Below are 144,179 nucleotides of genomic sequence, written 5' to 3'. Positions count from 1 at the left end.
GCAAGCACGAAGCAGGTTGGAGATTCGTACGTTTACGTCCCACCCAAGCCGAACTCAAAATAGAAAAGGTATATTATTAAGATGTTTCAGATAACTCGTCCATTTCTTGGTTTTCTCAAATTAGCCCCCCCCCCCCTCACCCACCCTTCCTTCTCTGGAATAAATACCTTCCAAGAGGCCTTAGATAGTTTGGTATTTGTTAATTAAACGAAAGACAGGCAAGAACTACGCTTAGGTTAGATCTCAGAAAACCGGCTTTATAGCCACAAAGACCAGTGACGGGTGATAGAATGCATTGGACTTATAAAATTTCACATTAGGGGGGTAGAAGTAAGGTTAGATTGGGGACGCTGTCCAAATACTTTACCCCCCCCCCTAATGTGCCAAATTATATTATTACATAAACTAAAGGTTATATCAAAGTTATATTTCGTTAGGATTAACCTGACTTCACTTCTTGGGTGTGTTCTGTTTATTTAACAAGTACCTATAGTTTTTTACCCAATATTTTTACCTCAAACTCCTGAAATTGAAGAAAAACCCACAGGCTCCCCGTAAAATGTCAACGATACAACCCTGTTAAACGGATAGGTAAAGAGCAGATTTGAGACTTCTTATGAGAAAATGCGCATAAATAAAATATGCCACCTTGAGTGAGTCTTGTAGCCAATAGTAACCATATTTCTATAGAAAAAAAAACGCTTTCTTTGCAATTTTAGAAATAATTACGTGTACTTGGTGCACAATACCAGCTTTTCTGTACCTATCTCAGTATACTACGATATTTATTAGGATGCAGAAATTCATTAAAAAAGAATTTGTTCCAACTCGTGCTTTTATGTAAAAAATAATTACAGCAATCTATAAAATCTAAAGCAATTTTTCGCATCAGTTCTTCCCCAAGGTACCTCCCCTCTGTTTTGGGAATTTCAATCTTGCAGACCATTACGGAAAAAAATCACCGCCAACGTAAGTTCATTGTATTAATTACGCAACAGGCAATCAGACTATAATCAGCAGAGAAAAGACGTAATCTTCTCTGGAGACGTAAATATGTTCATAAACAATTCAAAGTGTTTACTGAAATCTATTTCCATTTTGAAACGCGTCAGACAGTCAAGTATATATTATGGAGGGGGAGTTGGGCTTTCGCTTCCGAAAATACTGAGATAGACTACAAATTGAAGTTGATTTGTTGCATTAGTACGAAGCCATTGAAAAGCAGAGATGCACAAAACCAAAAAATATATTAACTTATTGAAAAAAATACTTTAACCAGAAACTTATATTTAAATTTTATATTCTTCTTTTCCATTAAGAAGAATGAACAACCATGTAAGGCTGGTTCGATTACAAGAACATAAGCAATAATTTCTAAACGACTTTGAATTAAAACAAACATCTACGAATATTATGCAACATGTAAGATACTAAAGAAATATGCACATTTCAGCTATTGGTAATAAGGAAGAACCACTTTTCAGAACGGGGAGAGGGGGATAAGAGAGTGTATTTCACGCAAATGTTTATTTTCTTAGTTGGGTGTCCTGGAGCTGTGGGTACAATTCCTGTTGTGGCAACTTTTTCACAACTTATAATTCTTCATCATAGGTAAAAAAAAAAATCGAAGGGCCAGGGTTACCACGACACAAACACCATCTTTTGGAAGCTAATCATTTAAGAAGCTGAAAATGTTCTTTGGGGACCCAACATATTCATTTTTACGCCTTTATTCAACTTTGTTTGTTTAGAGGTCGAAATTTTCGCAGATAAATCATCAAAAGACATAATGATCACTGACAAACATAATATTAATAGCATACAATTAATGATATGGCTATTGTTGCTCGAAGGAGAGGTAGGCGTGGTACCGGCATTAAGTTTTAAAGACAAAATGAACAGTAAAGAATTACTCACTGGAACCAGAAAACATTTACTATTCTGTCCTTAAAGATTTCCCATAGACCAAAAAAGTAAAATAAAAATGTTTTTAAAAATATTCAAAACCATGAGAAATTTTCTCTGCTACATGGGAAGATTTAATTACTTATAACTACAAACGAAAGCATGTGGTAGTCTTGACTTAATCTATAACTATACAAGGTCAAATGTATCTTCCATGACCATTTCAGGCTTTCATCTCTAAAAATTCAATTTTTCGGTAAAAGGAAAAAAATTAAATGTATTAGGGGATTGTACACGTTTCTAATGTTCTAAAAATTCAATTTTTCGGGTAAAATGGAAAAAAAAACATCTAAGTGCGTTTGGCGATAAAACACTTCTGTTCCTAGTAGGCCTACACGCGTATAATATTCAACTCATTACGTCGAATTCCAGAACCCTCTTCAAATAAAGCTATGCTCCTCTGCTATTGATTATTAATTGTCGGTCATTAATTCAAGAACATTGAATTAGTATTAATGTGAATAATATTCTCCGTAAAAAGCAGCCTCACGCATCTATCGATCCTCTCCCGTTTTTCAAGGTCGAAAAAGTTATTTTTCTTGTCTTTAATTCGGATGTATATTTGACTATGATAAATATAATCTTAATCATGCAAAAAGTAGAGAAAGCATTAGGACGCATGATGTTGAAAGTTCTTGAGCTTTCCATTACGAACTTTTCTTTCAACTGGCCACAACCATAATAGTTTTAGAAAGTTCTTGTGTCATTATGAAGAGTCGAAGGTGATTGGGAGGCACCCAACCTCCCTTCTACAACTTTTTTGCCCTAAGACAACCCATTGGCCCCCCATGGCATCGGATCAAAATTTTGTTATAGCTATTTCGATCAACGGCCTTCCAGTGGTTACTTTCAGGATCTATGACGGGTGATCGTGCAAAAAAATACCCTATTCGTGCAAGTCGAGCGGGAAGATACCGAGAAGACCCTAAGAGCCCTTGTGAATCCCTAGGTGCCTCTGGAGGCACAGGAGGACCTAAGGTCTAGGAATTTTAATCTGAGGTGTCAAAATTTCAAAAACAGTGCTGCAGCTGGTCTATCCTACACAGACAACTTTTGGCAGAAAAGGTGGGAGTGTCGCAAATTGTTTAAACCGGAAAGTTGCAGAATCTTTAAATATGTGTAATTGAAGGTACAGATTATGTCCAATAGCTATCTACACATCCTTCTCAGCTTCAATTCGGATGTACATTTTATCATGTTAATTATAGCAATAATTAGAAGAGAAAACAATAGGTCGCGTGATTTACTATCTCGAAACTTTTACGAGCTTTCCATGGTTACTCGCCACTAACATAATAATTTTTCACAGCATAAAATATGATTTTACAACTCCATTTTTGCATGCATTACACAAACAATAGACCAACCGTAGATTCTTGTGTGTAGATTGTTTTGGGTAGGTAGGCTCGTTATTCTTACAAGGATCCACCAGCAGGAAAATCTGTATAGCTTTGCTAAGAAAAAAGAGAAAAAAATCGCTAAACTTCCTTCAATTATAACACGTAAGGATTAATCCAGAAATAGGCATGTCTAACATTAAAGGGCCGTATTCAGGATTTTCATTCGGAAGGGGGGATTATATAAGAAAAATCCAGAGAGAATCGCAAAAATATTGAGTGATTATCAAGATGTATGAGCCTAGAATTTGGGATGTTAAAATGGACCCCCCCCCCCATGTGCAAACATATAGCCCAAATTACAGATTTACCGTGTGTTTTTCCGTTTCTTGATTTCGTCATTGTTGATTCAATTTACGGGTGCAAGTGACACATGACAAAATACATTGGAAATATAGGCTATAATTGATTATATATTTGCACAATAGGATGGGGGGGGGGTAAAGCAGATTAGTCTTGAAGTCAAAATGCGCGAACTAAAATCACCCTGCATATTATGAATTAAGAATTGTTTTCTTAACATGTTTCCTTCTCAACAGCCCCAATTTAGGCGTATACTTATCAAGATAATTTAGGTATACAAATATTTTGTTTGCGATTTTTTTTTTTTTTTCTTTTTTGCTTTGTACGATTCGGACGAAATTCCGAGGAAGGGGTTCGAACCAGGTACCTTCCCCCCTGGATATGGTCATGCTTGTGAGCCAATTTTCTTCAACTTTTCCGAGGAGGGGTTGCTTTTCAAATTTTATTCAAAGGGAAGGGACCCCTCCCACCCCCCTTGTTGAATATTTTAAGTGACACAAAACAGACAAAAAGCACATTAATCAACCGAATCTGGAGGATGAGGTTCCCAAATTGACAATAATTTATCCTTCATCCTTCCTCTAAGCAATCGTTGATGTAACAATAGACTCCATAATTTGTTTATCTCTTCCAGACAAACTGTAGGTGGTTGTTTCCACAACTTCTCCAATGATGAAAAGAAAGCTTCGCCCTCTCTGCTTACGCACTTGGAGTATCCTTCGCCCACGCAAATACGTGAATGACTAAGGACCTGTTGCTGATTTAAAACCATATAACATTCTATTTGCGTAGCGAGAATAAATATCACGCTTTTAGGCTAGGATACTCTAGCATACAGAGGACAGATTAATGTGGGACAAAAGACTTTTTTTGTCGACTCTTTATTTGGCTAAGAAAAACTTTGGAAGTGCTTGGCCATTAACTTCCTACTGTTTTAAGATTGTCAACTGGGGAGTGGGGCATTTGCCTCTGGGTTTAGAAAAATGCCTTTTGTGATATTTTCATGGAAAAAAAGGGAAAGAAACAAAAAATTATCCCTTTTGATTTTGGAAAATTGCCCCCCCCCAGTATTTCTTGTGAATTGATGTCACTGTACCGTTTTCTTTTTTCTGGAACAAACTGGCCTAACGCTTTGCAACATCAATTTGAGCGAATCTTACCCACAGGATGTTCTTTATTACTACACAATTGTAAAATATATTTTAAATATATTTTAAACGAAAACTGTCGGATAATATACAAGTTACTTCTTAAAAAATACATAACATTTAATTTAACAAATCCAAATACAAGATTTCTTTCTCTTCTTATTACCTGATTCACAATAAAAGCTCACAAAACAGAGAACTTACTTGTAGAAAAATGTTCTGACTCAAAAATGTGTCGTTCTTAATACTGGCTTAAAATTTTATACAAAAGGACCAATCTGGACGTGCTCTTTTTATTGGCTCAAAATTTGACGTAACAACAAAAGGTAAAAAGGCGGTGTTGTTTGGCTTCCCTTTCTGACATCGTTCCAGGAATAATCTGATTGGCTTTCGAAAAGATCACGGAAGTAAACCAATGAAAACAGAGGACACTTTTTAACTCCGAAGCATAGGAAAGTCATCTCTCTTTCCCTGTTTGATTATTAAAAAAAAATCGAAGAGAGCGAAGAGCTAGGGTATATTAAGCTTAAGACGAAGAACAATGAAGTCAAATAGTAATTCAAGCGTTAAACGAACATAAATCACTAAAAATAAATAGATGAAACCCAAAAAAATAGAAATTACAATAAATAATCAAGCCAAACTTAAAACGAACAAAACTACCTCAAAAAGGCCCCCTTTACCTTCTAAAGACCAAAACGTCATTCGTGCTTTACTGAAAACAGTTTTTATTTTGAGCTTTTGTTTATTATTATTTGTCACAAAATCAACTAAACAGAAAGACAAAAAAAAAGATCACCATAATAACCAAGAAAACGTTCCAGGTGGAAATCTTAATTTAAAAAGTATACATTTCAAATTCAATTAGAATTAACTGTGAACCTAGAATGATTTATTAACTAATGCCTCAATATATATATTAAAATGACTATTAAAACACGAGTTATTTAAATGAATAATGAGTAAAATATGAAAAATGTCTTAATGCTCATTAATTCTCATAAATTTGGTCATGTGCCTCTATTTTTAAATTTCATGATGATTGTACATAAGTTGAGACAATGAAGATGCATTGTTTGATGTAAAACCAATCAGATTCTGCTTTGGCACTGCAATTTCTTTAAACAGAAGGCTTGTTAGCGCTGTGTTGTGCACTGCTCCAGTTGCACTGCACAGAGAGGCACTGCACATCTCCAGTTGTGCACTGCTGTACATCAATCAGCTTCAAGAATGATTCTTCCATTACTTTCTTCTATCCACCCCTCTGATCTTCCTTCGCGTCATCGACGTGACAAACTACAACCACTATGCTTTTGGAATTACTCACATCAGTACTCTTGTCAATTATTATAGAAAGTTTTTTTCATGAGGCAGCATTGGCGATAATCACAGTGGATACAGTTTTATGTTCACTGCAGAGCAACAGCGAGAATTGCGTAAGTCTCAATTGCAAGTAATATTGTTTTATTTATCTGATTGTCTCATACATTATTTCAAGTTAGGAGGAAAATGATTAAGGGTACGCAATGACCATTCAGTCTTCGTGCCCTAAGAATTATTTCATTGTGGAATATTTTGTTTTCTTCTTGAATTTCTAAATTTTTTTCATGAGGCAGCACAAGCACATCTGCAACTTCTCCAATTATCGGACTGATCGCGTGTGTGGTTTTTGTTTGACCACACTGAACTCGTATTCACCGTTGAATACGGTTTGCAAACCGTATTCACAAAAATTCAATACAAAATCTAATACGTAGTTTTGTAAACGACGCTCTGGTCTTTATAAGCCAAAGGAGGTTAGCACCGTAGCACCGTAGCACCAAAGGAGGGAGCACCGTATGTTATTAATCTAAGAGTTGTTAGCATAAGCTCGATAATGAAGGGAGAAATGAAGACTGGGAAAAGCAAAAATAATTTACTAATGGATTTCAAAATTAAAAAAAGAAAAAATTAACAACTAAAAAGGTGAAATAGCTTACCAATTTTTTTCATTATCTTCTTTAGCTACGACTAATTTTTGCCTAGTCCTTGCATAGACATCATCCGTTGCATTCACAGACATTCGAGAGGTTACCTGACCTAAGGACTCCAAGGACCTAGAAAATAAAATATCTTAAAAAGTGAACGTATACCAGTCGGATAGATTGAACGTCGTTTAGAGCCCATAAGCCAAATTAAAAATTACTATATTGGCAAAGAACTAACCTTAAAGTTAAAGTACCAAGCACAGCACATGGGTAACTTATAAGAGTGAAAACTGGGGCGAGTGTCGACAAAAAACCATCGACTCCATCTAGCATTTGGCGACAATGGGCATTTTTTCAAGATTTGAAATCGTTTGTCTATCGGGGACTGAGATCAAACACTTAACTCCACTAATCTTGCCAACGACACAAATTGAATGATTTACTGAAAAAATGTCGTGTCATCAAACGCTAGATAGCATTGAATTTTTTGTCAACACTCTAGCGCCAGTTCACCTCTTGCAAGCTACCCATACTCTCTGGTGCCAAGAAAATCAAAATAAAACACTTTTTTTTGCCCTCTTGACTCATCTTAGGCCTATTCATACCAGAAAATTGCCATTTTTCTTTTTTTTTCGAAATTAAAAGTTTTAGGACAGTTCATTTTCGCCAGTGTTGTCGCGTTGAACTGTGAAAATAATAAATCAAAACTGATTAGTCAACTTCGGCTGTGCTGAAAATTCAAACAAACAATATATTGATTTTCAAAGACAATTACACTATCAAAGGAGAGCTATATATGTTCTGGCTAATTTTTGCCAAGATTTCGCCCATATTTCCCTTTTTTTACTTTGGCATCCGCTACTACAATGCTCAGCTGCATATGGATATTTTAACTAAATATTAGATTCTTGATTCTTCCACATTTTAAAAAATATACATGGTTGTATGAGTTTCCGCTGAACCAATTCAAACAATCAGTTTTCATGTTTACTGTCCTTGGTAATTTCACAACAAAATAAGTTATTTTAATTTCCTATACTGTGAAATTTTATGGGATATATTTCAAAATATTTCTTCCAAACATTTACATGGCGATCCTTTGCATAGGGACATAAGTTTGGTAATAACAGTACACAATCTCAGAAGCCGCGATTTTGAAACGAATAGATGTTGCAACATTCAGCAGGCCATCCCGATGTTTACAAAGTTCACGGTCTAAGATAAAGCATATAAAACTTTTGAATAAGGACGTGAATTAGGATTCCAAGAATTGGTATATTTTGAAGATGAGACTTAATGATTCAGAAAAACAAGATTGATATGCAATTTTCGAAAATTCCTAATCTTCTCCTAAAGCATTTCTCCTTTCCTTTATGGTTCAGAAATTTGGGAAATTTTTTGGCAAAAAATTCCTAAGAACCGACATTATTTTCTTAATTTATAAATAATAGTTACTTTTCACAGAAAATTATTCCCATAGATTTTTTCGGGAAATTTTCCAGAGAAGAAAAACCTTCAAAATATGAATTTTCACGTTCGTGTCAATTTTCCCTTTTCTTTTCTTTTTCTGAATTTTTGCAACAACAACCATTTCTCAAAATTTATGGCTGTTAGCGAGTTCCAACCCCATTTCAAATACTTCTTCCGACGGTTCACATTAATAGTTATAAAAAAACATCATATTTCTAAGCTACTGTTCTTTCATGTGGGAACCAGAATTTCGAGAGGGACAGAAAATCGCAATTGAAAGGCGTTGACAAGACCTAAAAAATATCCATTACTATTTATTATATTTATTATATATATACTATTTATAACTATTTATTATATATATATATATATATATATATATATATATATATATATATATATATATATATATATATATATATATATATATATATATATATATATATATATATATATACTTCAATAAGCGAAAACACAACTAAGTTTAATGTAATTCAGGCAGGAATGCAAGGGTGGGTAATTATTTGGACGCCTTCTCCCTCCGATTATGGATGTTTTTTACAATTTCCATACGATTTCCCTGTATCTGGGGGGGGGTATTTGCTGTAGCTCTGCCCACCCCTCACCAGAAGCAATGGTCTATAACAACCAACAACCTTTGACAACCAAAGTTTTTAAACAACCGAATGCGAATGGCAACCTTTTAGTCAGTTGTCAAATTATGTTCACCTCTATCTAAATCTATGTCAATTTTGGATTTAGAACAAATGACATTGCTTATGAAGTATAGCTTACGAAGTATTTTACGTACCTAAAACAAAACTTGCGATTCGTTCGTATTTAAAAAATAAACTTAATTAAGTACTTGGTAATTATACAGCGGGATCCATCGTTAGGTTATCCGTCCAAAATAGTAGCTTACAATAACATACAATGCATCCTAATTTGAAATTACTTATTTAGTGGAAAGTTTTTTTTTTTAATTAATAGCTTACAATGGCGTACATCCTCATTCAAAGGTTTTTAAATAGGTCAGCCATTTTGAAGAACCTGAACCGGTTTTTGGGTCAAAATTGTAATGAACTAAGAAACAATTAATAAATAGGCTTTTTCCTTATTGTGCCTAAGCATTGAATAATTAATAACAGATTGGGTGCTTGACTATTATTAATTCGAAATGTATAAATGTTGCTTAACTTTTCAGACCATTGAGAGGCAGAAGTTGGCGAAGTAAAGCACGGGGAAAGCCTCGTACGCATAGATTTATTACAATTCTGGCAGAGACTAACCGCACCCCCTTCGATTTAGCAACTCTCTAAGCATAAGAGTTTAGAGGCAGTCTCTGGGGTGCCATTCATTATTAGAGGCAAAATATTTAGAAGAAGATAAGGGATCTACCCAATTTGTTATTAATCAACCGAGGACCAGAATTTAAAATCAAGGCAATTAAGGAATTGTTTCTAGTGTAAGCAAAACGAACTTTAAAATACGCATCAAAAATTTGTTTAGGCTATATACATTTTGTTATGTTTTTACGAGTCGAACAGACATTTCAGAGGGGGAAAGGGGGAATTTAGTACAAATACAAAATTAGTATTCCGATATCTTGCAATTTATTCTTAAGAAGGTGCAATATCACTTTATTACTTTCAAAGGGGTTAGGATAGGACCTGGTAAAGGGTCAGAAGCCCCCCCCTGATCGTACTTTTTGGTCAATCATTAAGGACCAAACGAAAAGTAGGTTGTCTCCGAATGGGTCGGGAGGAGGTCGTAAGGTAGGATTTGAGAAACTGGAACTTCTGGGATGGGTGTAAAGAAGGAGGCTTTTGATATATTGGTATGAAGAACCGCGCGTAGCTGTGCTGGCCTCAGGTGGCTTTATGCGGCAGTGAGTTGTTAGTAGTACTAGAAATCGATCGATATCGATACCAAGAGTAGATGTGACCCGAATAATCTTTTGGGATAAGATACCATTTAAAACTTCAGGTATTATTAAAAGTATTTCTATTGCAATTTAAAATAAACGATTTACCTTATTTCAAGTTCTTTACATAAAAAGGTGGGATTTCACTTTTTAGCCCTTTAGACATTGGCGAATGACAATTTCTATAGAATAATGGATTTTTCCGGTTATTTTGAATATATTTAAAACCGGACCTGGTATTTTCAAAGTACGATTCAAATTGTGTGAAAGCAGTATGTACCTTGCATTCCTTATTTCGTCCTATTAAAATATTTATGGCCGCTAACCCGTATAACGTACATAACAGAACCAGCGGTTTCACTGTCTACGCTAACCGATGATATGTTGTTCCATCCTGAAGAATTCTTAATGAAAAGAAAGCTAGATGGTAAATACAAAAAAAAAGTTTCTATAAATTCCTTTGTTATACGAATAGACATCAGTCAATTTATATTTTCTTCAAACGGCTGTGCATTAAATAATTATTTTTGTAAATAATTTCTCAGACAATACTGCCTTTTCATTTATAGTTGAAACAAAAATATTTTAAAAACGGGTTTAAATGGGACAGGGAAAAATTGAAGTAGAAATATTCAAACTTTTATTCATATTTTTGTTTTGGAAAGATTCTGTTTTAATTTTCCACGGTCAAATAAAAAATATTACTTGTTTTTAATATGTTTTTGTTTAAATTATAAAGGCTTCCGAATGTAAAGCCGAAATATTCGGCTTTTCAATATTATTTTACCTTTACTTTTTTTTACTTATTTTACTTTTTATTCCAGTCTTTTAAAAAAAATACACGTTTTGATTTATTCTGGTTTCAATGATAAATGCTTCTGGATGTGAAGCCAAAATAATCAGATTTTTAATATTATTTTTACTCCGATTTTTTCTGTTTTTTCACTGTCTTGTTAAAATTGCTACCCGCTTTTAATGTAATTTTATTGCAATTACGACTGTACATTATGCAGCATCTTACAAATTTCACGAGTCACCGATGAATTGCCACGTACATGGATGAAATAAATAGGAGAAATCCCTACAACTGTTTTTTTTTCATTACTTACATATTGTATTTGTTAATGAGAAACATACGGAACAAGTTTTTTAACAAGTACAATCTGCAACTAATTTTATGAAAAAAAAAAAGTTTTTCAACTGAAAGTAAGGAGCAACATCAAACCTTAAAACGAACAGAAATTTTTACGAATATGAAAGAGGTTGTATCTTCCTCAAGGCCTCACTCTTTACGCTAACTTTTTATAGAATTTTAAAAGAAAGCTTATTGTTCTAATTAAACGGCCATTCTGTTTCAGGTATCGTTCTTAAAGAATTAGGACAAAAAGTCAAAACTTTAGCGAAAAGAGCAAGGTCTTGGGAAAGGGACAACTCTTTTGATATGCTTAATAATTTCTGTTCGTTTTAAGGTTTAATGTTGCTCCTTACTTTCAGTTGAAAAAACTTGTTTTTTAAATTTAATTTCTGATCATTTTTAAATAATACAGGGAAATCCGGCTCCCTCTCCACGAAAAATTCTAGTACTTGTGAACACCACTCACTCAAGTTCATTATGGGTAAAACTTGAGAACAAACCAGTTTCTTCGTTGAAACACTTTTGTCACACATTAGCACATATTATTCCGTCACACCCCTTCACACCATGCATGGCTCACACGGTGCAACTCATGGCACACTTTAGCACCACATTGCACAACTTGGTGTACGCAATTTTTGGAAGTGGAAAACCCTCGGAGAAATTGAAGGCTCAAAGAAAAATCCTCCAAAACAAGAGGTCGCGACCCTGTCCTTTCCCACAAAATGTCTAAATAAGTGTACAAACATGAGCAACCATCATAGCTAACTACAACTCACCACAGCACCAAGCCGCCTGAGGCCAACACAGCTACGCATGCTCCTCCTCCATCCCAATCTATTCAGAGTCTCCCTCTTTACACCCTCCCATGAAGTTCCCATTTTTCTTAAATCTTTCTTTATGACATCTTCCACCATACACACACATATATATATATATATATATATATATATATATATATATATATATATATATATATATATATATATATATATATATATATATATATATATATATATATATATATATATACATATATAATATATATATATATATATATATATATATATACACATATATATATATATATATATATATATATATATATATATATATATATATATATATATATATATATACACATATATATATATATATATATATATATATATATATATATATATATATATATATATATATATATACATATATACATATATATATATATATATATATATATATATATATATATATATATATATATATATATATATATATATATATATATATATATATATATATATAAAGCGGAAAGTTTTGACTTTCGCTTTTTGGAGGGCCCAAGCTTCAGAACCATATTTGACCACTGTCATCACTGTAGCTTCCAATATTCTAATCTTGGTTTGGATACTTATATTCCTATTCTTCCAAGCTTTTTTCAACTTTGACCCCTCCCCCTCCCTAAGCATTGGCTATTTTACTTTTAATGGAATAGCATACACTTTACAGAATAGCCAACTATTTACTCTTAACAGTAGTTAGTTAGTTAACCATCATACATTAATGAGTCTACCACGTCTTTAAGTAAAAATTTAGTAAAATGGGTTTAAATAAATGCTTTATAGAAAGGTAAAATCAGGCACTTACATAAGTAGAAGAAATCACCCAGAAACCTCAACCTCAAGGCCGTATTCAGGGGAGGAGGGGGTTTTAACCCCCCTCCCCGAAATGCTCGTCTGACTCGTAAAAACGAAACAAAACCGGATATAAACAAATTTGCATGCGTTTTTTATAGTTTTTTTTGTGTGTAAACCTCCGCCCCCAAAAAGAAAAAGACCTTGCGTAAAACCCCCCCGAAAAAAATCCTAGATACGGCCCTGCTCAACAAATGTTGAAGACTGTTACCTTATTAGCCAATATGATTCATATAATTGGCATATTTTCGGGATCTGTCAAATTTGACATCTTCCAACCCCCTTCTCTCATTCAAAAATAAATTGTTATACATGAACCTGGGTTGAGTATTTTAAGTTTCGCATTCAAGACCTTGTCCAGGGGAAGGAATTCCTTAGCTTGACTCCCCCCCCCCCGAATTTTGTCCGACCCGCACAAAAGTAAAAAAACACATGTAAAAAAATTTATTGCATTTTGTAGTTTTTTTTGTATAACCCACCCCACCCAAATAAAAATATCTCCCAAACAAAAATCCTGGATGCGGCACAGCTTGCATTAAAATGATTTTTTTCGACCGTGCATTGAATGACTTTTTTTCGATCGTCACAAAAGAGCTACTTTTTAGTATACCCTCATACCAGTGCCGTATTCAAGATTGGGGGGATGTTTACCATAAGAATCAAGAAGAAAGAACTTACCTCCCGTGCAAATTGTCAAACCGTCTCATATGACGGCTTTTTTACCTGTATTTTTAAGATCAATTTATGAATAAGAAATAGTTTTTTACCGGTATTTTTCAAACCAATAATCAAATCGACAAAATATGTCTGGGGAAGAGGGGTTCAAACCCAGTAAACCCCTAACTACGACCTTACCTCATACATTAACTTTTTTGAAAGCCTCTAATCGCCTTTTTTTTTCTTTCCCATCTAAGTTGGCTACAACTCAAACGATATGTTTAAAGTAGGTAACGAATAGTCAGGTGTGTACACAAAACCAGACTTGACGTAACAATCCGAGACGCTTTCCTTGTATTCATGATTGAAAGGACAGGGTATTAGGCTTGCTCACGACATTTTCAAATTAGATTCTGAAATTACTTCAAATTTGCAATGTAATATTTGCCACTCACTATCTTCTCACATTAATAATAATCTGACCTTGCAAAAAAAAAAAGAATATAGAGGTAATCTATTAACTTTTTGTAAACGTTAATTTGAACTGGAGTTTTTACAGCCATTTTACAAGCTATGAACTACAACTAATACCTGCATTTCAAATGATACATACAAATTATACGGATCGCCATGAACATTTTAAGGAGAAGTATTTTTGATTTCTCCCACAAAATTTTTCTTTCTCATCACCGGGGCCATATCTAGGAGGGGGCACTCTATTTGATCCCTCGCCTTGCCTCTAAATTTTTTTTCTGGCTCGTAAAAAATAAAAATGTAAACAAATTTGTGTTGCGTTTTGCGAAGTTTCTTGGCACCCTCCCCCCTCAAACAAAAAGCTATGATAGGCTACGGCCCTGCCCACATCACCTAAATTAAGATTTCCTTGTAAGTCTCGGGCCATTTTTGTTGCATCAAAGCAACTTGACCTTTTGCTCATAGAGCATAAGATTAGACTCATCTTTATCTTGGTAACTAATACCCAAGCCAGAAAATAGAAACAGTTCTGGATAAAATTACGTAATTTGGGGAGTTGAACTATGTTCCGTTGTCAACTTACAATCAATTTTTGATTTGAGAGCAAGTTAGTGATGATCAAGGCCCTGGATACGGCCCTAGTGATGATGCATATTTTTCAAACAAGTTTTTTGCCACTTTTCGCTAATGAAAAACAAAATGCATGAAACACAACATGCGAATATGAAACACTCTCCAAATGAAAACACAAAATATGTGAAAGAAACTAAAGATTTCTGGTAAGACACGACTTCAGTGGCGCCAATTCGGGGGTACGTTAGGTTGTATTGGGTAAGGTTTCCATAATTTTGTTTGTAAAGTGTTATTTTATCATCATGTTTTGTTATATTTTATTAGAATTAATCTAAATTCACTTCTTAGGTGTGTTCCCAATTGCCGACAAGTACCTTTTTTTGGCGGAGAGTGCATTTTTGTTTTTTCTCCAACGGCAATATCAAAAAAATATTTTTCAAAAGCAAAGTATTATTCAAAACCTAGAGGGGGAAAAATCTTGACGCCCTGCATTGTTCTAATAGCAGACAATAAGACAATTTTTTAATATACATGGCATGTACGCAGAAGGGAGAGGTATTTTAGCCCCTACACAACTACCCCATTAGAAATAGTGTCGATATTTTTTATATTTGTTTAAAAATGTATTATATTTTATTCATCCCCCCTCCTTGCATTTTCCTGAACACTAACCCACTCCTAAATGAATTTCACTGTACATCCATGGTCCAAAGATCAATTGTTGTTGTTGTTTTTTTGTTTTTGTTTTTTAATACCTTAGTCCGAATATCTCCCCTAAGCATAGGAAACCGTGGTAGAAACTATGATGACGCCAAAAAAAAATGTTGTAAATGGCCTGCTGCGTCAATGCGCTGCGAAATAGCGTTAAGAATGGAAATAAGTCTATTTGTCACGTATTTTGGCCTCTCGTGACAAAATTAATGATGATAAAGAACCTAAATATAAATACTAGATTCTATAAAGGACAAGCAAACTAAGGACATGTGAATACAAGACATTCCAAAGAGGAAACTCGGTAAAGTTTCCCAAGGGTGATTATTTGAATGAAAGATTGTAGATAGCCAGCCATTCGACTTAAAAGGATCGCTCACATCCCGGAAACTTGACTCTTCCCCTGTAGTTTCTTTGTAGCCAACTGTCCTGTCATATCTAGACATAGGTCTAAGAGAAGGCGGGAGGGAATCAAACATAATTTCCTTCATAAATCACGACGAAGACCACAATCTTTTTCCATCATAAAAACAGCAAAAAGCAAAACAAATAAGGAATTTATCTAAAACGGTGAACTTGTCTGAACCTGAAATGTATATTTTGGCTCTATATTCTAGAGCCGTCCTCGGCAAACCCCTTATATAAATAAAGTAAGACAATAATAAACTAAAATTAGATTTTAAGATTTAGATTAATAGATAATTAATAGATTATAGATAATTAATAGATTAATAAAATAATTAAATAGATTTTAATATAAATAGATTTTTTATAAATTAAATTAATATTATTAATATTTTATAGTATTTAATTATAAATTAAATAATTAAATATATTTAATTAAAAAAATTAAACAGAATAAATAAATAATTAAATAGATTAATTAATAGATTAATAGATAATCAATAGATTTAGTTTAATAAATAAACCAAAATTAAAACAGTCCCAGAGTCATTACTTCAGCCAAGTACAACCAGGTCTGTTTGGACCAAGACTTACCAGGAGCAAGTCTTATTTCATTTATATTTGTGGTTCGCAGAGGAAATATAGAGCCAAAATATTCATTTAAGGTTTAAACAAATTTCACTGTCCTAAATAAATTCCCTATTATTTTACTTGTTGTTGTTTTTCTATTTTCCTTCCAATAGCGAACCATAAGGCGGGATAAAATTTATAAATTATAAATGGACTCTGAGCTTGACTTTTTCCTTGAATAATATCTTTATGTTTACTGCCTTGCGATACCTGCACATTGGGGGAACGGCTAAACAGATTATCCTCAATATCCGTCCAATGATACACATATGGAAAGTGCGGGGGGATATTTGCAAAATGTTAAAAATTAGGAAACAAGAGCCTCAAGGCGTACTTTCTGAAGCTTACCATTCTTCTCCCATGTGGAATCTCACCCCCGAAGGTGTTTTAACTGTTCGAATACAATGGATCTTATTCAGGGTTTTACAATTTAAATTGGTCAGGTGGACTAAATAAATTTACCATGCTGACACCCAGGGGGACAAGGAGAAATTCCCTCATGATTCGTCTGATGGGCTTCCCATAGGAAGAATTAGAAAATATAGGCCGTCACGTATTTTAGTTTTATCGACCCCCCCCCCCAAGGATGCGGACATTGGATCTATTCCGAACAGAAATTCATTAACATCAGTATTTTCTGACATACATCAACAAAACTGAACAGGAACTGAATCAACTGAATTTTTATTCAGTTTCAACTGAATTAGTTTTATTCAGTTTATCAACTGAATTTTTAGCACCCTTTGTTAAGGTTAATAATTAAACAATCATTTACCTGTTTCCACATTGTTTGATGCATTCAAAACTTCCTTGAGGTCCTCCAAGATCCGTGGCACTTGAGAGGTTAAATGAGAAAGCCCGGGATTCGGCTGGATCCTCTGTGGGAAACCAAATTTGCTATAAAAAAAATTATAAAATGAAACAAGGGAAAAACAAGTCTAAAAACGTCTGAATACTATAAGGCAGGGAGATTTTTCTGAAGTATAGGGTTCAAGGATCCATCGTTGGACCCTTTTTAGAAACATTTACAAATTTCTGGTGGTTAACATGATTAAAACAAAACTGTTTTCGTGCTAAATAGAGACTAAACAGTACAAATTGTCAGACCTGCCATAAAACGTTCTACAGTCATAACTACATCATCCATATCAGAATTACCCGTAAAAAATTGGTCCGTGATCAATATTCGAGGGTAATATTTATGTCAGGTCAATTACAGCCAAGATTACAACTCATAAATTTACAAATTTGGGCCACAGAAAGAGATATTTTTAAGAATACAAATTTACTAAATAAGGCAGACATGTTTGCAGGGGGAGGGCGGTCGTGTTTATTCCCTTTACGGGATCCCATGAATTTATGCAAGCTTCACGTTACTTCCTACAGCTATCATAAATTCACAATCATTTTACAGTTTTAAACGCCCCCCCCCCATCAAACAAGATCCATCCAAGTGTTTACCACAGCTTGTGAATATAGCATGGGCTATTTTTAGGTCAGGTTACCCTACTCTTTAAGTCTAATCCCCCCTACGAAAAAGAGATATATCTACTACCCTTACAAATTCGAGATCGCTATAATGAGTGGTATAAGCAAGAAAATAAAAATGAGCAAGAAAACAGAAATGTTCTAATATTTAAAATTTTATCCCGCCAAAAAAAGAATAAAAGCATATTATTTGTTATTCTGATGCTTATCCACGGCCGTGTCCAGAAGGAGCTACGGGATTTGAGCCCCCCTAAAACTTTTGTCCGGATCGTAAAAACGTAACAAAAATGCACATAAACGATTTTTTACGCATTTCTTAAAGTTTTTAATTAAAAACCCCCTCCCTCAATAAAAGTCCTGGATGCACCCATGTGTTTATCCCTTGCATTTCTTTTACTCACTTGCCTAACCAGGTTTCAAATTTGTCATACCTTGTGCACATAAAAGGATAAGAAGCTACACAAATATCCACAATAGGAATAGGAAAAAAACATATCAAAATGAGCGGAATTCTGATTAATAAAGCCTAAAAATTTGTTTGAAGGAAACAGTCCCCCCCCCTCATAAAAATCTAAACCCGTAACATCTAAAAAAATGCATTTCTATTAGAAAATCAATATATAAGTTTTGACAGGTTAGAAACCCTTCAATTGGTCTTTTAGCACAATTATTGACAACATTTTTTTAACAATCAAATGACCTAGGTATTTGATTTAAGAATGGCGTTAAATTTCACGGAATATTGACTGTCAAGGTTCGAAAGAAAAGAAGCAAAGAGAATGAGTAGACCCCAATTTGGACTCAAATTTGGCAGTCATTTCATGAAATTCCATTAAGACCACTTTTACTTTAACCTGTTGCCTTGACCTTCTTATAGTCATAGCAGATCTGATGCATTGCAAATGTAAATCGGTTTACTTGGATTTTTACTATAATGCCGTCATCTTACATATTTTTCCCCCATCCGTTCACTTCTTCAGATGTGAATTTTTAAAGATGTATTCATTTTAAAACTTTGTTACCAGGGTTGCCACTCCATGAGATTTTGACAAAACTCTTGAATGACAGGCCTGAGTTCGACATTTTCTTTTATTTATGCTTGAATTCATTTCTACTTTGAGGTTAATACTTAATATATATATATATATATATATATATATATATATATATATATATATATATATATATATATATATATATATTATATAATATATAGTTTACATATATATATATATATATATATATATATATATATATATATTGTAAGATATATATTGTATTATATCTTACAATATTGTATATATATTTATATATCGTATTATACCGACCAAACTTTGTTCTTGGTTTGTAAAGGAACCGGTTTCTCTGTGTGCACTCGGAAATAATCAGCTTAGCCCGAGTGAGATTAACTACTATGCAGGTATATTTTAACTAAATACATAAATATAGAGTTGGTTAGGTTAGGTATTTATTATAATACCTTGGCGGCCTGCTATCCATAATTCTCTGTTGTGAATTAAATATTTTTGTTACTGAAATATTTTCAGTAACAAAATATTTTTGTTACTGATGCATTACATTTTCATCATATTTTGGTATATTTTTTTTATGATTAACCTAACTTCACTTCTTGAGTGGGGTTAGTATAATACGTAAGTACCTTATTTATTTTTATTTATTTATATTTGTTTATATATATTTATTTATATTTGTTTGCAAGAGTAACAAACAGGTGCGCACGAGTCTTTTTTCAGGGAGGGGACAATAAAAACAAATATTTGACAGTATGAAAAAGAAGCATCCAGAAATTCGAGAAAAATTCGGATTCCACGATGAACAGGCTGCAAGGCCCCTTTGCATACGTCCCTGAATAGTACCATCCATGCATCACTTACAGAACATTTAAAATGGCCGAAACGATTTAAAATAATTAGTCCTATATGCTGCAAAATACACTGGGGATACCAAAGAAAAACATATGGCTCGCCTACTCTGATGTGTTCTTCCTTCGAGAGGGAATTTTTATCCAATGGCTCTAATAACAAGCATATAAATTTCAAGGGGGGTGAAAATGCTATAACTCAAAATACTCTACACATATGAATAGTATATAGATATAAAATATTGCATCGCTGTGTCCTAATTTTACAATACAAGTAACAGACACAATGCAAAGAAACGTTTCCCAAAACTTTCTTCATATTCAAACATAAAAAAAAAAATTCTGTTCGCGAATTTTAAAAATAAGTTTAGGATATTTGTTTTGTTTTTTTAAATAATACTACTTTAAATTTAATTAATGTAACTTTCAATTTTTGTTTCTTTTTTTAATTAACCAAAAAGAATATTTCATTTTCAGCAATTTAAGAATACAATAATAGTAAACATGGCAGTACCTCCTCCAAGAGAGAGAATTAGTGAAAATTATAATGCAGAAGATTAATCGCCAATAGGCCTTATGGCTTGTAGCCTACGCCCTTTTCCGAACTATAGAACTGCCACAGTTTTTAAACTAAACTCATTTTCGGACAAGAGAGGTTTCATCGGCACTAACCTCCCTCAGTATGGAAAAACTTTGAACTTCAGAGGCTTGCTAATGTTCCGAATCTCGGAAACTGTTGCGAGAAAAATATTCCGTGTTGGCTTATTCAGATACCAATCCGCCTTTTGTATTAATGATCTCTCGTAATTATCTCCCACTAATGTAACAGTTCAGGTTATAGCACTTCCTGTTGTAAATTGTTTGAAAATTGTTGTTTCATGCTCTTACCCAAAACTAAGGAAGTTGTTTTTTAACGTTTCTCATTCAATTTCACATATTTCGAAGATCAAATATCCATTTACAGGTGATCCTGTGGTATCCATCATATACAGGTACATACAACATTTGAAGAATAGGTTGGCGTGGTCTTGACATGGAGTCTTACAAGCGAGATTCGTTAGTACAAATTAAATAAAAAATTCAAGGTTTTATCAACTGAAAGTAAGGAGCAACATTAAAACTTAAAACGGAACAGAAATTATTCTGTATATGAAACGGGTTGTCCCCTCCTCGACGCCCCGCTCTTTACGCTAAAGTTTGACTCTTTCTCATAACTCTACTTTTTAGAACAATAAAAAACTTAGTATTTAGGCTAGTACTACAGATTAAGAGTAAAATAAAATGTATTAAACAACAATGGGTTTTATATCCAAAGGAACTAAAAAGCAAAAAACAACTTTTTTCCTGCAAACTGGAAAAAACGAAGTGTTTGAAGACTAAAAATTAATGTAGAAGACTAAAAAGCAATGGGTAGTCGCGACACATTTTATTACAATTTTGCGCCAAGACAGTCATATAATGTATTACCGTCCCCAGGCACGTACAAAGGATTTTTTCGGGGGAGGGGGGGGGGTAATAATAGAAAAAGATCATAGGATGGGTAATAACAGGAAAAACAATTTTATTTGACAATTTGAATAAGAAGTACACAAAAAATTCAATACTTCGAATGGGCACTGGTCTTGATCCCCCCCCCACGTACTTCCCAAACCGTCAACTATTTCATTATCTAATATACGAACATCATGACTTTACCATGACCACCCAATATTTTCAATTTTATTCTAAGCCCTTGAAATTTTTGCAGTAGAATTTTTTTTTTAATATTTTCAGTGCATTACGGGATGATGCTTTTTTGCATCTTTTTTTACAAAATCCAAAAGACTTTATATAATGCATCTCAATTGTTTCTATGTAAATATAACATATTTTAAATATTATTTTCCATTAAACGTACCATATCTTAATTTAGTTCGGGAAGTTTTAACAGAGCTTACGAGAATAGAGGGGACTAACTTTCCTTATTTGTCTTGTAGGTTATTATTTTTGTTTCACCATGCATGGTGAAAAAAGAACGTTTTAAGATAACTTTTCAGAATAGGTTCCAAAAAAGAGAATTACACACCAACCGAAGTTGACAACCTGTCGAGGAAAACGACATCTGTCATTTGGAAAGGGAACCTGACAATTCTACAAAATGGGCCTCTTTTAAGGCAAATTTCAATTTTCTGATAAAAAACTGATACAGTAGAGAAAAAATTGTTAAAGAATTTAGAAATTGATGACATTGCTTATATGTACGGCCGCCAATAAACATTATTTTCAAGGGGAGCAATCACGGCTAGAGCTTAAAAAAAAGGTTTTATTTTCCTAAAAAATGTCAAGTCTATCATATCTTGTTATTTCTGCATTTAGTTTCATGTTCCAAAACCAGTCATTAACATATTAAAAAGTTGTGTGGAAAGCTGAAAACTGTGTTAGTTGAAAGACAATATTAACAAGAAACAGAACAAGAAACCTTATGCCGTTCTAGCATACATGAATCAAACAAAGAGACTGGATATTGTGTAATTTTCCCCTTTGTGCTATTTAATAGACTGTATTTTGTAGCTGAATTTGTGATATAATCTATGTGTTGTATTTTGTAGATTATATAGTGAAATGCTCTGTACGGGTTTAGTCACTAAATAAAATCCATTCAACAAGCAACCTTCTGATAAGAGAAGGCAAATACCGAATCTTCCCCGCCTCTTTTTTCAGGGACTACAGGGAAGCTTAGGACACGGAAGACTCTCCCTCTCTTTTGAATGGCTACTATCTAACTCCAGGGGCGGATATAGAGCAAAATCTTGGGGGGGGGGGGGTTGCAATGTGACAAAGGTGCCAATAATTGACCAAATTTACAAATTTATTCTAAAAAATAAAAAAAGGAAAGAGGGTGCCAGAAAAATCTTGGAGGTGGGAGCAGTAAAAACAGATATTTGTAGCTTATTTAGTAACGGTAACTAGATGTTTTTGAAGGATTACAAGAGTTTGTTCATATTTACAAGAAGTTTTTGAAAAAATCATATTTACAAGAGGTTTTACTCGGTTTTTGAAGGACTGGATCAAAAACACCTTTTTTAGGCTTTTGACCCCTCGCCCCAACTAAAAATCCCAGACCGACAAATTTTGACGTAAATCATTTATGCTTTGGCTTATGTTGTCACCCACATTAACACGGGCCAATGTGATCAATGAGACCTAATTTTCGAAGAATACTTAGCACGTACGCCTACAATCAAGGCCCTATCCAGGATTCTTTTTGGGGGGAGGTATTTTTGGGGAGGGGGATTAGAAAAACTTTTAAAACGAATCAGCACAAATTTATAGGTATTTTGGTTACGTTTTTTCGAGTCAGAAAAATTTTGGGGGTGAGGGTTCCAACCCCCTAACCCCTCCCTTGGACACAGTCTTGCCAACAACCGAAGACAAGTCAGTCTTGAAATCAATCAATCAATTTGAAAAAAGGCTATCTTTTCTGTCAACCGTGAAGGTAGTATCTCATATTTAAACACTTCTGGAATGAATGTCAAAAACTTTTTGCTAAGCTGTTCTCAAATGGAGGATCAGGATAGCAACGTAGATTCAGATGACCAATGAGTGGTTAAACACAGGATTACCAACTTTTGGACCATGAATGTGTCCCCTGGGCATCCAAAAATGATCCATCTTGACATTCCCATGTATTATTGACCAAAAGATGCTTTGTAAATCCCTTTCAAAAAGGCCAGTTAACATCAAATATAATGAAAAAAAAAACATATAAAACATTCATACAAAATGACTCAGTGGGAAAGCATGAAACTCATAACCATGTAAATCTCTTACTTTGGAGAACAAGAGCTAAGAGCTCATATGGCATGAGCTCTAGCAAAATTCTAAGAAGATTTAAAAGGAAAATCAGAAGCTTAATACCGGTCGGGATTTAAAATAAGAGCTCCAAGACACGAGATCCTTCTAAATATCAAAATTCATTAAGATCCGATCACCCACTCGTTAGATAAAAATATCTCATTTTTTCTAATTTTTCCTCTCCCTTCAGCCCCCTCCCCAGATAGTCAAATCGGGAAAAATAACTTTATCAAGTCAATTTGCGCAGGTCCCTGAAACGCCTACCAATTTTCATCGTCCTAGTACGTCCAGAAGCACCGAACTCACCAAAGCAATGGACCCCCCCCCCTAACTCCCCCAAAGACAGCGGATCCAGTCCGGTTACGTCTATCACGTATTTACTTATTCTACTCACCAAGTGTCATCCCAATCTCTCCACTCTAAGAGTTTTCCAAGATTTCCGGTTTCCCCCTCCAACTCCCCCCAATGTCACCAAATCTGGTCGGGGTTTAAAATAAGAGCTCTGAGACATGAGTTCCTCCTAAATATCAAATTTCGTTAAGATCCGATCATCCAGTCGTAGGCCTAAGTTAAAAATACCTCATGTTTTCTAATTTTTCCGAATTGAATGTCCCTCCACCCCCCCCCAGATGGTCGAATCGAGGAAAAGACTATTTCTGATTTAATCTGGTCTAGTCCATGATACACTTGCCAAATTTCATCGTCTTAGCGTATCTGGAAGTGCCCAAACTAGCAAAACCAGGACAGACAGACCGACAGAACTTGCGATCGCTCTATGTCACTTGGTAAATGCCAAGTGCCATACAAAGCTTTACTTACAACATTTCTGACCAAACTTGGAAGCTAAAAAAAAAAACTGAGAAAAAGCACTACTTGGTAAAAATTGACATTTTTACCATAAATAGGCCTAGGCCTATATATCCAGTTGGGAAATGTTTCATTTTATGTCATAAATTTACAAAATGCGCCACTTTTTTGCCCTTTAACGTCAATGTGTCCATGGGAATGTGTCGTTTTGAAAAAAAAGTCTCCAGTTGGTAACCCTGGTTGAACACACATTATCCTGTTGATACTCCTTTGAGAACAACTTAGTAAGCGAGTTTTCTCAACTATCTCAAAAGAGAAAATGTCAGATACGACCTTTAGGCGTGAGCACTAAATGAATAATAAAAATGAAATAAATAAACTGACATAAAACTTATGAAATAAACGAAAAATGTAGGAAACCATAGAACAACCCCCAGTCTTGTCCCATGTTTTGGTTTCGTAAATTACAAAACAACTACCAATGCTTTGCCATAAATAAAAGTCATAGCAAATATATTTGTTTAGATAAAGTTGCTTCAGTAGTCTTTTAGATAAAAAGTTTGTGGATAACATTCTATTCTTGGAATAACAGACGAGCAACATAATATATGCAAATGGGGAATCCCCGTACCAAGTACCAGGTAACGCGTTTATACAGTTTTTTTTTTATTTATATTTATTAATACATCAAACGCTAAGCAATAATGCTTATCTCTATAGACACAACAAGAAATAAGCTAATTAGCAACACTTATGAATATCAGAAGAAGATATGTTAAAAGCAGAAAAAAAAAACTAATATCCAAGACTCAAAACTCATAAACTCAAACAAAAACTCATAATCAGAAGATGAACTTGTAACTAAACATCAAAATTTATTTAAGTGTTCTTAAAGAATTCCCTAGAAATCAAATTCAACGCATTCGCGTAATCCTAAAAGATATAACGACCACCTTAGCACGCACCAAGTGTTCAAAGAGAAATGTAATACGTAATGTAAACGTGGCCAAGGGGTTATCGACTTTCCAAATCGTGCCTGACGCCTGCCATGCATGTCAAAAGAAAACATCGGATGAAGGCATTTTTCGAGGGGGGGGAAGAAGAGTCAACTTAGTCAAGTTGACTTTTAGACAAATGGTGAAATGTACCGAACTGGCCAATAGTCCAATATTATGGATCCTTTTGAACATGGATTTATAAAGATCCAATCCTTGGGGGGGGGGGAGGATCGTAATGAAATGAAGACCTCTCCAGTCCATTGTTTTTCAATGAGCCTTATGCAGCAACCTCAGGGGAAATCCTTCGTACATTCTTCATCCCTCTTCATGTGCTGATATGCTTTAACGAAGGGTTTTAAAACCCAAATCTCATTTCATTAAAAAACAAGACTTGAATTAATTCATTTGGCTTCTGAGTGGCTCCTATGACCTGAACCTAATTATTAATTGCAATTGGGGGCGTCGTTTGTGGGCAAGGGGGGCAGTTTTCCCCCAATTCTGTGGAGAAAAATTATTATATATCCCATGCCCCTTGACTACCCGGATATAGACCCCTCTTGCACAGCGAAAGAATGTTAAAAATAAAGCATTCTGAAATTCTATTTCTTAATGCAAATTATTTAGTATTTACAAAGTTAAACTGTCTGTCCTTAATTATTCGTAGTTTAACTTGTAAAAATGCTCTACTTTTTTTTACTTCGTTACTTTTTAATTATTTTTTATATTTATTTACTGCTTTTAATTACTATTTATTTTGATTTCTTCATTTAAATTTCAGTAAGCAGGAAGTTTCTGGTTACTACATAAACCTGATCAATACCTTAAACCAGCATGAACATTTGAATTGCGATTTCTCTCAATAAAAACAAGTAAAAACACTCCTATTTGAACGGCAGGATTTTACGAGTTCTACTTATGACCTTGGTGATTGTCACCTGCTCTCAATCCAACTTGTTAACTCGCAACAAAACCCCTTCCATAACACAAAAGCCACCTGACTTAACAATTAACTAGATAAATTCTTTTACATAGAAGCTAAATCTAAAAGGTAGAATTATCACCTTGACAAGAAGATAATGGAAAAAAGAGCATCAATAAAAATTGAAAAATACCCAAAACCAGTCTAATACGACAATTGGCAAAGTTTCAGAAGCCAGGGAAAGTGGGTTTTACATTGAAAAAAGACGAATCACCTTTTGATAACAAATTAAACCATTAAATGTGGTAAAAGTTTTGACAAAAAAAGATTCAATGGCTTAGCACAGACGGCCTTTGGTAGTTACAGTACGAAACAAAAAAAAAAAAGGTTGGCCATCGCATACTTTTTAAAAATGAGAGAATAATATAAGCTTAGAATATGAAGATCAAACGGCAATGTCGGTTTAACGTCCGACAATATGCTTATCCATTCCTGGTCTCAGTCTTCTCATTTCTAGTCTCACTTCTCGGCCCATAGTCAACGAGCAAAACAATTTTATGATTCAAAACAACTTATCCGTAATTTTCCTTCACGAGCTGCCCGACTTGAAAATTGGCCTTTAAAATAAAGATTAAAACATTTCTCCTGAAAAAAAGATAATAAAAAATCCCTAACTCGTAAATTGATCTTAAAAATCCACATATGGCCCTGCTTCTGCCATCTCTCAGATTGAGTGACTTGTCCCCTATTTCCCAGTCCTGTGAGTAGGAATGGTAGTGACAACAGGCACCTAAGAACGGCGGCTTTGGGCCAGTCTCCCCTTGGAATCGAACACGGCATCTCAAGAATTCTAATATTTTTTGACAGTTTCTTAAGAATAGCTTTCTTACAGCTAACTCTCCGTCGTCTGATGATAACCTTGGAGTGTTTCATCAAAAATGGCACACATCCGCATCGTATCTTCCTAACACGTATGGCACACGCCTCACCTGGTGCAAGTGATTGTAAAAGTAGGGGACCCCTCAGCTCTCTCATAAGTTTAACAGAATATCTCATCCTTTTACATTTTGGACTATCCATGTCCCTGAAATAAGTTCCTGAGCGTCGTAATTCATTGTATCCTTGTAAAGTTACTTCCCGACCAAACAGAAAGTTAAAATTTGCAGATGCATATGCAGTAAACACTGAGTAAACACTGAGTGACTTAAACCAAGGGTATTTATGTACAACATATTCAAAACTATTAAAAGTCAAATCAAGCTTATTCTCTTAGAAGGGGAATTTAACTAAACAACTACGAAATACTTGGCAAAAACAGTTGCTAGATAAACTCCCTAAAAGATACTATTCCTCAGAACTAAAGATCCATTCCAACACTTTCTGCCAAATTGCGCCCCTGCCAGGGGCGTAATTTTCTATGGGAAGGGTAAATTCCCCTAGCTGAAATTTAGCATCTTTAGCAAAAACTAAAACAGGCCTGTATAATTCAAGTCTTCATAGAAACAGATTAGTTTTTTATTATGATTTTGCCTTTATGGTACTATTGAGTTCATCTTCGCTTGATCAGTTTCACTTTACGGTACATTTTCACTTGCTCATTTTACCTTGACTTAGGAAAATTGGCTCGAACTCTGCCCCTCCAGGATTTTGACGCAATTACGCTCCTGGCCCCTGCCTTAAATAAAAAAGCTCCAAAGAAAAAATGTGGTTGCTTAGCTACAAGCCCGTATCCAGGGAAGGGGATACGGCCAAATTTTAATGCGTGTTTAAGGTTTTATGTAACCCCCTCCCTAAAAAAAATCCTAGATGTGCCCTTACTCACCTAACATCCAAAATTTAACAAAAAAATTTAAGCAAACCCACCCATAAATTTGGGTCGTGTGATCAGTTATATAAGTGTTACATTCGTGTGACAACCAACTATAACGCTTAATGGAAACCTTTAAAGTTAAAGGTAACACCAGAGAGAAGTGGCCGTCAATTATAAATTCCGTATTTAAAAGTCATTGGTCTCCAGCCAGGACATTGAACAAAACACGGCCAGCATGCATGATTGCAGGAGACTATTGGTAAAATCGAGCAAGCGAGATGTAATCCGGTTAAGCCAAAATATTTTTAGTTGTTATACCTTACTGAAGAAATAACTTTCTTCGTTTATTTATATTATTGTTGCATACCTTTGGTATAATTTATATAAATTTACTATGTTTATAATCTTACTACAACATAGAATATTCATTGTTAAACATAAATATTTTAGACTTCGTCGATTTCTCTAGGGACAGAATTGTTAATTGAAATCTGTAGTATCTGTTATGTTTTTTTTTTCTCTCTTGTTATTATTCTGTTGTTGCTGTTTAGATAAATCTCTCTCTCTTTCTCGCGCGCGCGCGTTAAAATAAATAAATATTAATATTTGTCAATATAATAGTTATTATGATATTTATTTCTTTGCTGAAGAAATAATTTCACTTCTAATGCTGCATTGTTAAAAATCTTGTTCAGATTTAAATTTTTCGGTACATATACATTTTTTAGCAACATTTTTCGGCAAGGAATTGAAACGATAAGATGGATTTTTGCTTAATGTTTATTTTCCCTGGGGAACACGCGATTTTGTCAAGCCTTGAACTGTAACTTGCACCAAAAGGACAAGCTATTTACATAATTGGACTCATCGGTTTCGGATCTATCCATTCATCTAGCGTATCGAGTCAGAATCATGCAAGGGCGTATCCAGGGTGTGGTTTCGGGGTTCGAGACCCTCCCCAAAATTTTTGTCCAACTCGTAAAAACGTAATGAAACGCATATAAAAAAATTTTGGTACTTGTGTATTATTCAGAACACACTCAATAAGTGAAGTTAGGTTATTTCGTGAAATAAACTACGATGCAGGTACATTTTAATTAGGTAAACCTAACCTTAAATGTTCCTTCTCATAATAGTATAAAGTCATGTTGTGTCCATTGACGCACTGTTTTGTTGTGGGCAACAACCCCTTATCCTGGAAAAATATAATTGCCTCTTTTTCAGTCTTTGGGAAATCCCAAATCTTCATTTCAAAATCCATGTTCATACACTATCTTCTATCACTATGCGTAGCCAAACTAAATTGAGTTTTGTCTTTGTGGCTATAAAACTGAATTTTCTCATAAAATGTACCTGCATCGTAATTTGTTTCACGAAAGAACCTAACTTCACTTATTGAGTGTGTTCTGAATAATACACAAGTACCCAAAATTTTTGTTGATGACATTTTTGAAGTTTTTCTTTCAACCTTCCCGCCCGAAAAGATTCTAGGGGCGTAGGGATACGCACTAGCACACACCTTTACAGTTTAGAAATAGCGACATTCTTCTTTTGGATTCAATTTTATTAATGTCAGGTGTTATGTAATCGAGTCAAGCCGGTTTATTCAAGGGACTTAAAAAGTTTCCAAGAGAGAAAGAAAGAGTATTTTCAGATACCATTTTGTTCCGTGGAATTATTCCCTTATCATGTACCTTTATTTTAACAGCATATCTGTTCCTGACTATGGATGCCGATTTACTCTAGAGCTCTGAATAAAAGCTTGGCTGCTCTATCAAAGCCACTGACCAAATAAATAAAACCTAATGGGAAAACTGGGCAAAAATTGTAAGAATTGTCAGCAATAATATTATCTTATTCTTATGTCTAAAGATTTAAAAAGCGTTATGACACATGGAAAGCGACAAGGGGGAGGGTTAGGGGGACAATAGCCCCTAGGGAAACAAGAAGAAAAATAAATATATAAAATACGACTATGAGGATAGGACTATATACATCTTGATAAAAACAGAGCTCCTGATAGCACTTGCCTCACGGGGAATTTCCTGATGGCACTTTTTTTATATTTATCTCAAAGTAAGTAGAACGTCTTCAGCAACAAAAGGCTGTAGCCAAATGTGGCCCAATAAGGGCCATAAAAACCGAAACGTTCGCTGTTTGAGTGGAGGGCATCATCTAGATAGGCTACTGTGCAAATCTTATCAGAGAAAATGTCCTTCAATGCTCAACCTTTTTGGTATTGCTTAGTAAGGCATCCTGGGGGAGGGGTTACTAGGTTTGCCCCTCTCCCCCTAAAAAAAAATTATCCGACTCGCAAATTAGTAACAAAATACATATAAATAAATTTTTGGTACGTTTTATAAATTTTTTTAGAACCCTCAGGACAAAAGTCTGGATACACCCTTATTGATTGGTTACCCAGGTGACTGAATTTCATAAAGGGATTTTGTCACGCGCAAGGAATTCCAGCATGACTAACAAATAAAGTTTTACAAATCTCATAATTTATTAATTATCATTGATTTTTAACATTTTTTACAACTGGTAACATACGAGTCGACAAAGGTTCTAGCCTGTTTTTTTTTTTTTTTTTTTTTTTTTTTTTTTTTTTTTTTTTTTTTTTTTTTTTTTTTTTTTTTTTTTTTTTTTTTGCATTTACAACTCATTGCTTAACAAGCAAACTCAATTAAATATTACTACTGTATACAATTACGTCCGATTTGAAAGCTCTGCATAAAATTCAAACTATGGCTCGGACTGTGGATAATGTCTTCAGAATAATGTATTAACAGCAAAAAAATGAGGATAGCATAGCATGTTCCAGCAAATATCGACAAAATCCAGCAAATTATTCGATATATTTGACCTAGTTTCAAATTGTACACTCAAATTTCTAAGAGGCATTGCAACTTTTCAGGTTAAACAGACTCTAAAGATACCCTATATTCAGTCCCGTTACTAGGGGGTGGGGTACCCGGGGCAATTGCCCCGGACGCCGCGGCTTGGGGGGCACCACGGCTAGGGAATTGCCCACCTTGGTCCAACTCTTCACTCTGATTCGGCTTTTTGGCTTATATTTGAGTCAAGGGGGGAGGGGTACTGTAATTGATTTTGCCGCGGGCACCATCAAATCTTGGAACGGATCTGCCTATATCCACCCCCTACTAAGATTGCAACTAAGTTCATACCTAGTCTTAGGCCTATCCTGTTCTGTCTCAAACTTGAGGAATCGAGTTGAAATTACTAGGTCAAATTGTATGTGTGTTCGAAGGAGAGGGGGCAAGTTACTTAGAATTTTGGTTGGGGAAGGAGGGCAAACATTTTTTTTTCGATCATCTAAAGAGTATATCAGTAGGCGACGTTTTGCACCTCTCATACGACAATTTTTGCTGCTATTTAACGAAAGCTTTTCAACAACATAAAAAACACGAAGTTATTTTCTTTGTTGAAAATTCCTGGAAATATAACTAATACCATTTCAGACTTGCAAATGACCGTCTTTATCCAATTATCAAGATCAGGAGAAATGCTTGGAGGCCGAATATCAATCAACTGAAAAGACGTTACCTATCTGCATCGTCAAAGTTGTATGCTTAATTATCCTTATACTTGTATCAATACTCCAAGTTCATGTCTTCCAAAATCTTTATCAACTCAATACAAATCAAAATCTTTGTAAAATTTTACTTTGTAGATCTGCGAAGCTACTGTATGGGAATCAATCTCACTTTTAAGAGGACGAACTCAAACTCCCTTGAAATGTTATTGCCAGTCCAAAGTATCAAAGCAACACACAAAGATAAACTGCAACTAAAGCAACTGACACAATTGAATAACACAGATAAGAGAAATGAAAATTACTACTAACAATTGATTGCACCACTGTCTTCTCAGGGCAACACAAGTGGGTACACTCCTTCTCCAGCTCAATCTATTCAAAACTTTACTCTATTCCTTCTATTAGAAGATGTACAATGTTCTTAGACCTCAACTAGATAATATCTTGATCTTGCAGCAGGGCATGCGTTTTCCGCTTCACATGACATCTTAAGTTCAGATTTTACTTAGGAATTTGTTAAGCTATAAGCTCCTCAGACTCCCGGTCTGAGTGTTTCCGATATATTTTATCCAAATTAAGAATTCGACCAATCGTGACATCAAATTAATGTACAGGTCACAACACTAAGCGCCCTGAAACTAACAGTTGTGAATGAGTTTCCCTCTAGTCCACTTTAAAAGCTTCGTTCTTCATTCCCTCCATTGATGTTCCACCTTCCTTCAAGTCTTTTCTTAAGGACTCCTCCCTTCCCATTCAAAGATTTCCTACTTTTTTGGCCACAGCTGCACTGTCGATTAGATTCAAATTTGAAAATGAAAGAAGCATGACATCAAACCAACGTGGAAACTGGTGGCAGTAACGGTTGAAGTAACGTCTTTCCCAAAATCAAGAGCTCATATATCAATGTATCAGTTTTACTTCCGTGGTGGAACAACGCTCACCTGTTGCCTTCCAAACAGGGGAAATCGACATTTAAATAACGGGTTTGAAGATTTTGCGCCGGTTCAAGAGCTTTCGTTTGTGATTCTACTAAGCAGCTGAAACATAAGTAAAGTAACATAGCCAGGGTTGCCGCCCCTAGTGATTTATCACTATTTCTTCTTATTTTTTATATTGCCTAATAAAAAAAAACACTAAATAGGCAAACAAATTCATAGATTATTGAAGAAAATCACTAAAATCTAGCGATTTTTTTTGCCAGGCGGCAACTCTGAACATAGATGGGTTAAACTGTGGGAGACAATCGATATTTCCTAAATCTGTAGTGTTTTGTTTTCCAAAAACACTGCACAGCTTTTGATATTCTTTCACTCAAGAGTTGATATTCTTTCGCTAATCTCGTACACAAAAACATATTTAGGAGGGAGGCGATAGTTCGGGGTAAAACCAAATTTAAACACGCAAAATAATTAATTAGAAAAAAAGAAAAATTTCAGGAGAAATCGCAAAAAGAAAAATTACAGAAGAAATTGTAAAAAAAAAATTCACGACGAGGATACAGACCAAGATCACCCCTCACCCTAGGCAGGGGCAAGTAAAATTACGTTTAGAATAGTCTCTGTTTAGCTTACATTCATGTGTCAAAAAAGACTGTAACTAATAGCCAAGTATGTATACAATTTTCTCGAAAGAGGTGGAAAAAAAAGAATAACGACGGATCCTGAGAATTTCAAGGAGGAGAGGGGTGCACAGGCCAAAACACCCTCCCTCGAACGTACCTAATAAAAAAAAAATATGATTAAATTTTGGTCGAAAGAGGGGTACACAGGCCAAAACACCCTCCCGCGAAAGTACCTAATAAAAAATTAAATATAATTAAATTTTGGTCGAAATCCCTCTTGAAGAGTTATCTGAATGAAGATCAGTTTTTGTTCCTTATACAGAGGGCCATCATACGTGACTAAGCGGTTCTAATCCGCAATTGTTGAGTTAATAGTAGTAAATATTCATTTTAAGCAAGGCATGACATTTCAACTTTCCTTTCTTTTGACGGACAAAAATACAAAGGGAGAAGAAGAAAAGTATATAAAGTCCTAATATAAGTTAAAGCTTCTAAATTTGCTTAATCGCAACGCATAAAACTGAAGGTATAGGATGAAACAGCAGAATTAACTACTTTTTGAATTTTTAAATCTTTTAACATTGATTTAGCCAAGTCATCAACTTACAAGATTAAACCGAAAGCCGGATATTATACCAACCCTGACAACAAGTAAATAAGAAAATATTCCTCTTCTTGCTACTAAGGTGCTAACATGAATTTATAACAACCACCTGTGACTGCTGAAAAGGGGTAATTAGACACACTTTTAAAAAATATCATACTATAACCAGGAAACACATCCTGACCCCCATTAAATTTAAGCAGCAGAAAAATTTACCCTGTAAATAGTGCTCTACCAAGCTTTCTAAAGGCTATAATAAGAGAAAGATTGAGACACTTTCCGGTTAGAGGATGACAGATTGGCAACGATCGCACTTTTCAGCCATCCATCTAGGGTCATGCGAGAAGCAGGTCGTCCCCGAATGGGGTGTGAAGAGGTCGTAAGAAAGGATATAAAGAAAATTCGAACTTATTGGAAGGGGTTAAGAGTGGAAGCTTTGAGCAGATTGGGATGGAGAGTGCGCAGCTGTGTTGGCTGCGGCTTGGCTCTACTTGGTGGTGAGTTAATAGTAGTAGTGAACAGTTCTATGGATTCTTGGAGGTCTGAGACACTTTTGAAGCTCTAGAACCCTCCAAACGTAAAAGTGCGGCTTCTGAGCCTGCTCATGGTTCGAATCTGATAAGAATTTGCTGAATCATATGGAAAATACATGAAGATGCTAGCTCAATATAATCAACAGGATGTATCTAGGGGGAGATTCCCGAGATTGACCCCACCCCGAAATTTGTGTCCCACTCGTGAAAAAGCAACATTTTTTGCTACTTAAACAAAGCATGTAAACAAATTTTATGTGTTTCGTATTTTTTTTTTACGTTAACTCCCCCCTCCCGAACCGAAATCCTGGATACGCTCTTAGACAGCATACTGATGATAGTAGGACTAGCATATAGCAGAAGACATATAAGAGGCTCAAATGGCAAAGGACGACGATTAAGAACTAAAAATCTACAAAATTAGTTAAGAGCTAAAGACATACCTGGAAAACGGAAGAATAGGGGGAATCCCAGATAGAATTGTCAAATAACCCCAGGAGATTTCGCTCAAAATGCACGTTTGAAAATATTATACCCCTCTAGAGACACTTAAGTTGACGTTTTCTTTGAACAAGTCCAGGTAAATTAACTTGGTTTAGTAATTAATAATGTTAATAAAATTACCTTTTTAGTAATATATGGACGTGGGTGAAACAAGACCGATTATCAGGTTTGATATTTGGAAATTACATAAAAAAGGAATCGACTATAGTTTACCTTTAGCCCATGACAACTTGCACAGAACAGGAATTGAAGTCGTGACCAAGCCGAAAGGGTGGGAGTGGCTATTAAGGACAAATACAAATTTTTTCGTGTATGGCTTTGATAAATCACCTTCCTAAAGGGAGGGGTCAAGGAATTGATGAATAAAAATACGTTCAACAATTTTTTTAAAGCTTTACTATGACTTGTACGGTTTAAATTCAAGCAATTAAAATTTTCCCTTTTTGACCTTCAGCTACCAAAAGATTCTATCCCATGGCAAATACTAAGAAACATTAAACTAAAAATTTCATTCCAGCCACCCAAATAGAAGACAAAAACAAACTAAAAAAAAAAAAAAAACTTTGAACAACTTCATCGAGAACCCATCCGGTTCCATGGAAAATGATTAACGATTCTTAAACTTTTCATATTTTCTCGCTACGTCAGATCTCTCTGCAAGAACAACTCCCTGTATGGGGTGATGGTGCCATAATCTTGTTCTTCTTATAAGTTATCTTTCTAGTTTAGTTATATTTTCTCTTGTTATTTATGTATCATGTATGTTATTTATGTATTAGTGTTTTATTTTTTATTAGTGCTTTTCCCTTTATTTTCCCATTACTCCACTTGTGATTTTGTATCTTTAAAGTGGACAATAAAACGCATTCATTCATTCATTGCCTATAAATGTGAAGCAAATACATATACACTACTACAAAATCATATACACTGCTACACTACTACTACAACACTACTACAAAATCATTTAACTCGTGTTATTTGACATAATAAATTCGTATCGTATCGTTATTCTCATTTTCTGAAAGAGCAAATCGAAGGGCGTATCAAGCAGTTTTCAGGGGGAGGCAGGTACAAAAAACTACAAAACACATCAAAATTTGTTTGCACGCATTTTTTTTTTAACTTTTTTACGAATCAAACAAAAATTTCGAGGGCAGTGGAGTTCAAACCCGGTGACATCCTTCCTGGATAGCCTACAGCCTTAAGCAAATCCAAAATCTTGGACAAATCAGTTATCACGCCCGATAACCACGCGCAGTTCACGAAATCATAAAACTCCTATGACGGATTACAATTTTTTTAAATACCTTTTCGTTGCTAAATTAGAAATCACCTCTCTTTATCGTAAAATTTCTATGACGCATTACTATTTTTATGTAAATAGTAGCGAAAAATTTGTGACCTATCTATCACTGCTCTGCTTTTAGAGAGGGTATATCTCAAGTCTGAGAGCAATTTAATCATAGAAAGGTTTTGACAATTACTGTTCCAGCGAATATGAGAGCAAATGACACACGTGAAAGACAGCTGGAATGGATTCAAGGAATGTTAACTATTCCAATAGGAAAACATATACCATCGTTTCCGAACTTAGAGACACAAAGAACTTGACACTCCATTGCATTGAACAGCTTTAGCTCTAATAATAACTACTGAGTGTCGAATGACTCCAACTAGGGTTATAAAAACAATCTCCCCTGTTGCGGTCCCTTCGTAAGTTGCAACTGAACTGCAACCTAGTACAATGCCAAAAATATATGCATACGCAAAAATATTGGGTAACCATTCTCCAATTAGTTCATTGGTTATGGAGGAAGGGCTTCCAAAACTGACAAACTATGTGGGACATGTAAAAAGAACTTGAGATTTCCGGGAGGGCCTGGAAGCTGAGAGTATTTTTATAGGAGAGGAGGGACGCAAAAGCCAAAAAGGGTATTTTGATTATTAGTCAGGAGGAGTGGAAGGAATTCCCAGGTTTTTTCAGTGGGGGGGTATTAAATAACTTTGCAAGTTGCAATTCAATCACATAATAAATAAATTGCGTTAAAAAATAAGGGTAATCTACTTCTTGATGCGGTGGCTAACCAGTAGCTAGATTAAGCCTTCTGAAGAACAATCTGAAAGCCACCTCCTATGAGTCCGTCTTTTCGAATTAAAATGCGTTAAAAATTAAAGATAATTTCTAATATAAAAGTAATAATTTCTAATATCTAATATATACCTAAAAAGAGACCGACAAGCTCGTGCTTAGGGCGTTGGCCTTTGGGCTCACGCCTCTTTGCGAAAAGTTTAACGTTTACCATATGGTTTCTTATATTGTCGATGTGACACACCTTTTTTTCAGAATGTGTGCCCTTTCTAAAACCAATTTCTAGGTACATGCATGTCCAAGGGCAGCATTTTTTTCTCTCTTTAGATTAAAAAAAAACGAAATCTTTCTAATGGTCGGAGGATGTATTACAAATTACCAAAATGTTCGCTTCTATTAAAGGGACAAGGCTTCATTCACCTCACCTAAATGAGCGCCTACCCCTTAGACCCAGCATCAAACAGACAACCTCGCCACTGATTTACTAACCACATACAAACTTAACCCGTAGTTAAATGTCTTTAGTTTCGCAAAATAACGCATATTCCTGATAATAACTTCTCTGTGATCCAAATAGATGAAAGTTCATTCCTTCCAAAAAGTTGGGTAAAGATCTGTCCATAAAAGGAACATTAATATCAGGAACAAACAACATGACAAACTTTCTTTTAATATCCCGCAGGGATATTTTACTCAACTCTAAAAGCTTAGTAACTACTCGGTAAGAACTTAGAAACAATTCTAGCAGCAGGCACCCTTTTACAAAATAATGTCCATTATATAACCACGGGGAGTATCAAAGCCATTTCCTATTGCGAGACACTGAGTGTCCCACAGTCCTTATTGGTGCCCTGACCGATAGTTATAGTGGACAACTATAAATAAATGATATTTATAAATGGTGATATCAACTATACCTATAAATGATATCTATAAATATCTATCTATATATATATATATATATATATATATATATATATATATATATATATATATATATATGTATCATGAAAAGAGAAATCACCAATGCTACAGCACAAACACAAAAAAAAAAGAGACAGAAGGAGAAAAGGAAGACTGTTTTCCTAAATTAGTGATTAATATAGACCAGCACTTGAATGAGGCCTTAACCCTACTCATCCATACAATCACATAGGTCAAACAGCATAGCCACACACAATCAACCATAAAGAATAATCCATGGACAGGCAGTCATGTCGTCAATAAGTATAAGTCGTCATTTACCGAACAATAGAAAAAATAATATAGACAAATAATTCAGAGGCAACACCCAACATAAGGGCTCATCAGGAGAATACACTGGCCTATATAGGGTTTCGCCACTCTAAATTCTCTACCCAGCACAGTGTTGTGGCTACCACAAATACCCATGGCATCCCCGCGTCAGGTATCACCCCCAAAATACATGCCTATGAAAAAAAAAATAGCAAATGTAAAACAACCAAGTAAAACCAAAACAAGCTTATCCTGTTAATATATCCCTCCCTTTAGCAACAATAGGTAAACTAAATATTATAAATTTTACCAAATCACAAATATTAACACATTGCAAAAAACCTGAATGAACTAAACAATTATAGAATTCATCTTTACCATGTGGCTAATTTTTTAAAAATATATATATATATATATATATATATATATATATACACACATATATACATATATATATATATATATATATATATATACATATACATACATACATATATATATATATATATACACATATATATATGTATATACATATACATATATACACATATATACATATACATACATACACACACACATACACATATACATATATACATATATATACATATACATACATATATATACATATATACACATACATATATATACATACATATACTATCCCTTTAAACGAGCAATAATAGTGTATTTATATATTTTTTCTCGAAAACAGGTCCATGTAAGATTCGACTACACAAACAGAAGCAAATCAAAAGTACTTGTTACTTATTTCAGAATCTTTTCGTTTCTTATCTATGACGTTAAATTGTACTTCCACAACATGTATATTTTTGCAAATATCTGACGGTAAGAATACTAGAGTAGTTCTATAGGCAAGGGAGGTATTAGAATATTGCTAAAATAATTAGCTCTTGCTTAGCGGGTTCCCCTGGAACTCCTCAATGCTCATTCTCAAATAATATTAATCCTAATTTATGAATAAGATTATCCCTATAGAAAACTACATATATATATATATGTAGTATATATATGTACATATATGAATATATAGTATATATACATATATATATATATATATATATATATATATATATATATATATATATATATATATATATATATATGTACATATATGTATATATGTATTACCTATATATATATCTAAATCTATCTATATCTATAAATGATGATATCAACTATAATAATTTATATCTATAAATGGACAATGTCAAAAACAATTTAGGAGTTTGTTGGTTCTGTTTTTTGACACAATTTAGGGCTTCGTCATTAAAAACTTGGATATTTGCTTAGGATTGTAAAAAAAAATCAAAACTACAAAATGAAGAAAAGGCTAGTATTATTTTGTAAGTACTTGTATGATAAACACCCTACCGCTCAAGTTGTTCATTTATTGACGCATTATAGAACCGGTTTTATTTCGTTAGTTTCTTTCAGCTTAGCAGGAGACAAGACGAATGAGAAGTAACAGAATAGATGGAAAATATATGATTTCGGCTATATATTTGCACATTAAGGGGGTAGAGTAAATATTTGGACAGTGAGAAGTTATAAACAATTCTTACTACATAATATGCAGAATACTTGTACCTAGCACATTAGGCATGCAAACCCATTATACTTTATTCTCCCTTCCCCTAATGTGCAAGTATACAACCCAAATTTATTTGTAAAGTATTATATTTATGGCACTTAGTATTAACCAAGTGACATATAGCGATCGCACATTCTGTCGGTCTGTCTGTCCCGGTTTTGCTACTTTAGGCACTTCCAGGTAAGCTAGGACGATGAAATTTGGCAGGCGTATCAGGGACCAGACCAGATTAAATTAGAAACAGTCTTTTTCCCGATTTGACCGTCTGAGGTGGAGTGGGGGGGGGCGATTAATTCGGAAAAATAGAAAAAATGAAGTATTTTTAACTTACGAACGGGTGATGGGATCTTAATGAAATTTGATATTTGGAAGGATATTGTGTCTCAGAGCTCGTATTTGAAATACCGACAAGATCTGGTGACATTGGGGGGAGTTTGAGGGGGACCTAAAATTTTGGAAAACACTTAGAGTGGAAGGATCGGGATGAAACTTGGTGGGAAAAATAAGCAGAAGTCCTATATACGTGATTGACATAATAGGAACGGGGCTGCTCTATTTGGGGGAGTTGGGGAGTGGAGGGTTAATTCCGAGAAGTTAGAAAAAATGAGGTGTTATTTTGTAGAAAATTTTAGATTTATACCATACGTTAGACGTTATACGTTAGAGCTTAATATATTATTTATTATATATTATTAATCAATATATTAATATATTATTCTTAATTATTATTAGAGCTTAATATACGACATATACGTATATTTATACGTTAGAGCTTATACCATATGAGTTCTTGGTTCTTGGCTCTTCCGACCTCGTCACAAGTGCAATGTGAGCTCTTAGCTCTTGTTTTATCTTACTTTGGTATTCCAAAAATCTTTCAACTGTAAACGGGCTTTTAATTAATTTAGTCTATTCAATCTATTAGTCTATTTAGTTTTGTTTTCTATAGTTTTTATTTTATTTATATTTCCTTTTCTTCTCCTTTTTGCTCTTCTCTTGGTGAGTAAGTGATTATTTAATTTTTATTTCTTCTCTGAGTAAGTGACTCGTTTATTTTCCCCCTTCTTTACAGGTCAAAGAGCCTTTGCGGGAATAGTAAATTCTAATATTGTATGTGTGTTTCGTGATGAATAAATCTTATCTTAAAAAAAAACCCTATATTTCCAATTTCTATTTTTACGAACTACAAAAAAAATCGATTAGCGTCAGAAAATAACAAAATTGAGTCTCAACGCCAAGTAATGAGAAAACATTGTCCAACATTATAAACCTAATGTATGTATAGATTTGCAAACTAAATTCAGAATACCCTGAACAATCAGCATCATGACAAAGGGTGAAATCCTTTAAATGCCTGAAGTATTCAAACAAAAACGGAAGGGTTTCTAGGCTGCTGGACAAATGTCGAGGTCAGAAAAGCGACAAGATATTTGCTATTGTACAAAAAAGGATGCAGACATATAAAGGCCACTTTCTCATACTGAAATATTTCCATCCTCTTATACAAGAATTTATTACCACAAACTAATTATAAAGATCCTCTAGAGACATTGCTGGCGCATAAGGTGCCGAACCGCTATATAAGTTGCTGGGTCCTTTATACAAGGACAAGAAGCAACCACGTCACCCAACTTCGCCTCAGCACTCCTCCTAGATTTGAAAAATACGTTCCGAGCCTCTCCAAAACTTTCGTGAATTGACGCCATTGGTATGACTTTCTCTTTGTTAGTGACATTCAGCTAATAGAAACATAAAAATATAGACGAATCGCCTTACAAGCTATCATCCGATGTTTACAAAGCCTTTGATACGACCCATACGTGTATATACGCATGCTTTTTCTCGGAGGGTAGAACTAACAAAAGGTAAAAACAGATAACTAATCATACGGGAAGTACAAGGAATCATGGTAAGAAATAAAATATCAGGATTTCAGGCGGTCCAGAGGCTCAAGTCCGTCCCCCTGCGTACGGACCTGCATTCAAATTGAGAAAATACAATATGACATACAATATGTTTTAATAAAGCTCGAATAAAAGCTAGTTGCGTCAAAGTAAGCGTCCAATAGTTTTGCAATAGTTATCCAATTAGTCCCATTACCTTGGTGTCAAAAGACATGGCCAAACTTATTCAATCAAAAGTACTGCCAATCTTATAAGCAAATCATAAAATCCAATTTTGTTGACGGAATTAAGGACTGCTACCTAAAGGTTGTCATTAATTCCCTTTAACTGTTAATTCGCCTGATCCCAAATATATCAAAAACTTGTATGAGTGGAAACTGGCACTAGCATCCAAGAGTTATATTATCAGCGCCATCGAGCGTTTGGCAATAGTGTTCTTATTTATCTCAACCCATCCTGCCGATTAGGTACTTTGAAGTGTTTTGGAGGATAGAGAAAGCATTTTGTCACCGGTTGGCTTGTCAGCTTAAAGTCAACTACCCTAGTTAACCTGCCATGTTTTTAACAAGCTAACCTTGGCCTATTCTGTTCAAACTGGATTATCAATAAGAACAATTCTTGAAAAAAATTGATGAATTATTAGTTATCGAAAAACGTCGGATCTTCGGCTCTAATCTTATATGCTTTATATGACTGCCTTTCTCTGATATTTTCTTCCATTTTAATAAAATCGTCCGACGTTGTGCTGTCAGTGGCGTTAGAAATATCCAATTACAATCTCTTCCTGGCCAAAGATCCAAGCCACGTTTTTCTTTGGCAAGACCTATGCTCAAAATGGCGAAAACCAAGCAATATAGTTGATGACCTCTTCTAAAGCAGTAGTAAAGGCAAAACAGTTCTTAAAATACCAATCATAGACTCAAACAACTCCAATCCTTGAGGGAGGGGCGGAGGAGCCTCCCTCTATATATGAAAGTTTAAATGCATAGAGATCTAGGTAGAATATCCCTTAAGATGCAAAGATAAGTCTAAGGGCTTCATTACTAGAAATGTTTTATGACGATTACAGGAAAAGATATTTCAGCCTTAATTTCCATTCGTGAACATGAATTCGTTCCCCTGGCCCTCAGTGAGGGTTAAGCCGGTTTAAATGTCTCTTGGGGACCTTTAAAAGTAGGCCTATTCAAGAAGATGGGGCACCACAGGACTTGGGACCATCCTGTCGCAAAGGACTTAATGATGGTGAAGATGCTCAACACGACAGAGAAGGGGAAGGGGTAGCGGCTGTGTCCTAAAATATACACAAGTACATAAACACATATGCCCTGTACACTGTACAAAACCAATTAAAGTGTAAAAAATCGCCTTTTGATTCCTCAATAATTAGTCTGTCCTGAGAAACTGCATAAAAAAAAAAGTGAGACAAGAAACCTAACTATACAAGAACAAAAATTGGACTTATCTTTATGTAAAAATAATTAAAACTTTCATTTTTCAGTGGTACCCCCAGGAAACGGCTCCTAGGGGGTCCACCACTGTATTAGAACTATAGACAAAGGCAGATCTAGAACAAAATCTTGGGGGAGCCAATGTGACAAGGGTGCCAATAATTGACCAAATTGACAAATTTATTCTAAAAAAAAAGAGTGAAAAAAGAAAAAAAACACGGAATGAAGGCGCTAGAAAAATCTTATGCGGACACGTAAGTAGGCGAGGGGGACTCAGTAGACGAGCCACGTAAACCCTAATTTTTTTTTTCAATATTTCCTGCCACTTCGTATTCAAGACATAATTGTTTCATTATTCCCCCTCCCCGAAAAAGGTCGAATTTTAAACATAACTATTTGAGCAGCAGCCGCCCTTCAATCAGCTGCCCCTTCTCAAAAGATTTCCATGTATTGACACCAGAGACGTATCCATAATTCAATTTGGGGGTTGGGGTACAAAGAACGCACCATAAATTTGTTTACATACATTTTTGTTATGTTTTTACGAGCCGGACAAACATTTTAGGAGGGGGGATTCAAAACCCCTAACCCTCCCCCTGGATACGGCCTTGGTTTACACATGTGAAATGAATAACTAAAAACACAACGTAAGTATTTCAGAATTACACCTACTCTTCATTTATACTAGTCGTCAAAAGTGATAGGCGAATTAATAAGTCAGCCTGTTTTAGAGACCAATACCTACAGGCATTATCAACAGTTACTTCAGTCCTTGGATTTTTTTTTACTTCAAACAGATGAAATTCAATATATTCAAATTGATGATAAATCTTCTTGGCTTCGTTTTACAGAGGTTTCTGGCAAGGCCAACAAATAAACAATAACGGTGAAAATGCGACCTTTCAACCCTGCGAATCCTGTAGTATTTTATATTATATCATTTATAGGATAGTTAAATAGAAATGGACATATTACCTTAGGAAATCGGGTACAATTCTAGAATATGGGCTTTTGAGTAGTAGTCGAGTTAGAGAATGAAACTTTCAAGAAAGTATCCAGAGCCTAAATTACATCCCGGGAAGGTCTTTTGAATTATCCATCTCCGTCCCTTCCCCCTTCAAATGACACCAATCTTGGCTCATTCCGTTTTAAAAGAGAGACATTTTTTTTAGATATACCTAAAGCACAAATTAGGTCAAAAGGAACTGCTTTGAGTCTCATGCCTTTGCTAAAGCCTGAGTTACATGGTCTGGAAGATTTTGCAAAAATGTGTCTTAAATATGCAAGAAAATCCAAATACGGCTTCCAAGACCGTATTGAGGATATTTGTTCGGGGGAGGGGTTACAAGAAAACTTTACAAAACGCCAAAAAATGGATACTTTTGTTACTTTTATGGAGGTAAAATTATGACACCTCTTTATTTCAAGAGGAACGGAGGTCCTATACATGCCTAGCTCTGAACATCAATGCCCCCTTTTTGGTGCGTTCTAATTTTGGACAGAAATTACACAACAGGTTTATACATACGGGGAAACCTGTTAAGATGTTTAGTATTCAATCTACTTTTCTCGACATGACATGGATTTTACAATGAGAAAGAACAGGGAAAGTAGTAATCTGCTGGGTATTTCACTAGGTCTGGTGCTTGAGAAGTTTGGCTTCATGAAAGACATCTACCTAAATCCCTACATGATAATCATCTGAATATCTAGACAAAAAGGAGGGATAGGGAGGACTCCCTTCACAGAAACAATAGTTGCCTACCCATACCTCCTTTTTATTTTTTGGGGCAACTGCGAGAGTTTAAACATTATATGTAGATTCTAGAGTTTAACTGTACAGAATTAAGTAACCGTTAGGTTCCCAACAGTTCCAAATATAGGACTTGTGACATAGCAAAATTTTCTTTCAAAACAAATTGCTGTGGAGAATACCCAAGGCTGTTCATTCTGTATTTGAATGATCCATTGAATCCTTAATAAATTATATTTCCTATAAAATCTCACTGATCTATGCAAATATTCAGAAGAAACCCATTATTAATTCACCAGTTTGTGAGTTTTCATGATTTAAAATACCAAGGACTATGAAAATGAAATATAATCGTTTGAATTCGTTGTGGAATCTTGGACAACTATATGAATCTGAAAAAAATAAGAAGAAAACATCGGGAGTTCAAATTTTAATAAGAAAGACCCCATAAGCAGTTACTAGTCGTAGTAGGCCCAAAATATATATAAAAAAAACATGAAAAAAAACTAAAAGCATATTGCACCAAGCAGCTGAAGAAGATATAACTTTCTTTTGATGTTTTAGTATTCTTTTGGAATCAACATACTGTTATCGTTTTATCTTTCAAAACGTTGTCAATTTCTACAAATTAGTTTGTTTGTTTTTACTTATTTTATATGGCAACACTGGCAAAAACACTGGCAAAACGCAATTTATAAGACAACACTGGCATAAAAAATTTTTAATCTTAAAACAAACCAAGAGAAATTTTAGAAAATTCCAATTTCCACGTAAGAGAAGGCCTAAGATTAATCCAGGGGACAAAACAATATTTTTATTTTGATGTCACTGGTGTTTTAACTACCACAGTTACAGACGAATTACATCTGAAAACAGTGCTTTTGCAAATTCCTCTTCTTCATTAAACTACCAGACCATTCAATTTTTCACAAAGAAGTTCAAGTAATTAACCATTCCCCAGAAACACCACCACAGCCTATACCTGGAAATATATTTTATACAAGAAAAGACTAAATTTTGGATTAATCTCGCGGAGAGTTCTTCCCTTTCAAAAGAAAAACAAAATCAACATTAACACCTCTGTACCAAAGCTCCAGGTTTTTAAGCCTTTCCAGACAACACATAAATGTCAAGTTGTTTCATTATTCCAAATAGAAATAGAGGGGATCCTTCGTAACTCAAATCTCGTGGGATTGTAGAAATTCCCGGTTAAGAAATTATTCCAAGGCATTTGTATTTCAATTGCTCAGTCTATATAACGTACATACAAGGAGATTGAAACAAAAAAGACATCTGGGTTTCAAGGCTCATCCCAAACAAGTATGCAGCATTTTTTTCAAGGTGGGGGGCTGAGATTTCAGGGGTACTGAAGGAGAGATAAAAAAACCTAAAAATTGGCAAAAATATGGAAATTTTTTGAAAAATCACCATTTTCCAGGAGGACAGAAAGACCCCTTCCCCCTGAAACCTATATATGTAATTCCAGACGATATATAAACTTAGAAAGAGTTACATCAGTAGGAGAAAACTGAATCGACTTACCCCATCGTTTCCTGTGAATCTGATAGAGGGTGCCTCAACACATTTTTTCTGAAAAAAATAATATTCTATGACTAAAACAAATCATAACCATATTCAAACTGCAATGGTAAAGAGAGAATAGCACATACTATGTATACAACCTTGTAAATATAAATATTAAAGAAATATTAAGAGATTGGGGAATTATAGGCTCAGTTTTTGATTATTTTCCCTTTATCACTGAAAAACCTGAATTGAATATTAAATGTATTCACAAAACTGTTGGTAAAAGTTCACTCAATTCTTCAATTAGTACTTGCCTGATTTGTGCTATACAACATGCTTTTTAATTAAACAAGGTCGTATCCAGGAGGTAGGGGGTTCGACCCCCCCCCCCCAAAAAAAAAAAACAAGATACAAAAAAAAGTTTAGGTTTATGAAATGAAATAAATTAGTTTATGCATTAAATAATGCATTACGGTCAAACTCAGTCCTCAAATGCCCATCGACAGTCTAGGTAGTTCGCTCTAACACTACATTTTTCGGAACTTGATGTACCTCTGAGATATCATTAAAAATATTTATCTTCTGATCCGACAAGAAAGCAATTTTATTTACAAAAAAAGTTTAGGTTTATGAATTGAAATAAATTAGTTTATGCATTAAATAATGCATTACGGTCAAACTCAGTCCTCAAATGCCCATCGACAGTCTAGGTAGTTCGCTCTAACACTACATTTTTCGGAACTTGATGTACCTCTGAGATATCATTAAAAATATTTATCTTCTGATCCAACAAGAACGCAAAATAATGATAATATTTAACACATCATCAGCAACATACTCTTCAAAGTTGTGCAACATTGTTAGATTTGAATCATAGGAGAACGATCTTCATGGGCCATACCTACCTCAAGATCACTGTTAGTGATTGGGCCTAAATAACATCTCCACAGCAGACCTCTCTTACAGCGTTTTCCCGGGCCCTAACACAGTGACGGGATTTCGGCAGCATGGACACAGGGTAAATAAATCCAGTATGGACCTTAATTTTGATCTAAAGTGTAGCCTAAATTAAGGCAATGAAAGTCCTCATCAATATCTCCTTTTATTGGTGAAAAAATAAGCATAATTTATCATGTAAGTGATTGAGATTAGAGACGATTTTTGGCATTCATACCCGAGTCCAGCAATGATCGGACGAGTAAGGTCTTAGATAAGAGAAGCAAGGTCTTAACAGTTTAACAAGCCAATTGGCTAATAACATTGGAGAAATATGGGTTTGAAAAAAAAATTAGTTGGGCTACATTTACAACAGAGAAAAAACACAAGAACCTGGCAAAGCAGACAAGTACACTCTGCAACATATCTTAGCAACAGTGTACATATCTTAGCATCTAAAGACTGCACTCAGTTCTCAATCTTATCTTAGCAACCATCTTAGTCTATCTTAGCAACAGTGTACATATCTTAGCATCTAAAGACTGCACTCAGTTCTCAATCTTATCTTAGCAACCATCTTAGTCTATCTTAGCAACTGTACATATCTTAGCATCTAAAGACTGCACTCAGTTCTCAATCTTATCTTAGCAACTATCTTAGTCTATCTTAGCAACTGTACATACTCAGCAACAGTGTACATATCTTAGCATCTAAAGACTGCACTCAGTTCTCAATCTTATCTTAGCAACTATCTTAGTCTATCTTAGCAACTGTACATACTCAGCAACAGTGTACATATCTTAGCATCTAAAGACTGCACTCAGTTCTCAATCTTATCTTAGCAACTATCTTAGTCTATCTTAGCAACTGTACATACTTAGCAACAGTGTACATATCTTAGCATCTAAAGACTGCACTCAGTTCTCAATCTTATCTTAGCAACCATCTTAGTCTATCTTAGCAACTGTACATATCTTAGCAACAGTGTACATATCTTAGCATCTAAAGACTGCACTCAGTTCTCAATCTTATCTTAGCAACTATCTTAGTCTATCTTAGCAACTGTACATACTCAGCAACAGTGTACATATCTTAGCATCTAAAGACTGCACTCAGTTCTCAATCTTATCTTAGCAACTATCTTAGTCTATCTTAGCAACTGTACATACTTAGCAACAGTGTACATATCTTAGCATCTAAAGACTGCACTCAGTTCTCAATCTTATCTTAGCAACTATCTTAGTCTATCTTAGCAACTGTACATACTCAGCAACAGTGTACATATCTTAGCATCTAAAGACTGCACTCAGTTCTCAATCTTATCTTAGCAACTATCTTAGTCTATCTTAGCAACTGTACATACTTAGCAACAGTGTACATATCTTAGCATCTAAAGACTGCACTCAGTTCTCAATCTTATCTTAGCAACTATCTTAGTCTATCTTAGCAACTGTACATACTCAGCAACAGTGTACATATCTTAGCATCTAAAGACTGCACTCAGTTCTCAATCTTATCTTACAACTATCTTAGTCTATCTTAGCAACTGTACATACTCAGCAACAGTGTACATATCTTAGCATCTAAAGACTGCACTCAGTTCTCAATCTTATCTTAGCAACTATCTTAGTCTATCTTAGCAACTGTACATACTTAGCAACAGTGTACATATCTTAGCATCTAAAGACTGCACTCAGTTCTCAAAAGAGAGGGGGGTTCAAAACATGACGAGCATACATTTAGGCCATAGTTTTCCTTAGGTGCTCCTTTGAGGATAAATAAGAATCCCCTAAAATCTCTCGTACAGAAGTAAATTAAGTGCAATATGTATTAGGTTATTAAGATTCTTCTTAGTCCAGTAATTACACAGAGGCGGAGGGGGGAAAGTTTGTCAAACCACTAAAAACAGGCAAATTGACAAAAAAATATCAGAAAAATCATAATATCTAAATATAAAAGAAAACTGAACCAGAATCCCTACGCATATTATAAAAAAAATTGACAAAAAACTCTCTGGCACAGGTGGCCAGGTCTTTACGGCCCTGAGATTGCATTCAATCCAAGAAACAAGCTCTCTCATCCTGTGTCCGTGCCGTTATGGAGGAAGAGTCTTGTTTGAAAGAATATAGGAGGCTTTTCAAAAAGCCCTTTGGGTCTATTTACCCTATGTATTAGGATCTTTAGATTTGCAGGCACTCGGAGGGGGAAGAAGCTCCAACAGACTGGTAAACTGTACAAGAAATACAGGTAAGTCTTGAAAACGCAGGACTGAAGCTAAGGCATACCTGGGGACAAACAGTGTATTTTTTTCTAGTGAGGTGCTTTGAAAATAAGCAAAGTTCTTAGCTTATTTAAAATTTTGGCGCAAACAACCAAATTTTTCCTGAGCAGGAGGCCAAAAAAAACTGTTGTCTAGTAATTTCAACTAGATTGCGACATGGCCTGCAGACACGTTTCCTAAAGTTTGATTGATGTTGTAAAACAACTAATAAAATTCGAGTGCATAAAATACTCCCAGTTTAACAGATTCCCTGGACAGCAGAAAGCTCCTGACCTTAAATTATAGTTAAATCATTATCTGGGATGGTGCTTATGACCAGGCTTATTAGGAAAAGAGGTAAAGGCCAAATTAGAACATATATTCACAAAATCTTGAGCATTATAAATAGAGAGCAATTGAAGGCAGGAAGCTAATAAAAAAAAAAAAAAAAAAAACTTCATGTCATAAACTTGGGTAAAATGAGTTTGTAAGACAGTTGTTGAGCTAGATGAATGCAGCTTTAAAGAATGGACTCCAGCCCTACCTACAAAGACTTGATGAAGAGTCTTTGAAGTAATTAGCTTAACTTTGATTAGAAAATAATATTTTTAACTTTGGCTAGGTTGTAGTTTCTTGGACAGTAGACCTTGGCAAGGAAGTTCCAATAATTTTATCCTTCTTCTAACCAAAGTTTGAATTTCTTATCCAAAGTAACAGTTAATTTCCATAAAAAAGGGAGTTATATGGAGTGTTGGAGGAAGTATGAGGTTGGATATGACTCACCAGCTCTTATTGGAGGATTTAGATACAGTTCTAAAATTATATTTCCATAGCAGAAAGATTTTCAAAGTGCATGAAAAGTCAGTGTCCTGAGAATAAGGAGGAACCTGTAAGCAGGCATTTGAAGACCAAGCGTCTGTTTTGGGGAGTCTCTCAGTAATTGTTTGGAGGTAGTGCAATGAGAACATCTACTATGGCACAATTAAAAATTAGTCGGCAATATTATCTATATGAAAATTCCAAATTTCCTTAATTTTGATAGATTGTAAGTCAAACTACTCAGACATCAAATGCCCCCTCCTTGGATTTAGAAAAATATCTTCTAGAGGTTCACTGAAAATACCCTTTTTGGGATTAAAAAACTAGAAAATATTGTTCCCCCCTATCATATTTAAAAAATAAATATTTATTTGTGAATTGATGCCCTGAAAAACTTTTTTGGCAAATATTGATCAAATTAAAGGCAAGTTTTTGTTACATTTTTCTACATCAACTATTTGAGGCCATCGGGGTGCCAATAGCATAAAATTGTAGGTTGGGGGCAAGGGTGTATCCAGGATTTTTATTCAGGGGGAGGGTATGAAAAGCATTTTAACTTTGTTTATCCACATTTTTATGTTTTATAATCTGGATTTTTTGGGGGGGCGGGGAAAGGGGTCAAATCTTAAGCCAATTATTAAATTTCTTAAATAAAGATACAAAAGGTATTTTCAAACTGAATATGGGGATTTTTGTCTTTGCCTTAAACTTCCTTAAATTGCAGCTTGGAACAATCTAAGGATTTGCTTCTTGTAGGTGCTGTGAAAACTTGAAGAGAAGTTGAAGACTCATGGGCTTTCCAATCATATTTCCACTCAACATCACTCCATTCAGTATCCGCTCTTGATTTGACAGTGTCAAGACAAGTTGCAGAGACAGCATATTCTGACAGTCCAAAGGCTGGTGACTGTTAGAAGAACTGATCTCTCTGACACATAGTTCAATACATACACTTGACTAGTGGTTTGATGTTGCTGATTTGAGTGCTTCCCAGTTATACTTCTATGCTTTTGTTGACCATTCATTGTCAAGACAGTTCTTAAAGCTGTCTGTGGTTTGGGCAGCAATGGTATCTGGCAGTAATTTGTTTCAGAGGTTGGGAATATTGTTGGTCAGAAAATGGGTGCATTGCCACTTTGAGGAGAAGTGCCTGGATAACTACAAGTTATGTTCCCTTGTACAAGAGTCCTGAGATGCCAAAGGAAGAAGATCAGGAAATGCCTTTGAATTAATAAGTTTATGAACCATAATGGCATCACCCTGTCTTCTTCTTTAAACCAGAGTTGGGAGTTTCAGCTTGCATAGCCTTGTAGGGTAAGGGAGCTCATGCAGTCCACTCACCACCTTAGTGGCTCTTCTCTGGACATCTTCAAGAATTTTAACATCTTTTTTGTAAAAGGGGGATGCAAGGACCATGCCTGTCTCAAGCCTTGGCTGAACAAGTCCTTTATGCAAAAGGCTCAGAATTTTAGGAGAACTGGAGGAAATTGTTCTTTTTATGAGCCCTAGTTATGAGCTAGCTGATGCTGCTGCCTTCTTTGCATGAGTGCTGAATTTAAGATGATTGTCAACAATTACTCCTAGGTCACATTCTTCCAACACTGGAGAAAGGAACTGACTGTAAAGAGAGTAAGTTGTATTGATTTTCTTGTGCCCAAAGTGTAAAACATGACATTTTGACACATTGAAAGTGAGTAGCCAAAATTTCGCCCACACACTAAGGAGATCAAGGTCTTAATGAAGTTGGGAAGTATCCTCAAGAGTGCTAGCTGGACCAATTATCTTGGAATCACCAGCATATAGCATCATCCTGCTTTTAAGCACTAGAGGAGCATCATTCATGAAAATATTGAACATGGTGGGGCCAAGAACACTACCCTGTGGAACCCCATTGATAACATTCTGAGAGGAGGAGAGAATAGGATTGCCACCTCCATCAAACAGTCTTACATACTGAACACAATTCCTCAAGAAATCCAGAATCCATAAACATAAGATTGAATAATAGCCACAGAGAATTCCAATATCAATAAGACAATTTGTGAAAAGACTACAATTGTAGTAATATAGACATTTTCTAGGGTACCTTGAGCCCCTAAAAGAGTTAATAGGAGATGGCCAGCAATAAGGTTATGAAAATGGAACCTTCAAGGATGGATCTACAGGCTAAAGTATGTCCCAGGAAAGCATTTTGAAGTACCTACCTCTAGCCTACTTCTTCTCCCTCTAGAGGGTCCTGACCTTTGACAACCTTTAAAATCCTTGTGTTAAAAGTGATACCTTGCAAAATAGATCTTCTGCTTAAATAAAGTACAACAAAATTGTTTTCAGCTGCACAGCTTTGCTCAATCCCAATTTATAAGGTTTTGAAGATGGGCAATACAAATACATTTCCTACATTTTGAAAATAAAACATTGATACAGCTTCAAATTCTGCTCAAATAACAGGAATTGCATTTTCAGACCTAGAGCTGGAGAAAAAGAAACTGGTAACTGAAAATAAAGGTAAAATGATGTTTTGTCAAATTTCAATAGGTATCATATAGTGTAAATATATGACTATCTATATTATTGACTTATTAATAAAGTGAACTATTACAAAATTCATGTTTAAGCACTTTTTGAGGAGCTAAGAATGAGAAATTTTCAATCAAAATATGAGTTATCACTTGTTTTCTGACAAAATAATACTATGTTTTCTCAATGTTGTTCTCTCAGTTGTTTTTGATATAATAATAGCCTACTACATTTTCTCAGTGCCAAAATTATTTATAATAAGGTTAGCTTAATTTAGGTCAAAAAGTATTTAAATCTAAATCTGCAATAGAAAGAAGTGGAGGAAGGTACTTCAAAATACCTTTCCTGGACATATTTTAGCCAGTAGAACCATCCCTAAAAGTTTCATTTTCCTAACCTATCCCTTTCCAAGATAGCCAAAAGTAGATAAAGTAGAATTTTACCAACTTGTTGATTAGAAATTATTTTAAAATGTGTTGCAGACCAATTAAATCTGCAAACTTTTATTTGTAGGCGTATCTTAGGGTTACAGCCTATTCCTGAAAAGCCAGGAGTCTATCTCTTAATGAGTGAAGGAGAACCCCTCCAAAATCAAGTTTTGTCATCTATTTGCAAGTGTACTTGCCTCAGTTTTTCAGTTGATTTTTGAAATAAGAAAAACTCAACAAACTTAAAGAGAAAGTTGGTGTATTTTAAGAGAACTGAAATTTAACCACTATTATATCTACTAAAAAGCTCTGCTCACCTGGATTTTAATAAAATCTTCTATTGCCTTCAAAGCTGAATCCGTAAGTTTAACAAAAAGCACAGATTTATCCTCATTATTTGGTTCAGACGATAATAAATATTTTCCGCCTTCAGATAGCACAGCCATTTCACACTCTCATTTTCGGCAGCGTTTCACTATCACTAACTGCTAACCGCCAACTTGGTTTTGAGCTCTAGCGGGTTCTTATTGAACTAAAAAATCTTGGGCTTTCTCAACAGCTCCGTTTAGATGGCTCTAAAAAGAAATTCAAACAGCCTAATTGCAAATTATTAAGTACCGTCTGGTATTTTTTGGAGGAACTATTTTTTAGAATTAAAACATATCTACCTTTCCTAACCTTCTAATCAACTAAGGAAATGAGTACTTCTTGGGAAGGTGTAAAGAGGGAGGCTTCGAACAGATTGGGATGGAAGAGGAACGTTGCAGTTGTGTTGGCGTCAAGCGGCTTGGTGCTGGTATTGTTAGTAGTTGCAGCATTAGGAGTATCTTCTTTTTGCTAGGAGTTACAGGCTTTTTGGCTGCAATTATTTAGCCATTAGCCATTTGTAACCATTTAGCCTCTCAGGAGCTCGTTTTAAGTGACTTTAAAAAGAGATTTAAACAGCCAAATTACAAATTGTCCAAAACTGCTGGGTAGGTTTTTAGAAGAAGTATTTCTAACAACTAACCTTCTTATCACCTTTTTTATTGGGGGTTAGGGCTTTAAGACTTCAAATATTTAGCGCTCTCTTTATATTTCTGCCTTGCTGTAGAGCGTTATAAAGTACATTCCAGCTTCGACAAAAAGTTAATAATACTGAATAAATTTTTTTTTATTTTGTTCCAGGTAACAGCGGATTAATTCCTGGGATGACTAAATATTAACTTTCTAATGATTTTTCTTGAACTCAGTTAGTTAACCTCTATTGTGTATTAACCTCTGTACAATCATTATCAAATTGAGAAAAATGGAAGCAAATCACCAAATTCACTTGTAGGGCACTAGAGTAAGTGGGCCATTTTAGAAGGGTTTTGGAAATACTAAAGTTGGTGGCATAGTCTCCAAAGAGAGATGTAAAGAGTTAAGTTACAAATTATAAATGAGCTGATTTTAACAAATAAAACTTTCTTACCATTTTTTTTTTTGCTAGGGGCTACGGTCTTTCCAGTTGCAACTATCGAACCCTCTTCTTATTTTTCGGTCTTGCTATAACGAAATATGCCAGTTTCACATTAGCACTTCGTCGCTTACTTTAAGTGGCTTTTAATACGAGCTGAAGTAAAGTTCTTTTATATTATAATTTTGTCTGTCAACCTGATGCTTTTATAAGCTCCGCAACACAAGATTTTGTATATATTGTATTTTGCTTAAGTTCTTGCAATACCAGAAAGTGGATTATTAAGTTAAATACTTGGAGTTCAGCATATCATGAGGGGGTGGTCAGGCAAGCTTTTTGTGGAAGGTGATGGCCTGTGAGATTTGAAGAAATCTAAAAGACTCTTATGGAAAATCTAATTTTTTCTAGTTTTAAATTAATATCATCACAAGATAGTTATTCATCATTTATCTCTTTGAAAGCAAATTTAAATGAAACTGCGTATTCCACTTAAAAAGAATGTGACAAAGCTAGGGACAATTTAAAAGCTGAAAAGACTTAGTCTTCAAAACTATTGAGTCGTAGCTATACTATAGTGGCTCGATTATACAGTCCAAGTTGACAAGATCACATGTGCATGAGTGATTCATTCCCTTTAACGTCAGCTCCACACCAATAATAGAGAACGTCAATTACACAACTACATATATCAATTTTTGTTCGAAACTTGGATACCACACCACAGTTTTGGGTATTCTGCGTGAACTCTTTTGACTCTATACACTGGATTATTAAGTTCAATATTCGGATTCAGCACTCATTTTGGGTGCACTAGAATCTTTAAGAAGGAGATGATAAAGCAAGAACAATTTCAAAGCGGACAAGATGTGGTTTTCAAAAAAAGATTCAAGTTAAATTAACGCGGCTGGATTATTCAGCCCCAGTTGACAAAAGAAGATCGTAAATTCATGAGCAATTGATTTGCTAATTGATTATAAAATTATATTTACCCATCTTATATTTGAAACTTGGACTTTTTTAGTGACCTCAGGGCTAAAATATAGTGTCAGTATGTTAAATATATTTCGTTTCTTCACATATTTCCAACTTCAATAGATGTGTAGTCTTCGTGCTTTTAACTCCCAAGAAAAGATACTGAAGGTGTTGCTCTCTTTTTTTCCTTTCTTTCCTTTCCTCTCTTTTCCTTTCCTCTCTTTTTTCCTTTCTTTTCTTCATAAATTTACAATTTCTATAGATGTCAAGAGGAATCTTTTCAAAGCATTTAGTCTTCTTGCTTTTAATTCCCAAGAAAAAATACTGAAGGCATTATTCGCTTTTTTTTTCCTTTATTTCCTTTCCTCTCTTTTTCTTTCCTTTCCTCTCTTTTTTCATTTCTTTTCTTCATATATTTACAATATATAGATGTCAAGAGGAAATTTTTCAACGCATTTAGTCTTCTTGCTTATAATTCCCAAGAAAAGATACCCAAGGTATTGCTCTCCTTTTTCACTTTCTTTCCTTTACCAGTTTTAGACTTTTTTGGGTTTGATTAGTTTAATATGTGTGGGGTTGAATAGCTGTAATTGATTAATTCGGCTTGATCTATGGAGCTCCAATGCCTTTTTGGGTGCAAAATAGAGAGGAAGCTAAATATCACAACTGTTATCGACTCTGCAATAGTGCTTTAAATACTATAACAGCATAACATTTTCTTCCATACCTACGATATACACTATGAAATAAAGTTGCTAACAGCCGATAGTTAATAGATGTTTGTCACAATATTATTTTTGTACAGAAGGTTAAGATATAACCAAAAACTTTATGTTAGAAGACTCCAAATTCCAGTGAAATAACATTGAGGAACCGACGATAAATTAGGTTTCCAATGGGTTGGGTTTACATAACATGGGTATTTGCAAATTTAACTTATTATATTAGCAAAGCCAATGTAGCCAATGTAGTACTTGAGGCATTCTAAAACTGCAAAATCCTGTTTGTTGCTCCACATATTAATGAAAGCAGTTGTTTGCCACAAATTGTGAGCCAACTGAAACGTTGATGGGATGATCGTTTCACTACGAAGCTTTATTAACTGCCTGTATTTTACTTCAATAAGGTGAATATTAAAGGAAATGACAAGTGGCGCATATGCACACAAAAACATCCAAATTGCATCCTAGCCAACCTTGATATTCCGATACTATTGAAACTTACAAGTCTTCTAGTCTTTATCTCCACTCTTTATTTAACACCTCTACGTTTTGGAAGACAAAGTAATTTCCCAACTTCTACGTTTAAGACATATATCCTGACACTTTACTTTGCCTGGTTAGCTCTTTGGAGTTCTTTATTGTTCTCATACTGGCTTTCAGAGTAAAAGGACTGGGAGGTGCAAATGTCGGTATTGTTTCAACCATTTTTCTTAGATAGTGCATAATTTTTGGGTTTTGTGTCTTTCCTTGTTTGCGAAAGTCTCGGTTTCGAAACTGTTTTCCAGATTTGATGTGCGTTTTTGTGCTCTTTCAATAAGAGAGGTATCCATTTTGTACTTTAGTGATGCTATGCTAAATCTGACTCCACCTTTGGTCTCAAAAAAGTCTTTTATAGCTTTCAGTTATGCATGATTGTCTATTCAACAACTAACCAACGAATATACTAACCAACGAATATACTAAACAATAAACCAACCAACAAAATACAAGCTTCGCATGTTCTTCCTCCACCCCAATCTATTCAAAGCCTCCCTCTCTACACCCTTCCAAGAATTTACATTAATGTTGATGTTGAAGTAAAAGCGATTTGGATGTTGTCAGAAGACGTAAAATCTTGTTATCACTCAGGAAAACCATTCCCTTCTACTATCACAAGAGTACTTTGACATGGTTTCTATGTTAGTTATTTGCAAATGTACTCCACCGGAGGAGCTGTTGAAGCTGGTAGAGCCGTATGTACTTGGTAGAGCTGAACAGACACGATCTACTCAAATGCTGTTCTCCAAAACTATTTTTTAGGTCTAATATTCATTTATGATAATACAACAGTATTTTAAGTTAACTAGTTCATTTTTAGTTTGAATATCACTCTTCACTTTCCCTTGAAAATTATTTTTAGTGATTTTAAAGAGCTTTCTTTGAAGGTTTTTCTCTGAACAAAGACAGCCATATCCAACTAAATATGTACATGAAAAAATACCTATTTAGTAACTTGGTCTTTTTCATATTATTATTTATCTAGTTTCGCACGTTCCAAGCTGGCTTAAGCACTTTGTGTAGACTTGAGAAGATGTGTTAGTCACCATTCTGCGCTGGTTTAGGGATTTTTACTTCCCTGAGGGTCAAAATAATTTAAATGATTTGATTATAATAAAGTTGCAACTTTGAATGCCGCAACATTAAAAAAATATATTAACAGGATAAGCTTGTTTTGGTTTTACTTGGTTGTTTTACATTTGCTGTTTTTTTTTTTCTTTCATAGGCATGTATTTTGGGGGTGATACCTGACACGGGGATGCCATGGATATTCTGTGGTAGCCACAACACTGTGCTGGGTAGAGAATTTAAAGTGGCGAAACCCTATATAGGCCAGTGTATTCTCCTGATGAGCCCTTGTGTTGGGTGTTGCCTCTGAATTATTTGTCTATATTATTTTTTCTATTGTTTGGTAAATGACGACTTATACTTATTGACGACATGACTGCCTGTCCATGGATTATTCTTTATGGTTGATTGTGTATGGCTATGCTGTTTGATCTATGTGATTGTATGGATGAGTAGGGTTAAGGCCTCATTCAAGTGCTGGTCTATATTAATCACTAATTTAGGAAAACAGTCTTCCTTTTCTCATTCTGTCTCTTTTTTTTGTGTTTGTGCTGTTGCATTGGTGATTTCTCTTTTCATGATATTGACATTTTGACTGACAAATTCAGACGCTTTGAATTGGACTTATTAGGAGTTTCGGAAATTCGCATCCTGGGGTAGGAAACATTAAACTTAGTGATACAGACTTTTATTAACAAAGGCAGGAAGGATGGAGTGCATGGGCAGGGAGTAGGGTTAATAATGAATAAGCTACCGAATCTTGTTTATATTAGGAAGGAACTAATAATAGAATTCTAGTTGCTCATTTTACGACTTAAGAGTTCAAAAAAGGATAGGAACAGGGCCACAATTAGTGATAAGGAGTGCAGGACATTTTGAGAATGTGCTAAACCGAGACAGTTGTAGAAAAAGTATAGAATACCAAAAGTTTGTGATACCATGAATATGAGGGAATTTTTGTTTTATGAGGAAGTGCTAATTTGTTTTTAGCGATAGGGCTAAAAGGATGAAAAAGAATAAGGCCCCAGGCGATACTGTGGCAAATGACTTTCTTAAATATGGTGGCTCTGAGTTTAGAAACAAGTTACTGATAAGGTACTGACAATGAATATGATTTTAAAAAAGGGAGAAGGAAAACTCTAATTAAACCACTGTATAAGAAAGGTGGTAAGAGTGAGTGTGACAATTATCGAGGCATTAGCCTGTAGCCTGGTCTGTGTAGGTAGCAAATTACTTTGTAACATGATACTTTTTAGACTAACAGTTGATGTATGCAAAGGTATAAGAGAAGAACAGTGTGGTCTTAGAAAGAGTAGAGGATATGTCGACCAAATTTGTACTCTTAGGTTAATAATTGGGAAGTGCCTTAGTTGTCAGACAGCTTTGGTCCTCATTTTTATAGACTATGTGCAACGGTTCAATTCTGTTGATAGAAGCGCTTTAGCGAAGGTCTTATCCTTGTATGGTATACTAGACAAATACATTAGAGTGATTTGTGCTATGTATGAGAATAATACTGCTGTGGTTAAAGTATGAAATGAGGTTGGCAGCTGGTTTCGTATTAAATCAGGAGTCAAGCAGGGTTATGTTCTATCCCCCTTTATATGGATCATTTTGACGTACTTGTCTTAAGGAACATAGGAAAGACAATGGGAGAACACGGAATCAAATGGGGAGAAAAAACTTTCCTGGACTTAGATTATGCTGATGATTTAAGCTTCCTAGATAAAATTGTAGGCAAAATGAATGAGCTTTTAGAGGTTTTCCGAGTTCAGGGTGTTAAAAGAATTTGAAAATTAATGTTCAAAAGACTAAGTCGCTAAGGCTAGAAATAAGTGAAGCTGAATAGGTGACGTTGGATAACAACGAGATTGATCAGGTTGGCAGCTTCACTTGCCTTGGTAGCATTATTAGTAAAGACTGTGGGAGCACCAAAGATGTTAAAAGTTGAATAGAGAAGGCTCAGGGGTTTTTTCACACTTGAACAAAGTTCGGAAGAATGGCAAGATATGTCCGCAAACCAAGATTAGAATATTGGAAGCTACAGTGATAACAGTGGTCATAGGTATGGGTGCCCTGGAAAGCGGATGAAGATTTGTTAGATGTTTTCCGGAGAAATTGCCTACGGATTGTTTTGGGTATTGGCTGACTGACCGTATTTCAAACTGCAGGCAGTAAGAAAATTGCGGTTCAATCCCGCTTTCTAGGGCTAGGCTTTGAATAGACTGAGATGGAGGAGGAGCGTGCGTAGTTGCGTTGGCCTATTGTGGCTTGATGCTGCAGTGAGTTATTAATAGTAGTAGCAGTAGCATCATTAATAGTAGTATATGCTTCTGTAGAACCGATTGATGAAGATAGTAGTGACTCAGATGACTTAGTGACTCAGAGATGAGTAGCGTCTCAGAGCTACAATAAAAAATAGAGAGGGTCTGAGGTGGAAAGATGGTATCCTTATTAGGGGATTTTAATGCCCTAATCGGTAGAAATAGAGATAGATGGTATCCTAGACTAGGTAAGTCTGGTGGAGAAAACATTAATGAACGCAACCGCTGTAATTTCTTAAGTTTAACAATCTAATATCAGGGCAATATCAATACAGTATCAAGGCAGTGCAATAACAACCAATGCAGTATCAAACAGTTCATGGTAACAAAATGTAAGTAAGGAGTGACACGGCTCAATGGTAACCAAAACTACAAATGGAATTTTGATATAAATAAATATATCCGAAGAATTGACTTATTATGCTGATTCCAAATATACAAGATTCATTAAACTTTATGTTACCCATTAAAGGCTACGAGCCTGAAAAAATTGGCTTAATTTCCAAAAAAGGGGGAAACACCTTCTAAAAGTCCAGGAATCTAAATAAAAATCACACCATTAGATTTAGTGTATCAGAGAACGCTACTGTAGAGGTTTCAAACTCCTATCTGCAAAATGTGAAATTTTGTATTTTTTGTCCAAAGAAAGATCACGAATGCGTGTTTATTTGTTCCCTTTTTCCTCCTTTTCCCCAGGGGTGATTATATCGGATGAATGGTCCTAGAATGTCAAGAGAGGACCCGTTTGAGCGGAATTTACAATTTTTAGTGTCCTTTTTAAGTGACCAAAAAGATTTGAGAGCAAATAGCACCCATCCCAAGCTCCTTTTTTCCCAAAAATTGTCCAACCAAAATTTTTAGATAGTCATTTTCTTTTGCATAGTCGAAAGGTCCGAAAAAAATGTGCTTTTGAGGACAACTTGACCTTCCCCGAGTCCCTGAGGATAGGTCTTTAAGACCTAGCCTCTAATTCCATAATTTACGGCAGAAAGTCAAATATCTGCCCTCCTATTACCCGAGCTACTTCTTCAAAGTATCTATTATCAATATCTCGGGTGAAAATGATAAAGTACCTTGGACTTGTGATTGACGAAAGCTTATCTTTTAAAACACACATTCAAAATCTACGCTTAAAGATTTCAAGGTATGTTGATTAATGCGAAGGTTGAGCTTTGTTTGCCCTACTCTGCTTTACGAAGTATTTATTTTGCTCTGATTCAGACTAATATTAATTATTGTTCTCGAGTATATTTATCTACATTTAAAAGCCATATTAAACCAATACAGATTTTACAAAATAAAGCCCTAAAAATCTTTAAACTTTTTATTCCATCACATATTGAACTTCCAAATAAGTCTTCTACAGCTTCTTTATATACTTATCTAGATATACTTCCAGTTTCTCAACAATTTGATTTTGGAGCAATTCTTTTCAAATTCAATTATGACATTAAGAATTACCGCCATATTACCTCAATCAAAGTTTGTTCTCCCCATCACAAGATTTACATAATTATAACACTCGACAAAAAAAGGTATCTACATTGACACAGAGCCTTGCTCACAAGGCTCTTATTGATACATTTTCCTCTATTCATTTAATAAAAAGGAAACTTAAATTTCGTTTAGTTCAGGATTATTTTTAATTAAGTATCTTTTTAGTTAGGCAAAGTTATTTGTATGGTTTGTTGCTCTGGGTGATTATGGGCCTCTCAGCTATCTTCCAGTATTAATTTATATTTAATAATATTGAAATTTTCAATTTTTTCAATAGTATTGAAAGATCGTGGACTAGCTACTACTTTATATTATTGTTGTGTTATTGTATCTTTGCCGCCATGTTTATCTTTGTATTGTAGTGTATGTTGTTATTGTATCTTTGTCTAGGCCTAGTTTTTCGAGCCCTATGTCATATATATACATGTATGTGTGATTAATAAATAAATGAACTTGAACTTGAGCTTAAAGTTATAAAATTTGCCAATTGTTTACATATAGTATTTTGTATTAGGAAGCATGCAGAAATTTTCCGGGGGAGGGGGGCTTGTGCTTGTTATGGGTTTCTATGGGAATAATTTTCCGTGTGGAGGGAAATTTCTGGGGATGAAATTTCCTGGGGAAACTTTATGCTAGGAGATTTGACAAATCTCCTATATGCATTTTATTTCATTTGTTTCATATATGCATTTTGTTTCGCGCAAGAATTTTCTGCGTGTTTGGATGTTTAGGAAATAATTCCACGGAAGGGGGGATTTCTGGAATGATACAAAAATTATTAGAATTTAAAGTCTTTTTGAAATAAAAGAATGCTAAGGAGAGTTTTTCAGCCTATATCTTTAGCAAGAAATTTTAAGGAGGGGGGCATTTTCAGTGAGGATAGAATTCGCCGGAAAAATTTTTACGGGGGGTGTGTGTTTTTTGTTGGAGGAACTATCCAAGGAGAAGTCCACCGCGAGGGGAGAGATTTTTTCCTGGAGGGTGAGCCAGATTAACTAGCATTATTTGAAAAAAAATTAGAAATTAAATAATAAAAAACAAGTCTTCCTCAAGTGAAGTAGGGAACAACACTAAAACTCAAAACGAAGAGAAATTATTCTGCACATGAAGGGGTTGCCCCTTTCAAAACCTTACTCTTTACGATGGATTTTGACTGTTTGTCCCATTTTTTTAAGAGCGACTCCTGAAACACAAAAGTGCTAAGAGCTTTAGCACTAGGTTTAGGAAGAAGTTTTGGGATTTTTTTCAAGAGGACAGGATGCGTCGAACAAATTTTCACTGCTAGATTAATGATCTAGAAGTGCCTGAGTCATCAAACACTTTTAATCTTCAGTTTTATAGAGTATGTGCAAGCGTATGATTCAGCTGATATATGAGTTTTAGCGAAGGTCCCATCCTTATATGGTATACAAGATAAATACATTAAAGTGATTAGTGCACGTACGAGAATAACATTGCTCTGGTTAAGGTAGGAAATGAGGTTAGCAACTAGTTTCATATAGTGTCGGGAATTAAGCAGAGTTGTGTTCCATCCCCGTTTATATGAGTCATTTTGATAGACTTTGTCTTAAGAAGTACAGCAAAGACTATGGGAGAGAACAAAATCAAATGGGGAAATTTTCCTAGACTTGTATGATTCTAATAAAAAAAGTATCCTAAAGGAAAATTCTACCAAATGTATGAATTCCTGGAGACTTTAAAGGGTGAGTATATAAGAATAGGTTTGAAAATTAATGTTAAGGGTGCTAAGTCGCTTAGACTGGGAATAAATGATAATGAAGAGGTGATGTTTGGACACGAGAACATCAATCAATTGGGTAGCTTCACTTACCTAGGTAGTATTAATGATAAGGACAATAGTTGTAGTGAATATGTTAAGAATAGTATACCCAGTTTCCATGGAGTTTTTTATGGATGATAAAAGTTTGAAAGAGTAGGAATATAAATCTGAGAACCAAGATTTAAAATACTGTGATAATATGGTCATGTATGATTTTGAAACCTGGGAGCTCCAAAAAGCAGAGGAGGATTTGTTTTATGTTTTTCAGAGAACTTGTCTATGGAATATTTTGGGCACTCGTCTGACTGATCCTATTTCAAACAGTAAGCTATACAAAAATACAGTGTCATTCCACTTTCTAGGGGTATAATGAGAAAAAGGTTGAGATGACTGGGACACGTTCTTTGGATAAAGGATGACATTTGTTTATGATCAGCCCTGTCGGTCAATCATCAAGAGCCAAACGAAAAGCAAGTCGCCCAGAAATGGGGTGAGAGGAGGTCGTAAGGAAATATTAAATGGAAATTGGAACTTCTTGGGGGGTGTAAAGAGGGGGCTTTGAATAGATTCGGATTGAGGACGAGGATTATGTGTAGCTGTGTGTAGGATGCTTGGTGCTGCAGTGAGTTGCTAGCATAAGTAGCCCTTAGTATGTAGCCTAGCGTAATTTTGCCTTTATATGATCAGTAAAAAAATATTAATTTCGGCGAAATAAATAAGGAATACCACCTTTAAGGCAATGCTATAATTTTCCCTTATTGCCAAAATTATTAACTTTAGAGTCCAGGTTATTTTAAAAAATTAAAGCTTAAGTTGCAATAATGGTTATATGCCAAACTGTATACCAGAAATAATTTCCTTTTATTCTTATTTAAAGAAATGGGTCACCGGATTTTATGGCAGAAATAGATGGTAGTCTCAATTAAAGATTTTCATCATTTTCGGCAACGTTGCATTTCAAACCGCCTTTTTTAAAATATGCTTACAATGAGGTTTGTATTAAACTAGGTTACGTTCATAACAGTTAGGAATAGACTGCAGTATCTTTATTAGGATTAAAAGTAGGTAAGCAGTCTTACTAAACAACATAAATTGCAGTTTTCAAGGATTAGGCCTGTAATTTGTTTCAAGAAGAAAATGAATCTTGGGCTATAGAAATTAAGGGGTCATAAATTTTAGGTTTGGGCTTTACTAGACTAGATGCACTCCTTCCCTGAACGATATTCAGCAGCTAGTTAAAATTGCTTATAGGCTAGGACAAATTAAATAAGAAAACATGGGCTAAGTAAGCTTGTCTATGCTGTGTGATTCCATGTTCAGTTCATTTGCCCAAAACAATAATCACCACTACCATTGTGTAGTAAATCTTGATTTAATTTTTATTAATTATGGCTATATGAAAGAGTTAGGGCTCCTCTGAATGAATCATGACAATAAAATTAAAGTGGCATCATGAGATTCCTTGTTTTATGTGGTAACCTTACCCTTATTACCTTAGTTCACACTTCAGAGCAAAATAAGGTCCAATGGTATCAAAGGTCACTGCCCTCTAGAGAGAGAAGTTCTTGTTGTCAGGTTAAAGCATATTTTGTTGCAAGAACTGAATGTGCAGCATTTTGTATGCCATGATGGCATCTTCATGCTTCTGTCAATAGGAGAAGGTAGGAATCTGCAAGTTCTTCAGGGAGGATGGGTAGTCTAGGCTTTTACAACCCTGTATTTATTTAGTTGCTTGCCTTTGGATGTTCTCCAATTTTTTTTTGTTGCCTTTATTTAGTAGGGTTGCCACATAAATACCAAATTCCAGTTTTAGTCAAACAAGTCCTTTGTATAGCTCTGACATTAGCTTTGGTGACCTGCCATAGAATATCCTTTTTATAATTCCCAGGGTCTAGAGCACTTTGGAGGCAACTGACCAAGCATGCTGGTCAAACTTCAGTTCTTTATCCACAAGTATCTCCAGGTCTCTTTCAGCATGGGAGGAATTAATCATCTGCTCAACACATTCTATTTCACACATGTTATACTGACCCCTTACATTCTTTATGCCAAAATGAATTGTTGTCCTGCATTTCTTGATATTGAATTTTGCCCAATTTGAGAGTTTGTCTTGGTCAGGTTGTAATAAAGCTTGCTCTTTGGCTTTTTTTTGCAGGGCTGATGATTTTTAAATCATTGGCATGCAGCCTCATTTTATTTACAACAACCTATGGGCATCATTGATATAGATGTTAAATAATGTTATGGAAATGGTACATGGGTATGGAAAGTGGGAAATGGTACTCCATTTCCCACTTCAATACTATCTGAGTGAAATACCTGACCATTTTCTCCATGCACCATTATGCTCTGCCTTCTATCTTTCACAAATGTCATCACCCACTCAACAACCTCCTGGCTTACCCCAATTGCAATCAATATTTGCCTCTAGTCAATGATGACATATTTGTCAAATCTAGGAGGATCAGATCTACTGGGATTCCTCTATCTAGGTGCTCAGTGACAAAATTGTATCTAACAGATTTGTATCAGTGGATTGTCCTGATGTAAATCCATGCTGACTATGTATTATAAGATTGTTACAGGCAAGGTGTCTGACTACTACTATTAATAACTCACTGCAGCACCAAGCAGCCTGAGGCCAACACAGCTAAGCATGCTCCTCCTCCAACCTAATCTATTCAAGGCTTCTCACTTTACACCCTCCCAAGAAGTTCCCATTTCCTTTAAATCTTTATTTATGACATCCTCCCAGACCAGGACAACCTGCTTTTTGTATAGCCCCAGACAGTTGGCCAACTTGGACAATTTTTGGCAACCTGTCATATTTCATCTGCAGAATGGGGCCTAGCCATCTCAACCTTTCTTTCATTATTGCCCTAGAAAGTGGGATTGAACCACATTTTTTGTATAATCTACTGTTTGAAATACAGTCAGTCAGCTGGGTACCCAGAACAATCTGCAGGCAATTTCTCTAGAAAACATCTAGTAAATTTTCATCCACTTTTCAGAGCCCCCATGCATCAGAGCCATATTTGAACACTGTCATCACTGTAGCTTCCAATATTCTGATCTTGGTTTGTAGACTTTGGTTTCCAAACTATGTTTAACTGTGAAAAAACACCCTGAGCCTTAGCCATTCTACTTTTAATACATTCACTGCTCCCAATGTCTTTACTAATAATAATACTAAGGTAAGTGAAGCTGCCCACCTGATCAATCTTTTTGTTACCCAATGTCACATTTTCATCTTCACTTATTCCTAGCCTTATTTACTTAGTCTTCTTAACATTAATTTTCAAACCTGTTCTAGCACTCTGAACTTGCAAAACCTCTAAAAATTCATTCATTTTTGCTCACACTTTCATCTAATATGCTTAAATCCTCCAGTCCAGGAACCATTAAATCATCCAATCTAAGTCCAGGGAAGGTTTTTCCTCCCCATTTGATTCTGTGGTCTCCAATTGCCTTTCCTGTGCTCCTTAAGACAAAGTCCATCAGAATGATCCATATAAAGGGGGATAGAACACAACCATGCTTAACTCCTGATTTAATACAAAACCAATTGCTAACCTCATTTCCTACCTTAACCACAGCATTATCATACATAGCACAAATCACTTCAATGTATTTGTCTGGTATACCCATATAAGGATAAGACCTTTGCTAATGCTCTTCTATCTACAGAATCAAAAGCTTGCTCATAATTGATAAAACTGAGGACCAAAGGTGTTTGACAACAAAGGGACTTCTCAACTATTGACCTAAGAGTGAAAACTTGGTTGACACATCCTCTATCTTTTCTAAAACTGCACTGTTCTTCCCTTAAAACTTTGTCTACAACATCTCTCAGTCTAAAAGTATCATATTACTAAGTAATTTGCTACCTACAGAGACCAGACTAATGCCTCAATAATTACAACACTCACTTTGGTCACCTTTCTTATACAGTGGTTTAATTAAGGTTTTCTTAAAATCATTAGGTACTTCCCCTTTTTCAAAAATCATATTCATAATCTTCAGTAGCTTATTTCTAACCTCAGATCCACCATATTTAAGAAATTCATTTATCACACTATCAGTACCTGGAGCCTTATTATTTTTTAATGTTCCTCCCATCTTTCTTTAACTCTTTCCTTATCACTAATTGTGGCCCCATTTCTATCTTTAACTGGGACTAGTCTGGACTGACTACTCCCTCTCAATTTATTAACATGCCAGTATAATATTTTACCACTATGCCATCTAGCTGCATCTTCCAGATCCTAGTCAATTTTATCCATGGCCTCCACTTCACATCTCGTTAGTTCATATTTTAATGCTTTCTCCACTTTCTTTACATTTCTTTTGTTTTCATGATTTGTCACTCAGACAATTCTTGTACAAACCCCTTCTACTCTCTATTAAACATAAAGCTTTTTCACTAATATTCCTAGTTGCAGTCTTAACACTCTTCCATAAGACACCATCAACAACTTCACGAATTGTTCTTCTAAAATTATTGCATCCATCTATACTTTTATCATCATTTTTATATTCTGGTGATCTATACTTTTAACATCTGTAACACCATAGTATTTTGTATTGATCCTGCTAGTCTTCTGTTTACAATAACATAATCAGTAAGGTTTGCTGTCTTACCATCATCTGAATAACATGTCAACTTATGGGCCATTTTATGACCAAACATGGTATTGGTTATAACTAGGTTGTTATACCTACAAAATCGCAAAAGTCTTTTGCGATTACTGTATTATTTTTCAACACCAAATTTAGCTATGCTAGGATACCATCTGTCCCTATTTCTACCAACCTGGGCATTAAAATCTCCTAGCAAAAATACCATATTTCTACCTGGTACCCTGTCTTTTTGCTCCTGTAACTGTAAGTAAAATTCATCTGAGTCACTACCATCTCTGTCAGTTGGTTCAACAGGGGCATATACTACTATAACTGATACCTAAACTTTTTGGTCATAAAATGAGCAGTTAGTATACTATTGTTAATACCTTCCCAGCCTAAACAAGACTTGGCAGCTTCCTTATTCATCATGAGCCCTACTCCATGTCTATATACCCGGTTCTTTCTACCTGAGTATACAAATTCTATGTCACTCAATTTCATGCTTCCTATCCGTGGGATATGAGTTTCTGAAATTCCTAATAAATCCAGTTTAAACCATCTAAATTTGTCAATCAAAATGTTCATACAGTAGTCATTTTTTAACATTGTAACATTCCAATTTTCATGTTCTTTAAATCATTGAAATTATTTTGGCCTCAGGAAAAGCAATGATCCCAGATACCAGTGTAGGACGGGGACCAACATATCTTCTCAAGTCTACACCAAAGCGCTTAAGCCGACTTAGAACCAGACAGCAATAAGTCCCTGGGACCTCCAGTAAGTTGGAGGCTTTGTGCAATCCTGGACCCATCTTGGTCACAAGATGGTTTTCAGCACTTGGTGATGCTCTTCTATCAACAAGAGTTGAAATCCTGCACATACAGTCCCAAGCCTATTACCTCCAACTCATTATATATTCATGCCTACAAATATTATGCTACAACAGGGAGGCAACCCATAGTAGATAATTTAGCTAGGAAGAGGTTTTTCAGCCCAAAAACGCCCATCAAAGCAAACCAAGCCCAGAAAAATTTCTAATAATTGGAATTTCATGCAAGTGCTGTGCTCAAGTGGGAAAAGTTGACCACAAGTTTCCCAGTCTTGCAAGTATCCCGAAAGGGTCGAGGCAGCCCTTTATAGTGGCCATTTTCCATAGATCTGAATCTTACGCCCTGCTGCAGTTGTCCCCCTATAGAGGATCCTCCCACAATTGTGTTCTGTATCACCATGCAATTTAACCCATTACTGGGAGAAGGTTTGTGACTCTAGGGAAATGCGGATATGCCAGTGGGCCCTGTTGAGTGTACATTTGAGGAGCCTTCTTCCTCTTCCATCTGAATTTATGGCCCTAAGGAGATGGTGCCCTGGTTTCTATTATGGACCCCCAGGGACAAGGTCCCCCTTGGTCTGTGCCTCCTATGGAGGTGCTCTACATATCTGTAGGGCATTCCCCTATCTGTTGTCCTCTACCAAAACCTAGCATGATTATCTAATAATAACTAACTAATGCAACTAATAAATAGTTGCAGTAAATTGCAACTTTACTTTTAATTTAGACTGTTAATTAGACTGTAAAGTGAAGGATAAAGATAACACATACACGCTCTGTTGTCCTTCTGCCAAAACCTAGCATGCAAACTAATTATTAACTAACTAATGCAACTAATTAATAGTTGTAATGAATTGCAACTTTCCTTTTAATTTATACCCAAATATAAAGAAAAAAGTTAATACAAAAAAGCTCTGTTGTTCTCTACCAAAACCTAGCATGTTAACTAATAATGAACTAACTAATTCAACTTTTGAATAGTTGCAGTAAAATGTAAGTTTCCTTTTAATTTAGACTGTAAAATAAAGAAGAAAGATAACTCACATAAGCTCTGTTGACCTCTGCCCGAACCCAGTATGTTAACTAACAATCAACTAACTAATGCAACTAATCAATAGATAGAATAAATTGCAACTTTCCTTTTAATTTATACTCTGAAATAAAGAAAAAAAAGATAACAAAAAAAAAGCTTTATTTTCCTCTACCAAAACCTAGTTTGTTAACTAGTAATTAACCAACTAATGCAACTAATTAATAGTTGCAGTACATTGCTACTTTCATTTTAATTTAGAATGTAAAATAAAGAAAAAGATAACAACTAGAAGTTCTGTTGTCCTCTTCCAAAACCTAGCATGTTAACTAACTAATGCAACTAAATAATAGTTGTATTAAATTACAACTTTCCTTTTAAATTAGACTGTAAAATAAAGAAAAAAGATAACACAAACAAGTTCTATTGTCTTCTGTCAAAACCTATTGCTAATATTCCAAGCCTACATCTATTATGTTAAGCCTAAATATACTTTGTCAACCCTATTCTCTAAATTTTAAATCTATTGAATCATGCCTGAATTTACTATTCCAGACATAGGTCTAATAATTCCAAGTCTACATCAATTATGTTAAGTCTAAATCTACTTTGTCAATCCTATTATCTAAATCTTAAATCTATTTTAAATTGCAGTATATACTGTTCCTTCCAGAGTTTTCCAAACAATGGATGTAAGGGTAATAGGACAGTAATTTGTTGGGTCTAATTGGCTGTCACCTATATGAATAGGAGCGATATTAGCATTCCACCAGTCCTGAGGCACTATCTTTGTATCCAGAGGCTTATGGAAAAATGCTGCCATAAGCAGGGTCAATTCTGCATGAGCTTCCTTTAATGTACAAGGGTGTATGCTGTCAGGCCCCAGTTTTTTCTAGTTCAGGTTTTTCAGTCTAGCCTCAACATCATCTTTACTGAGAGTAATGGGTAACATTGGTGTATCAACTGTATACTTAGGTTGATTGAGAAGTGGATCTCTGTCTGGGGTAGTGAAGACTCTTTGGAACAGATTGTTCAGTGTCTTAGCTATGTCTTTAGGGCTGGTAATAGATGTCCCATCAACAGAAAGCTCGCCTTTCTTGAATAGGGGGGGGGGGGGTGTACCATGGATCAGCTTTCAGTCTAAACTTTAACCCCCCCCCCCTAATAGATAAATATATAGCTTAAATTATGTATAGGCGTAATCAATGTGATAGGGAAAAGTTTATTGGTATGCATTAAGGAATGATATTTACAAATTTTAAACAAATTTTTACAAAAGGAAAAATTTACAATACAGGTACTGACGATAATGCAGACAGCCAAAGAGGATAGCGTATAATTCTTTTTCTATCTGTGAATAATTTTGCTCGGTGCGATTAAGCGATCTCGATGCAAAGGATACAGTTTTTCCGTTCTGAAGAATAGTAGCCCCAAGGCCGAAATTCGAAGCATCGACTTGGAGCTCGATGTTTCCTGATGTTGGGTCAAGGAATGATAATGAGTCACAAATCGATTCTTTGATGTTTGTGAATGCTGAGTTGTGCTCTTCTTCCCACTTGAACTCTCGCTGGTTTGACAGTTTGCGAAGTGGTTGGTTCAGTGAGGAAAGATTGGGTATATACCTTGCCAGATAGTTCATCATTCCCAAAACGGTCTGAAGTTCATCTTTAGTCGATGGGATGCGCATTTCCTTTAGTGCTTGAACCTTCCGTGGATCTGGATGGATGCCAGCTTCCGATATTATGTGTCCAGAGTAAGGGATGCTATCACTTTTGAACACACATTTTTGAAGGTTGAGCTTCACGCATTTCTTGCGGGCTCTTATAAGCGCGCTGTGCACATTAGAATCGTGCTCTTCATTGGTTCGGCCGGATATGATGATGTCGTCCACTATGACTGAAAAACCTCTGATACCTTCAAATGCCTCCTCCATGCGGCGCTGGAATTCGTCTTGCGCCGAGATTAGGCCAAACGGCATCCGTTTGAACTTGTATTGGCCATATGGTGTGTTGAACGTTGTTAATTCGGACGACTCCTCGTCAAGTTCAAGCGACCAATATCCATGGCGAGCATCAAGTTTTGTGAAGTACTTAGCGCCGGAATGTTTCAAAACAGCTTCGTCGAATGTAGGCATTGGATGATGGGGTCGTTTGATGGCCATATTCAAGTCTTGGGGGTCGATGCAGACCCGAAGACTCTTATCAGGCTTTTCAATTACAACTGCAGCGTTGACCCAATCGGTGGGATGGGATACTTTTTCTATGACTCCAAGGCTATCCATCCTATTGAGTTCCTTCTTAAAGCTGTCTTGGAGGGATATCGGGACGCGTCTAGCTGGTACTGCTTTTGGTTCAGCTCCTTCTTTCAGTGTAATGTGGCACTTTCCTTCGAGCTGACCAATACCTTGGAAGAGGTCTTGGAATTCTTCGACAAATGGAGTTGATTTCTGGACCTTTGAGCTCTCGACTGTGAGGACCAGCTTGACTAGGTTGAGTTTCCTGCTAGTATCGAAGCCAAGGATTGGCATGGGGGCATCTTTTACAATGAAGAAGGGCTGAGTTTCACTGCTGCCGTTTGTGTATGTACATGTCAGGTTGCAGACCCCAAGCGTATGTATTTTCTGGCCGCCAAAACTAGTAAGAATCTGTAGCGTTTCACGTACTACAGGCTTTGGCTTGAGGGTCTTGAAATTCCTTTCTGGAATGATGTTTGCTTGGGCGCCAGTGTCGATTTTGAAAGTGATTCTGGCTTGTCCATTCACCATAAGCTTCACATAGGGTTGGTCCTCACCTTTGTCCATGTTAACAGAATCAATAATGTTCACTGTATCGATAAAGAAATCATCGTCTTCATTTCGACATGCTTCCTGGTTTATGAGGTTTACTGTTTTTCTGTTGCTTTTGCAAACTTTCGCAAAATGATTTAGCTTGTCGCAATTGCTACACGCTTTTCCTTTGGCTGGGCATTTTGTGCAGGGAGGAGTACTCTCCGCCACAGAAGTAACATTGTTCATAAGCTTGTGCACTCTGGTTCGTCTTCTTGCCTTTTCGAATGAAGTCAACTTCTTGTTTAATGTATGCATCCTGGCCTCCATGGGTGCTGCTTGAGCCAGGTTGCAACATTGTTCTAAGTTGCACCTGGGTTTCTACATGTGCCCTTGATATAGTAACTGCTTGTGACAGGGTCAGATTTGAACCTGTCTGTAGGAGCTTCTCTCTGACTCTCGCTGAGGAGATACCACATACAAGTCTGTCTCTTATCATTTCCTCTTTCAAGTCTGTTGTGGAGTATTCACATTCCCGAGCCAATAACTTTAATTCTGTGATGTATTGATCGATTGTTTCACCATCACGTTGGTCTCTTTTGTGAAAGAGGTATCTTGAGAACACTGTGTTTGACTGGGGGCTGAAATATTCACTGAATTTGGATATATATGCTCCAATTTTGTCTGTTTCTGCAGCAGATATTGTAAATGTACTGAAAATGTCTCTCCCTTTTTCTCCTAGCCAGATCAGCAAGAACGCACACTGGATTTTTTCAGTCTTTCCACTAAGGGGTCCTTGGAACATGAGGGTTGCATGTGTTTGGAATCTCGACCATGCCTCTTTGAGGTTGTCGCTTGACCAGTCCATTGTGGGGTACGGAACGTTGGCTTCCATGACTTTTAGAGGGGCTCTGACACCATGTAAAAAGTCGGTTGATTCGTAAGCAGACGTTTATTCAATGCTTGTAGAACCCAGGTCAACTAGAATAGAAAAGGTAAGTCAGAATGTTACAGTAAGAAGCCCCTCAACTAGAACAGTAGGCTACCTTTAATGCTCTTTGTGACTTTTATTGTTGTCATGTTTATTACAATCCCCCCCCCATCCCTGCAACAGCCCTGGATATTGCCCTAGACCTCATATAAAATTAAAAAAAAGTTCTGCTAATGAAATTCTTACTTTAAATCCAGCTATTCAGGTTTTTATCTTTTTACTTTCTTCCATCGTTTTAAGTGTTTTTTTTATAACTTAATTTATGTGCTCTTATAAGAAACATGGAACTGTCATATCTGAAAATATGGTATAAACAGACAAAAAGAATTGCTGTGTTTGAGAGAAGTTGCAAATGCACAAAAATTGTTGTTATCCAATGGAAAAAACCAACAATTTCTGAAATTTTTGTAAATATGGATAGGCTTTAGTGTTTCTGTCTGGCAGATAGCATCATTTTCAAATCGATAGTTGTGTTTCTTAAAACTTCCACATATTGAAACTTTCTGCATATTACTAAGTAAGGATTTTATTGTCATGGTTTTTTTTTTATAGTTTTGTACATAGCCTAAGTCAATATCTGAAAAATATTCGAACAATAGTGAACATTGTATTTGGAAAGTGTGCTGAGAATCAAATGGTACTACTTTTTATTGTAGTGTTTCCTCTAAAACAGCACCTTTTTTTTTAGCATTATCCCATACATTTTTATGATTTGGTATCCCTATAGTCTTCTGCAATAACCTTGTATGCTAACATTGGGTAACTTGCATAAATTACAGACCTTGGCCTGGGGTTATGGGGGATTTTCAACCTTCTAAATTATAGTTATTTGAATTTGGGACTATTTTGAACAAAATGACTATTTAAGATTTTGATTGGATCCATTTGGGGAAAAAGGGTGTAAGGCAGGGGATGGTGACCCTCCAATCACTTTCGACTCTTATAAAGGGCACAAGTAATTTTCGGTTTCCAATTGAATGAGCCTCCTGCAAAGTTCATATAATCACCCCTTCAATATATAAGCAATGGGCAACTAGCATAACTTATAGCCATTTCCCCAAGGGCAAGGGGTTGGATTAATTGCCAATTCTGTCAACCATAGACAGAGTCAATCATTGATAATGAGAGAAGGACAGGAAATGTTCCCAAGAGATGACCCTGGGGCAATAATGACATTCCCTTGTTTTACTTATAAGAAAGGCTAGGTAGTTTGAGTTGGTGCAAGCACTCTTTATGCAGGAGGGATTTAAGTCCCTAATTTTTTTTTATTTGCTTGCCTCTGGTCTACTTTAAGGGTATGGTAGTCTTACCTTCTCTATAGAATGGGGATGCCCAGCACATTAGAAGGACTACATAATGTAGGTGCCCAACACCTACCTTGGGTCTGAGCAGAACCTTGTAGAGAGTAGTGTTGACTATTGGATCACTACTTCTGATACATTTTTTTATTGTTTGTAATATTTGACTGCTAAAGGTTTACCTAAGCTGTTTTTTTCAACCTAAGCTCTCTTTTGCAGTGACTCAATGGTTGACTTCGATCACATTTTGGCAACCCTGCCTAAACCCATCTCCTTCCTCAAGTAAGTTGGTTGTGTGTTTCTTTATTTTGACTTTCATCTCTCAGTGAGTAAACTAATTTTTACCAGCATTGTTTCTCCAAAAATGTATGATGATTTGCAGTTATATATGAAAATAAAACACATTCTACTAGTAAAAAACCAGAAAGCAGATATAGAATTCCTGAAAGCTTGCTGAAAATTTAAGATTTATGCCTAAACATTCGCGTTTTGAAGGTTCAGACCCCTCGCTTCTCTGTGCGCACAAGAAGATTCATTGATCCTCCTCCTAACAGTTGATGTGGAAAATATATACCACTGTGCATAAAAAAACAAAAACTACCAGTAATACTCAGCTAATGGAAGTAATCAATGACTTTCAAATGATGGCTGACAAATGATGAAAAGTTTAATTGTGTTTATATTGATTTTTTTAAGGCATTTGACAAGGTTTCAATACCTCTTCTATTGAGTAAATGCCAAAACTATGGAAATTGGATTGGGAACTCTGGCTTGGATTACAGATTACCTAACAGATAGGTTACAGAATGTTTGGGCTGGTTAGGCCTTATCTAACTAGTGTGGTGTTTTGAGGGGAGTCCCTCAGTGCAGTTGCTTGGGACCAGTTTTATTCTATATATTTATAAGTGATTTTGGCACAGGTAAATCAACATAGTAAAATCAAAACATTTGCAGATGATGTAAAGCTTTATAGAGGCATATCTTCTCTAGGTGATATGGCTGTTCTACAGGATGATTTAAATGCATCGGTTAATTGGTGCAATTTAAATTCAGTGACTTTTAATCAGGGGAAATGTCATGTGGTAAATTATCCAGTGAACGCAGTAGCATACCAGTATTCTATTGGTGAAAATGTAATATGTTCTGTTGATTCTATTAGGGATCTTGGTATTGTTTTTGATAATCAATTAAGGTTTGATAAACAAGAATTAGCCATATCGTGCAAAGCAAACTACAGTTTGCTTTGCATCAGAAGAAGGTTCAACCTGCAAATCTTTACTAAGCTGTGTAAGGCAATGTTGCAACCAACAGATACTGAACATCTGTATGGTATCCAACAAGACAATCTGATTCACAGCCTAGTGAAAAAGTGTAAAAATGGGCATCAAAATGAGTTCTTTTTTTGAAGTACTTGCCTCATGAGTGTAGACTAAGATGTTTGAGCCTGCCATCTCTGCATTTCAGGAGGGATGGATTGGACTTAGTTAATACATTTAGAATTGTTAAAGGTATTGATAATTTATAGCTATTTATTTCAGTTTAGTCAGTATTCACCCACATGGCAGAATTCATTAAAATTATATCAGGAAAAGGGTGCAGGGTTCTTTTGTAAATCGGTCTATTAGATCATGAACCATGTTACCTAATCATCTTGTTTGAAGAAATAATGTTACAGCTCTTAAAACAGCTTTGGTTGGAACCTCTTTTTATAATGCACAATATATAGAACCATAATAATATAACATACCATAACATAACAGATAATATGTATATATATACATTCAAAACAAAACTAGCAGAAAAACATTTTCGACATTGGTTTTCGGCTATTTTGTCATTGGTTTGTGGCTGTTAATGGTTTTCGGCTATTCCAATGGTATATATTATATTTTAGTTGTACATCCTTTTTTACGGGTTTTAGGATCTTCTTGAAATTTTCGAAATGTCTTATAGTAATTGCAAATTCACTTAGGCACTTTAAAACCATTTTTGTAAATTATAGCTATTATTGGACGCAGTTTCAGCTCTTTACTAAGCTGTAGCTGCTGCTTCGAGCTTGAAATCTGGCAGAAAATGTTTGTAGAGTGTGTAGGATGTTTTTAAAATAATGATTTAATATTTGAAGGGACTTTAATACACTTAGTTTTTTTCTACTTTTGCAGGTTAGATAAAGAAAAAGCAAAGGGCTTTCAGATTGTTTCTAAAGAGCTGTATGATAGTACATTTAAAGAAGAAAAAGAACATAAGGGATACCTAAATAGGTTATTAATAGATGGATTTGATGAAGAGCAAATATGGCAGCAATTGGAACTCTGTAATGACAATCAACTTAATGTGCTTACTGCATCTATATCAAAATTACTAGTGAAAGATCAGCTAAGATTCATTGAAGAAGAAAATGATACCGAAGCCGCTGAACCTTTTGAAGAAGAGGAAGAAGATGATGAAAACAGGTCGAATAGTGATTTGAGTGAGCTTGATCTCAAGACTGACAGTGAAAATGATTCTGAAGAGGATAATTTTGATGATTTGTTTAATGATGCTGATGAAAATGAAAGTGATGAAGATGAAGAAACTGATAAGGAAGGAGAAAAGGAAAAGAAAGTCAACAGTGGTAAGCTCGAAAGTAATTCAAATGACAATCATCCTTTAACATAATAAATAAATAAAAAAAAATCCAGAAAGAAGTTTCTGAAAAAAAAGTAAAGAGGTATATCAAAGCTAAAACGAGTAGAAATAAAGTAATATAATAATTTAAATAACAAACGGATACTACTATGAATGAACTATTTGAAACAAAAAACAAACCGAAATTAAAGTGAGCATTACAATAAACACTAATATAACAGATACTGCTATGAGTGAATAGATGTATCTTAAAACCACTAGAAGTGAAAATAAATAATCGAGTCAAGCCTAAGCCAAACAGAAGCCAACAAAAATAAGTTTTGCTGCAGCCAACTCCCCCCTATCTTCAACTCTAATCTTATTCCTTCTATCCTTTTCTTGTGCTTTGGACTCCCTTGGGACAATAACTATAAGATTTACGTTTTTACTTAATCAGAAAGTAAAATTCTTTTGTCCTTATTCGTTCCCCGTTTTTGGGACACTCAAACCGATCTCTTGTTATATTTTTCTTTCCTTAGAGACTTGTGGATGTAAGTTTTATACTGATCATGCACAGTAAGGTTTTTGGCCCATTTCTGGGATCAGTATTAACATCCTTCTTGCAGCAAAAATTTGCAGTCCATTTAGCTCAGGGAAGGATCCTCAAAAGTTTCAAACCAATAATAGAACAAACTTTCGCTCTTTTTGGGCCACAAATTTGAGGTGGCCCTTCCCTCCAAGCTAGTTTTTTTTTAGAACTTTAGGGACTACTCGGCCAGAAATTTCGGATCTTAAGGTTCAAAATGTTCTAAAAAAAAATTCTAATGCCTCTTTTTATGGCCCCATTTTCAGGCATGCAAAAGTTTTTTCTCAACTCTTTTTTGTGAACTGTGTCCCCCTTGACCAAAAGACTGTAAATGTCAAGCTAATCAGAAAAAGTGAATCGACGGCCCCATTTCTTTAGGATCTGCGTTCTCAGGGGCATATTCAAGTTTTTTGGTTTGGGTGGGGGAGGTATAAAGAACTTAAAAAACACATAAAAAATTCGTCTTATGTACGCTTTTGTTACGTTTTACGAATAAGACCTGCTGCTTTTTTTTTGGGGGGGGGGCTCAAAACCCACACCCCCCTCCCTGGATATGAATTTATGTGCTCCTAATCTAATGGTCTTGACCCAAGTGCTTAACGATATAACGATATCCTTCCAAACATCAAATTTCATTAAGATCCCATCACCTGTTCGTAAGTTAAAAATACTTCATTTTTTCTATTTTTTCTGAATTAACCGGTTAATACCAAGTGCCATAAAAAACAATATCCCAAAGCGCTCAATGGTCCGTTATTTGGGAAACAGCATACAATAAATAAAGAATGATAAAACTTGTCATAAACATACTAACCAACATCTAAATACAAATCTGTAAGGAAAAGAAATCAACTCACCAGCAGTCCCCACGAAACAGCAAGAATCACAAAAAATTTGCCAAAACCTTTTTTTATAGTAAATCAAATTGAAGATTAATAATACACAATCAAATATAGTAAGATATTATTAGATATCATATGATAAACCACAAACACATTTGTTTCCAAATAAACTTAAAATTTGATAAACCAAATAAATTTTATTTTGATAAATAACATTAAATGGTACTAAGTTTAAATTTAAATACAATTTATTAAATCTAAAACACATTTATTTTACAAATAAATCTAAATGATATTAAATTAGTTAAATTTCAATTAAATTTTGCTGTTTAAAAAGATACTCTTTGTCAGATTTGTCCTGCGTTTAAATAGAATTAAAAATAAAAATTAAATAGAATAATTTAATAGAATAAAAATTTTTAGAATAATTTTTTTTTTAGATTATAAAAAAAGATTTTAATTTCTAGATTTAGATTCAAAAAATTTTAATAAAAAATTAGAATAATTTTAATAGAATTAAATAGAATAAAAATTGCTTAGTTCCCTTAAGCAATATTTTGAACTGGCAAATCAATAAAAAGTTCATCAAGTAGTTCCCTAAAGAATGTATTTAAAAGGAAGAACGTTTTGATGAAATAATACTACATATCAGACTGTAATCAGTAATTATAAAAGAAAAAACTTTATTGAATATATGTTTTGTTTTCAGTTAAGCGCAAATATCGTTCTATATCTGTTCTGCTATAGGGCCCATGAAATGTTGAATGTCGTGAAAATATTTTTTTTCAAGAAGTATTGAAATATTGTTTTTGTGGCTGAAGTCTGACAAAATTGTCTGTTCAATTATTTCCCGAGTGCTTTCCAAAATAGAAAATTCGGTACATTGTTTTCTGTTAAAAATAATTACTTCAAAAATATAATTACTTGTTTAAGCAATTTATTTGTAATAAATAAAAGGATAAATCTCCCAATGGGTTACAATGTTGAAACCATATTGAATTTTTATTGTGATAAATTTTGATGTTTTTCTTAATCTCAAGCAAGGTTTAAAAGGTGAGCTGGGGGCCAAAACCCAAACATGGGTAGGCCCATGTTTTTATTGTAATTTCTGTTTATTTTATGTTTGACTTTGCAAAGTACTGTCTTTACGTAAAGTACTGACAGAGTAAGAAATAAGAGTTATAAATCATTGAGGGCTAGTAAAATGTATAGGGGACAGAGTATTCGTAGTATCTAAAACCTCAGAAAAACAACAACAAAGAAATGGGACTTCAGGTCAGTTTTGCCTGAATAAGCAACAAGGGTCTCAGGAACAAACAAGAAATGCTTGTAGAACTGAAAAAATAACGAATTATTGAAGAAGAAAAATTTAAAAAAACAGATAATCAGAAGAAAAAACCGAAACAACGAATTCTAAAAGAAAAAGTGAAATAAAAACAGAAGGTTTTAAAATGAAAGAAAAGCGAGTAAAAAAAAATATATTGTCAAGTTCAGATTAGTAATTCTTCTGAGCCGATAATTCTTTTTGATTATATAGACGAAATATTGGAATATTTTTTGTCCTCTGAACCTCAATATATCCCATTTGTTAGGTTCTCTCTTTTTTTTTGAAGTTTGTCATGCTTTGTCAATTTGAGTTTAGCCCTTTCATTTGCAGTGTTTTTTTTTTTCTACGTGGTCGAATATATGTCAGGAATTTTGTTTTATTCCCTGTATCCTGACAAAATTTAATTGTGTATGTTAAATTAAGTTGTACTGTACATGCAATCTATAAGCTAGATTTTTGCTCTAAACTAGGTCAGATTATTAATCTAAATTCTATCTGGAGTCAAATCTAGCTGCGGCGACCAGATTTAATCTCGCCTGACGAAACAAATTGTAATTGGGACTAAAAACTTAGCAAGTTTCCGTTTTGGATGGCAGTTGAAATATTTTGTTTCTTTAGCCAGCCAAAAATTCTACGAAGACTTAAAAAAATTTGGCTTTCAGTTGAACACGACAGCTGGAATTCGCAAAACGACGTCTCTTGTTTTTTTTTCTCGTTTGCAATATTTCATCCGAGCTTTTGGCTCAGTCTGGTCGATAAGATTTATTTCCAAAAATTGGCTATCACAAGCCCAGATTGGTCGAATTCGTACTTTGGAGTCTAACTTAAAATCAAATATAGCAAAGATAATCAACAAAAATATAAGGCTGGGCCAAAAAAAGAATAAGATGTATACACAAGTGAGGGAAACCTTTGGGGTGGTTTATTTATTTCATTATTATTACTTCTTTTATTTATTGTTTTTATGGTACTTGGTATCTACCAAGTGACATATCGATAGCAAATTCTGTCGGTCGATCTGTCTGTCTGTCCCGGTTTTGCTAGTTTAGGCACTTCCAGGTAAACTAGGACGATAAAATTTGGCAGGCGTATCAGGAACCAGACCAGATTAAATTAGAAATTGGTGTTCCCCCGATTCGACCACCTTGGGGGGGAGAGTGGGGGGACGGTTAAATCGGAAAATTAGAAAAAATGAGGTATTTTTAACTTACGAACGGGTGATCAGATCTAATTGAAATTTGACATATAGAAGGATATCGTGTCTCAGAGCTCTTATTTTAAATCCCGACCAGATCTGGTGACATTGGGTGGAGTTGGGGGAACCTAAAATCTTGGAAAACGCTTAAAGTGGAGGGATCGGGATGAAACATTGTGAGAAAAATAAGCAGAAGTCCTAGATATGTGATTGACATAACCGGAACGGATCCGCTCTATTTAGGGGGGGGGGAGGAGGGTCAATTCTGAAAAGTCAGAAAAAATGAGGTATTTTTAACTTACGAAGGAGTGATCTGATCTTAATGAAATTTCTTATTTAGAAGGACCTCGTAACTCGGATCTCTTATTATAAATCCCGACCGGATCCAGCGTCATTGGGGGGAGGAGTTGTTGGGGAACCGGAAATCTTGTAAAACGCTTAAGGCGGAGAGATCAGGATAAAACTTGGTGGAAAGAATAAGCACAAGTCCAAGATACGTGACTGACATAACCAGACCGCATCCGCCCTCTTTGGTGGAGTTTGGGAATAATTCGGAAAAATTAGAAAAAATGAGGCATTTGTAACTTACGAACGGGTGACCAGATCTTAATGAAATTTGATATTTAGAAGGAACTCATGTCTCAGAGTTCTTATTTCAAATCCCGACCAGATCTGTTGACATTGGGGGAAGTTGGAGGGGAGAACCGGAAATCTTGGAAAACGCTTAGAGTGGGGAACTCGGGATGAAACTTGGTGGGTAGAATAAGCAAATGTCGTAGATACGTGATTGACGTAACCGTACTGTATCCGCTCTCTTTGGAGGAGTTAGGGAGTGGGGATCAGTGCTTTGGCGAGTTTTGTGCTTCTGGACGTGCAAGGACGATGAAAATTGGTAGGCGTGTCAGGAAGTTCCACAAATTGACTTGATAAAGTCGTTTTCCCCGATTCGACCATCTGGGGGGCTGGAGGGAGAGGAAAAATTAGAAAAATGAGGTATTTATAACTTACGAGTGGGTGATCGGATCTTAATGAATTTTGGTATTTAGAAGGACCTCGTGACTCGGAGCTCTTATTTTAAATCCCGACCGGCATTAAGCCTCTGATTTTCCTTTTAAATTAATCTGTTGATTCTTAGAATTTTGCTAGAGCTCACATACCATATGAGCTCTTGGCTCTTCCGGCCTCGTCACAAGTGCCATATGAGCTCTTAGCTCTTGTTTATAAGTTTTTTTTTATATTTATTGTTTTAAGAATTTAAACAAAAAGGCAAAGCAGTTTTTATTTTTACTACCGTCTTGATTATTAAAGGACCGATGCTAAAGAAGTTTGTGAAACCCTCGATAGTTGATGACAAATTTTTCAAGTTGAGCGAAATGGAAGAATTTCTAAAACGCGAGGATAGGAAAGAAGAAAATGGAGGTGATGAAGATGACGAAGACTCAATTGATTACTTCGCAGAAGATGAGTCAGACGTAGAAGGTAGCGATAACGTAAGCGTTTTTGAAATTTTTAATCAGTTAACTGAAACTTATTCAAAAGATGGTAAGAAATGCTTTTTTTCGTTTATTTATGGATTGTAAAGGTGAATTCTTACAAAAAAGAAATAAAGGTTATTATTGGAAGTTTAGTTCTTTTAAGTATGGTTCTTGGTGGAGGTTTCAAGTCACAAAAATTTAGTAGAGGAATATTGTATTTTTCTAGTGGGGTCAAGTCAAAGTCTAGGGGAGGGGGTCAATTTATTTGTTTTTCACTGAAAATACCCGACTTGGTTTTTTTTTTGTAACATACTGGGAATATTATGGAGGAAGATGGGGTGGGGAATTCCATTCTTTCCACGAGGGAAAGGGATTGAAAACAACAGAAGAGATTATTTTTAGGTCCAGATTTGTCCAAAGGACACTTCTGTAAATTTCTAGTTAGGGGGATATTGCTTATCACATCTACTATTTATCCAGGCATTTATATAGTGTCTACATATTTAACTGAACTGATAACTCACTTATAATAAAATCAGTAATTATATATAAGCTGTTTTAACATTGATATTTAGTAATAGATATAACCGTACTCGACTTTCTGTGTTATTCTTATCTTGTTTGTTTGCATGCCATTTGAAGAAGATACAACTTTTTTCCGTTTTTATGATTTTCAGTTTATTTGCCACCTTAGTATAAGGATATAAAAGTTGTGCAGGATTTTAATGTTCCAGCTATAACAGCACAACTGATTATGCTTCGCTAAGGTCTGCAATTTTGCAATTTGGCCCGAGTCTGCAATTTTTAAGTTCGAACAATTTCGTCGTGTTTTTCAAAATTTTTCACATATCGACGCAATTTCAGGCCCTGCAGCAGTCGGTTGTTCAACACCAAAAAAATGTATCTGCACCTTTTCTCGATTTTGAGTTAAGGGTGGTTTCTTACGTAACTTTTCGCGTTACATCAAATAGTATAAACGGAGATGTAGTATATTCTTTGGTTGCGTGCATGGGCGGTTCAATTTACAGTGGATCTGCTATTTGATCTGACTTCTCAAATCCAAAATAGTGACCGTGACTAACCAATCAAGAGGGTCCAAACACTCACCGGTCCAAAACGTTGCATCTGAAGGACCAATCACAGGCTTGAATTCTCGCCAGATTCATCACTTGTGCTGTCACCTTCATCAATATTTACCTTTGACACAGTTTTTTAAAGCAAATTTTAAAATTAGTTTTTGCTAAGGAATGACTGAGTGTGGCTTGAGTTCAGACCTTGTTAAAGTGGCTGATGTTCCAATCTACTGAATTTTTTAAAACAATTGTATCTAAAGAAAATTGGGTGGTTGAAGCTTCCTATCTATAACAATAATATTTATATAACAATAATATCTATAACAATAACAATAATATTTGTTATTATAAAACAGTGTACCTGTATGAGACGTCACAAAGTGCATTTTAGAAACAGTGTATGTACAGAAAATGAAACCTTTTTTTGCGAAACCTTTCGCAAAATGATGTTTTCAAAGCAAAACAAGCTTCCGCATGGAACTGGTCCTCACTACGCGAATCAGAACGAATTACTGATGGAGAAATACTATTCATTTATACTTTTTGTAATTCCTCAACCTTCTCGCAAAACTGTCGAGGCTTTACTGTAATATTTGAAAAAAACACGTAAATTTTTTGGGTATGGACAACCGCTGCTGGGATCGAACCCTTGATTTGGTATTGCCACATAGAGATTAATCCTTTGAGTCAAAACAGAGTTCATATCTGTCTTTTATGTTCCTTGGTTAGAGTTTCCCTGTAGTAGGTAGTCCTGATGAATAGCAGTATGGCGAATGGTCCTAGCTCAGTCAGGTATGAACCTCCACACCCCCCCCTCCCCGGTTGGGTATAGTGCATACATTTTTAGAACATTGAAAAATATGCCATGTCATGTAAAGGTTGACAGGAATGTTTGACTTTGATTTACTAGATGCTATTGCTCTAAAAGCACGATTTTGTATTTCCTGGAGAGGGCTATCCAGGTTATTGTGGCACAGGGAACATTTTTGAAGTTTTGTTGTTGAAGCTGAGAATTATGGAGGCCTACTTTTAACTCCTAATTGATACTACTTTTATAGTAATATTGATACTACTACTAATTGATACTACTATTGATACTACTTGATACTTGATACTACCATTGATACTACTATTGATACTGCTAATTGATACTACTTTTAACTAATATTGATACTACTACTAATTGATACTATTATTGATACTACTTGATACTTGATACTACCATTGATACTACTAATACTACTTTTAACTAATATTGATACTACTACTATTGATACTACTTGATAATTGATACTACCATTGATACTACTATTGATACTACTAATTGATACTACTTTTAACTAATTGAGAGACAGAATGTAGTATGGCAATTGTTGTCTGTCAAGAGATTGAGTGTTGCCAACGATCTTTGGTGGTGTTAGCTTAGATACATGGAATTTACGCCTATTAAACATGGGGTAACTAAAGAAGATGATTTGGAAACTCGTTGCTATTTAGACTGATTTAGTGGATCCGATTTGAATCGCAGTTTTCGCACGTACTCTATAAAGTGTTTAAGATCGAATACCTTTAACCAACCATTTGGAAGCTGGCATTCCAAATCCTAGTATGTTTTGAAAATTCATAGATTTTAAAATCGGTATGGACAGTTTTTCTTCAATCAGTTTGAACGAAATTAAATTTGAATTTGAAAATATTTGAATTCCGTTTGAAATTTTGAGTTCTAAGCTCCATTTGAAATTGACGTCTTAAATTTCATTGATTTGGAAGTTGATAATGATCTGAATCAACAAAATGAATGTCTTCTTTTATGAATGGGACTGCTAATGGCTGGGGCTGCTCAAATAGATGCCACTAGACACGTTTTGTAAATATGCTCCTATTTATATGAAGAAGAAAAGTAGAATTCAAATGATTCTTATTTAAGTTATCAAACTTAATTTCAACTATCGAGGAACTAAAAATAAAAGAAAATATTCTAACCACCAAAAGAAATATATAGAAAATAGAAAAAAAACGAGCAAGATTTTAGCCTAAACATGTATAAAACATATATCAAAATTGAAAATCGTCATCTTATTGATTTCACGTTGCCATCTGTGTTAAAAAAAGATTGAGTAAAGAGTACAGAGGGATTTTTTTACGTCTTAACACTAAAATGAAAATAAAAAGTCATTCTTAGGAGACCGAGATTATAAATAGTTTTTTTTTTTTAGAAAATGTGTGACACAGTAAAACTACCAGAGGAATGTATAGCACAAGGTATTCAGTTAACAAAGAGCTAAGAATTAGCTCTTCTTGTAAGAAAGAGATAAGAATTAGATTGTTTCACAACCTTTTTTTTTTTTGAAAAGAAAATAGGATTAACGGATATGGTGGAAACTAATGTCTGTTTGATTCTAAAAATTATTGCATTTTGAAGTTGAAGACACTTAATACGCTCTGTCTCGTATTGTAAATTTTGATGCAACGAATTAATGCCATGGCCTAGTATTGACATCTGATTTTCCTCAAGATGCTAGATTGCGCATTTTTTAAAATAGGATCTACGCGGGTAAATCCTTCGGGAAAATCTTCTAACTGTCGGCAGTGGCGACAGCAACTAGAAATGGGGGAACTGGAAGTTCATAACTGAATTATCTGTACTTAAACTAAAATGTTCGGTATCACCTCTACTTATTTATATCAATACAGGTAAATAATTACGGGTAAATAAACGTAATTACAGGTTAAAAATCACTTGTACTTGAACTAAACCAAAATATTCAGCATTACCTGTACTTATTTGTGTTAATAATTAATCATGTAACAAATAATTACAGTTAAATAAATAATTGCAGTTCAATATAAATAGTTACTGGTAAAAAATTCCAATCATTCTATATTCTATATAATATAGGTAAATAATTCTAACCATTATAAGTACAATTCTATTTATTCGCCATTCGAGGCGGACTCATTTTATCCGCCACTCAAGTTCTTAGCCAAAAAAAAAAAAAAAAAAAGAAAAAAAAAAAAAAAAAAAAAAAAAAAAAAAAAAGATGTGGTTCCTCTTGAAATAAGAGCGAAAAGACAGAAATTAACATCCAATTATAAAGCTGGGACCTGATTTAAGTTGGGAATGGAGTGTAGATATGATCTACGTTCACATAAATAAGTTTCCTCTACTTGAGTAAACTAAAATATCCGTTATTTATAAACCTAGCTTTAGATTAAGCAATATATTCAAGCACGCTGTTTTTAAAAAAATTTCTTTCCTTTTATTTTCTTTCCTTTTTCACTATTATTCAGTATAATTTTCAATAAATATGTGTTCTTTGAGATGTCCAGCGTTTTTAAGCACCTTATACTGACCAACCTCCGCATCATAAGATAGTTACTATCGTACTTGGTAGTTGCAACTACTTGGCTATTTCTCGGTGTTAAGTTTACAATAATATTTAAGTTCGGCAACTGTGCCGTGTGTCAACTCGTAATCCTCTGTCACTCGTAACCCCGTCGATTCTCTGTCACTACACCCCTGTCACTCGTAATCCCGTTAAAAAAGAAAAAAAACGAAGAACTCTTTATGATATAAAATATATTATATTTTCTATGACATTTTACATTGTATATGAATTTTGTATCATAACTGTTTAATTAAGACTTAAATCACATAATTAACCTAAGTTTACGCTTTAGTCTAAATACTTTAGATTTTTTTAGTAGCAAAAAAATTAATATTTAGTTTTTCTTGCATTTAGAAATAAAAGCATTGTTGAACTTCATTTTAATTTGATTCTTAGTATTATTATTATATTCTTTTAATATATTATGTTCCTTTAGTATATTATTATATTACTTATCTTATCATTCATTATTTTATTTTTTCTATAATTTATTATGTACTTTATTAGTGTATTATTTTCTATTATATCTTTGAGTAATATATTTTATTCTTGATATTTTGTTTTTTAACATGTCATTATAATCAGCTTGTGCTTCATACTAACTATTCTCGCTTGTAATACTCCTCCCGAAACCACGGCTACTTCTCCTTCAAAAGTAATTAATACTGTAGCATTATCTATACAAAGGTTTTTGATGTTTTCTGAAGGGGCCGAAAAAAAATTAAATGGGGAGCAAATTTGAGTAAACATAAAAGGCTGGGAAATAACCTGCAAATATAGGAATTTGTGAAATTTCAAACTGCAAATATAGGAACACAAAAGTATAGGGCACTTGAAAATATGACCATCAAATGCAGTAGTAAGGTTAAAAGTTTAGGACAGTTTAATGAATCCAATGTCAATTTAGGATGAAACAGAACCTAGATTTAGAGACTTTTTGACGACCCTGCTGATAGTGCTTGTAATTAATTTCTGACCTTATTACATAATACTTCATACTAAAAACACCCGCTTATAATACTTTACCCCCAGGCCACGCCTACTTCTCCTTCAAATCAGCTCAATACTATAGAATCACCTATAAACAAGTATTTGATCTTCTCTGAAGGCAACCTAAATAAACTAAGTTAAAAAAAAGTGTTACAAAAAATTAAATTGGATTTAATATTTATGTAGGATGAGTCAGGACCTCGATTTAGAGTTTTTTTTTACAACCCTGCTGATAGTGCTTGTAATTAATTTCTGACCTTATTACATAATAATTCATACTAAAAACACCCGCTTATAATACTTTATCCGCAGACCACGCCTACTTCTCCTTCAAATCAGCTCAATACTATAGAATCACCTATAAACAAGTATTTGATCTTCTCTGAAGGCAACCTAAATAAACTAAGTTAAAAAAAAGTGTTACAAAAAATTAAATTGGATTTAATATTTATGTAGGATGAGTCAGGACCTCGATTTAGAGTTTTTTTTTTACAACCCTGCTGATAGTGCTTGTAATTAATTTCTGACCTTATTACATAATACTTCATACTAAAAACACCCGCTTATAATACTTTATCCGCAGACCACGCCTACTTCTCCTTCAAATCAGCTCAATACTATAGAATCACCTATAAACAAGTATTTGATCTTCTCTGAAGGCAACCTAAATAAACTAAGTTAAAAAAAGTGTTACAAAAAATTAAACTGGATTTAATATTTATGTAGGATGAGTCAGGACCTCGATTTAGAGTTTTTTTTACAACCCTGCTGATAGTGCTTGTAATTAATTTCTGACCTTATTACATAATACTTCATACTAAAAACACCCGCTTATAATACTTAATCCGCAGACCACGCCTACTTCTCCTTCAAATCAGCTCAATACTATAGAATCACCTATAAACAAGTATTTGATCTTCTCTGAAGGCAACCTAAATAAACTAAGTTAAAAAAGTGTTACAAAAAATTAAATTGGATTTAATATTTATGTAGGATGAGTCAGGACCTCGATTTAGAGTTTTTTTTACAACCCTGCTGATAGTGCTTGTAATTAATTTCTGACCTTATTACATAATACTTCATACTAAAAACACCCGCTTATAATACTTTATCCGCAGACCACGCCTACTTCTCCTTCAAATCAGCTCAATACTATAGAATCACCTATAAACAAGTATTTGATCTTCTCTGAAGGCAACCTAAATAAACTAAGTTAAAAAAAAGTGTTACAAAAAATTAAATTGAATTTAATATTTATGTAGGATGAGTCAGGACCTCGATTTCGAGATTTTTTTGACAATCCCGCTGATAGTGGAGTTGGATCAACTAATGCAGAATCTATCCACGAAGAAGCTGATGTATCTGAGCCTCTCGTCGATTCAACAAAGAAAGTCAGGTGTGTTCTCTAACTTTAATTTGGGACGACGAAGAAGATTTTTTGCTTTTGTGTTTTATGGCAGGCTTTCAATGGCTAATTTGTTTTTAACGGAACTAGGCATATCTAATGGCAAGTATGCTATTAGTCCTTTAATCAGTTTAAGCTTTTAATTTTGCACATCATTGAATTTTCGCTTGGAAGAACCAATAGAATGACTTTTAAAGTAAATTTTAAGACGATGCTGACTAGATACAATAATGAAAGACAACAGTCTTTTGTTTTTAGTCACTTTTTATGGTTTTCTTGAGAAAATGAATTTTATTTTTTGGACTTCAAGTTAACTGCGTAATATTAGCTCACGGATTTTGTATTCTCGTGTTTGTGTTATCTGGTTTTATTCATGGCTTTTCTTTTATTTATTTTTTAGTTCTGCAAGTTCTTTTATTTTTATCACAGCGAAGACAGTGAAGTGGAGATCGAAATACTTCCTTTTTTTCTTGAATTGTTTGTTCATAGGCTCAAATATTTTCGTTGATTTTGCTGAATTATTAGTTCGTGATGTCTTGATGGGATAACACCATCTAGAATTCGGTTTCAGATGTATTTTTAGTGTTGAACCAAGATATTTCTCTCTTGGGGTAGGTTATCAGCTTTGTATTTTACCACGTGTAGTTTTACTCGAAAGAATAAACAGATGTCTCTGAGGGGATAACTTCCTCAAGAAGTTGGTTCCAAATAAAGTTTTAGTACCTATCAAAGCTTTTTTTTTTGTTTCAAGGGGCTGATCTCTTGCATTATTTTTTGTCACTTGCACCTGTCTCATCATATGATAGAATAATAATTAGAATTTGTTTTATACAATACTTATATAAGATTTGGGGGTGATTTGTACAAGCAAATTGTGGGAATTCCCATGGGGGGGGGAATGCCAGCCCATTTATAGCTGACTTGTTTTTAAGTCAACTAGAATATAAATATAGGATGGATAAGAATAATCCAATTAATTTAAAACATGCTTTGTCAAATAATAAAGATATTTAGATGATATTTTGGTCTTAAATTGTAAGGATTTCATTGATATTTCTAAAAATATATATCCATCAGAGCTTATTCTTGAGCCTAGTCATGGCGCTGGTCATGAAGATCATTTTTTAGATTTAAATATTGATATTTGTGATAATAATAAATTAAGTTTTAAAATGTATAATAAGACGGATGATTTTGATTTTGAAGTGATTAGTTTCCCATTCTCTGAAAGTAATATACACTCAAATATCACATATTCAGCGTTTTTCTCACAGTTACTTCGTTATGCAAGGATTTGTAGTAATTATATTGATTTTAAAAATAGATGTAAAATCTTAAGCCAAAAATTGATATCACGAGGTTTTTCTGCAAATAAATTAACTTGGCAATTTAAAAAATTTAGTTTTCATTATGACGAACTTTTAAATAAATATCAAAAGAATTATCTAGAAATACTTAAAGAAATTTCGGAGGTTCGAGAAATGTTGTCGCAGCGCCATTTATTTTGAGTTGTGTTTCTAATTGAGCGGATTTTCTTAAAAATTAGCCACATGGTAAAGATGAATTCTATAATTGTTTAGTTTATTCAGGTTTTTTGCAATGTGTTAATATTTGTGATTTGGTAAAATTTATAATATTTAGTTTACCTATTGTTGCTAAAGGGAGGGATATATTAATAGGATAAGCTTGTTTTGGTTTTACTTGGTTGTTTTACATTTGCTGTTTTTTTTTTTCTGTCATAGGCATGTATTTTGGGGGTGATACCTGACACGGGGATGCCATGGATATTCTGTGGTAACCACAACACTGTGCTGGGTAGAGAATTTAGAGTGGCGAAACCCTATATAGGCCAGTGTTTTCTCCTGATGAGCCCTTATGTTGGGTGTTGCCTCTGAATTATTTGTCTATATTATTTTTTCTATTGTTTGGTAAATGACGACTTATACTTATTGACGACATGACTGCCTGTCCATGGATTATTCTTTATGGTTGATTGTGCGTGGCTATGCTGTTTGACCTATGTGATTGTATGGATGAGTAGGGTTAAGGCCTCATTCAAGTACTTGTCTATATTAATCACTAATTTAGGAAAACAGTCTTCCTTTTCTCCTTCTGTCTCTTTTTTTTTTTTTTTTTTTTTTTTTTTTTTTTTTTTTTTTTTTTTTTTTTTTTTTTTTTTTTTTTTAGTGTGTTTGTGCTGTTGCATTGGTGATTTCTCTTTTCATGATATATATATATATATATATATATATATATATATATATATATATATATGTATATGTATATATATATATATATATTATATATAATATATATACATATATATATATATATATATATATATATATATATATATATATATATATATATATATATATATATATATATATATATATATATATAACAAAATAATAACTTCCAGTTCATTCATTAGATTTGTCAGAAAGAGTTCAATAACTGGGTTCATCACTAATCTTGAGTTGTAAAATTTCTTCTTTAATATTGCCCAAATGTAAGTTGAATTTCTAACGTAAGTTGAATTCTAATTTCTAATGAAGATGTCACAATCTTTTTCCTCTTCTAATTGCAAAAAGCAATGTGTTGGTTGGTCATATCTCCCCATATATATTTTGTATTTCGTATATTTAGTGAATGAACCGGACATTATTAACAAATATGTTAGTTTTGATTTTATTGCTTTAGTATTTCTGCCGGTGAAGATCGCTGTATATGTGGCCGAAACGTCCGCTTTTTCATCCGTTTTCGAAGTCTAATAAATGGACTTATCCCCATTTGCACGTGTATTGTTCGTCGTAGAAAGGCAGTAGGGTCTTGGAAAAAAATTGCCTAGTTTAAGGTATTACGTCGAAAATATGATAGAATACTATTAATTTTTAACCATATTACTCGATATTCTTGACAGTCTTTTCATTTTTGTTTATGAGACAGTGTTGCCTCATTCGTTGGGCTCTTGAATTGAGTCCACCTTTTTTCCAGTCAATGGTTTTCCTCTAGGAGCTGTATTTTTTTGTTTTCTTTTTTCGGTGAACCAAGGAGATCTTAAGTGCTTCTCGACTCGAGGCGGATCTAGAGCAAAATCATGGAAGGGGGGGGGGTAATGTGATAAGGGCACCAATAATTGACTAAAATGACAAATTTGTTAAAAAAAGTGAAAACAGAAAATCAATACGGAATGAGGACGCCAGAAAAATCTTGATCCTCCTTGATCTGTCAGTTTCTTGACTTGGTTGCTATATTGGATCTGAATGAGTTAACCCTTTAGCTTATGCTGATCACCCGGTTGTGTCAGCTACTTGTTGTTGGATATCATAGATGTCGCCCATTTTACTACCAGATAAACCTTTACTCCTTACTCCTTTTATCCTTTTATATAAATTTATTTCCCCCCTTTTTTCCGGTGCTCTTTCAAGACCTTGATTTTTAAAACCATGTTACTCCTTACTATGTTACTCCTTACTTACTCCTTACTCCATGTTACTCCTTTACTCCTTACTCCTTTTTTCCTTTTATAGAAATTTATTTTCCCCCTTTTTTCCGGTGCTCTTTCAAGACCTTGATTTTTAAAACCATGACTCTATTGAAATAGAGCTGCTTATTGGATTAATATTGCTTTAAAAATTTTGTAAGCTTGAATCACCAGGTTAACTGTTAAATTGGATCCTGTTCACTCTATTCCCTAGATTGGTTTGCACCCCTATGGCCTGTGAAAGAGACTTTACTTTGTTTTGCTTATGGGTTATTCAGATCAGAATAAGTTAGGATTTTGCCTATGTTAGTGTCCCGTAAATAAAGTGAGTTTTTTCCATACATCACGAGTGATTATTCCCTGACCCGAGTTAGTTTGGGAAGGTGGTCAGTGTTGAGGTTGTCAGCCTAGTTGAAGTTATTTTCGAGAGAAGGGGATGATATCATAGAAATGAGTTTCTTTGGCTGGTGTGTGGCCGGGCAATAATAGGTTAAAGACGTTAGCCTATAAGGAGACGTAGATCTTAGGTGAGTTCTTAGTTACCGTCTTAAGTCAAGTTTCCTTCACTGGGCTCTAACAGCCTTATATGGTAGCACATGCTTGAGTGTGGTACCAATGTTAAATTTTACCACATTACCAATGTTTACCGATAATATAATTTACATATGTTTAATAAATATTTTTCAAATTACAATATATTTCATATATATTATACACTACAATATATTTAATAAATTTTACACATCCCATGTTTACCTGATGGATTGTTTGGTAATAATCTGTCTATGAATTCTGTTACTTGAATTTTACTGATCATTTGCTTCATAGTCTTTAAATGTTTAAATATGAAATATTAAATCTTTAAATATTTAATAAATTTTATACATCCCATGTTTACCTGATGGATTGCTTGGTAATTATCTGTCTATGGATTCCGTTACTTGAATTTTGCTGATCATTTGCTTGATAGTCTTTAAATGTTTAAATATGAAATATTAAATGTTAAATCTTTAAATATTTAATAAATCTTACACATCCCATATTTACCTGATGGATTGTTTGGTAATTATATGTCTATGAATTCTGTTACTTGAATTTTACTGATCATTTGCTTGATAGTCTTTAAATGTTTAAATATGAAATATTAAATGTTAAATCTTTAAATATTTAATAAATCTTACACATCCCATATTTACCTGATGGATTGTTTGGTAATTATCTGTCTATGAATTCCGTTACTTGAATTTTACTGATCATTTGCTTGATAGTCTTTAAATGCCCGATAATATGCGGTTTGTTTATCTCTTAGGCAATCTGCTGCCTCGTTGGCTTAGTCTGGTGCAGAAATCGGTGGAAGTGCGTCGGAAAATACCGGTCAAGTGTTGGTGTAGAAAGCTTTTTTTTTTCTTATTGTATCAATATAAACAAACTGTTATTAGTTTGTAATTAATTTAAAACGTTTTCTAAGAAAACGTTAAAGTTAAGCAAAAAGTCTTTTTAAACGCTTAAACGAGCCGAAATATAGTCATACTATAATTTGTAAAACAATCACAGCTAAAATGAGTGAATAACGGAAATAAATGAATGAATAGAGCGAATAAGTGAATAAATTTAAGTGGATAATCATATCTAAACTAAAGATACTGCTATTAATGGATAGATGAATCGAAAAAGGAACAAAAATTAAAATGAATAAATAAGTCAAACTTTGTCTGAAATCAAGATTTCAGACAAGAAAGAATATTCTTAGGTTCAATTGATAACTCACATCTGTAATTTACTGTATCGCACTTGCTTTATACAAAACAAATATACTTGTGTCTTCAACATAATTTTATTATTTTAAAAGAAAACGTTTGTAGTTATTATCTTTTTATTTTATTCAAACAGTTAGAGAATTGATGCCTAAATAAAAAAAAAAATATCACTTTTAATTAATAATAATTGTTAATAATTGTCATTAAGTAAAGGTAACGGTAATATAAGTAAAGGTAATAATATAACTATTAATGGTATTTTTTGAAGCAATCTTTTTAGGTTGTTGAAGCAATATTTTGTATTGAATTGACAAATAATTTCAAAGTTTTGAATTTATAACCCCGTTCTCTCAAACTATTCTTTTTCACGTTAGAGTACGTCTGGCCTGTGGAATAACGGTTTTAACTTTGTTTCTGATCAGGGGCAAATTTTTGGGCCCATTTCCAGGCCTTTTAACTCCCTCCCTTCTGGAAAAAAAATGTGCGGTCCCCTTTGCCCAGGTACTTATCCTTGAAAGTTTCTAGCAAATAAAAAAAATTGTTGGTCCTTTTTTGGGTAACAGTTTAGAGAGGTCTGTGTCCTTTTTTTTTTTTTTGAACATTTGGTCTACTTGATCCAGCACTGAAGGTCAGAAAAACATGTTTGTTGGGCATTTTCCGGGCCCAATTTTCAGCGAAATAGTAGTCTATAATTTTTCCTCAGTTGCTTTGATGTTTTCATTGAAATAACTCTAATAGCTTCTTTTCCCTACGTGGATCAGTAGCGATAATTGCATTTATTATTATTGGTGGTAGTTTCGTTTGTTTTTAGTTTAGTTTTTTTTCTTTTTATCTCATGCTGAGGACGCCTAGTTCAGATACAGGCGAAATATCCGCGTTATTTTTGTCTTTTCTCTCTACAGGCCACAGTCTCGTTTGAAATTTGTTGTTGTTGTTGTTGAGTTCTATCTCTCTTTGTTGTTTGTTGTCATGGCTGACCAATTCGCTTAAGAACTTTCATGCTCAATGTGGCTATGGGAATAGGGAATTAAAACACCCCTAAATAGAGAATTAACACACCCCTAGAAACCTTGGATACTTCATATAAATAGTAATCTTAGTTGTGAAACCTCAGTATAAAATGCAAATCTCGTTAGTAACCAATTGAAATAAAAATAGAAAGTAGTGTAATAACATGATATACGTAGGCTACCTCTGGAACAAGGCCCACATTTCTTTTGGTCTATGTGGCTTCCTTTGTTTCCCTGCGTGGAAGGCACTTCATCGGATAAGCTGATTGCTGCTTTATTTTCTCTCATTTGGAAGCGTTTGGTCCTGAATGGGCTGCAATAGTTTCAGTCTTTTGAAAATGACTAAGTTATTCTTGTTTTCTATTTATACTTTCCTTACCTCAGTTTTCTTTTCCGTAATGTTATGTCTTTCTGACTGGAATAAAGTATTAATTAAACATATCTGCCTCTGATTTGCCTTCTGTGGCTTTATAACTTGTTTTTGAAAAGTAATATTATGTAGTAATAAATGACCAAGGCATTATTGATCATCTTGATCATCACTTGATGAAGTGATGATCTCAAGTTGAAAAGGAGAAAATAATGCGTCGTTGTTGCCAAAGGTTCCAAGTGCCTCAACACTCCTGAGCTGAAGCACAATGTTTCGTTCCTGTCGTTTGAATTTGATAGGGAAGGGCCCCCTCTCCCACCCCAAAGTGAAGACTGTGTGTTTTTTGTCTGTTTATTGATATTTTCTTTTTAGATTCGACTTCGATGAACAATCTTCCGGCAAGGAAACGGAAATTCGACCCAATGAGTCAAAATCGTCTTTTGAAAAAAGACGTTGATAAAAAAGACGTTGATAAAAAAGACGTTGTTCATTGATATTTTCTTTTTAGATTCGAGTTCGATGAACAATCTTCCGCCAAGGAAACTGAAATTCGACCCAATGAGTCAAAATCGTCTTTTGAAAAAAGGCAAGAAAAGCTTCGAGCGACTATCAAGAGCTTAGAAGAAGAGGCGTTGGCACCCAAATCGTGGCAGTTAGGTGGAGAAGTGGTGGCGGAAGCTAGGCCAGAAAATGCCTTGCTTGAAGAAGATCTTATTTTCGACCATGTCACTCGTCAAGGTGAAAAGAAAACCTACAGTTTTATCTGAAAATGCACTTTTTTGTTGATTTATTTCTTATCCTGTGAACAAATTTCTGGTCTGATTCTGGCCCGAGTTTCCCAAAATATCTAGCTTAATTTCTCAATCAACATGTTAAATGTTGCTTACATTACCTTTATGTTTCACCTACCAAAAATAATTACAACTAATTTTAAGTACAAAAATCATTTTACAATATACAAAATTATTACAGCAGACATTTTTTCCTTTTTTCCTTTTATTATTATTTGGTTTTTGTGTTTTGCCTTCTGTCTTTCATCTCTGTCTATCATATCAATACAGTAGGAATTTTTCTTTTTTTCCTTTTATTGTTATTTGGTTCTTGTGTTTATTATTATTTAGTTTTGTGTTTATTACATTTTGTGTTTGTAATGAACTAAACAAATGAAACATTCATGAAATAAAGCTTTAACATAAAATTAAAATTAAAAATATTCATAAAATTAAAGTGCATATTTATGGAACGTATTGACGATTCACAAGGGATTGGCTAAAAATATTAAGAAATATATATCTACTCTAAATAGAAAACTAAATCTTAAAGAGGTTTTAAAACAAACTTAAAAGTTGCTTTCTTATGGCATTCCATCCCTGATGTATATCCCCGGCGGTATATGATTGGAAAAATGAACGTCTTCACGCCTAGTGTGTTTAAAAGTTTTGGACGATGTAAGAAAGTCTAATTTTTAAATGAAAAAGTTTTTATTTTTTTTTGTTTTAGTGTCATTTTTGTTTTTATTTTTATTAGTAAACTAAACGAATTAAATAGATGTTAAATAAAGTCCAATGAAAAAATTAAATGTCCCATGAAAAATTCTCTGGCCTCCTTCGAGCTCGAGCTCCCCTCTCTCCCAAAAAAGAATATCATGACTTACTGCTAATGGAAACATAGAGGCACATAGTGTTTAGGGGACAGGGGGATGGGATACAATTGTCACCATGGCAAATATTAAATTTGAAAAATATACTGAATGAAGAATCAAATGGTACTACTTTTTTGTTATTATAGCTAGTTGAGGGAAGGAATCTTGGATCAATATTGGTATGAGTGCAAAAAAATAACGCAAAAGAGCAACCACAAAGCCTTTGGTATATGCTAGGGTTATATCTAGGCATTAAGAGGGTTGAAATGGGATGGCATTGACTGCAGTTATAATACTTTAAAATTCATTATTATCTGTGTTACGTTATATATGACTATATTTGTTATTGGAAAATAGTTCTTATTAAATTCTTATTGGAAAATAGTGTTTCGCCCCAGGTAAGGGAAGCTCTTTTACAGGTTTTTTTTATGTTGTTGTTGTCAAATATGGGATTACAAGAAGTATTTAGGGAAGAGGCAAGGACAGGATGATCCTTACTTTTGCCCAATATGTGGAAGTATGGATGATAGTGTAGGTCATGTGATGTATGAGTATACAGAATTGAGTGAATGGGAAAATAAAAAGTATGGAAAGTATCTGTTGGATGAGAGATGGCTGGTGAATGTAATGAGGGATGAATGTTTTACGGGTGTTAAAATTAGGACGATTTCTCAGTTTGGCAACACAGACGCCAAACAGACTAAACAGACTAAAAATAGATTTTTTAGATCTGTGTTTTACTTTATTTGTGCTATGTAATTTTTAGGTTATGTAAAGTCAATTATTTAAAAGTGAATTTTCTTTTTGGTTTTGTATTGCCATGGCCCAGGGGCTTTAAGTGCAATAAAACTTACTTTCTTACTATGACTTTCAGTTTCCCCTCCTCCTCATTACTCACTTACACAAAATTAAAGGTTCCAGCCATACTAGAATTTACTTGGACCCAGTCTTGGATCTTACCAAAGAATTAAGATTGCAAATGTTGTGCTAATACACGCCTGCGGGCCCTACCTCACCCTCAACCTCACTCTTCCTCAGAGTTCTGAGCCCCAAACAATTCTCTAGACTTCAAATATTTTAGTTTCTTGTTCATTAGCAAAAAAGCGTAGACATAACATATCTGATCACATTTGCTGGTATTTATTAAATGAAGATTTTATGTCAATTAAACTCAACCTCAGACAACCTCTAACTTAAATTTAGGAAAGAATTAGAGCGGTAGACAGAATCAATTCATGAAAACTTCAGTTGTCAATTTTTACATCCAAATTTCTATCTTTTAATGATTTATTCATATAAATATAGAAGGAGGGGGTGGTAGAGAAATAAAATTCAATCTTTCACCTCCCTTCATTCCGATAAGTATGATTGGACTACACCTGTAATATAGAGCTGCCAATTGGATGGCTCTTTGTTTACCAGGAGCTTTGTTTTTACCAAGGTTTAAACTGAAACTTTTAATTTCTCCTTGTTTACCACGAGAAACATTTCCCCCTTGTTCCCACTTCCGGCGAATATAAAATGGGGTTGGAGATGGGAATGATGCCTTCAACGCATTTAAAAGAGTCTTGGATCAAACATTTCGCAGAAATCGGTTTCAGAATCAGCACATATTTTTTCGTCGGTTAGTGAAAGAATCATTTGTATGGCAATTTGTTTGAGACTGACCCTTTTTTTCAGAGGTTTCCTAGACTATATATTGTAATATACATAGTATAATATCATAATTTCCATTTGTAATCTCCATATTTAACATTGCTTATACTAGCTTTGTGATTTCCCAACCAAATATGATACCAATCTTTTCTATTATAAAAGCTAGTCTAACACAAAAATTTGGTTTGTCATTTGGTTTTGATTTTGTGATATTACTATTTAGCATAATAGTAATATAATAAACGAACTAAGTATTATAATCCTGTTTTTCAGCTCCTATTATCACTGAAGAGGTTAATCGAACGCTTGAAGAGATAATCAATCAACGAATCAAGGACCAAGCGTGGGACGATGTAGAACGAAAAATTAAGCCAGTTTTAGACCCATACGATTTTAAGAAAAGACTTGTCTTGGATCAGGAGAAAAGTAAACTAAGTCTGGCAGAGATTTATGAGCAGGTGAGTTCTAGATTATTTAGAGGTGGTTTTAGGGGAGGGGGACAGAGGGGGTGCTTGCCCTGGACGCAGAAAATTTTTTGGGGCGCACAACTTCAAGTAAATAATCTAATATTTATGATTATTTTGTAATTTTTGAAATTTTACTTTATTAAAACAAAGTAGACGGCGCAGTTGGCGGTAAGTATAAGCAAAGTGAATGTGAAATTTTCATTTTTCCATATCTTTTCCGATATAAAAACAACAAAAGTCAGGGTTAAATAAATTAATAATTTTGTCAGTAATGAAAATTTTGTTTTAATTTGGTCTAAAAATTTTTGGAAGAGAGTGGGGGGGGGTCGCTAATTAATATTTTGTCCTAGGCGCAAGAGTAGACCGCCACTGAAATTACTTCCCTCACTATTTTTGGGTTACTCATTTACGGGTTTTAAAGTACCAAGGACGGTGAAAGTATAATCCGATTGTCGAATTAAGTTTACCGGAAACAATATAACCATATATAGTTTTAAAAATTTTATGAGTCAGGAATGCAATTTTTTGTGAAAAAGGGCCTTCGTATGCAGTTATATAGTTTTTGGCATTAGTGTGTGCCAAATTGAAAAATAATGAAAAAAAGCTAAAAACCTTAAACATACGGTAAAAATAATTTTTAGCGAAGAGGGGCTTTGTGTGCAGTTATGCAGTTTTTGGTAGCAGCGTATGTCAAATGAAAAAGAACGGTGAAAAGTAAAAAAATCCCTTGAAAATCCTAAAAAATATGGTAAAAGTATTGAAAAAGGATGAAAAATAGAAAAGTAAGCTAAAAACCGAAAAAGTACGGTAAAAGCAATTTTTAGCGAAAAGGGCCTTTGTGTGCAGTTATGCAGTTTTTGGTAGCACCGTATGCCAAATGAAAAAGAAGGGTGAAAAGTAAAAAAAAAATCCCCTGAAAACCCTTAAAAGAGGATTTGAAGGCGTATTTGGATTGGAGGGGAAATGGATTTTTGATTGGGGAGAAAAGAAAGTATCAAGGGAGAAAAGGGGAGAAGGTAGTATCTATTGCTTGTCCTATGTGCGGATCTCAGGATGAAAGTTTAATACATTTTGTGTGTGAATGTGTCGAATTGAATGATTGGAGGCGTGAGATGTATGGAAAAGAAAAATTGAATGAGATATGGATGGTAGATAGAATGAATGATACAAATTTCCTGAGTATCAAAAGGATAGCAAGGTTTGTCAGGATTGCAGCGGTGCATCGGGAGCGTTTTCTTTGAATAGTTTTAATTTAATGTAGTGAATTTGTTGTTTGTGTATTATGTAATTTTCCTATGGCCCACGGGCTTTTTTTTTCTGGAATAATTTATTATTAATTATTATTATAAGACACAATATGAATTATTATTATAAGTCACAAAGACAGCGAGTCTTAATAATTTGAGGCCTAGATCTGGAGAATTTCCTAAGCAAATCCTTTCTTCTCTCCACGTTCCCGGAATAGAATTGCACTAAATTTCCTCCGTTGAATCCTAGTTGAGAGTCAATTTTTTCCCATCAAGATTGGAAGTGTTCTCTCTTTCCCGTTATATGATATAAAACACAAGAATTTCTTTTTCTCTTCTTTTTTTCTCTCTCTTTCAATCGGGAAAGCGGAAGATTTATGGGACGACCAATTAAGCGTGGGGGTCCTTGGCAATATTTTTAGAATAGGTTGTTAAGAGTGAAAATACTATTAATAAAGGGGAAAAGTCCGTTAATCCTTAGTAAGAAGAAACGTTTTTATGATTAACTTATTTTGTCGTTAGTTTAGATATTTTCGCGCTGTATTCTGTTTCTGTGCGTGCTTGTAATTTGTACTGTTGTTTAATGTTCTTGCTTGTGTGTTATTTATTTATATTGTTGTGTGTATATGGCCCTTAGGCTTTTGAAATACACTTATCTATCTATGGTAACAGTATTAAAAAAGGATGAAGAAAAAAAAAGTAAGTCAAAAACCGTAAAACCTAAAAAGTACGGTAAAAGCAATTTTTAGCGAAAAGGGCCTTTGCGTGCAGTTATGCAGTTTTTGGTAGCAGCGCATGCCAAATGAAAAAAAAGGATGAAAAATAAAAAAAGTAAGCCAAAAACTGAAAAACCTAAAAAGTTCGGTAAAAGCAATTTTTAGCGAAAAGGGCCTTTGTGTGCAGTTATGCAGTTTTTGGTAGCAGCGTATGCCAAATGAAAAAAAAGGGTGAAAAGTAAAAAAAAATCCCCTGAAAACCCTAAAAAGTGTGGTAACAGTATTGAAAAAGGATGAAAAATAAAAAAAGTAAGCCAAAAACCGTAAAACCTAAAGTACAGTAAAAGCAATTTTTAGAGGAAAGGGCCTTTGCGTGCGGTTTTTGGTAGCAGCATATGCCAAGTGAAATAGAAGGGTGAAAAGTAAAAAAAAAAATCCCCTGAAAACCCTAAAAAGTATGGTAACAGTATTAAAAAAGGATGAAAAATAAAAAAAAAGTAAGCCAAAAACTGAAAAACCTAAAAAGTTCGGTAAAAGCAATTTTTAGCGAAAAGGGCCTTTGTGTGCAGTTATGCAGTTTTTGGTAGCAGCGTATGCCAAATGAAAAAAAAGGGTGAAAAGTAAAAAAAAAAATCCCCTGAAAACCCTAAAAAGTATGGTAACAGTGTTAAAAAAGGATGAAAAATAAAAAAAAAGTAAGCCAAAAACTGAAAAACCTAAAAAGTTCGGTTAAAGCAATTTTTAGCGAAAAGGGCCTTTGTATGCAGTTATGCAGTTTTTGGTAGCAGCGTATGCCAAATGAAAAAGAAGGGTGAAAAGTAAAAAAAAATCCCCTGAAAACCCTAAAAAGTGTGGTAACAGTATTGAAAAAGGATGAAAAATAAAAAAAGTAAGCCAAAAACCGTAAAACCTAAAGTACAGTAAAAGCAATTTTTAGAGGAAAGGGCCTTTGCGTGCGGTTTTTGGTAGCAGCATATGCCAAGTGAAATAGAAGGGTGAAAAGTAAAAAAAAAATCCCCTGAAAACCCTAAAAAGTATGGTAACAGTATTAAAAAAGGATGAAAAATAAAAAAAAAGTAAGCCAAAAACTGAAAAACCTAAAAAGTTCGGTTAAAGCAATTTTTAGCGAAAAGGGCCTTTGTATGCAGTTTTGCAGTTTTTGGTAGCAGCTTATGCCAAGTGAAAAAGAAGGGTGAAAAGTAAAAAAAAAAAAATCCCCTGAAAACCCTAAAAAGTATGGTAACAGTATTAAAAAAGGATGAAGAAAGAAAAAGTAAGCCAAAAACTGAAAAACCAGAAAAGTTCGGTAAAAGCAATTTTTAGCGAAAAGGGCCTTTGTGTGCAGTTATGCAGTTTTTGGTAGCAGCGTATGCCAAATGAAAAAGAAGGGTGAAAAGTAAAAAAAAAATCGCCTGAAAACTCTAAAAAGTGTGGTAAAAGTATTAAAAAAGGATGAAAAATAAAAAAAAGTAAGCCAAAACAAAAAAACCGAAAAAGTACGGTAAAAGTAATTTTTAGCGAAAAGGGTCTTTGCGTGCAGTTATGCAGTTTTGGGTAGCAGCGTATGCCAAATGAAAAAGAAGGGTGAAAAGTAAAAAAAAAAATCCCCTGAAAACCTTAAAAAGTATGGTAACATTATTAAAAAAGGACGAAAAATAAAAAAAGTAAGCCAAAAACCGAAAAACCTAAAAAGCACGGTAAAAGCAATTTTTAGCGAAAAGGGCCTTTGTGTGCTTTTATGCAGTTTTTGGTAGCAGCGTATGCCAAATGAAAAAGAAGGGTGAAAAGGAAGAAAGAAGTCCCCTGAAAACCCTAAAAAGTATGGTAAAAGTATTAAAAAAGGATGAAAAATTAAAAAAAAGTAAGCTAAAAACCGAAAAACCTAAAGAGTACGGTAAAACAAATGGTACAATTAAATTGGCACAATTAAAATGGTACAATAGTACAATCAATTATAATGGTACAATTAAATGGTGAAACAAAACAATAAGGTACAATTTTAATGGTTGTTACTTTAACAATGCACCCCATACCCTTGACATTTTTAGAATCTGTTAAAGTTTGAGATATCGACCCTGTATATTCCTTCAACAAAGAACGATAGATAAAAGTTAGTGATCAACTGAATAGTAAGTGTTGTAGTCCAACTAGAAATGGAACAAGAAAAAAAGTGAATATATAATGGAGAATAAGAATTCATAGAAGGTACGATTAATTAACTATCAATTGTCGTTATTGGAGAAGAAAGGAAGAAAAAACAAAGTATGTAATAGAAATGAAAGATGGGAATGTTCTTTATGATATAAAAAAATATAGTGAAAAAGGTATTTTGCATCGTCTTTATTTTTTTCATTATTATGACTTTGTGAGCATACCAAAACTTTGTATAACATTCAACGCATATTACCTTGTTATTTAAAACACGAATTCACGTTTCCCTGGTCAATTTTCCTCCCTAGGACCTCCCCGCCCTTGCCCTGGCTCAACAAAACCCCTATTTTATAATTTTGTAACTTATAGTTTTGGGGGCATGAAGAACAGCTGAATTGTTCCGTCACCTCTGTCTCAATTTGTTTAGTCGCTTACTGCCCGTCTAATAGCATGACGTCATAGTCATAGCTTAATAGCATCATTTCGTAGTTTTTAGGCAACATTTTTCCGCATTGCTTTTTTACAGAAGCAGATGAGTTTCCTTTGTCGTTTTCTGCTCAATTAGTTTGCTCCTGACAAAGGCCTTGTAATATTAAGACTACTACTAACAAATCGCCACAGGACCAAGCCTTCTGAGGGCAACACCGCTGCGTATGTCCTCTTCCACATATTGCTGCACCTGACAAGCAAATGCCCCGACAAGGACAGGCTGCTTACAAGAGATTGGAGCTCTCCCGGGACTGTGAGAAGCTTGGGTTTCCATTATGTCCTAAGTTTTTTCCTCTACCCTGGAAAGGAAATCCTGCCACCGTGGACTCATAGTGGCACTGGATTGGACCTTTGACGAGTTTTCCTACCCAGAACTCTGATTTCAAATGGAATACAAGGGTGACCTTGAGAAGTGGGTGCCCCTCGACCAAGCTAATGCATTGTAAACGACACAGCACTCAGAAACCTGTGGATGAAGTGGTATGGGCTACTCTCATAAGTTGCTAAGACCTTGACCCTTCAATTTGTTAATGATTATTCTCGTCTTCTCATCTAAAGATACTGATGAAAAGAAAAAGTTTGTGATACCTTGGATGTGAAGGAAGATTTGATTAAAAAATAATAAGGCTCCAGGTGCTGATAGTGTGATAAATGAGTTGTTCTGAGGTTAGAAATAAGCTACTGAAGATTATGAATATGGTTTTTGAAAAAGCTAAAGTACCTAATGATTTTTAGGAAAACCTTAATTAAACCACTATATAAGACAGGTGACAAAAGTGAGTGTCGTAATTATCGAGGCATTAGTCTGGTCTCTGTAGGTAGCAAATTACTGAGTAATATGATACTTTTTAGACTGAGACATGCTGTAGACAAAGTTTTAAGGGAAGAACAGCGCGGTTTTAGAAAAGGTAGAGGATGTGTCGACAAGTTTTTACTCTTAGGTTAATAATTGAGAAGTCCCTTTGTTGTCAAACACCTTTGGTCCTCAGTTTTATCGATTATGAGCAAGCTTTTGATTCTGTTGCTACAAGAGCGTTAGCAAAGGTCTTATCCTTATATGGTATACCAGACAAATACATTAAAGTGATTTGTGCGAGAATAATACTGCTGCGGTTAAGGTAGGAAATGAGGCTAGCAACTGGTTTTGTATTAAATAAGAAGTTAAGCAGGGTTGTGTTCTATCCCCCTTTATATATATCATTTTGATGGACGTCGTCTTAAGGAGCATAGGAAAGGCAATTGGAGACCACAGAATCAAATGGGGAGGAAGAACGCTCCTGGACTTAGATTATGCTGATGATTTAAACATTTTAGATGAAAGTGTGAGCAAAATGAATGAAATTTTAGAGGTTTGCGAGTTCAGGGTGCTAGAATAGGTTTGAAAATTAATTTTAAGGAGACTTAAGTCACTAAGGCTAGAAATAAGTGAAGATGAAAAGGTGACGTAGGGTAACGAAAAGATTGATCAGGTGGGCAGCTTCACTTATCTTGTTAGTATTATTAGTAAAGACGGTGGGAGCAGTGAAGATGTTAAAAGTAGAATAGGTAAGGCTTAGGGTGTTTTTTCACAGTTAAAAAAAGTTTGGAAGAATAGGAAGATAAGTCTGCAAACCAAGATTAGAATATTGGAAGCTACAGTGATGACAGTGGATAAATATGGCTCTGAAGCATGGGTGCTCCGAAAAGCGGACGAAAATTTACTAGATGTTTTCCAGAGAAATTGCCTACGGATTGTTTTGGGTAGCCGGCTGACTGACTGTATTTCAAACAGTAGGTCGTACGAGAAAAGTGGTTCAATCCCACTTTTAAGGGCTTTAATGAAAGAAATGTTGAGATGTCTAGGCCATGTTCTGCGGATGAAAGATGACAGATTGCCGAAAATTGTCTTTTTTGGCCAACCGTCTGGGGCTACACGGAAAGCAGGTCGTCCTCGTCTGGGTTGGGACGATGTCATAAATAAAGATTTAAAGAAAATTGGAACTTCCTGGGGGGGTGTGAAGAGGGAGGCCTTGAATAGATTAGGTTGGAGGAGGAGCGTGCGTAGCCATGTTGGCCTCGAGCGGCTTGGTGCTGCAGTGAGTTATTAGTGATAGTAGTATTCTCATCTTCTTTCAAATTGTAATAACTCCTAATTATATTGTTGCGTTGACTTTATCTCTTTACCGTACGTTTGACGTTGGTTTTCACGAAAGAAAAAAAGAACAGAAATGTACTTCGTATTCCTTCATATTTCCTAAAATCGAAAGGAAAACTGTTCTAATTATTGTGTAATGAAGTTTCAAGGTGTAGTATCAAATGGATCTATGGGAAAAGCCAGATCCAATGTTAAATCCAGAGCCAGATTCACCCACATTCGTCCTCGAATGGGATTGGATGATGTCATTTCGAGCTACTTTAAATAAATTTGAAACTTCATGGGAAAAGGTGAAGAGTGAATATTTGGAGGATGTTGTATAGTTAAGAAAATTATTCGTGTATGTATTATTGATATATTTACAAGGTGAAAGGGATGCCCTATGGTGGAATGGCACCCTGCAAAACAGAAAATGGTAATTTTGTGGTTCGGTAATTTATAGTTTGTTTTCGTCAATTATCTTTGGCTATCCAAAATAAGAACTAATTGAAAAAAAAATAAAAGAAGTTTTTAAATTAGTATTGGTGCCATTAATGGTTGAGATTTTAAGTTAAAAAGAATATTATGTCACCTAGAGGTGAGGAGGTGAGATTTAATAAAAAGAAAATAAAGTGAATATTTTGTATAGATCGGATTGACGGAGGAGCTCGTGCATTTGCTCTATATTGTAGATTAGATAGTGGAATACTCTATGGGTTTTGTCACTGAACAAAATCGTTCGCTCATTTACTGTACTAGGTCTTGGCTAATGAATAGTTCTTCTGGGCTTTGTTAGTTTCGCTAAAGAATCTCTTCTTAGCTATGTTTGTCTCTCCATTGTAGATTGACCTCTCTGAAAGAAGGGTCTATCAAATACCCTGTGATTGTGGAAATTACTATGTCGGCAGGACCCATCAGAATCTAGAAAAACGGTTACAACAGCATAAAAAAGACATAGACAAGGCATTAATTTCAAATAGTTCCAACAACTCCTTTGATTCTGCTTTAGGTTGGCATATATTTAATAATCCGTCCCACACGATACTTTTTGAAAAATCTTCACTCATCAGTAACGATTTGGGGATAAAACAGGTGGTTCGAGAATCAATCGAAATTAATCTCAAAATAAATAATAATATTTCTTTGAACAGGGACTTGGGGGAATACTCACTAAATTCTTTATGCTCAAATTTAATTAAAAACGATCTAACAAATATTTTACTAAATCGATTTATAATAGTACTGAACCAGCTACAAAAAGGCCTTTGAGACAGGCTGCTAAAAAAGCAAGGTTGGCTCTGAGGAATTGCATTCAATCACTTTGTTCTCTATAGTTTGAATGAGTTTATATTCTCACTTCATTCTTTTTGTCAGTCCTAGTTGAACTTCGTTGAAGTAAGGATGCTAGGGCTGTTTTTTAAAAAAGTTTTTAAATAGCATTATTTAGTTTTATTTCTCACAATTTAATGTAAGTTTATTTATGTATACATATTTTCTTTCTTGTTCTCGTATTGTGCTGAAGACGGCCCTTGGACATAGGGCCGAAATATTCACAGAACTGATTTCCACTGTCTTTTTCCCTATTGTTTCTACATTTTCCCTATTGTTTCTACTTTGTATTTGTTTGTTACTTATTGTTCTAATTAAACGACCCTTGTGTTTTAGGAGTTGTTTTTTAAGAATTGGGAAAAATTTAAACTTTAGTGTAAAGAGCGAGGTGTTGAGGAAGAGGCCCCTCCACGTATATGTAAAAAATTTTGTTCGTTTATCAGTTAAAAAAAAGTTTTTTTTTGTTTAATTTTTGATCTTTTTTTTAAATAATAACAGGATATCAGGCTCCACCTCCATGAAAATCCTCCTCCTCACAGAAATATCCTCTGATCAATTCAATCCTGATGAAAACTTACGCCGGACAATTACCTTTAACATCTCCACGCATAATATTAAACCGGTAAAGAGAAAACAAGACATAGAAAGAAATTTCGTAGTGGGATTCTTGAAAATTCACTCAGTGTAAAATTTCCCTGAAAAGTTTACCCTCTAGACACTTCCCTCTCCTCGGAAAATACTCCCCGTGCAAAATCCTCCTCACCCCGATTCCATGCAGCAAAAATTTATTAAAACTCCACGACTGCGACTCCACAGCCCTGTTTTAAAGCTTCGTTTTGCTGGGTTTTATCAATTATAACCGACTCGAACTCCGATTCCGGACATTTTCAGTTTACTGACCCCATATTCGACTCCACATAATCTCTATCTTCGACTGATATAAAAAAAAGACATTAATGAGATTTGATTTTTTTTTTCAGGAATATTTAAAAGCTCAAGAGAAAACAGAGGAAAAGAATCCTCGACTTTTGGATCCACTTGAGGTTGATGTCAACGAAGCACATGAAAAAATTAAATCGGCTATGGAAAGCCTTTTCATGAAATTAGACGCCTTAGGAAATTATCATTATACGCCAAAGCTGGTAAATTTTATTGTTTAACTATTTTATTTTTATTTTATTGTTTTATTGCTTTTTTATTGTCATTTTATTTTTTTTATTGTCTTTTTCTTTATTTTCTATTGCCTTTTATTTTACTGTCTTTTTCTTTATTTGTTTAATGTCTTTTTCTATTGTTTTTTTATTTTTAGTGTTAGTTTTATTGTCATTTTATTGTTTATTGTTTTCATTTGAACTCTTTGTTTTTATTAGGAGCAGTGTCACAGGCTGAACACTATTTCTGTTGTTTTTGTTTAATTTTTAGGTGAATTTTCAAAGTTTTGTCTGTAAATTTGAACTGGAGACTTAGTTATTAATTAATTTAAAAAAAATCTTTTTAATTGAATTAAAGAGTGACTGTTTAATTTTTAGTTTTTCTCATTGAACGATTACTTACCAAAGTTCTTACCAAAAGTTCAAAAAAAACTTTTGAAAATTTACCAAAAAACTTTTAAAATGAATATGAATGTAATGAATATAATAAGAAATACATAATACAAAATATAATACAAAAATATAATACATAATACAAATGTAATACAAAAATATAATACATAATACAAATATAATACAAAAATGAATATAAACAAGTTTCTAATGCGTTTTTTAAAGTTTTCTACCCCCCCCCCGAAAATTTTTTTTTAAAACTTTTTAAAATTTTGGTTTCTTACCAAAGTTCTTAACAAAAGTTCAAAAAAACTTTTGAAAATTTACCAAAAAACTTTTAAAATGAATATGAATATAATGAATATAATACAAAGTACATAATACAAAATATAATACATAATACAAAAATATAATACAAAAATGATTATAAACAAGTTTCTAATGCGTTTTTTAAAGTTTTCTACCCCCCCCCCCCGAAAATTTTTTTTTAAAACTTTTTAAAATTTCGGTTTCTTACCAAAAGTTCAAAAAAAAACTTTTTTGAATATAATACAAAATACATAATACAAAATATAATACAAAAATATAATACATAATACAAAAATATAAACAAGTTTCTAATGCGTTTTTTTAAAGTTTTCTACCCCCCCCCCCCCCCCGAATTTTTTTTTCAAACTTTTTAAAATTTTGGTTTCTTACCAAAGTTCTTACCAAAAGTTCAAAAAAAACTTTTGAAAATTTACCAAAAAACTTTTAAAATGAATATGAATATAATGAATATAATACAAAATACATAATACAAAATATAATACATAATACAAAAATATAATACTAAAATGAATATAAACAAGTTTCTAATGCGTTTTTTAAAGTTTTCTACCCCCCCCCCCCCGATTTTTTTTTTAACTTTAAAATTTTGGTTTCTTACCAAAGTTCAAGAAATTTGACGCTTTGGGAAATATTTGCACAAAAGCTAGCATAATTTATTATTTCATAATTTAATTTGAACTTGAGAAGCAGGGTTGCAGGCTGAACATTTTTCTTGTTTTTATTTAATTTTAAACGAAATTGTTTTTAGGTCTCTATATTTGAACTTGAGATTTATTGTAGAAAAAAAGGAGTTCTTCTCCTGGAAGTAAGGAGCGACTTTGCTCGATTTCGGGAGTTGGATGCTAAAAAATAACCTGACGCTCAAGATATAGCTCAAAGAGTGTGTAACTTATAAGAGTGAGAACTGGCACTAGTGTCGACAAAAAAAAACCTCAACCCCATCTAGCATTTTGTGACCTTTGGCATTTTTTCAGTGTAATAATAAATATAAATGATTAAATTTGTATAGTATTAAAATTAGTGTAGTAATATGGGTCTGATCTCAGTTCGTGATAGAAAAATGACTACAAAACTTAAAAAATGCCAGTTGTCGCCAAACGCGAGATGACATTGATGGTTTTTTGCCGACACTAGCGCCACTTTCCACTCTTATAAGTTAGCCATAATCTTTGATATAGCTCTTACTACAGCAACATAGAGGCGCAATTGTAGATAATATCGTAACCGTAAAAATATACTAAGCACTATTTATATTTTATTTATTTATACTTTTTATTAATGGTAAGATCACTCTTTACTGATGACAAAATTTCCGCTTTATGTCTTTCTGTCTTTCTTCTTCTTCTTCATCCTTCGTTTCTAATTAAAGAACAAAATGTCAGATAAGAAAAATTAAAGAATAATTAAAGAGTAAAAAAATAAGACTAAATTAATAAAAGAATTATTTATTCTTTAATTAGCTATACTAATTAAAAAATAAGAAAAATTAAGTAACGTTTCTTAAGACGTCGAAAGTGGATTTGATAAAAACAGCTGTTATGTAAAATCGACTGGGAGAGATCAGTTTTTAATTTGACGTTCTCGCAAAACTGTATATTTGTTTTTATGTTTTAAAGTTTATCCATACTTATTTTTAGTTTATTTGATACAGTTTATATTTGATACAGTTGTGTTTTTTTTTTCTTACTCGTACTTGAGAAGGATCTACTAGCAACAGAAGTGGAGCTTCAATTTAGAAGTGAAAAATGACATTTTTAGGGGTAATATTCTCATAAATTTTTATTGCAAGTTTAATGGAAGCAATGCATATATTATGTATTAATGGGGATAACAAACAGAAACAAGTAGCTACAAAACTTATAGCCGAACAAACGAGGGAAATATCAGTTAGTGGACAGAAAAGAAGCGTAAAGGACAAAAGAAGAAATTTCGGCAAGGACCTTTGCCAAGGCGTCTTTAGTGCTAAAAAAAGAAAGAAGAAGAAAATCTGAAACAAACAATTTATTCTCATTTATTTTAATTTATTCTGGCTTGTTTTTGTTTGTTTGTTTGATTCAGTATTTCTTCTGCTCTGTTTGAGTCTCCTTCAAAAGGTTACAAAAAAGGAATATAATGAACTCGCTGTCCCCAAGAAAGTCCAAGGTATAGACAGTCTAGGTTTTTTTTCGATGTACATGAAACCTCGAAATGGAGGCTGAATCTTGATTCCATTAACCTACTGCATTGATTGATATACGTTGAACTATTACATTAATGAAATTATAAAAAAAATTAATTGGTTTTGCGTTAAAGTTCTTTAATAATCAATAAAAAAAAAAATTTCACAGAACTGTCCAATTAATGGCTGACAGTGAGGTTAACTCGTATGTGGGTATATTTCAATTATTAAAGAAAATGTTTTAGTTACCGTTTAACTTTTATAACATTTACGTTTTGGTATTAGATAACGTTTTCTTATTAAATTTTGTTATCCAAAAACAGAAATATTTACGTTTTGTTAATTAAAGAAAAGCATTTTATTCAGCGTTTTATAACGAAGTTTTGATTAAAAAAAAGAAGAAAATAACGAGCATTAACTACAAGCTTCTTTTTTTGTCGCACTGGGCCGTATCTAGAATTTCGTGCTTGGGGGGGGTCTTATTTTTTCGAGAGGGGATGGGACTAAAAAATAAACAAAAGAAAAGCCATCAATAAAACCAAGTAGAACAAAGTTGGACAAATATTTCAGGGGGGGGGTCAAAACCCCTAAACCCTCCCCTGAATACGGGCTTGTTATCGCAAGGTCTTTAGTTCAAAATATATCTGCTCACCATTGTCTAGTTGCGTAGATTAACATCAAAAATAGTTTTATTAGCGATGTCTTCTACTGTGCTGAGTTTTTTCTTCACTTTCTTTTCTAATTTTATTTATCACTTTTTTGTAACTTATGTATCACTTTATTTATCACTTTATCACTTTCTTTTCTAACTTTATTTATCACTTACTCACTTTCTATTATATTGATCATGAAAAGTATCATATTTATTAATAAATAGTAATACTATTGATTTGGCGTGATAAATATGAATTTTGCAGTTCATTCTTTTCTTTTAGCGCTTAATTTTTTTTTATTATTAAATCTAAACTAAAGAACTCAAGAAATACAAGCCGAAAATTAAGCAAACCACCTTTTCACCTAAGAAGCAAGTACATAGCGGGATTTAATGACAAAAAGGGAGACAAAAGAAATGGAATGAAATTATAGACATTGGAATAAAAAGAAATTCCCCGCATGGCTTTATTCACCTTATTTGTTTACTAATTTTTTACTGTCTTAAAATATTTCCTCGTTGTTTTACCTTCTGTTATTTGTGTTACAGAAAGGCAGTATGTGCCAAGCCATTAGGGATTAATTGAAAATACTTTTTGTTGAAGTTCAGAAAGAATAAAAACCTTTTACCGAGCTTAGAAGAATGTGCATTAGAATATTTATGAATATGTGCATTTTTATCTAGAATGTGCATCGTAATAATTAGAATATTTCTAATTATTGGTGTGTTATTTTTTGAATACAGTTCTCACATATCCAGTCACAGGAAAAATAGTAGCAAGAAAAATCGGCTAAAAGAAACTTTAATTTGTAATTTGACCTTCGTAGAATTGAGCTTCGTAAATTCGGTGTGTCTCATTACCTTGATATGTACTTTTCCGTTTTAAAATGCACAGTTTTTACAAAAAATATAGAACTAGCCAACTGATTACTGGCTTATTAGCCAACTAATTACTGGCTCGTAGAATTGAGCTTCGTAAATTCGGTGTGTCTCATTGCCTTGATATTTGCTTTCCCGTTTTAAATGTACAGTTTTTACAAAATATATAGAATTAGCCAACTGATTACTGGCTTATTAGCCAACTAATTATTGGCTCGTAGAATTGAGCTTCGTAAATTCGGTGTGTCTCATTGCCTTGATATTTGCTTTCCCGTTTTAAATGTACAGTTTTTACAAAATATATAGAATTAGCCAACTGATTACTGGCTTATTAGCCAACTAATTGCTGGCTCGCAGAATTGAGCTTCGTAAATTCGGTGTGTCTCATTGCCTTGATATTTACTTTTCCGTTTTAAAATGCACAGTTTTTACAAAATATATAGAATTAGCCAACTGATTACTGGCTTATTAGCCAACTGGTTACTGGCTCGTAGAATTGAGCTTCGTAAATTCGGTGTGTCTCATTGCCTTGATATTTACTTTTCCGTTTTAAAATGCACAGTTTCTACAAAATATATGGAATTAGCCAACTGATTACTGGCTTATTAGCCAACTAATTACTGGCTCGTAGAATTAAGCTTCGTAAATTTGATGTGTCTCATTGCCTTGATATTTACTTTTCCGTTTTAAATGTAAAGTTTTTACAAAATATATAGAATTAGCCAACTGATTACTGGCTTATTAGCCAACTGGTTACTGGCTCGTAGAATTGTGCTTCGTAAATTCGGTGTGTCTCATTGCCTTGATATTTACTTTTCCGTTTTAAAATGCACAGTTTCTACAAAATGTATGGAATTAGCCAACTGATTACTGGCTTATTAGCCAACTAATTACTGGCTCGTAGAATTAAGCTTCGTAAATTTGGTGTGTCTCATTGCCTTGATATTTACTTTTCCGTTTTAAATGTAAAGTTTTTACAAAATATATAGAATTAGCCAACTGATTACTGGCTTATTAGCCAACTAATTACTGGCTCGTAGAATTAGCCAACTGATTACTGGCTTATTAGCCAACTAATTGCTGGCTCGCAGAATTGAGCTTCGTCAATTCGGTGTGTCTCATTGCCTTGATATTTATTTTTCCGTTTTGCCTTGATATTTACTTTTCCGTTTTAAAATGCACAGTTTTTACAAAATATATAGAATTAGCCAACTGATTACTGGCTTATTAGCCAACTAATTACTGGCTCGTAGAATTGAGCTTCGTAAATTCGGTGTGTCTCATTGCCTTGATATTTGCTTTTCCGTTTTAAATGTACAGTTTTTACAAAATATATAGAATTAGCCAACTGATTACTGGCTTATTAGCCAACTGGTTACTGGCTCGTAGAATTGAGCTTCGTAAATTTGGTGTGTCTCATTGCCTTGATATTTACTTTTCCGTTTTAAAATGCACAGTTTTTACAAAATATATAGAATTAGCCAACTGATTACTGGCTTATTAGCCAACTAATTACTGGCTCGTAGAATTGAGCTTCGTAAATTCGATGTGTCTCATTGCCTTGATATTTACTTTTCCGTTTTAAATTGCACAGTTTTTACAAAATGTATAGAATTAGCCAACTAATTACTGGCTTATTAGCCAACTAATTACTGGCTCGTAGAATTGAGCTTCGTAAATCCGGTGCGTCTCATTGCCTTGATATTTACTTTTCCGTTTTAAAATGCACAGTTTTTACAAAATATATAGAATTAGCCAACTGATTACTGGCTTATTAGCCAACTAATTACTGGCTCGTAGAATTGAGCTTCGTAAATTCGATGTGTCTCATTGCCTTGATATTTACTTTTCCGTTTTAAAATGTACAGTTTTTACAAAATATATAGAATTAGCCAACTGATTACTGGCTTATTAGCCAACTAATTACTGGCTCGTAGAAGTAAGCTTCGTAAATCCGGTGCGTCTCATTGCCTTGATATTTACTTTTCCGTTTTAAAATGAACAGTTTTTACAAAATATACAGAATTAGCCAACTGATTACTGGCTTATTAGCCAACTAATTACTGGCTCGTAGAATTGAGCTTCGTAAATTCGGTGTGTCTCATTGCCTTGATATTTGCTTTTCCGTTTTAAATGTACAGTTTTTACAAAATATATAGAATTAGCCAACTGATTACTGGCTTATTAGCCAACTGGTTACTGGCTCGTAGAATTGAGCTTCGTAAATTCGGTGTGTCTCATTGCCTTGATATTTACTTTTCCGTTTTAAAATGCACAGTTTTTACAAAATATATAGAATTAGCCAACTGATTACTGGCTTATTAGCCAACTAATTACTGGCTCGTAGAATTGAGCTTCGTAAATTCGGTGTGTCTCATTGCCTTGATATTTGCTTTTCCGTTTTAAATGTACAGTTTTTACAAAATATATAGAATTAGCCAACTGATTACTGGCTTATTAGCCAACTGGTTACTGGCTCGTAGAATTGAGCTTCGTAAATTCGGTGTGTCTCATTGCCTTGATATTTACTTTTCCGTTTTAAAATGCACAGTTTTTACAAAATATATAGAATTAGCCAACTGATTACTGGCTTATTAGCCAACTAATTACTGGCTCGTAGAATTGAGCTTCGTAAATTCGATGTGTCTCATTGCCTTGATATTTACTTTTCCGTTTTAAATTGCACAGTTTTTACAAAATGTATAGAATTAGCCAACTAATTACTGGCTTTTTATATCAATTCACAAAAGTATCTTCTAAATTTATCAAGTAAACTAACAGTGCATTAATCTCCTAATTATTAGTCTATTTTTTATACTTTTATGTGTATTTTTGTTAAGCTTTTTATGTTGCTGAAATATGTGTTCCTTTTTAGTCATTTTGGGTGACTTTTTGGATGTGGCTAATTTTATGTCTGATTTTTTGTTTCATATTTTTTATATTCCATTTTGCCTAATGACTTCTCAGTGGAGCATTGCTGATGAGCTCGCACTATCCATTTTTTTAAGCATTTATCTGCCATTATTTTAGTAAGATAAACAAATGCAAAATGGCTCTTTTTAAAAAGCATTTTTTTTTTCTAGCCCACCCCCAAGGTTAAAATACTGACGACTACGCCTGCCCTAGCTGTCGACGAGGTTGTGCCTATTTCTGTGAGTGATCAAGCTCTTTTAGCGCCAGAAGAAATTAAAGGTATATTACTTTCCATATCTTGTTCATAATCTACATACTTATACGTAAAAAAATGTATAAAATACGTTGGGTTTTCAGTAAAGCACAAATGACACTTAAACCCATGTTTCCTGTCCCGCCCTTTTTTTACGAAATTTGAAAATTTGCGATTTTTCTTCAATTCGCGTTTGCTATTTCCAATATTGTAAAGTTTTTCTTGGTTTACTATTCACTTTAGCGCCAGAAGAAATTAAAGGTATATTACTTTATATAACTTTTTCCTAATCTACATACCTTATACATAACAAAATATATAAAATACGTTGGGTCTTCAGTGCAGCGCAAATGACACCTAAACCATTTGGAGATTTTTAGAGTAGGAGGGGGTATCCCTCCTACTTTTATTCGTAAACTTGTATTAACCTTGGGATATTCTTTGTTTACTGTGCTGGTGTTGATGTTATTACAAATAAAATACATATAAGCTGAAATATTAATCGTTTTAAGTAAAGTGCAGCTGACCATTTCACAACCCTCTTTTCCAATGCAATGAAACGAAAAAAATTGCAAAGAAGAGAAAAAGAGGATAATAACAATCACTGAAGAGAACTTATTCGGGCGAGACCTCCGCCTGACCCTCCTCAGTACAGAATCAAATGAAAAAGATGAAAATGATAAAAAAAAAGACAAAAAGACCTCCACTCGACACTCCTCAGTGCAGAATAAAATAAAAAGAAAAAAAATATAAAAAAGATAAAAAAAGACTTCCGCTTGACCCGCCTCAGTGCGGAATAAAATAAAACAGATAAAAATGATAAAAAAGACCTCCGCTCGACCCTCCTCAGTGCAGAATAAAATAAAAAACATAGAAATAAATAAAAAAAGATAAAGACCTCCGCTCGACCCTCCTCAGTAGAGAATAAAATAAAAAAGATAGAAATAAACAAAAAAAGATAAAAAAGATCTCCGCTCGACCCTCCTCAGTGCAGAATAAAATAAAAAAGACAAAAATTCTAAGGACAATGTAAAAACCGAATCTTAAAACATTATTCTGCATTGAGGAGGTTCAAGTGGAGGTCTCGATCTAAGTAATTGCATAGTTCTCATCTATATTTCACTGGCTGTTATTATCCTCGTTTTTTCTTCTTTGCAATTTTTGTCGCAATCATGCCTAGCCAGTGAGGTCTCAGAAATTATTTAAGTAAAGGTATATTAAAAACATTAAAGGTATACTATAAATTAAAGGTGTATAATTAAAGCACGTAATTATCGCTGATAGTATACATTATCTTAAACTAATAGGACTTAAAACTCTAACTAGTCTCATATAGCAGGTATGTACCTAGTGTTTTTACTACTAAAGTGTTGTGATGAGAATGAGAGGGACTCGAGTGTTTCTTTAAACCACCCAAGAGTACGTTTATGTGAGTATTTTCTCGTTGGGGGAGGAGGAGTCAGAACGCTGGGTACTCTTTTTCTCTTGATTCGAATAATCTAGCGTGCAAATAGATGTATAATTGGTGTTCCCAATGCCGTACCCTATGCACATGGACATGCAGCCTTTGGACATGTAGCCATAGCATTAGGAAAAAAGGAAGATCTATTTACATAAAATTTTCCCTAAATTTTTAATAACTTTTTTTAATAGCTTTTTTAATAACATTTCCGTTGCCATAGCAACGATGTCTGACGTAGCAGCAATCTAGACGTGCATATTATATTTGTGTTAAAAAAGCATTGTTACCACATTACAGCTTCTGAGATTAAATCATCACTTTTCAGGGGAAATCAAATTTCCCCTGAACCGTTCATTCAACTATTAACCTGCCATCTTCATTACTCGCAAAATTAGTAATCGGTATCCCCGTATTTAAGTACTTTACGTCTTAATTTCTTGGTTGCAAAATTAGTCACTTTTTGATACCTTTGCCACCTTTTCAACCTTTTCATACGTGGTTGACCCCCCGCCCACTGGATCTGTTTATGGAGACAATAGAGTGAACCCCCTTCCGTATCTATCAAGGTTGATGCCCTTTTCTAAGAGAAGTCATATTTCGTAACGGGAACCAGATTTCACATTACATGATAAGAAAAAAACCTTTATGAGTATGAATAATTCTCGGGTATTTTAAACATATTATTATGTTTAAAATATATGAAAGCTTTCTGTGTATAAGCTTCGTATTAACGCCTGAATTAACATCCTTACGTTTTCTCTTACTGACTGCCTTTACTATTGGGTTTGGGGGTAGGAAAATGTATTGAAAAGCATCAACCGACCATCGCTTACATTGCTGAATGACTCCTGACTCGAGCTGATTTTCACCCAGCCTGAGTTTGCCTCGGTTTTTTTCGGATAAAAGCTGAAAAGTTTAAATGCCCCCCTTTTTCTCTTAAATATCCCTTTTGTATTTTCATTTTTTTAGTGCCTCCTCACCCTGCTTTTCGGAAAAAAGTCGCTTGTATCCATTTACAAAAAGAAAAATAGAAAAAAAGTATTGCCTCCCCTCCCACGTTTCCGAGATTTGGCCCTGGAGGAATAATTTCTTTCTTCCAACCATCCCAGAAAAACATCCTCTCTAATTTGCTCTCAACTCATTAGAAAAATCTGAAATAGAAAACGGAGTAGTTTCTGTAACGTCTTGCTTAAATGGTCCGTTGTCACTCTAATTTCCACTTAATCTAATTTCCACTTAATTTATGCCCTAAGGATTGAGGAGTCGCAGCTAATGCAAAAATAATCCAATGCAAAATAAAGGGTTGCTCCTGATCTTTTCTTGCACAAAGGTGGGTTCTTCATATGTCTAGGAGCAATCCTCTTACCCCCAGGGCATGGTTTTAGCAGCCTTCAGTGACTTCAGTCCATCCAATATTGGCAGGATAATCCATAAAATACCGTGCCTCATGGTCAGACACCGGAAAGGACGCCCAGTGGCTGGATGGTGACTGAAATTAGCAGTTACAGGTCTCAATTATGCATACTACCCTCACGGGCACTATGAGAAGGTTGTCACCCCCAGAGAAATTTCTGTAACCGTCTTGCTTAAAAAATCAATTTGGATTTATTAATTTGGGGGGGGGGGCTCGAGTAAATCAAGTCGGCTTTTGGTAAGGTAGTGGCTGTAACGATAATATCTTTGCTCTTCGCCTCAATATCCAGCAGTTTGAAAGGTACCACCCCCCCCTTCTGACTTTGATTTTCCTAGACTTCATTGCCGCCTTCGGCTCTGTCACTCGCCAGAAACTTTGGAAAGCCCTAGAGAATGACGAAATGCCGCTGAAGTCTACTGAACTGTTGAAGGCATGCAATGTCGAGTCAGTGAGTCTAGTTCCAGTCAAGTGGCAAAGAAACTGGCGAGTTCCTAGTTGAGCTCGGAGAAAATCAAGGGTGTCTCCTCTCCCCTACTTCGTTCAATTACCCTGTCAATTAGGTGCTTAAAAACGCAGTACATTCTTATCCAAGAGTTCAGATAGGCCAGAATCTCTCACTGACTTAGGTCGATTATGCAGATGATGTTTACTTCCTCTCAGACCCCGAAGGAGCCAAAAACATTCGTAATGACATGATGGCTTGGGCAGATCTCATCGGCAAAATTCGTTGCCAGTAGTCAACTTTCTGGTGACGGATCTTTCGACGCTGATGTCCAATATAGAATACAGAAAGTGCAGACAGTTTTGACCTCCTTTGGAAACCCCTAAGAAATCGCCACGAAGTCAGTGTCCGAACGAAAGTTCGAATTTACATGGAACTAGCCTGCACCGTTCTCGTTCATGGATGCGAACCTTTTTTGGTAAAGGTGCGGTATCCAAACACACTGAAGGTGTTTGAGCATACCTGTATGCAAAGAATTATAAGAATATAACAACGTTACTGTATCTCCAACGCGAATTTGTGCCGAATGTGCAACAAACAGGGGGGTGTCGTGCTCACTATTAAGGAACACCACTTCAAATGGTTGGGCCGTGTATTACTTCGAGCCTGTTAATTCCTGCAGGAGACACCAAGGAGGACAGAGGAAGAATTGGCGGAATCTGGCTAAGTCAGATCTTGAACCTATCGAAGGGTTCAGAAAGCTCGATAGTAGATGGTCAACTCTGTGACTCTCCACTAGCAGACTGCTGACAGGAGATTGCTCAATATGCTCCAAGGAGGTATTTAATAACATCGATGCCGGGCCTGGTGGGAACGCCTGATTCCCGCGCAAGTAAGTTAAGCATTACTATACCACTTCAACTTCCTCAAATAGTCCTAGCCACAATGAGCCTTAGTTAATCCAAATATAATGCACTCCAATGGGCTGACAAGCGCATGAGTTGTGTCTATATTCCATGCTGAAACCTATTAACTCTCCCAAACCCCCCAAAATTAGCACTTAATCCAGTATCTACCATTTTGTCTTCGAAGCTACCCGAAAAGATGTCCTTCTTCAACCCTTACAACTTCTAAGAAGCCCAAAAATGAATTCAAATCTGTTTGTGTTTGAATAGATCTGTGGTTTTGTGACGTCACCAAAGGGTCGTATTATATATTAAGTAGGGGAATAAACTAAGAATAAAATCATTTTATTGACAAACTTTGACCGCTGTATTGATTACTTGATTATATTAGTTGAAATTCAGCAATTACTAATTGAAACAATTATTACAGAAAAACCAAGAGGGGAAGTGAAAGGACAGACAGAACGGACGATTACAGATAAAAAGCGAGAAAGGCGAATGAAAAAGTCTTTGCAGCATGATAAAAGACTTAGAAAAGAAGACAGGGAAAGGGAGAACAAAGATAGCAATAATAAAACTGCAGCACTCGAAAAGCTCGTCAAATCTCATAAAGAAGGCAAAATATCTACGGTAAGTAAATAGTTACTACTTATTCTTCTCTCTTCTTTATTCTTATATTTATTATTCTTTATTCGACTTTTATACTTCTTTGTTTATTTTAATTTTTGTTTTTCGGTCTATCTTAGAACTTATTTATTTTAGAGAGTAAAAAAAAAGAAAAAGAAAAACATGATTAGGGACTTGCCTAGGAAGCCTTTGGGGGTTGGTAGGGGTTGGAAGGTAACACCCACCCCCATCTCGAGAGGGGGGCTTCCACTTAGTTCTGTGTAGTTGTATCAAGGCTGTATCCAGGGGGTGGGAGTTTTGGGGTCCGAAAAAAAAAATCCGGCTTGTAAAAAGTAGCAAAAATGTACACAAACAAATTTTGATGCGGTCTGTAAAGTTTTCTTGCACCCCCCTCCCTCCACCTGAGTAAGAACCCTGGATACGTCATTGAGTGGTATATATTTTTGTTACTGAAGTTTGTATTTTTATTTCTTTAAATATCTTAAGTGTCTACCTTAATATGCTACTTTAATATAGATTTTTTTGAAAAGATGAAAAGAAAAAAAAAAATCTACTTTCGTTACTTTCAGCCTCTACTTTTATTTCTTCAAGCATCTGCTTTTTTATTTTTTTTAAGTGTCTACTTTAACTTGCTATTAAAACATACTTTCTTTACTTTCAGCCTGTACTTTTATTTCTTCAAGCATCTGCTTTTTTATTTTTTAAGTGTCTACTCTAACTTGCTATTAAAATCTTCTTTCGTTACTTTCAGCCTCTTCTTTTATTTCTTCAATCATCTGCTTTTTATTTTTCAAGTGTCTACTTTAACTTGCTATTAAAATCTTCTTCCGTTACTTTCAGCCTCTACTTTTATTTCTTCAATCATCTGTTTTTTATTTTTCAAGTGTCTACTTTAACTAGCTATTTTAGTCTAGAAGGATGTTGTTTTTTGAAGAGGCAAAAAAAGCGCAACAAACTGTCAAAATCATGAGGGACGAAACCCAGTAATCCAGTTGAGTTGTGGGGGCGGGGGTCAGGATCAACGCATTTTCTCATCTGGGGGGGGGGGGGACTTCAGCTTGGTTTTGTAGAGTTAAGCCTATTTCTACTACTGTTTAGTATTTGAAATATGTACTTCTATTACCTTTTATTAGAGTATCTTCTTCACTAGTTTAATCTAGAAGTTTTTTTTGTATTAAATACAAAGAACAAAATTTACAAACAAAACTGTATCGAGCTGACGGTAAAACATAGCGATAAAACATGTAGGAACTGTCTAAATGATCAAGCACGAGTCAAGGAGCATTGTCTGGGTGTGGGGGAGGTGAAGGTCAAGTGCAACTAATTTTTTGGTTGGGGAGGGAATTCCGTTAAGCTTTGCGCAGTTGTATCTGTTTTATACTATTTTGAAAATATTCTTTTATTACTGGTTTTAAGCTACAACCAAACTGTATTGAACTGGTTGTCTGATTTATTACGTTTTAGCCGATTAGCAAGATTATGATGGAAAGGAAGGTTGTCAAGTCGTTACCTACAATTAATGGATTTTTGACTATTTGTCGCGCAACTTTTTTCTCTGGCATTAAATTTGAAAAAAAAATGAACAGAAATACTCGTTTTTGCTCCCAAATCATTGGCTCATGCTCTAAATTCCCCAAAGAAGAACCTTGTCTTCATATCATGTTACATAGCAACAGAGGCGGTTTAGGGAGGAGGGACAGAGTGGGCGCTTCCGCTGGGTGCAGAAATTTTGGGGGTGCAAAATTTCAAATAAATAATTTAATTTTTACAATCATTTTGGGTATAGTCAGTTGACAGTAAGCATAAGCAAATTGAATCCAAAATGTTCATTTTTCTCATATCTTTTCCCGTGTAGAGTAAGAAAACTCAGATTTAAATTAATAAAGAATTGGCCTGAAAGTTTTTGTGAGACAGGGGTAGAAAATTATGTTTGCCTTTATTCATAAGATATTGGGAAGAGTACTATGCACAACGAAAAATTTGTAGCTCACTTTGGCCTTTTGCCAATATGTGCTGTCAAATGTCAGTATTTGTAAAAGTACTCTGATGAAGACGTAAAATATAAATTACCATTTTTCTTCAATACAAGACAGCATTTCCTAGCCGACTTTATGTATGGAATCTAAAAATACAAAGAACGATAGCGAAGTTCCATCTTTGCCAGTTTACACATTATAAGATAACCGTGTACTAAGGTATAATGTTCCAAATATCCCAAATCTAAAATATCCTTGGATAATTCGTACATTTTAATTATTATGTTTTATGTTAATTTTATTGATGTGTGAGGGGGTGGGGGGTCTTTGAAATAGTTTCTCATGCTTTTCGAGCCATAGTTCCATGACAGTTTCCCACTATTCGCTTTTCTTCAAGTTTTTGCTTTTGAGTTATTTTGTAAATATGTAAAAATAAATAATAATTTTGCAAATAATAATGTAAACATAGTTTGTAAATTTCAGTTAATGGGCTTATGTCAATTTTATAGATATATGAGGGGGGGTTGAAGTAGTTTCTCATGATTTTTGCAAGTTTGCCATAGTTCGGTGTCAATTTTGTGCTTTTTGCTTTTTTTCAGTTTTTACTTTGGAGTTACTGATTCAAAAAATTGGCTTGTTATTTTTATTTATAATTATTTTAATATACCGAATTTTATTTTAGTTGAAAGAGATTGACAAGATTGAAAATTCATTGAAATCGTCGCGCGCTTTCTTTGCCAAACTTCAGGATGAGGTGACAGCAAATATGACCAAAGAGAAAGAGAAGGGAAAGAAGAGAAAGGTGAAAACAAAGAAAGGTGTTTCAGCAAAAAAATTGAGAACCTCTTAAATAAAAATATTCTATATTAAAAATTCTTCTGACTTATTTATTTACCAAGTTATAGAAAGTACCAGCCCTTAAAGTACCTCAATGGCTATCTCAAAATTTTGAGATATCCATTTGTTCAGCGTAGTTGAATGGTCCGGTAATTATGTTTTTGAGGATGATGACCCCCCATCCATCAGGCAAAGAGATGTAAAGTTCCTGGAGGATATAAGGTTTAACGCCCTGGTACTTTAAGGGCTAAGGCGGGTTAAGCCGTGTGGGGTTTTTAGTCAAACCCGAAACAACAAATTTTTCAGTTTGAGCGTTTGTTTTTTTGTTCTTCAATAAAATTCATTTCTTTTTTCCCAAGTAACAGCGTTAAGATATACTTTTTATAAGAAATTTCCAAGCTTTTAGAAATTTGTCAAGTAATTTGGATGTCCTGAAAAAGCCAATATTAAAATGCCCAAAAAGGCTAAAACCGTCAAAGTTCAGGATTACTTGGAGCTAATTAATGTGCAAACTAAAATGAAATAGAAAGACAATTACATGTTCATTAACAGCAATAATGACAAACTGTCTGGCAAAACAGTTGGGAAGTGAATTATTGTCCAATTAATATTCCACGATTTCACGCGTTAGAATATAAAATTTGTTAAAATTCGCTATTTACGGAAAAATTCGTTATTTACGAAAAAATCAGTAAAGTTCGTTAGAATACGAAAATTGTCCTCAAATATTACTCTATGGTTTCTTAGCAAAAATGAATCTTTTAAAATATATCGTTAACAATAATAACATCAGTGGTCAGCATTGTTGTGTTTAGAGAGCCTATGATGGGTAGTGCTTCCCCCTTGATTTGGTATTCTCATCCCTAGAAAAGTCCTCTATTAATCGAGTGAAACTCGGAGTTCTGAAAGAAGACAATAGATATCCCTCCTCCCCAGGATAACCCCCACCAGTGCCTAGAGTGGTTGTTTCAAACAGCATCGGACTCTCTTGCTGTAGGTATTTAGTTACGCTTGAAAAAAGTGAATGTTTACCAGTCTATAGACAGGAAATTTAAATATACTTTATACCAAGTTTTGCTGAAACAAGTGTTTCGACTTTGATGAAAAACTGAGACAAGCCGAATATTCATTCCGAACACGTGCGGGAAGGGAGGGGTAGTTAAAACACAAATATTATTTAATACGTTATAAAAGTATGAAAAGCGCTAAAATTTTCTTTATAAGTTAAAACTGAATGAAACTTCATTAAACAAGTTTTATCGTTAAAATTAATGTAAAGATTGTGAATTCACTGAAGATGTAAATCTTTTTACTTTATATTTATTCTGTTGAAAAAATTTTGATTGAACTAGAGTGTTATTGTTAATTCTTTAATGTTAAACACATTATTTTTCGCTGAAGAGGGCTATTAGCCATATAGCCGAAATACTCGTGTACGTTACAGTACAATCACTGTCTTCAGGAAATTCCTCATTAACTTCTCATATTTGTATAGTTTGACTGAACTTGTATTAAACAATAAAGTGTGCAAAAATGAAACTCGAGCCCACTTTAAAGGGCCATAATGAAAGATAGGTTAAGATGGCTAGGCCACATTTTACGGATGAAGGATTGTCAAAGATTGAGTCTTTTAGCCATCTATGTGAGGCCAGACAAATACATGTCGTCCCTGAATGACATAGTCAAAAATTATTTTTAATATTTTATTTTGTTAATTATAAAAGTACTAGGTGTAACAATATCCTATAAGCCCTTAAGCAGCTCTATGATGTTCCAGTACCTCGGTAGCTGTTGAGAAAACAAAGATGACATTGATGGTAATCCCCATGCAAAAAAATTATTTTCCTTGTTATTCAAGACAAGGAACTGAAAGCTTTCTTTATAGGAATTTTTGGGTCAAGATGATTCCAATAATCTACTTTTTGTTTCAATCTGACGCTGTTTTTAGAGTTTCATCCTATTTTTTTGTTACTAGGCCTATGTTACTATAGTTACTATAGGCCTTGGTTCCTCCTTTACTGCGTTGCAGCAACTATGATAAAAAGAGGCCATAAGAAAGGATTCAAAGAGAATACGGGAGGAGGTAATGAGTGAAGCTTTGAATAGACTGTGGTGGAGGAAGAGCTGTGTTGGGTGCTGCAGTGAGTTGTTGTAAGTGAAAGTAATGTGGTAGATGGTACTAAAGTATGGTACTTAACATAATAATGTGAAGGTGGCATAAAAGTATGGTACTTTAGAAATCAAAGAGGCTATTTTAGAATAGATTGAAAGTTTGTATTTGAAAGGAATCGTGTACAGGTCCGAATAAAGAACTTGTTAATTAAATTGAATATATAAAAATTTCAAAGCTAGCCTTTCTATTTAGATTATATGATTATATGAATATTCTTTATGAACGAAGGGACTATAGACAAATGGACTTCAGTATCGTGACGATGTTGATTTGCCATGAAAGATTGAAATCGACGTGCACCTCAGCATACCATTATGTTAAAATTTCCTCCAATCAATGGGGAAGTGCATAATGAACAAAACAAATCCAAGAAGATGTCTAAAAAAATCTTTGCCCTTGCCTAAGATCAAGGAATATAACGCCAACAAAGACTACCTCCAGAATAATGCCTCAAAGTCGAACAACCCCAGCACATATTTGTAGATATGTCAATATTATATTTTTGGATTTAGCATTTACTGAAAATAATATTGAAAAACAAACAAACAAATAACGAAATAAGCCAAAAAATTTGTTTGATTGAAGACCCAATTACAAAATCGAATCGAACTTCCTCTTGTCCAATCGCCCCCCAAGAATTTGTCTGGTATTTTAATTGAAAGAATACCTTTTTAGTATTTTCATTGGAAAAAAAAACAACTAAAAAATAACAAAATTGTCATCCGCTAGATTTTTGAAAATAAATTTGCCCCCCCCCCGCATTTTTGTTAGTTGAAGCCCCTGCTTTGATCCCTATCTGTTTATCGCTCCTTATGATATTTGGTGCACGCGGTAAAATATTGTGGTGGCTATATTTGAAATATGCCATGTCGGATTTTTCGAATTCTACATCAAAGAGGAAACCTCATTATTTAGAATTATAATTTCTGCTAATAAATTAATACATACGAAAAACTAAACTTGCTACCTTAATTAAGGTTATTTAAGCTCAGTCACGAGATTCTTAATTATAGCCACTGTTGGACATGAACCTCTTCAAAACGAAATGAAGGATAGTAAACCAGAAATTCACCGAAATGGCGATATCTAAATATAAACGTTTTGTATTATTAAAATCAATGTAGTAAATCATACTAAAGTTGAGTACTTGGAAAGTACAAAATTCTATTTTAGGATTGAACTTTTATTATAACCAACGCAGTACCATTGACTTATTAAAGAGCAATGTTCCTCCCACGGTTGTTTTTTTTTTCCGCGGCCACTTGGCATGGGAATAGTGATCAAAGATTGTAGAAAGGGGACTATTCGATAAAATTGATAGTTTTAGTGTCGTATTTTTCTCATTAAAAGTGATTGAAGGACAATCAGACATTTTTTTGCTCTTTTTCGCCCCTGTACTCCCCTTAGATCCCCTATGGCATCAGGTTAAGTTTATAGAGCCATTTGACTCAAAATAGTCTAATAAATATGGTTACAGGGGGTATCTGATCCAAGCAGTGTAAGGGGTCAGGGTCTTCAAATATTCTAATTGCCCCATCTTCACATAGAGGTCTTATGCTAGAAAAACATCCAGACATGTTCGATCTGGGCTGTCTGATCTGCTCCAAGCATTCACGAATTCAGGGAATTTTAGCGGTTAACTTTAATACCGAAATGCAGTACTTCAAAAATTCAAATATAAACTTAAACTGCGTTACAACATATTGAATATACGATATCAACAACATCCATGATGGAAATGAGGGCAGACTCAACAACTTTTTTTTTAATGCTGTCTTTCTATTTTTTAGTAAATTTTGAAAACCAGTTTTTCATATTTTTTTTAATGCTGTCTTTCTATTTTTTAGTAAATTTTGAAAACCAGTTTTTCATATTTATTGTTGTTTTAAAATATAATGTTTTTAGGCCTACCATAGTTACGTGTGTAATGCAGTGTTGCCACTGATCCGTCAAAAAAGATAGGCGGAATATTTAGTTAAATTTGACAGCGCTTTTCGTCCATAAATATCGAACACTAACAGTCTGTTGATTCCCAAAGTTAACGGCGTATTCAAAGGAAAACTAACCCCCCTTGAGATGTTTAGTGCCATCTGTTTTAGCAAGTTAAAACAGTAAGTAGTTAAAACACAACTTTTATTTAATAACTTAAATAATAAGTGCTAGTAACGTGGGGGAAATTAGGGATTTCGGGGACCCGAGGCCCCCTTGCGAATGTTTATGATTCACCCCACTCAATTAAGATGTTATTTGACGTGAAATATGACTATCGAAATGAAAGAAAACTATTGATTTCTTTATTCCCAGGGAAAATAACCAGCAGTGCCTAGAGTGGCTGCTTTAAACAGGTTTGGATTTTTTGGCTTTCATGACGTCTAGTGAAGTCCTGGATATTTCTACTTTCACTCATACACCGTCGAAGGAATACAATATAGAGTTCGTCTAAAATTCCGCTGACGTTAAAAATTTCATCAGCATAATTCACTAAAGAATTATTAAGGCCAGAGTGAACGCATTAAGGCCATTATTAAGGCCAGAGACATCTGACACCGATCTTGAGCTTCGATGACATTATTATTATTATTATAACAAGAAGAGGCGAGGTAATGGCACCTAGCCTTGCTCTTGTCTTAACTATTACAGTTGTATTAAGTAGCTTTGCTATCTCATCTTTTTTAAGAGGGATTTTAAGTCGGACTCGTAGCTTGAAAAACATAACCCTTGAGATCTGAAGATAGTCGGATTTACTCCTTTTTTAACAGCTTTAGCCAACATTAAATTATAGATACATTGTATATTCATAGTTTATATAATATAGCCTGTCGTGTGTAACTGCATTTTCTTCAGTAATAATTTTAGTTCCCGGTCTAGATATATGGATCTGGCCATGCACTTGATTATACATGAAAATCAACCTAGACGTACCGGTGAAAACCGGTGCTAGGTATACTCCCCCCAGAAATCTCCCTGCAAAAATTTTCCCCTCGAAAAATCCCCTCACGGAAATTTTTCCCCGTGGAAAATTTCCCCCAAATGCAAAATTGAGCTGCCTAAAAGAAATTGTGCCAAATAAAATAAAAAATAACAAGATTTGTCATGGGCTGGGAGATCTTAGATGGAGTGAAATTAGATCCCATGTGAAATGAAGACCTTGAAGACGAACTGATTTTTTTTATGACTATCCAGATGTGGGATTTCAAACTGAGAATTTGCGAATAAGAACATATATTAGGTACAATACAATGAACAAACTCCTTGTCTTAATGTACTTTTACTACCTTTGAGTGGCGGGCAACTCCACCCGTATTAGGACCATGATTGACACGAACAGTTTGAAAATGGAAATGACTTAGTTTTATACAGGTCTGAGAGGACCAGAAGGGCAAATTCACAGCGGCCTAGGTCCCAAAGCGAAATTTATAATTAATTGTCTTCCCAGGGTGGGCAATTAATACCTGCAAGCACCCCTGAAAAGTACCCACTTTGTGATTATGACTCCTTAATGCCCAAATTCTTTCAAGACAATCGTTCACTTGTACTAATGAGTTAAATTACAAACTTTTAACCTACGATAACATCAATCCCAAACTTAAAAGGGCGAAGATATTTTTCATTCGTTAAAAAGAACAAGTTCATTGGAAAATTTTAAAATATCCCTTCGAAAAATGCACCCAGCGATCCTTATAATTCGTAATTAGGGTCGTTGTAAAACCTGTGAATATATTCTGTTATGACAAAAATAATCTTATTTGCATTAGATGCAAATTTTAAAATTGTTTCACAAATAAAGTACTTCACATCCTTTGTGAGCTCAACTATTTTTACAATTTCTTGGAAAAGGAGCTTAGCCATGAGCCGATGGGGATCGAGGTGAAAAATCATTGTCCTACTGCAAGGACAAGTAAAGTAAGTAAGTAAAGAAGTATAGACAATTTACTTGCAGCACCTAAGAAAGTTAAAAGGCTTTTACTTCTAGAACATTTGCTTTCCAAACGTTAACGGGAGCGCTTATTAACTTGTTCCGTTACCTAATCTGTTGGCGCCTCTTGATAATCTTACGTGACATACTCACTATTACCGATTTAGGAATAAACTCGCGGGTTATGCTTTATTTTGAAGAAATTGTAGAACAATTTTTTTTCACTTGATAATTTTTTTTTAATATTTTAATTCAAATTTGTATTCCCAATATTTTCAGCGACATCCCTAGTATTTCTTTGTGAAAATCCCAAAAATATTCATGTTGCTGTTTTTTTCCAGTTTCTAGGTAACGAAGTATAAGCAGTTCAAATTTGTATTTTGAAAGTTGAAAGCTTTCTCTATTTCATAAATTGCTCTAATTTCCTCATTTTCATACAAGAGGACTTATTCATACTTTATGTCATTGTCGAGGGAAATGACCTTAAACTTTTTGCTTTTAGTTCCTTATTCACCCACATCTTTTCCAGGCGCACCAGAAGATTTCCACTCTGTCGGATTTCTTTGGAACTAATATTGATCAGTTTTGTCCTGCTTTCCAAATGAAAAGACGATAGACAAACTGATATGTTATAGTTGACAATTTTTGCTTAGTAAGAATGGGCAGTTTAAGTGATGTTTACCTTCAATGGAGAAAAATGCACTATCCTAATGTAGAGGAAACAGAAGAAATGGATGATAGTCCAGATGTTGAGGAACTTTCTCAATGTAAGTTATTTGAATTTCTCTCACGATGCCTTGTATTGATAACAAAATGACAAGACGTCCTAAGTTGAAAAAAGGGGTCATTATCTTTCTGCCACGTGTTGTATTTCTAAAAGCCCCACGTGTGCTGCACAGTTCCACTACGCCTGGCGCAGTCCCCGGAACGCTTGGCATAATTCTACCACGCTTAGCACGCTTTCGTCTTGCGGCACCTGGCGTAAGTGATTTATGAAAGCCCTTAGAAACCCTTGGAAAATTAAAAATTAAAAGAAGACTATCTTGATACTTTCTGGGACATGTAATTGAACTCAACGTACAGGGAAGACCTTGCTAATGTTTAATAAATCCTATTCCAAGGGCATAACGTAAATACCAAAACGGTTATTTTTCCTCTGCACTCCAAGACGGCCAAAATATTTTCACTGCATCGTTGAAAAGCATTTCCGTCAAAAAAGGTATATAACGGAGAAAATCCGTCTAAACTGTTGTCTACCCGATTTCATGAACTTTGTTTTGCTATTTGCGTTTTAGTAGATAGAATAAACCAATTTGACAAGAGAAGATATGCTTGTGCAGTTCTGCACCATAATAAAATGCAGCGGCGCAAACCCCGGGCGCTGCCCATTTTCCTCCAAGACTTGGTTATATAAGCATCCATATGCATTTTTGCATCTTGAATGGTGCTTTTCAGGTGTTCTTTTTGGATCTTCTCAATGCTTGTTTGTTTTTGAAGATGGTGCAGCCGCAATCAGTCTTTAGGTCATCCACATATTAAGTAAAATATACTCAAGTCTACAATATATATATATATATATATATATATATATATATATATATATATATATATATATATATATATATATATATATATATATATATATATACCCATTTTAAAATGGATCATTGCTCGAAAAAAGAAAAAAGTAAAGAGTAAGTGATAGCCTAGTGTAGATAACGGGTGGGGGGAAAGGGTATTCCAAATTCATTGGCTGTAGGATTGGTCTTTTTAAGTCTTACTCACATTTAAATTTAGTTTCACCCTCTGTTGATAAAAAACAGGCTTCTAAATACTAGAAAGAGAGATAGATTGGGGAGGAAGGAAGGAACAAAGAGAGAAAACTGCAGTCCGTTACGCCTGCAACAGTTTAACGCTAAAATTTCTATATTTACCAACAATTCGATTTATCTCAATAGTGTTCAGTAAGCTTTTAATGGTTTTGACGCTGGCACTCACCACATTCCAATTCTTCGTGGCCACCACTTAATCGTATGCAGTGGCAAAAAATCACGCATCTATCTACGGTTTCAATTTCAGAGATGCACTTTTAAACAAAATGGTTATGACGGGAACACGTGCTGTGTAAAAAAGGCTAAAAAAGTTGCAACCACTTTGTAACTGTTTGAAAATTCATATAGGTTTGAGGTGGTCATTGACAATGGCTTCAAGCTTCGAAATCTTAGATGAGCGGGGGAAGGGGAGGTTCGGATCTACTCCCTAAAACTCATCCTATTTTAGATCTTTCTAAATATTCTTTATTACATGTCTTATCCACAGCTTCGTAGGATTTACATCACCCGATTTGCACCCCCCGTGCGAAAAGCTCCTGCACAGGGGCCTCCTCGGACTGTTAAAAAAAGAAAAGAAATAGTATCCATGGAGCCCTGTTTCATCATCAAACTTACTCCAGGTATGATTGTCATTAACCGGAACCCATATTACTTGCTTGGAACCCATATCCCATTAGCAGAAGAAATTAGATATAATTTAAACTCTATATAAGTAGTGCCATACCCAGTATTTTGTTCAGGAGGGCTTTATTTTTGCTGGAGGGGGAGTAGAATGTAAAGAAACGTTAAAAAACGCGACAATTTTTTTTCCATTATGAGTAGTGACAGCATAATGCTTTCCACAACACAGATAGGGGTAAACTATTAGAGCTACTAGCCCCTCAAGACGTTGTTACGTGCGCCTGACACAGTAGCGCAAGTGTGTAGTACACCTGTCAGTTACATCTTAGGGAATGTTTTCATGTGTTTGTTACGTAATAGGGAATGTTTACTTTTGCACCTTCCGTAATAGAGAATGTTTAGGATTTCTTCGAATGTTAAATAATAAGATTTAGGGTGTTACGTAATAGGTTTGTTAAAGTCCACTAACCAAGCACAGAAGTTTTTTCTGTTTTAAGGCCTTTTTCTTCAAGAGGTTTCTCAAGATGTTTCAAGACATTCCAACACATTTTAACGACAATTTTCTTCAAGACAATTTTCAAGACGTTTTGAGACATTTTAAGACGTTTTTTAAGACATTTTTGTTCAAGACGTTTTTCAAGAGGTTTCAAGCCATTTCAAAACGTTTTTTGAGACATTCTCCTCAAGAGGTTTTTCATGACGTCGCAGAAATTTCAAGACGTTTTTAAGGAATTTTTCTTCAAGACGTTTTTCAAGACGTTTAAAGACATTTCAAGACGTTTTTAAGACATTTTTCTTCAAGGAATTTTTCTAAATGATTCCTCAAGTTCTCACGGAATAGGAGAATGTTTACTTGTGTTACGGATGACACATTCACACGTGACATGCTAGACTTGGGGGTCTGTTGGGAAGTCCTACTTGTAACTGAACAGGGCACGCGAAGGTGCTACGCAATAACAGAAAACACGTGGGTGTTACGTGGTGGCGTCACACAAGTGAGCGTCATGTAATGGCGGGCACACGTGGGATTTTAAATAATGACATCACACTAGTGGTATGTTACGTAATGACGATATACACATCGGTGTTACATAATAATTTAAGAAATATCATTTTCTTTCAATGCGTTTTTCTCAAGGAGCCTTTATTTTCTAATGATTTTTGTCCCCTTTAAGTTTAGAAAGGGTCGTTTCCATCCAATGAAATGGTGGCCTGGACAGCTGAACCATGAAAACCTTTCTAATAATAGGTTTCAGGAAATAGATTCTACCAAATAAACAATTCCAAACGCAATAAGAATGCCTTATTCCGTTTACTGGATTGATTAAATGATTTCCAACCCTTTCTGAAGATAAATTTAAGCAATATTAAAAGGTATTACAGAGAGATCCTAATAAAGATCCTTCAATTCTTTTAATTAAGTGTTAGATTTCAGCCCCCCCACCACTGAAAAACGTTAAGCTTACACCTTAACTTTAAGCTGTAGAACATGCTAGTCCAAACAATTCACGCCACAGTGGAAATATGCGGCTTCCCCGTGACAATCCTGTGATACGCACTATCATTGCTAAGACATTTCCACACATTTCTTGACAAAAAATTAGGCTTAGAGTCCAATGATTCGTGTTTTGTTAGCGAGCCCTTTCGTGGTGCCTCCAAAAATACTTTACACCAAAACGGCATGACGAGGCTGCCCCTCATGGCATCCACGTAGCCTCCTTCATCACCCCTAGCACATTTTCAACCCTTTCCTACAAAAATAAGCTTATAAATCTAATATTGAACACCGTTATATTTGAACAGTGGGAGATTGAATTTCATTGTTAGAATGTGATAGTTCAAGGCAATTCACACCACTTAGCATTTAAAATATTTCTTGAACGAGCCATTTCCTTATTTCCAATGGTTTAATAAGAATTGCTTGTATGGTATAACCCTGTGGCACCCGTCATCATCATTGAAGCGTTTTCTGACGCTTGAACACCACAATAGATATTTTTTTATTCTTGTTGTTATTGTTTTCCGACAATTCCCAACCTATGTCACACTATGAATGGCACACGGCACCCTCCGCCCCCTTAATATAATGCCCCCCACGCCAAGCCTCACCACCTTGGCAGTATGTGGCTGCCTTGTGACAACCCTAAGATACGCATTACCCTCCCTAAGACATTTTCAGACATTTCTTGACAAAATATTATGCTAAGAGCCCATTGGTTTGTGTCTTCGTAGGCAAACCCTTTCGTGATGCCCACCAAAACACTTCACACCACCAATGCATGACGCGGCTGCCCCCCTGGCATCCATGTAGGTTTCGTTATCACCCCTAGGAAATTTTCAACCTTTTCCCACAAAAATAAGCTTACAAAATCTAAAATTTAACACTGTTTTATTTGAACAGCGGGACTTCGCATTCCATTGATAGAGTTTGATAGTCCAAGGCAATTCATAAAACTTAGAATTTAAAACATATCTTGGACGATCCTTCTCCTTATTAAATAAAAAAAACAAGTTTTTTTAAATGAAAGTAAGGAGCGACATTAAGACTTAAAACGAACAGAAATTACTCCGTATATGAAAGGGGCTTTTCTTCCTCAAAGCCTCCCTCTGTACGCTAAAGTTTGACTCTTTCTCTTAGCTCTACTTTTTAAAAAGGAAAAAACTTTAGCGTAAAGAGTGGGGCGTTGAGGAAGAAAAGCCCCTTTCATATACGGAGTAATTTCTGTTCGTTTTAAGTTTTAATGTCACTTCTTACTTTCATTTAAAAAACTTGTTTTTTTTATTTAATTTCTGGACGTTTTTAAATTCATGCATGTTTTGATCTTGGCTCTCCGCACATAAATAATTAAAACGAAATTTGCATATTAATTTTCTTTTTGGCTAAATGGCTTTCTCATAGTTTTAATCGTGAGATTTTGAGAAAAAAGGAGAGAGGGAGGAAGCCTAGCTGCCCTCTAATTTTTTGATTGCTTAAAAAGGCAACTAGAACTTTTAATTGTTTTACGAACATTTTCATTAGTAAAAAATATGCGTAATTTACGAGTTAACTTACGTAATGAACTTCTATGTTCGTATATTTTTATTGCGTATATGAGGGAGTTCACCCCTCGTCGATACCTCGCTCTTTACACTAAAGCTTAAATTCTGTCCCAATTCCTTAAGAATGACCCTTGAATCACAAAGGCCGTCGAATAAATAGTTGAAATTACTAAAAATACTTTCGCGTAAAGAGCGAGGTATTACGAGGAGGTAAACCCCTCATATGCGCAATAATTTCTCCTCGTTTTAAGTTTTAATGCTGCTCCTCACTTTCAGTAGAAAAAACTTCTCATATTTATTTTTTCCTTGTTTTTTTTTAAATAATGCAAAAAAATCCTGCACCCCCTTCATTAAAAGTCTCTTCCCCCATGAGAAGTTTTTCCATGGAAAGATCCTCCCGCGTACCCCCCCACCTCAACTCTCCCTCCCAAACCAAAAAAAATCCCCCTGAAATCGTCCGTACACTTCCCAGTAACCATTACTATATGGAAACACAGGTCAAAGTTTGTAACTTGCAACCCCTCCCAGGGAGACTGTGGGGTAGTATGTCGTCCCCAAAGACATAGTTATTAGGTTTTTTGACTATGGTGAATAAAATGGCTATCTCAGAATTTTGATCACGTGACTTTTGGGAAAAAATGAGCGTAGGAGGGGGCCTAGGTGCCCTCCAATTTTTTTGGTCGCTTAAAAAGGGCACTAGTACTTTTAATTTCCGTTAGAATGAGCCCTCCCGTGAAATTCTAGGACGACTGGGTCGATACGATCACCCCTGGGAAAAAAAAACAAAACAAAAAAAACAAATAAACACGCATCCGTGATTTGTCTTCTGGCAAAAAATGCGAAATACCACATTTTTGTAGATAGGAGTTTGAAACTTCTACAATAAGGTTTGCTGATACGCTGAATCTGATGGTGTGATTTTTGTTAAGATTGTATGACTTTTAGGGGGTGTTTTTCCCTATTTTCTAAAATGAGGCAAATTTTCTCAGGCTCGTAACTTTTGATAGGTCAGACTAATCTTGATGAAAGATATATTTGATATATACTTGAATATATATTTGTGATATATTTGAAATCAGCATTAAAATGCGATTTTTTTGATGTAGCTATTGGTATCAAAATTCCATGTTTTAGAGTTTTGGTTACTATTGAACTGGATCGGTCCTTACTACAGTTCGTTACCACGAACTGTTTGATTTCCGATGGCTTATAAAAATTGCTTGCATGGTAGCACCCTGCAGCACCCGTCATCATCATTTTAGCGTTTTCTGACGCTTGAATACCCCAATAGATATACTTTTGTTTTTGTTTCTGTTATTTTCTGACAATGCTCAACCCATGCCATACTATGGAGGGCACAGTGCACCCTCACCCTGAATGGATTGGCTTATTAGGCCAATTCTTGCCACCATTGCAATATGTGGCTGCCCCTTGACAACCCCATGGTACGCAATATCATTTCTAAGACATTTTCCAGATATTTTCTTAATAAAATTGTGCTTAGAGTCTATTGATTCATGTTTTTGTAAGCATAAGCTTTCGTGATGCCCCCAAAATACTTCACGTCACCTTGGCATTATGCCACTGCCCCCGTAGCATCCGTTATCATCTCTAAGAGATTTTTAGCCTTTTTCCCCCACAAAATAAGCTTAAAAATCTAAAATTGACCACTTTTTTTTGAACGGCGGGACTTAGAATTTTGCTGTTAGAATATGATAGTCCAAGGCGATTGACACCACTTAGAACTTAAAAGGTGTCTTGAACGAGCCTTCACCTTATTTTCAATTATTTTTAAAAAATTGGTCGCGTGGTGACACCCTGCAGCACCCTTCATCATTTAAGAGAGTTTCTGACACATAAATGCCCCAATAAATATATTTTTTTTGTTGCTATCATTTTCAGACAATTCCCAACCTATGTCACACTATGACTGGTCCCTGGCACCCCCTCATCATTATTAAGACATTTTCAGTCATTTTCCGTTAAAAATCAGGCATTAAACCCAGTGGTTCATGTTTTCCTAAGACATTTTCCATATATTTTCTTGTTAAAAATATGATTTAAATCCATTGTTTTTTTTTCACAAACCAATCCTCTGTGATACACCATCGGAATTCATTGGGGGGAGATGGAGGGTGCTCGTGCCATAAATAATGTGACACGGGTTGAGAATTGCCGGAAAATAATAGCAACTTAAATAAAAATACGTCTATTGGGTATTCAAGCTTCAGAAAACGCTTAAATGTTGATGACGAAAGTAAAACAGTTCAAAATAGGGATGATACCTTTTTATTGACAGTGAATAGATATAACATTATTTAACTGGATATTTCGAACACATATACAGCGTTCATCATCAGCAGTAAAACTAAAAGACATGAATAAAAATAAACTAAATTTATACCTAATAAACTAATTACATATAGTTTATTGCTCTTATTTTTTTCAATGCAACAGCCGAGGCAAATCTCTTTGACCTTTTTGGTTCAGGTTCATTAGAATTATCTGACATATTACGTGGACAGAGGTCATAGCTCTTAGGTGAGGTGATATTTACTTTATTTGACCTCAGTAAATTATCATAAATTGAGGTCAATCCAAATTCGCCTGTATCTCTGTTTATGGAATTATTCTTGAATTGAATTTTTTTAATTCCGATTGTTTCCCTGAAAGTTTGCTTTAAACCTTGGTCCTGGAAATCAAAGAAACATTTTCAAACAAAATAAAATGATTTGGAAAATTAAAGATATGCTCCGAGAGGGATGACGTGAAATCTTCAGGTTTGGTATTTTGCTTTGAAGACGATGAAATAGAATTATGATGTTTTAGCAATATCGTTTTTAAATTCTGATTAGTACGTCCCACATAAGAGCTTCCACAAGTACATGGGATTTTATAAACCCTACTTTGTTGCTCTACGGAAGTCCGATCCTTTCCAGAATTTCAAAAACTAGCCAAAGTATTACTACCTCTTAAAGCTACCTTTAAACCATTATTTTGTAAAATTCTTTTAGGTTTTTCACTCAAACCTGGAACATATGGTAGAGAACAAAAAATATCTTTCATTTCTGTTGTTTCCAGAATATCGTCAGAACATTCTAGAAATTTTTTCCTTCTTTTCGAAAAAGTCTGGTCAATTAACCAACCCGGATAATGGTTACTTATTAAAATCTCTTTTAACAACGATAATTCCTCCTCAATGAATTTTGGAGAACAAATTCTAAAAATGTGGTCAGTTAAAGATATGATTAAACCAATTTTTACTTGGCGAGCATGACCGGAGAAAAACGACAAAAATCTGTTATTGTTAGTAGGTTTTCTGTAAGTCTTAAAATCCAGACTATTTTCATTTTTTAAAAGAAGGACATCCAGAAAAGGAAGTTTATTATCCTCTTCTAATTCTATTGTAAATTTTAAATCCCCTCCCCAAAAATTAAGATGTTCTAAAAAACTTTTTAATTCCTCCACCCCATAATTCCATACTGAAATTATGTCATCCATATATCTACCTCAAAATTTGTGTTTAAAAAAATATGAATCTAACGCTATTGTTTCAATATTTTCTACAAAACAATTTGCTAATAAAGGACTTAAGGGGGCCCTCATGGGTAAACCATTTACTTGTTCGAAAAACCCCTCTGAATTGAAAAAAATAAGAGAACATGTTGCACAACCTAACTAAACTCATAATTACACCGACTTCCAAAACTGTTTCACCACCAATTAAGTCCAAATTTCTTAGTATCTTATATCTATAATTTTATATCTATTCACTGTCAATGAAAAGGTATCATCCCTATTTTGAATTGTTTTACTTTCGTCATGGAAAGGCAGTGTGGTCTTCGAAGTTATCTAAATGTTGATGACGGGTGCTGGAGGATGTTACCATGCAAGCAATTTTTTTAAACCATTGGAAATAAGGAGAAGGCTCGTTCAAGAAATGTTTTAAATTCTAAGGGGTTTGAATTGTCTTGGACTATCACATTCTAACAATGAAATGCTAAGTCTCGGTGTTCAAATAAAACAGTGATTAATTTTAGATTTATAAGCTTTTTTTTTGTGGGAAAGGTGTACCTACCTGGATGCCACGATGGGCAGCGGTGTGATGGCGTGGTAGTGTGAAGTGTTTTGGGGGGTATCATGAAAGGGTACGAAAACACGAATCATTGGACTCTAGGCATAATTTTGTAGCAGGAAATGCCTGGAGATGTCTTAGCAATAATGATGCGTATCATGGGGTTGTCCCGCATATTGCCATAGTGGCGTGAGTTGCTTGGACTAACATGTTCTACAACTTAAAGTTAAGGTGGAGGTGTTAAATGAATTTTTCGGCAGGGGGGATGCAATCTAATACTTAGTTAAAAGAAATTAACCCCTTCATATTGCTTAAATATATCTGTAATAGCAACCCTCCCCCTCTGGAATTGCTTGCTAGGGTGGGCATATTGTCACGGTGGCTTGGATATGCATAGTCTTGGTTCAAAGATACGCAGTATTTTCATTAAAAGCTCTCAGAAACAGCTCTTACTAGGGCTTAAATTTACCTCTAATATTATCGCTTCCCTATGTAATTGGTTGCTATGACCCCCACCTTTCTTTAATTCATTGTTCTTTTTGCTTTTCTTCATGTTTTATTTTTTCGTTGTTGAGTTTTAACTGCTTTTTTGTGTTTTAATAATGCTTTGTAAATTTGTTTTTTATTAATATGGTTTTATATACGACAAGGGTGTGTATCTTTTAGATTACTTGTTTTAGGATAAAACTTCGATACGTAATCATTTACATAATGGAATATCTAACGCAAAAGCTATGCAATATCTCATTGATTCAATAGCTATCTTAACCTGTCTAGATCTTGTTAGAACACTAATAAATCTGTAATATGCAGGTGTATTTAATGGACCAAAAATCCATAGCATTGAAATGCTTATGCACTCTCATGTGGAAAGGGTTGGAAACCATTTCATCGAGCCAGCAAACGAAACATGGGATTCTTATTGCGCGTGGAATTGGCTATTTCGTAGAATTTATTTCCTGGAATAATCATATTAGGAAGGTTTTCATAGTTCAAATCTCTAGGGTACCCTTCCATTGAATGGAAACGGTGCTTTTGATTCCTAATGGGGGCGCAAATTATTAGGATATAAAGGTCTCCTGAGAAAAACACATTGAAAAAAATGAAACCTCTTAAAGTATTATGTAACACCGATGTGTGCAGCGTCATTCCGTAAAACCCACGTGTGCGCCGCCATTACCTAACACCCACGTGTGTGCTGTCATTACGTAGCACCCGTGCGCGTACCCTCCTCAGTAACAAGCAGGTCTCTCCCGCAGGGTCCTAAGTTTAGCATATCACGCGCGAATGCGTCATCCTTAACATAAGTAAACACTCCTCTATTACGTAAGAACTACAGAAATCATGAAGAAAAACGCCTTGAAAAAAATTCTTAAAAAAACTTCTCGAAATGTCTCGAAACGTCTTGAAAACCTCTTGAAGTAAAATGTCTAAAAAAGCGTCTTGAAATATCTTGGAACGTCTTAAAGAAAAATGTTCAAAAAACATCTTAAAATGGCTGTAAACTTTTTGAAGAAAAATGTCTTAAAATCGTCTTCAAATGTCTTGGAACTTCTTGAAAACATTTGGAAGAAAAATCTCTTCAAAACGTATTGAAATGTCTTGAAACGTCTTAAAAAAATCTCGAAAGGAAATCATTAAATACGTCTTGAAACGTCTTAAAAAACATTTTGATGAAAAACGTACTATACACGTGCACTATTGCGTCAGGTGCGCGCAATAACGTCTTGAGGAGCTAGTAGCTTTAATTGTTTACCCCCTAAATGTTTCGTGGAAAGCATTATGCTGTCACTACTATTGTGCTTTGTTACTTGTGTATGAGTCAGACAATTGTTTTCGAGGGGTGGGGTGGGGGGGGGGGGGTTCAAAATGGGTGTATCTTCGTTCCATCAACCCCTCTCCCTGAGCCTGGCTTAGATTAATTGGGCTCAGATAGCATTAAAACTTTATGCGGTCTTTCAAAATCAATTTTTAATGAATACGTTGAATATGCTTTTCATCTATAATAATAATCTATACAATCTATATTAAACATAAATATAATCTATAATCTATATTTAAAAAAATATTATCAATATTTAACCATAAGTTTGTCCGAAATTTTGTTTCCCCCCCCCCCCAAAAAAAAAATATGAGCTTCACAGGATTGAAATAAGTCAAATAAGTCAAGTTAAAAAAAAGCACTAGCGTTGCCTATAGTAAAGGGTCATAAGGCTTCATAAGACCTCTCCTGGCCGTAGTCCGGTTTGTTCCTTCATCTTGAGATTTTTTTTCTCTCTTTATTTGTTTTTTTTCATAACGCTTTAATGTATTGTTATTTTTTTTTACCAGAGGCACTCCAAATTGAAGGGATGGTCTCAAAAGCTTTGCTTGGGGGCTCGTTCGATTGAACATCGAAAGTTCTAGTGCCTCTTTTAATAGGGAAAATACATGGAGAGCAACCAGCCCCCACCCACGCCCTTTGCCCCAAATTGCATCCAGTCAAAATTTTGAAATAACCATTTTGTTTAAAATAGTCCAAAGGTCAAATAACTATGTCTCAGGAGTGGAACCCCCCTATAGTCCCAGCACAAGTGCCCTATGTTATATAAGTTGTCCATTGTTAACATATAAGGCTTCTTATAGAAGGGGTAGTTATATAAAATTTTGAGGGGACTAATTCGATTGGAAGTGAAAAGGTCTACTACCCTTTCAAAGAATAAAAAATGATCAGAGGGCGACCAACCCCCTACCACGCCCGTTTACCGTAAAATCCACTCGATCATAATTATGAGATAATTATTCTGTTCAAAATGATCCAAAGGTGAAATGGCAATGCCTCCAGGATTGACAATCACCCCCCCCTAGCTCCCTACACAAGGGTTGTAAGTTACGGAAGTTGCCCTTTGTTAACATATTCGTTATTTCTATTCTAAAAGAGGGCATGTTTTATCCTGGATCTCCGAAAGGCTTAGGGTATTAAAGGTGAAACTTCAATTAAATATTGAGAGAGATGCCTAAAACAATCAGACTATGTTCTTGTTGGTTTTGGAAAGAGAATACCAGCAACATCTAAGGAACGACTGAAGACATTAAGTTGAAAGTTTAAGGCAAGTTGAGGAGATGTTGAAGTAGGATTGGAGGGCAACCAGTCCCCCTCACCAGCACCTTCTGCCCAACACTGGTCAAAAATTTGAAATTGCCATTTTGTTCAAACTAAGCAAAAGATCTAATAGCCATGCCTCAAGGAAGGCCATGCCCCCTGCAGCCTCAGGGCAAGGATTTCAAATTACGCAATTTGCCCATTGTTTACATGCAGGATTTATATTTATGAAACGGGGAAATGTTTGATTTTGGAAATACCTGAAAAGACTAAGGGCATCGAGTTAAAACCTTTGGAGATGGGTATGTTAAATACTTTTACCTAGGTACTTACTGCTTAAATTGGCAGTTGCTTAATACCAATTTA

General features: G+C 34.6%; 3 protein-coding genes across 6 annotated transcripts in view; 2 read left to right on the top strand and 1 right to left on the bottom strand.

Moving 5' to 3' along the window:
• The window catches only part of LOC136031003 (RNA polymerase II elongation factor ELL-like), a 99,319-nt gene extending 45,320 nt beyond the window's left edge, over window positions 1–53,999 (bottom strand). Inside the window, exons 1-4 of the mRNA XM_065710165.1 lie at window positions 53,805–53,999; window positions 46,543–46,590; window positions 17,229–17,350; window positions 6,793–6,909 (exon numbers count right to left, since the gene is read on the bottom strand). Coding sequence (XP_065566237.1) covers window positions 6,793–6,909; window positions 17,229–17,350; window positions 46,543–46,590; window positions 53,805–53,933 — 416 coding nt within the window. The 5' untranslated portion in view covers window positions 53,934–53,999. The remainder of the gene's footprint in view (window positions 1–6,792; window positions 6,910–17,228; window positions 17,351–46,542; window positions 46,591–53,804) is intronic.
• Window positions 54,000–64,768: 10,769 nt separating this feature from the next.
• LOC136031001 (U3 small nucleolar ribonucleoprotein protein MPP10-like) lies at window positions 64,769–125,124 on the top strand. 3 transcript variants are annotated; one of them, XM_065710163.1, is made up of 11 exons: window positions 64,769–64,817; window positions 75,580–75,642; window positions 77,523–77,974; window positions 83,226–83,407; window positions 90,107–90,240; window positions 97,382–97,611; window positions 100,445–100,629; window positions 109,664–109,825; window positions 117,330–117,438; window positions 122,066–122,265; window positions 124,921–125,124. In XM_065710163.1, the coding sequence occupies exons 1-11, from the start codon at window positions 64,804–64,806 to the stop codon at window positions 125,086–125,088; spliced, it is 1,899 nt and encodes a 632-aa protein (XP_065566235.1). In that variant the 5' UTR covers window positions 64,769–64,803; the 3' UTR covers window positions 125,089–125,124. The 3 variants fall into 3 exon arrangements, with proteins under 3 accessions (XP_065566235.1, XP_065566234.1, XP_065566236.1); XM_065710162.1 differs by having other exon boundaries at window positions 77,523–77,986; XM_065710164.1 differs by lacking the exon at window positions 64,769–64,817 and adding an exon at window positions 64,868–64,890 and having other exon boundaries at window positions 77,523–77,986.
• A 6,615-nt stretch (window positions 125,125–131,739) lies between these two features.
• Window positions 131,740–144,179, top strand: part of LOC136030997 (synaptotagmin-4-like) — a 340,989-nt gene continuing 328,549 nt past the window's right edge. The window contains exon 1 of one of the 2 annotated variants that reach the window (XM_065710157.1): window positions 131,740–131,931. In XM_065710157.1, coding sequence (XP_065566229.1) covers window positions 131,823–131,931 — 109 coding nt within the window. In that variant the 5' untranslated portion in view covers window positions 131,740–131,822. The remainder of the gene's footprint in view (window positions 131,932–144,179) is intronic. The other variant, XM_065710156.1, reaches the window with a different exon arrangement.

The sequence above is a fragment of the Artemia franciscana genome, chromosome 9 (genome assembly GCF_032884065.1).
Source record: "Artemia franciscana chromosome 9, ASM3288406v1, whole genome shotgun sequence".
NCBI classification, from domain to species: Eukaryota; Metazoa; Arthropoda; class Branchiopoda; order Anostraca; family Artemiidae; genus Artemia; species Artemia franciscana.
Note: the sequence above shows the minus strand (reverse complement) of the source record. Positions and strands in the feature narration are given on the sequence as shown.

Coding starts and splice junctions, on each gene's coding strand:
- LOC136031001 (XM_065710162.1), top strand. Junction 97,612..100,444: donor CGACCATGTCACTCGTCAAG/GTGAAAAGAAAA, acceptor CCTGTTTTTCAG/CTCCTATTATCACTGAAGAG. Junction 100,630..109,663: donor TGGCAGAGATTTATGAGCAG/GTGAGTTCTAGA, acceptor TTTTTTTTTCAG/GAATATTTAAAAGCTCAAGA.